Here is a 128,639-nt window from a genome sequence, read left to right as displayed (position 1 = left end):
GTCTCTGGCATAATCGGCATTCAATGGTGGAACAAAGAACGAGTTTTCGTGCAAACTGGAGCTGCTAGCGGCGCTGGTGGTGGTCACCAACGGCGTTGGTTCTTCGGAATCAACTTCCGATTCAACGATTTCTTCCATTCCTTCTTCGTTTAGCTCTTGTGTGCATCCGGTTTCCTCTTCATCTTCTATCGCACCAGTTGGAACGGACTCTTGGATTTCTTGCGCTTTCTCTTCACTTGTCTGATCTTCTTGAATCGGGCTCTCAACTTGTGAACTACCTTCCAAGATAGAGAAAGCTTTTCTTGGTGAGTACTCGAAAAAGTAATGACCGCAAGCGTTATCCAAGTTCTTCCGAGTGTCGTGATCCAAACCATCATAAAACCACAGAATGTATTCATATATTTGAGGTTTGTCATGTTGATAGTCTTAAACCAGCTGCTTAATTCTTATCGAAGCTTCTTCCCAAGATATCCATTCGTACTGCTTCAACTGACTCATATCACAGTACATAACATTAGAGTAGACACGCATTGAGGTTCCCATAGGTAGTACCTAGCCTGTAAAACAAACACTAGCTACACCCGTGAAAAGCAAATATTTATTGATAAAAACAAAAACACGAAAAATAAAAGACAAAAATTAAATCTAATCTAAGCAAATAAAAGAAGAATACTTTTGGATTTTCAAAACTTTTCAATTTTTTTGGGTTTTAATATTAATGAAAACAAAGTTTAAACTATCCGCTAACAAATCCGTATTACCTACTCAAATCCCTTAACCGATTAGATACAAGTGTGAGTACCACCCTATCCACCTATAGTTGCCTAACCAATTAGTTTGTTTAACTATTTTAATAACAATCTTGTCTACCGAATTACCAATCCGTTAACACACTTTATCCTATTACTATTGAATTATTCTTTACCAGTCCATGACATAAAGCCAACTATCTAAACCTTAGACAATCAAGATCATGTAGACATACAGATAATACCATTACAAGCATGCTTACACAACCAATAATTCAACAATAAATAAAAAGGATTAAATACATTAAGATCACGACAAAACGTTAAGTGTACCTAGTATGCAACCATCACATAAACATGTCACGTCATCTTAGTAGATGATTAAATATCTAGCTACTCATGGCAAAACAATTACTACCAACAATCATTAAATAAAGAGAATCCATAATAACAACTGTCAAGTAAAATAGTCTTGTAGTACAGTAACCCTAATAACAATAATAAAAGAAAAAGGAAAGATCAAACTAAAAGGTATGTGGCTGGCTGATGTTGATGTTGACTTCGAAGATCCAAAGTTACGGTTGTTGCCTCCTTTGTTTGTCTCGGCCGAACCTCTCGAGCAAAACCCACGCCTTCTTGATTGATGATTATGATGATGATGTTGTTTGGGATTGATGTTTGATTATCGGATGATATGAGGGTGTTAGGAGGGTTTAGATCTGGTGAAAATACCCTAGAAACAGCCCCAAAGTCGTCTGGAATAAGTATGGTTCGGGCTTAGGGTTTTAGAGGGGTATTTATAGGTTTTCGCGAAGTTTCAGATCTGATGGACTTTGGGAGCGGCACTGGCATAAGTCCCAGTGTTGATGGCTAGGTTCCAGAGGCGCTCATGCACTCCCAACGGCGCTGGTAAGGTCCCAGCGGCGTTGACTTATCCGAACCGAACGATAGTGGCTTAAAGCTAAGAGCAGCGTCGTTGCTTGCAAAAAATCCAAGAATTTCTGGGGACACTAGCACAAGCAAAAATGGTGGAAAAGTCTACTGTTTGAAAGAGAGTAAAACAACCCAAAATCCCAAGAGCTAATCCAAAATCACCTACTCGATTGACAAGCACTCGCAGGGTACCAATTTCCTCCTGCTTCGTGCGTCGGGCCGGGCCTGTACATCCCAGATTGTCTACTCCTCTTTTCCAGATTTCCCATACTATTCTATTAGCCGGCCTGTAAGATAAAGGCAGCTAATTCACCCGCATTTGTTGGAGGAAGGAATAGACAGATAAATAGATACTTTTTCTCCTTTCTCCCATAAAGCTTCCGGATTTCCCTACCAGGATGAAATGACGGGACAAAGAAGGATTATTCACTGATTATTCACCGAAAAAAGGAGAGATTAGCTTCATGCCTATTCCCAAGAAGGCCATCAATGAAACTCTTCTTTCATAGCTTGGCGAATTGCTTTCCTTTCCATGCTACTTCTTTCTTTTCCACTTCATGACTAGGAATTATAGGTCGGCATTTCTTTCATTCCATCAAGAAGCTCTTTTATTTTCCACACCAATCCTTATTTACTACTACATCTTTTTTGGGGTGTATAGCCCACGGCACGGGATAACACAATAGCCAAACGAATGAACGAAAGACTACATAGAATGAAAGATAGCTTGAATGCAAGCAAGGGAGAACAATCCAACTATGATATTGAACTAAAGGGTCACTTCCAACTGCGCTAGAGGGAAATAAGCGGCGCTAGAGGCTTCAGGTACAACATGAAAGTTGTAGATCTTTCTCTCTCCTTTCTGTGGATAGCATATTCGTCAGAAATGGAGTCCGTATGAAGAAGTTATGCCTAAAATACTAACATGTGGTCATAGGCTTCATGTCAACACAAGTTTCTTCATCGTAAGTCTTAAATCTCGAACTGAATCTTCATCTAACCATCCTTTATCTTCCTTTAAGTCCTTTATCACCATTTCTTGATGTCTTCCTTCATGCCATGAGCAATTGTAGATGCAGATTTGTGTGACAGTAGCAACATAAATTTGGTTATCGTTTATGTTTTAGGAACTATGATTGTACTCGTTTAAATAATAAGTCGTTTGGACTTACGTTTGTTTTAAATATTACGTTTGAACTTCAATATATTATCTATTTAGGTTTTGTACTGTGTTTGTGTGTTATATATTGTTTTGTAGGTACAAGAACGTAGAGCCAAGGTTTATAAGTGTCATAGAATACTTAAACGGTGGTTGAACGTTATGTAATATGCGAAATAAAGGTCCAAGAGAATGCACCTCATGCTGACGTCAGCAGCACGTTGAGTGGTCCTCGTGCTGACGTCAGCACGACCACAAGGTCGTTTTGGTGGATCGAGCTCGATTCACTTCGTGTAAAGCCCAAGCCTACACGAACTATAAGCCTACTAGTATAAATACAAGACTAATTTACGAAAATTAGTAATCAATTATTAACGAATTCACGAATTAAGCAAAATCGTAGCTCGTGTGATCTCCTACACGAATTACTAGCTGGTGCACATCCTTAGGTTGATTAATCACTCATCAATTGACAAAAGGCAATAGCAATCTAGTTATCTCAAGAGGATTCCGCACTCTTGACATAAGGAATCACATCTTATTACGATCCATACAACCATAGGACCTTACAGCAATGAACCTGAAATCACATATTCATGTCATTAAGTATCATACATTCAATCAAATGACTATAAAATGGCCAAAACAAGTGCGGTAAAAGTCTATATAGTTATCGCTCATCAATAAAATTTTAAGAACACCCATATAATTTTTATAATTTATCGATGTACGGTTTTTGAGATAGAAGATTTTGAATGAATTAGAAGGATAAAATGATTTATGGATGAGTTAGGAAAAAAATGATTGGTTGAGATTTGAGGAGAGAGAAAGAATATTATAGTTATTTTAGGTAAATGTAAAATAGATTGGAGAGACATTTTGGGGAATTACTTAAAATCAATATTGAAAATTTAAGTTCAATGTTGAAAATCTAAAAAAAATCTGCTTTATAATATTTTATAGATAATTTAATACCGACATACTAAGGCTAAAAGAAGTAGTATTGTTGGGGATTCGGCTACTTTGACCACGTCGCACCATATGATATCCTGTGTTGCTGGGGGTTGCCTGGTAAAAATAGGGGGATTGGAGTTGCCTGGAAGGTGAGGTAGGGTAATAATTGATTTGTTTTTTATTTATTTTCTTATGTTTGACTTTATTTTAGATAAAAGACACTTTTATATATCATAAATATAAAATAACAATACATTACATAAAAAAAAGATTTAAATTACATAAAAAAAACATTAAGTTTACATTAAAAAAAATTAAAACTACAAAAAAAACATTAAAAATTAAAAAAAAATTTTTATAAAAGTGTGAGTTAAGTTATGTCATTTTTAATCATGTACTCTCATTTTCTTAGACTAATGTATTGTGTTTTTATTGATAAAAGTGTGAGTTTTAAATACGAACTATTATTAAAACACTTTAATACAAAATACAACACGACATAACTATTATTAAAACACTTGAATACGAAATACAACATACATAGCTATTATTCAAACTTTTGGCATGTCCTTAGCAACTCCCATGCCTCCATGTGATTAAATGCTCCTCTTTGTGTTGCTCTATACTCGGCCAACGCAGTTTCGATTCTTGTTTCGTTAGGGATATTGTGCAAACTTATAAAAATTATGTTGAACGAGTGAATCCAGTTGCGCATACGGCACCATCTAGCGATAATGGCATCATCGATACGATAACCGATCTGTTGATTTTCCATATTTAAAAACAAATTAACAACTCTTGTCCAATGTGTTCTCGACCTTTGGTAATTATGTACAAACAATAAAAGAAAAAAAAAGTGAGATAATGATAATAAAACATTAGTTACAATAATCTAAAGGAATAAAACATTAACAAAGTATACCACAATTTGGATCTTCCGCTACCTCGATCCAAGCTCTACATAAGCTAATATCTTCCTCCAGTATCCACTTGTGAGTCCCTACAACAAGATGTAAGTCAAATATAGCAAGTATATCAGGTAAACCCGACTGACAAGTAATTATGATCTAGAGAAGTGACTAGTTCAGAATACGATCCAGGTAATGTATATGAACAAATAACTTAAATTAATTACAAGAAACTAAGTGCTGAAACTATATAAATAATACATATATAATCAAGTATGTGACATTGAGACACGAAGTACTTTTCAATGTATTTGATTTATTGATATAAACAAATACAAAAGTTGTTGCGGAACAAAGATAATCACAAGTGTGAAAATATCTAAACAACCTTGAAATACAAGTGATCTAACAACTTGAATATACTCGTAAAAATTACTTAGAGTATATCTCACAAGTTGCAATGTCAAAAGTTCCAACTTCTTGCAATTTGTGAGAAGCTATGTATTTATAGACAAAGTCCAAGCTGATGTAGACATGTCCATACAATACGTGGCTGGGATACATTTTAAGGAATTTAAATTGATTCCTTAAAAGTGTATTTTAAGGTTAAGTGTGAAAGTCATTGATGTGACATTTCACACTTTATTCCCAACATTTTACTCAATCTATCACTTTTCCAGGTGCTATGAAAATGACTGGATAAAGAGAGATAAAGTAAAAAGGCTTCCTCATAATCAGTGTAAAGTGTTGTAAGTACTTTACACTGAGATGCTTCAGTCTTCGATCAGGTAGAATCTTATCTGAGCTCTGCTTTTGAGATCATTCTCTTTCTTTAGTCTTCAGTCTTCGACTTCAAAGTGAATGCTTTCAGATTTGGTTGATCTTGAACTGAAGTTAAGCTTCAGTGAACTTATTCTGAATAGTTTCAGAATTCTGCAAAAGTATCTTCACTGAACTTCAGCTATTTTTGAACAAATTATACTTGGTCGATTTATGACCTAACACCACTGCATATCTGATTCGTAATGAGTTTTAATAAATATTGAAAATGGTAGAGAAATATGTATATAATGTAGTATTGTGAAATAGAAATGGAGTTGTATATGTGTATATATATATATGGGAAAATAATAAAAATAAGAAAGTTATTTTTTTTTATTTGGTCAAAGCCCCGCTCCTCTCCAACGGCACAAAATCCTCGATTCCTCCGCCAAGTAGTACCCTTTCCTTGCAACTCATGGGGATCGCTTGATGTGTAGATCGTCGGCCCGGGGTGGTGTGCCCGGCGACTCGGCGACGGAAGCGGGTGGATCGCCTGCTCTTTTTGCTCCACTTCGTTCAGCCTAAAATTACCCCTCAATAATTATCTATCCCTAAAACACAATTCCCTTTCAAACAAAAAAAATCCTATCACACTTGTATATTACCACCACCGTATGCGCCACAACAACCAACTCTCGTCGCCACCAGCATCATTCCACCATTTACAGTGCCACGACCACCACTCCCCAAAGTCAATGTCAAAAGTTTATTTTAAATAACTTAAACGTTAAAGTATATATATATATATATATATATAGGTTTTAGGTAAAATAAAACAAGTATTAAAGTAAAACAAATAAAACAGTAGGTTTTTGTTCACTAAAAATTACCATGCATCATGAAAATCATCGTGCATCAATTGCTTCGTGATTCTCCGTGCATCAAGTTTATCATGATCTAAAGGTCAAGATCTTATCTTATTTGTTTTACTTTAATACTTGTATTACAATACCCAACTCCTATATATATAATGAACGGTAACCTATTATACTCTTATCCCTAAACTACCCGAATATCTAAGATGGAACCAAGGGATTCTAAAAATACCTCAAATACCCCCATCAAACCCCAAGGTACAAAGACCTTACCAATAGACTATCTACCTAATTCGCATTAATCTATATACTTATCTTAAACGTTTGATCAAAAATTTTTCATTTGTATATTTATCTCAATTAATTACCAACTTAATTTGATCTAACTTAAGTCTTTTATAACTTAATTATGAAAACATTAAAATATGGTCTATAAAAATAAATATAATTTTCATAATTGAAAATACACAATAAAATAGTATGAGTTATATATAATTTACGTTTCCTTGAAAATTTAACTCATCAATATTATTTACTTATTCATTGAAATATATAATTTAACTTTAAAGTTATTTTTTCAACTATTAAACCACATTCAACAATCACCGTCATAAATTGTTAGGACACTGCAAACAAAAAAATTTTACCGACTCCCGTTACATCGCACGAGTACTATATATGATACCATTTTTAATATGTTAGTACTGACATGTTGCATTTGAATTAAAATCAAGGATTTGGAGAAGATTATTTCAAAATCAGCATCCCTTTATATGAAGCATCTATTAAGGGTGATTGGAAATCTGCTAAAGCCATTTTTGATAAGAAACCAGAGCTGGTAAAGTATAGTTTAACTGAAAATGGTGAAACAGCACTCCACGTTGCGGTATCCGCGAAAAGGACCAAACAAGCGGAAGAGTTTGTCAAAAATCTGGTGGATTTCATGAATAAGGAAGACATGACACTTCAAAATAAAGATTACAACACTGCTCTCTATTTAGCATGTGCAGCCGATAACATTAAAGCTGTTGAAATCATGGTGAAAAAGAACAGGGCATTGTTGACGATCTCTGGTGGTGCTGGACAAATAATGCCATTATGTGCAGCTGTCTTGTTTGGAAGTTATGATATGGTCAAGTATCTTTACGAAAATTCCAATAAGTTACAAGATGATGGTTGGACACAAATGAATCGCGATTTGCTTCTTGAAAAATGTGTCGAGCTTGATTTCTTCGGTAAGCATGTTACCAGTGTTATATTTGGAAACAAAAATTTTTATTTTATTTTTGTATTTAGTCGTGATTTTATTATGCTAACACCCAACCTAGACTAAGATAAAATAGTTTTTTATAAGTAACTAGATTTAAAGTAGGGTTTAGAATAAAATAAAAATCACTAATGAATAAGATTTAGTGTCTGTTTGGCAAGGGGTTTTTAAAGGCTTTTAAGAGCTTAAAAGCCCCGAGCTTTTAAATATAAGTTCATTAGCCCTGTTTGGAAATGCATTCGAATTTAAAAGCTTCAGCCCCAAAAAGCTCCTAAAAGTCCCGAAAGGTCTTTAAAATAAAAGCTCGTAGGAAGAGAGTTGAAAAAAAAGCCCCAGCCCCTAGCCCCAACCTCAAACTCCAGCCCCAAGCCCTTAACTACAGCCTCAGCTCCAAGCTTTTGTGCCAAACATACCCTTAATAAAGTAAGTTGACAACTTGACATTACACATGGTACATAATACAAAAGATTATAGGGAAAAATCCATAAAAATGTAATCTTTTTAATCAAAATTGATAATAAAGAGAACTTATTTAGTTTTCGTTTATTAAAAAGATTTCATTTCTAAAAATATCTCAATAAAGGTAATATCGTTAATTTTTAACGTGAGACTTCCGTTAAATGTCAAGTCAACTTGACATGTCATAAAAAAAAACGGACGTGGCGATACAACTGGCAGTGCTTAACTGCTTATATCTTAATTTTAATATGAACCACGAGTAAAAGAGAGTTAAACTAATAACTTATTAATAAATCATATCGTTCGATTTCATCATATTGACTCTTGATGATATCATCAATTAGATATTTACATAATTTTATTTAATTAATAAAAAACATATAACTAATATAATGATTTTTACGATGTTATTAAAATTGGTTTCTATCTATAAAGCCCGGTTTTTACACACGAACAATTGTACATTGCAATATCTCGAGTTATGTCGACAAAAGGCTTTAAGGTATTAATAAGTGACAAAGATGAGAAGACAAAAACACTACAACAAATTTCGTCTATAAAGAAGTCTTTCAAATGATGAATGAGAGTATATGCTTCAAATGTTCTTTTATTACATTAGTTTTATTTCTATTAACTTAACATTCTTGGCGTTTGAATTGAACACTTACTATCTACTTATATCTTCAACTTTGAACTTATAAGCTTTTATGAGTTACATTACTAATAATGTCGTAAGTCTCGTATCCAGTGTTGGATATAAAATTAATTACTAAAAAATAAATAAAATTTAATATAAATATATTAAGATTTTAAAAGTAATTGTACCATTATTCTTTTTTTGAAATTTTTTTAGTAATTGTCATGACAGATAAACGAAAAATAAAGCATGTAAAAATGTAATATTTATAGGAAACAAATATAAAATTGTCATATTTCAAGTGAAATATTTAGAATATGTTTTATCTAAAAATAAGATATAATTTTTAAAAGTGTAAAATAAGAATGTAATATCACCTTGTGTAAAAATAAATTAAATAAAATGATAGTGACCTATTATTATGTTTTAATATTCAAATATCGCTAAGTATGTCACAATCTACAACTTTGATAGACATATTATGATTTTGTAATATTCAAATATCGTTATGTATGTCACCGTAAACAACTTCGATGAATATATTTTATAAATATTTCACTATAAAATTCAAAGTTTTATAATATAGATTAATTTTTTTTTTACTAAAAATTGTAAACTAAGTTTTAAATCATAATAAACTAATATCTAATATTAATAAAATTATAAACCCGTGTATTTATTACATCAATCTCAAAATTAATCTAACTATGATCATATAATTAATATTATAAACAACTCATGTGTCAACACGGGTTCTAAATCTAGTATTTTTACTATTCATTAATTTGTAATTTGAAAAAATAACTTTCAATACATTTTTCTAATTGGCATAAGGTTTTCTTTTTTTCCAAACTTTTTGCGATTTTAGCAGTTTTTAGTTTCGAGTAAATTCTAGATTGTGTAAATATTTGTATATCCAGAATTATGTAATTTGTGACCTCTAGCTTCTTGATAGTTGGTTTTTTTTATTAATAAGGAGCTAATATTTGTATCACTTCTTTTTAAACTTTTACCACAATGTACAGGTAACATAACATACTGGTATAAGCATTTAATGCAACATTATGGTAAATTAATAAAAGAGTTAATTAGACAAATCATCCCCGTGATTTACACACTTTCGTGGTTCTCCTCTCTCCAAGTTGTTTTTACTGGATTTCATTCAAAATCCAAACTTTTTTAGTATCTAACATCTTTTTGAGAGATGCAAGTTGCTAAAAAAGTTTGTACACTTTAATGATTTTCATCCCTCAAAAGGATGTAAAGTGCTAAAAGAGTTTGAATTTTGAATGAAGACTATTAAAAAAATTTGGATGAATGAAAACTACGAGAATGTATAAATCACAGGGATTTATGCAATTAATTACTTTATTAATATAATGTTTATGTTTATGCCGTTAAAAAAATAAAAATACATTTAAATATAGCTCATAAATCTTCACCTCTCCCTGGCTTCACATAAAATCCTCGTTTATGTTTTCTCGTTGATTTTTGTTGGTTTTGTCATCAAAAAATTTAGATGTCGCAATACGGATTGTGAAAGACCGCCCGGAACTTGCTTGTAATGGGAACGTACTTGGAATTTTGGCTGGAAAGAGAGATGCATTTTGGGAACCAGAACCAGATTTTGTGGACGGACACATGGGAGACTTGCGTAGGGAATTAAAATTGGAAGCATTTGACGATCCACAATTCAATTCTTATTGTACGTAACCATCTTCTGTATTATTTATTTATTATTTCTTTACTTCTGAATTAGTATTAATTAGTTTTAATTATCGATGATGTAATCATTGGTCCGTATTCGTATTCCTTTCTTTAGTGGTAAACTTTAGGACAAAACGTAAAGCATTGCAATTACTGGAAATCATCTGGGAGAATATCGCAAAAAAGACCAAGTATGAAATTGATGAAATACTCAAAGGGCCGAAAGTCGCAAATAAGCCATATTCTGGAACGGTAGATCAATCTCTAGAACTAATAGAGCAAGATTCCAAGCTAGGTTTTGTTAAGAAGGACGAAGCTCAAAAGCTAGAGAAAGTTATTTCTCAAAGTATCGCCAAAAACCAAGTAGTTAAAACCCCTGCCGCAAAGGAAACACACTCATCATCACAAGTACTTTTTATTGCTGCAGAAAGGGGGAATACTAGATTTGTCATTGAGATCCTACGCCGATATCCTGATTTGATATGGAGCGTAAATGATAACAACCAAAGCATATTTCACATTGCTGTCAAACATCGTCACACAGATATCTACAACCTATTGCACGAGATAGGCGCCATGAAGGATATGATAACTAGTCTCATAGATGATCGTGGGAACAATATGTTGCATTTAGCGGCCAAGAGCGTGAATCAAACGCGGCTTAGGGATGTGCCGGTAGGTGCTGTTAGGTTGCAACGAGACTTATTGTGGTTCAAGGTACATATATATATTCCTCTAATTTTTCTAATTTCTTTCATTAAAAATATAACCATACTGATCAGTAATTGAAGCCTTGAAGGTATCTTATCTTTTTTTGTGTGTTGTAGGAAATAGAGGGTATCATCCATCCTTCTTATAGAGAACAGAAGAACGAAGATGATTTAACACCGGTTCAGTTATTTTTAAAGGAGCACAAAGATCTCGCCACCGAAGGTGAAAGATGGACGAGAGACTTGGGTGGCCAATGTATGGTGGTCGCAGCACTTATTGCCACCATGGTCTTTACGGCAGCTTATACAGTTCCGGGTGGATATGACCAAGCCACTGGTATCCCTATCTTCCATTGGAAATATACTTTTCAAACTTTTGTCGTGGCAGATGCCATTTCTCTATTCTCCTCCACAGCTTCAATCCTTTTCATGTTCTTCTTTGTCTTCCTCGAGTCTCATCGCACCATATTCGATCTCGTCCGATTATTTGAACTTTTGACAATAGGTCTAGGACTTCTTTTCCTATCATTAACATCCATGATCATCGCATTTTGTGTAAGCCTTTTCTTACTTTACCACAAGGGTATATTATGGATTCCGGTTCTTTTTACCATCTTAGCTATCATTCCATTCGTCCTATATTATGAGAAATTTTTTTATTTCTTTGTCTTCTTCTCAGATACTCGTCGTAATCTCTTTAAGCGTAAGAAACAATATTTTCTGTATTATCAAAACCATGGGCGGTTCTTCTTCCCCCCTGTCCCTCCGTTTTTTCGCCCCTTTGTGTTATTTTATTCGTATTTCGTTCGAAAAATTACTTTTTTTAGTATTATTTCTAGATCTTATGACTTTCAGCCCCCTGTGTGACTTTCGGCCCCCTCTATAACTTTGCTCAAAGATCCGCCACTGATCGAAACCCTCTGGCCTAATTTAATAAGCATTGTAATCTATATATATATATATATTCCTTACACCATCATGTAGGTAACTCTCTATATAATTACTTTTAAAAAATAAAAATAATATCACCTAAATTTAATTTACTTCCATACTCCACTAATTTTCCATATAATCTGCTACAATTTAAAGAAAAGATATATCTGAATTAATAACAAATAATCATCATCTTATTTCACCTCTAATTAACCGCCAAATAGAGTAAAAAGTGTGTTTCAAATATTTTTTTCTTTTTCCGCCAAACATGTCCCACCAAAATGACTTGGTTAACAAATCTAATAGTGAAACGAAGATATGGTTTTCTTATGTTTGTAATTCACATTCACCTTTTGACCATCTAATAAAAATTTCAAAACTATGGCTAATTCAACTATTGGAGAGGAAATACCAGCAAGTTACGTGAATCTTTTAATGGATGATTCAATAAACGAAGATAGATATACATCAGGTTTGACTAGGTTTGACTACTTTTTCTTTGGTAGATAACTTATTTTGATAAAACTTTGGTATTTTTTTATTATTTATTTTTGGTTGTTGTTTACTTTTTGATGTCTCTGATTAAATGTGTCAATGATGAATATGAACATACGTAATTGTCTAATTGATGTTTCATTATGTCTAGTATCATTTTTTTGTTGTTGTTTTTTGGATGTCTCCAATCAGATGAGCCCAATGATAAATATGAACATACCTTAGTTGATGATATAGATAGCAACGGTTTCTGGCAATGCATAATAGGGAGAACATTTAGTACGCCTGATGATGCATACAATTTTTATAATGAATATGGTTTAGTTAAAGGTTTTGGTATTCGGAAGTTTTAAGCTTATAAGCGTAGCGGCACAAATCAAGTTTACAAGAGGTCGTTTGTGTGTAACAAAGAAGGTTTTAAGAATATGAAGATAATCAGAAGATGTGCAACGTCGTAGTATTACACGAACCGGTTGCAAGGCAATGATACAAGTTACATTATCAAAACAAGGAGAATGGGTAGTCGACAAATTTAGTAATGAACATTATCATTCTCTCGATCCCCCATCACAAGTACTAAAGCAACGATCTCACAATACATTTCTTCGTTCTAATGAGTGTAAAGATGTTGTAAGTTTATTGTCGAAAACAGGTTTGAAACCATATGAGATCACTAAAGTAGTTAATGCTATTAGAGAAAATGAAGATAACAATAGAGTTCAATGTTCTAACATTGTCGGAAGTGAAAGAAAAAAGAATATAGGCAGAGAATGTCGTGGAATTATCATGCATTTTCAAGAAAAGGTTGAACTAGAAGAGGATTTTTACTTTGCGATTAACTTGGGCGCAGATGGAACACTCGCAAACGTATTTTGGGCGGACGGGAGATCAAGATCATCGTATTGTCAATTTGGGGATGTTGTAGTATTTGATGCGACTTACAAGACGAACAGATATAGTTTGCCCATTGCTCCATTTGTTGGAGTGAATCATCATGGCCAATCTATCTTATTTGGAGGTGCATTGGTGGAAGATGAAACCGAGTCAACATTTACATGGTTATTTGAGCAATTTCTGAAATGTATGCATGATTTACCACCCATTTCTATCATTACTGATCAAGATTTGGCTATTGGTAAAGCGATTGCTAAGGTTTTTCCGAATACGAGACATCGATTTTGTGCTTGGCATATCAAAAAGCATGTGTTGGAGCATCTTCAACCATTGCGATCAAGATTTCATGATTTTGAAGATACATATACTCAATGGGTAAAAAGCGAGACAGTCGAAGAATTTGAAAAAAAATGGGAAGAAATAAAAGAGACGTATAACATAGAAGACGGTAGTTGGTTGGGCAAAATGTATGCATTACGTAATTATTGGATTAAAGCATATCTAAAAGATATATTTTTTGCTGGAATGACGACAAGTGGTAGAAGTGAAAGCATATATTCATTTTTTGATGGTTATGTGAACTCTAAAAGTATGCTAAATGAATTTGTGATACAATATGATAAAGCAGTTCGTTCACGAAGAGGTGCTGAAGAAGACGAAGATCACCGAACATCAAATTCAAAGCCAACTCTTCATAGTGATCATCCTATTCAAGCGCATGCAGCTGAGTGCTACACCCGAAATATGTATGAAGTATTCAAGAAATAATGGAAAGCTAGTTTTAATTGTGGTCATGAGACTTTGAGCAAGGATTTTGCTGTAGTTAAATATAGAGTTGGCTTTCTAAAGGGTAATAAAGAAGCATGGAAAATTGTTGAACTTAAAGTATGCTCGGTAGACTTTTTTGCTAAGTGTTCATGTGGGAAGTTTGAGACATATGGAATGTTGTGCAAACACATACTGTACATCATGAAGAAGAAATCAATAACAGTCATTCCTGGCCATTATATACTACCAAGGTGGACGATGAAAGCAAAAAACAAGATTAACGGTATTGGAAACAGATTAGGAGGTACCATCGGTGACGCTACTTCTGAAGTTAATTTGTTCACTTTATGGTCTGTTCGAACAAAGTTTAACAAGGTACTTACGAATGGACGATATTGTATTGTTGAAATTCAGAAACTTGATACTTTTCTAGATGGTGTTTTGGAATCCCAAAATAAAAGGAAAAAACCTAGAGTTGAGATGACTTCTGACAATAGTTCTACTATACAAATTACGACACAAGGGAACATATCACAAAAATTTACGCTTTTAGATTCGAAAGCTCCTGTCAAAACTAAAGGTCGTCCAAAGGTTGCTACGAGAATAAAGTCACCCATGGAAATCAACATGGAACCGAAGAAAAGAACTTGTGGTTATTGCGGAGGAAGAGGACACTATATTACTGGATGTCAACGGAAAAAGGTATGCTCATATCTTAATCTTCAGTTCATTCTGAAATCTTTATATGTCTCATTTACATTTGTTTTGGTTTTCTTAGATGGATGAGGCGTAAAAAATATGACATCGTTCAAGTGACATGGGACTTGGCAAATGCATAAATGCACCATTTTTCTTCTTGATGATAATAATTCTGTTTTTAGAACTTATCATACTCTTGATGTTTTATTTTTTCATTTAGCTTAGTAAAATAAGTATATATGTGACACATCTTTTATATTTGAATTTGTGGAGTATTATTGATGCAATGTTGCAATGCAAAGAGGTGGTGTTTTTGTGCCGTTGGTTATGAAATCTGGCTCAGAGTTGAAATTGCAGGTACTGGCCAAATTTGGATGTCAATTTCATGTGTAGTTTCTTTTCTTTTAGTTAGTGGTATAACCACTATGATTCCTATGTAATTGCAAAACTTAACTCCTAATATTTAAATAAATTGATTCATAATAATAATAAGGAAAATGATAATGATAGCCCTAAGAGCTGTCACTAACAACATATTACATGCTTAAAAACTTATACATTATATATTAAAAACCGCTCCCTGATTTTTCTAACAGCAAGGTACAAATTTTAATGCACCCAGTTAGTTTTTACTGATAACCCTAAGGGCTGTCACTAACAAAACCCTAATAATAATAATAATAAAGTCAAACACATGTTTAAGGGAGTATCTTTTCTTTAATTTGTAGCAAATTATGCGGAAAATTAGTGGAGTATGGAAGTAAATTAATTTAAAGTGATATTATTTTTATATTTTAAAAGGAATTATATAGAGAGTTACCTACATGATGGTGTAGGGAATATATCCTCTATATATATATATATATATATGTTAGTTTAAGACCAATTATGACCACATCATCACCGACCACCACCACCACCACCACCATGATCATCTATGACTACCACCATGGTCCTCCGACGACGGCGGTGGTGGTCTTCGTCGCCAGAAAATAACGTTTTAAGTTAACTTACACATGTGTAAGTACTTACATGTGTAAGTACTTACACATGTGTAAGTTAACTTAAAACATGATTTTTCCGGTGGTCGCCGTCGCCGGAAAATCATGATGGTAGTCGGAGATGATGATGATGTGTAAGTTACAATTTACACATTTTCTAATTGGTCATAATATAAGGAGTGGTCCTAAAATAACTTGCATATATAGCACGATGTGCGGCTAATTAAAATATCGTAAAACCGGTTAATAAAAACATTAAACAACATGCATTGAATCTGGACTCGACCACACACGTTATAAAGAATGATTATACTGTAATATATTTTCAATAAAATACATAGCAACAATGAAACTCAAAAAATATCTTATTATGTCTTATTGTATGTATGTCAAAATGGTAATCGATTTTTATAAATGATTATAAATCAACAAAAAAGACAACCAAATTAAATACATAAAAATCTAAAAACAACCCAATACTTATTTTAATAAAATAAAAGGTTAGATAAATAAAATTTCTAATTCTAATATACACTGTATTATACGTAGGTCCATGTTTCAATAATCAAAGTAGCTATCGATGATTCATTTAATTACACGTGATCTTTAATTTTGGTTAGAAAAAAGAACCAAATTTTTAGCTAACTAAATAGATTTTAATACCTATATAGCATTAGAAATTAGGTAAATCATTACTTTTTAATATTTAAAATAAATTTCTTTTAAGAATAGAAAAATATTATTAAAAAATATGTGGAGATGCCACATAAGATTTATCCTATGTGGCAATTTTATTAGATAACTTTTAGTTGAGTATGTCTTAGAATCGTTCGGATTCCTACTGTTATATATATATATATATATATATGGGAAAAGGGAATATAAGGTTGTCCGGCACCTAAGCTTAGATGTGGAACCCCTCACATACTAATATTTTATTATTTCTTGTTTAATGAATAAATGCATGGGCCCCCATGATTTTTATGGATTGAAAAAAACAATATGTGAGTTTTCCACGCCTAAGCTTAGATATCCGACAGCCTTATATTCCCATCCCCCTATATATATATATATATATATATATATATATATATATATATATATATATAAGAGCCTTGTAAATCCTCTTAAAGACATAAGAATCTTTAGATGAGTTTCAACTTTGATTTTGAGTCATTATATGATATTAATGATTTCACCTTTGACTTCTCAATTGGTCAATGACAATATTAATATTCACACTTTATATGATTTGTCAAAAATTATCCTTCTTAATTATTATATTATTATATATATATATATATATATATGTATATTGAAAAGTTATTTTGAGAACCCTTTTTTGCGAGAACCTTTGAGAACTTTTCAAATCAAGCCCAACCGATGATTATTCTTTACATGAAAGTTGTTTTTTTATTGTTTTCTGAATAACTTATGTATAATTTTGAAGTTTATAATTGTGTAGTGGCATGGATTATCATCCGTTATACAATTATGTGGAAATTTGGATTCTTGATCAAATGTGCACGAATATTGCTATGATTACATGTGATCATAGCAATATTCGTGCACATGTGATCAAGAATCCAAATCTCAACATAATTGTATAACGGATGATAATCCATGCATCCACACAATTATAAACTTCAAAATTACACATAAGTTATTTAGAAAACAGTTAAAAAAACAATTTTCATGTAAAGAACAATCATCGGTTGGGCTTGATTTGAAAAGTTCTCAAAGGTTTTCGCAAAAAAAGGATTCTCAAAATAACTTTATCCTACATATATATATATATTGAACGGCAAAAGCTATATATATTAATAAAAAAGAACCGACTAGCAGGATGCTAGTGGTCCACATATAATTACAACATTTAGAAAAACAACAAGACCACTCTATATAGACCATTACTTTCTGTGTCATTTAAGGATGTCGTCATTTATCTCTGTTATTGAATTGTTATGGGATCGAGATTACTTGAACATCACTACTTTTCTCTTGTTGTTGATGTGTTCTCATATCCTTAAAATTATGGTTTTATGAGTTGTACATATAGAAAATGGAAGATGATGGTGATGAAATGCGTATGGGTATGGATTCGAAAAAAAAAAAATGAAGACCGAATAATCACAACTAAACACCAATCTTTTCATTTATTTTCTTCTTTTACCCCTATCTAGATATTTTATTTGTTTGATCTTCTTTAATACTTTAGCACCATATGTCATCAAATATTTCCTGTATTTGATTTATAAATAAACTATTATTTACAACTTTTGTTTAATATATAATATTTGAAAGTAGAGATATAGGTAGATGACGATCGTCCAATTTCAGACTAATTTAATGGCTTTTTGTGATGATTGTAGGTAATCAGCTTTATTTACGATTCATTGTTATATTAGGGTAATAGTATTATTGTTATTATTATTTTTATTTATTCATATTAATGTATCTTGGTTATAATATTATTATCAAGGATTTTCAAATCAATGGGTTTAGAGATCAATACTATTATTATATTATGATTTTTTAATTATGATCTTAATATTTGTTATTAGAATTATTGCCAAGAATATTCATATCATTAGGTGTATAAACTTGAAATTTGTTGATTTAGTTTCACAAAAAATTTACCTGCTTGATCACTCATAGTTTGCACATATCACTATAAACTGTGATACTAGAAACATTGAAAATCTCCACTAGGTCTAGAAGTATTATCACTCACAATTATGTGTGTCTACTTATTTCTTTTATAATCTACTGAGACTGTGTTTTCAAGACAACAAGATGTGTTAGTAATTGTCAACGATTAAAAAGATAAATATGGAATCTGAAGGATTAGGAATGTGCTCAGTTTCTGTTTATATCGCATGCTGAAAGTCGAATAAAAAAGTAATGGATGAATTAATCCTTTAAACTTTATACCATGATTCTTGAAATCTTGTAAACTATTTGATGATTATTATTTGATGTCTGTTGAATACTGATAAACTATTGTACATATGAGAAGACCAATGAAAACGTTAGTCGTGTTGTCTCATTGCGTGATATTACACAATATTGGTTCACCTAATGATATCCATTAATGCAAAAATGAAAAACAAAACAATAAAGAAGTGTGATGAGAAACTATATTCATTTTACCAGTGTTCATAATACGTTTTTTTAAATATATATAAATAATTAGATTTTCAATTAATGAAATTATATTTTGGTAAGATTGTTTTTATTGTATTTCATTTACGATGAATTATAATAGAAAATAGAATAGCCCGGTACAACACACGAGTATCACCTAGTAACATAATATAATGTATATAAACATCTTATACTCATATAGAAAATACAAAAATAAATATTAATGATTAGGATAATAATTGATGATTAAGATTATATATGGTAACATAAATATAGCAAATTAAATGAAAAAAATGACAACTCATTAAAAATTTAATGTGACAAATAAATTAAAAATGTCACCTAGAAAAAAACATATCCTATTTTAGTTATATAAAGAATTAGAAAGATATTGATTAGCTAATAAATACGAGTACACATTAAGCCGTTAAAAAAAAGTGAAAAAATAGATTTACATAATATATAGTTTAATAGTAGATTGCAACCTACGTATTCGACTTGTTATGTTAGGATGTAATTTTCTTTTTACTTTTTTAACATTTTTATTATTTAATAATGATGATTAGGATAAAGAATAATTTTTTAAAAAATAAATAAAATCAGGAAATTAATGTAAGTGTTATTTGACATTTTCTCATAATTGTAATTAATAAAAAACTATCCTCTATTAGTAATCTTAAATTTTTTTTTTATAAGTGAATTTTACCTCAGACATGTATGATGTGTGCGAATCGCACAACGAAAGGGTCCCACACTAAGGGTTTGATTCTCATGCCCAGCAAGGCTGGAGGGCCTTTTCTACGTATGGTAGAACATGAAACCAGCCTCTCTATCTTTAGTAGGGGTAAGGCTGTCTACATCTCAACCTTCCCCATACACCGTCAAAGATGGTATTGAGACCCAAAACCCATGAAAAACGACATATTAAGAGTTACTTACTTATTTACCACCTCCTTAATTGAAAAATACCATCGAGGAGAACCTAATAAGGCTCAAACTCGAAACCTTGCCGCATAGCAGGTTTAGAGGTTTAACCAGTGGTTTATCTTAGTTACAGTAATATAGAGAAACCCACGCTAGTACCCTATTTCACCACCATTCGCTGTCTGCACCACACTGCCACCGACCCACCGTTATCATATCGTTACCACTCCGATATCACCGGGTTTTAAAACGTGTTTGCAGCGTGTACATAAACCCTAGCAAAACCCTTCTCTCAGATCTCACAGACACATAGACTACATCAAAAATGGGAAGAACGGTGAAAAGGGCTGTTGTAATCGGAAACGGATTAGCAGGTGCCGAGAATCAATGTTTTGGATTGATTCGAGCTTTGGGCCTTTCTCATTCTCCCACTCTCTATGTAAAATCCTATTTCTCATCATCATTCCATTTTCATTTTTTCTTTAATAATATATATTATTGTTTGATACAGCGTGTTCGTAGGCCGACAGATGGGATTCATAAATGGCTTAACTGGCTCCCTGTTTTTACAAACCAAAGACTATCAAGGCAACTCTTTGACCCACGGTCCACTGTTTACGGTATCCCGCTTTCTTCGATTTTATCTTATATTTTATATGTCTATAAATTAAATTATGTCTTATTCTGATGTTTATGGTGCTGCAGATAAATCAAATATCTTAGAAGCCGATGCCGAACTAATTGCAGCCAATGCTACTGAGACTTTTGACAAGTATGTTTTGCTTTCATTTCTTTAATTCCTGTATGAGGTTCTACGAGAATTTAGTATTAATTAGATTACATTGTTTTTTAAATGTTAACTGTCCGCCCCCACCATCCACCCAATCAGACAAAGTTGTCGGTTGTCTTAATTGGGTTGAGTAGGTGTCCAAGGGAAAACCCCACATGCCCTCCCTCGAAGGGGACAAGATGACATATGGAAAACTCACCTTTGTAGTTACATGTGGAACAAGTTGTTGATAAATGTTTGTTTGTTTTCCGTAGGGATGGTCCATTATTGGTTGTTGCATCTGGTCGGGATACTATATCTGTCACAAGTTCGATTAAACGGTTAGCTCCAGATCATGTTTTCACTGTACAGGTTTGAGTGAGGGCTTTTCTATTTTTATGTTTCTTTTGATCTTTCTTGTGGCGTATTTCATAAGATATATGTCTCTTGAAGGGGCTTATTTATGCAACTTCCTGTTTTCATATTTCATCAAGAGATGGTTGACGCTTTATATATATGATTACTACTGGTTGGTAATATGACATTCTTGAAATGTAGTTACTAACATTTGTTATTATTCTATTATGGATGTAGATACAACACCCGCGGTCTCATCTGGATAGGTTTGACTTGGTGATTACTCCACGTCATGATTATTATCCACTGACACCCGAAGGGAAGAAACGTATTCCTTGGTTTTTGCGTGGGTGGATTACTCCTCGTCAACCTCCAGGAAGAAATGTGGTGGGTAACCTTCGTGTTTTAGGTTTTAAGAATATTGCAGTATGCAAGTGCATACAAATTTAAGCCATATTTTAATTAAACTGGTTATATATATACTCGACCGTAGGTCTTAACATTGGGAGCCCTTCATCAAGTTGATTCAGCCGCACTACAACTTGCAACCTCAGCTTGGCATCATAAACTGGCATCATTGTGCAAACCCTTGCTTGTGGTCAACATTGGAGGACCTATCCGTAAGTGTATTTGCTAGAAATGGTAGGGGTTCAGGCTGTTCTATAATGGGTCGGAATTGAGGTGGTTTCCGTACGGGTCAAAATAAGGGTACTGTTTGGCACGGGTAGGAAGGGTCAGGTTGGGAACACTAGGAACGTGTCTTGTTTAATTTTATTTGATTTAGAAAATAGTTATTGTGTCAAATATAAATTACAAATAACATATTATTACAATATAAGTTAAATGGTTAACGAGATTTTATATATTAATTAATTACATTACATTTTTGAGTGAATTCCCATGTGTTTGATCCGTTAGATATAACATAGTTCGAGTCTTCACATTCATGAGTAAATGGGTTGAAAATTATTTATTTCCCTTACTTTGTATTTCTAAAGCAGGTTGCTCAAATCATTATTATCATATATTTGCGGTGAAAATATATCTTTAGTCTGCAGAACGATTTACTTTTCTATTTTAGCATTCTGCCCAGTGTTAAAAATTAACAAATGTAGCTTGGATATTGGCTTTTATCATAGGTCACTGCAGATATGGTGCGGACCTATCCAGCCAGTTAGCAGCATCATTGCTGGATGTGCTTCCAACTTGTGGAAGCGTCAGGATTTCATTTTCTAGACGAACCCCCAAACAGGTACAGATAATTTCTGTCATTACTTTAACCATGCTAAATGAAAACAAAAAATTTGAATTTTCAACCAACAGGTGTCCGAGGTATTGGTAAGGGAATTCCATAACCATCCTAAGGTTAATATATGGGATGGCAAAGGTATCACCCCTCCGTCTTAAATGATTTACCTTATGAGTTGGTCGATTTAGGTCATGTTCTATCTCAAACTAGTGAAATAACTTTCTTTAGATAAAGAAAGTATCCTCAAGTCTATTATTATTTTTATCAGTATTGACTACAACAACCTTAATCGTTTAAGTTGAACTAGATAATTATTGTAGTCATTGTTTTTTAATCATAATTAACACATTAACATTTATAAAGTTATTGAGAAAAATAATGTGTCAACCCAATCCGATTTCGTGAGACCCGGCCGTCTCATGTATTGGACTTCTAACCCACCCTATCCGAAATCCCGAATAAGTATTAGGTTAAACAGGTTGGCTTATGTGTCAATTATGGAGATTTTGGGTTAACTGAACAGTTTACCCTAAACCCTAAACTTGATTCTTGATTCAAATTGCTGGTTGAAACCTTAGAATCTTGAATTTTTGGAGTCTCTGTATAAACACAAATCCTTATTTTCTTTGTAAGCTCTTCTAGTCAATTACGAAACTCTTTTGCTTAATATGCAGTCACACCCTGACTTATAGGTTTATCATTAAAGATGATCTATTATACGTATGTCGGCTGATAATGTAACCTTAGAGGATACTTGGAGAAAAAAAAAGACAATTCCGCAAATACTAATTACAGTTAGAAGAAAACAAACATGAAATATCCTATTTAAATTTAGATAAAGCTAAATAATTAAGATAGGAATTGGGGACAGCCGGTCTGAGTTCCGGACAGCCTCGTGACCAGGAAGAAGAATAGAGAGCGGTCATGTGGAAGAGGAACCAGCGAACCATTGGGACAGCCTGTTTGATAACCACGTGATCAGTTTATTCTCTTAAATTTTATATATACATACAAGTTGAATGACTTGAATTCTAAAAAGATCTGTTACTCAGTTAACCGGGTTTGCCCTTTTTGATATCATACTTGCAAACCGAATCAAATTAGGCGGTTAGTTTCCCAAAACTGAATAATGGACCTGCGACCTGATTAAGCTAACACTTGTGGTCTGAATCTTCTGTGTCGGGCAGTTTTATTGGCTATGGGTAATGAAGACACCCCTGCTATATCTTGTGACTTATAATTTCCCTACTGTTCTCTGCAAACAGTAATAGAAGATATTGATATGGTGAATCATGATACCGTGTAGATCCAAATCCACACATGGGACATCTAGCTTGGGCTGATGCTTTTGTTATAACTGCTGATTCAGTGAGCATGCTAAGTGAGGCTTGCAGTACTGGGTACGCATCTCGTTAATCTTGGAAGCCAAATAAGGTTTACTACATATAACAGCAAGTCAGCGACCTACTTTAGGTCCATACCACTTAATTTAGGTTCATTTTAAGCAACATAACTTGATTTTATTTGGTATGGGAATGTTGCTGTTTTGCATTGCCAACATGCATTCCCTGAAATGGAAAAAGTTAAAGTTTGTTCTACTCTGACGAAAAAGGTCATGTTGTCTAAAATGGGATTCACTCCATGTAGGTGGATTTAATTCCTTTTGATTGCAACTTTTTTCTTCTTGATTTTATGGAATGGACTTGCTCATTTATGTTCCAGAAAGCCTGTTTATGTAATTGGAGCTGAGAGGTGTACATGGAAGTTTGCATACTTCCACAAATGTTTAATTGAAAGAGGGATGGTGCGACCCTTCACTGGTAAAGAAAATGTAAGTTGCTATTGATTCATTATAATGGTAGCCTGTGGTAGCAAATAACTATTTTTTACCTCATTTATTTATGGTATTATTGTGTAGATTACGGAAGCATGGACCTATCCTCCACTACAAGACACAATGGAGGCAGCTGAACATGTGATTCAAGCACTTACAGAATGTGGCTGGGAATTGCATCGATAATGACTCAATTGTTCAGCCCGTTTTAGATGAGAACTGATGTGGGTTTTATTTTTTCCTGCATCAAATTCAAGATTTTGTATCAATCGAGAACACTGTTAACAGCCTGTTGTATGGATCTCTCAACAATTGAAAAGGAAAAGATATATAAAATGAAAATCTTGATAATGGTAACTTTTGTGTTACTATCAATATGGAAGTGTTACATCTTATCCGGGATCAATCGATTATCGAAGTTTCTTAAACATCTCGGTAATACCCAAGTTGCCAGTATCATATTTGATAGGAATGGATTCTACTACTTCAGGATTCATGCGTGTCTCCATATTTCTTAATTTTCTTAGCTAGTCTAGTTTTTCTTGGTGTAGTCCGTATACCAAAACCAAATTACCAATTGGTTCATCTTGTCGATGCATTTGTTTTAGATACTCCCTTACTGCTTTTATGTATGTATATTAGGCATTCTTTAATTTATTAACGAAGAGGTTTCTTATTTATATACTGAGTAATTTACCTGTACTTTTTACCTGTACTTATTTAAATGTTGATACGCACGTTGATGAAAGTTTGTTCAAGGATTAGAGATTCTAGAGATGACAGCCGAATCTTGAGACCCGTTGGCCAATTGCGCCAAACACTGGTTCTGAAAATTTTTGGATCCTTTGAGCCTTTTGAACACTACGTCTGGATACAATATTGCCTAGTAAAGTATCATTCAATAAAGACTGGGTAAAGGCTACGATGTTGGTTATTTATTCATCCATTAAAAGGATAAAACTATGTCAAACCAACTCATGAGCATTAAAGATCGGTTTGGCATATATATGTATTGAACTGATCTACATCTTGCCGTGTTTGAACGTAAGCTTATTAAGATACATGCCTACATGGGCCGTAAAACTCACAAGAATTATGGAGGTCTTTGTACCATTTTATCTTTTATATCCATATGATATGTTCAAGTTGGTCAAGCCCAGTTTGAAGGAATCAAAGCGATTAATATTGATCTTGATTAATGTATTACTAATACTAGCCTAATACTGCTCAAAGGGGCGTTGATATTCCAGATCGAGCTTGAAAAAAAATGACACCAGTCATGCTCATGTACAGTCCTATAGCCAAGTAAACCTAGAACGTGGAAATGCGTTGAATGGACTGGCTTAATTACATCGTTGTATCATTATGAGCTTTCTAACATACCTATATCAATTTGTACTGTTATGATGTTGAATGCTTCATTAATTTTGATTACTCGTGTATGTGAGATGGCGTTATGTTTATCGATTCATATGTAACATCTAATGTCACATTGTTTTCTCAACTTTTTGCATTCTTTTTAACCACTCTGAAAGTTTGTTTCACGCAACATATGTTTTGGTCTTTTGGACATCAAATCTAGACCAGTGAACTCTAACTTAATTGGTAAGGTTAATGAATCCAATCTTATAGATACAGAAATCATAAAAGGATATAAATAGAAACAAAGATTATATCATGTAATTTGCAATAGTTGAATGGGATTTCCACATCGGTTGAGAAAACATAGTGGAAGGGAGGGGAAGGATTATAATTAGAAATTTAGGGAGATGGATTACATATATACCTGGATGCGGTCAATGGATGATCATAAAGGTCCATGGCCTAGGTCAGTGACTTCCATTGCACATTACGGATGGGTGCTCTCCTAAAGTCGGCCTAAGTGGTTGAGCAGCCCCTGCACAATCCTATAGTCTAAAGATTACCGAGGGAATGAAGTGTGACTTAAATTTGTTAAGACTCAGAAGCTATAGATTATATTGCATCTAGTGTGAAGTGTGATTTGTGATCAATATTTTTGGCCCGGAAAGAGATTCTATATCATAAAGTATCTTCACTGCATATACTATGCATTATTCTTTTTAACGTTTTCATTACACAAACAATTAAACAAATAAGATCACTAAATCATTTAGCTGATGTGTTTACCGTTTTTATTCTCAAAAATAGGATCCTTCAAAGAAGGGAAATGATTAATCCTTCTAACTAATCAACCTAAAAATCCCTCTAATTACAAGATCATAACATGTGGCATGATCAAGAGATGATATTAGGTAAGAATTAATGGAATATGTCAAGTTTTAGAGATTTGAGGAGGACTTTTAGAAGGATTAATCATTTTCCTTCAAGGAAACTTCGAAAGTTTAAAATACTTGGGACCGAGATGATGATATATATACGATTTTTATGAATATCTTCATAATTTAATGTTGAGTTTATTCATAACAATTTATGCATAATGGACTTAACCTCGATAAATTTACTGGTTGATATTTAAAATTATCTTCGAAATTCATTGTTGAGTTCATTTATAATGCATAATATTTTTTTTCCGGATCATTTAGTCTGGATACAACATCCGGGAAACCTCAATAACCTCAATAAGTACAGAGCTCTATAACATGTCAACTCAACAAAGGGATGAAATATAGAGAGACGCCTATCAAGTTTTTGATGACTGCAAGACCTCACGACGCTACAATCACACCAATCATGTCTTCGTCAACGACTCCACCATCTACAACAAGACCATCAGTGACTTCTTCACAGCAAGGAGTTCCTCAAACTAATAAGGATCGTGTTGCCAAGTTAGCTGTTGATCTTCGGCAGATGAGAGCACTAGTTGCAGACTTGTCTGACAAGCAAAAAAGAAAAGAAGAGTCACACCAAAGGGATGTTGGCCTCATAAAACAAAATCTCCTAGAGTTTGAAAATAGCCAGCTTGATCTACAAGAAACCCAAGAAGCATCAATTAATTCTATCAATGGAATTGTTGATTCTGTTGGGGTACACCATAAATTTCTCAAAGGTCAAGCTACTCATCTTAAGAAACTTGGGAAGAGGTCAACTGAGCTGCATAAAAAAATCAAAAATCTTGAATCTCAGGGGGAGAAGTCTGGATGCAAGGAGGATGAACTCAAACATCGTCGAAGAGATGATGAAGATGAAGATCCAAGCGGCTCCAGACAACAGGAGGAGATTAAGAGATTTATGGGCTTAAATGTCAATGCAGCTCAGGGGGAGCAAAGTCAACAGGGGCAATCAACTGTTGCTCATTCATTAAATCAACCAGCAGAAGAAGAAGTGTCTGGTTTCCAGAAACAACTGACTGGAGGAGTAGGAGTCGGTACTCAGATCAGACCAACTGCCGAGGAAGAAGTTAGGAGTGAACTACTGAATGACAATGCTGCATACTTCAACTTTGGTCAAACCAAAGTTGAAGTATGCACCAAAGTTGGTACTCAGGTCATACTTCAACTTTGATGAGTACGAGAACATGTTTTGAGTCTAACCCTGATTCAAGATCCGATAGACCCTTCAGCTAAAGGCAAGTGTGCTTATGTTAATGCATTACTTGACCTACTTGATCCAAAGGAGAAGGAATCAGACGAGCTGTCTCTACAAACAACCATTGCAAAAGGCAGGGTTGAGGTAGACAATCAATCAGGGGTAGACTCAAAACAAGAGTCTTGAACTTCTGATTTGATTGAAAGGATGAGCGGGAGTCCAGCTAGTGTAACACCTGAAGTTTCTGAAGGAGGTTTTTGGCCACACTTAGGATGACAAACGAAGTTTTGAAGGCCATATCTAGATGCTGATGTCATGGGGGAGACTGTTAGTGCATGATTCTCGGTGACATGAGCATTCTAGATATGTGTTGTATATTTGTGTATAATTTCAAGTCTTGTAATTATATTGTAATTACCGTTTGTCTTAATATTACCCTGGCATATTTTGTGTAAGCCAATTGGGATCCAACTTATGTCTTAACATCACATTGTTACGACGGTTCTCAGACTCATCAGGTGAGTCTGTGATAACCAGATTTCGCATTGTCTCCAATTTTGTCAATATTTCATTTACAAGATCCGGTCTATCCATGGGATTCTTTTCACATCTTAAACCCAGATAAGCCAATTCCTTTGCATGCTCGATTGGCCAATCCCCGCCTGATGAATCCAAATTTGTAACAAATTTCCTGTTTTCTAAAGCGCATTTTGTATCATTTATAATACTCAATGCTGGTCTTCCTGTCAATATTCTTAACACAACTCCAAACGAGTATATATCTTAGAAAGTAGAAAGCTTTACAGATTCAAAAAGTTCAGGATCCATATAAGCAGACACCTCGGGTTCAACGTTTTTATATGTGTTCTTTCATGCCGTTAAAAATACATATAATCTTTTTGTTACTATATTTAATTTAGACGAAGATGAAACAAATCAAACTAAAACTCCCCGAGGGTTCGAATGATACGCCTGGACCAGATGATATTTTTTCTAAAGTCATGGGTAAGGATCGCAATGGTGATGCAATCATGTATAGTTTGGGTGTTCGTGCTTCTGATGTACGGGGGGTAATACCAATTCGTTCAGCATGTCATAAAGAAAACATCAAATTGAAGAACTTACTAGTGAAGTGGACTGGTTAAAAGCCCAAGCAAAGATTAATGGGTCGATGGATGGTTCTAGTGATCCGCCTTTAACCTCGCATACCCCTGTTGTGACCAATGGACCTGCACCTTTACGGGTATGTTTCCGCATAAATCCTTACTGTTCCACCCTTTATATGACTTGATAAATTACAATACATACAATATCTATAAAGCCCTGCGTAACAGTAACAAACAGTGACACTCAATGAATGGACCGAGTTATTAAACCAAAATTGATCGGTTATTAGTCGATCCCTACCTTCAAATTGATTGAAATGTGTTTCTTGAATCTTGATAAGATTGTTTCATGATACTTTTTTGGATGGTTTTTAGATAGTAATTTTGATTTTGGATTGTTTTCATGATAGTTTTACGACTTTATAAATTTCCTAGTAATCACGTTATGGATTTTGCCATTTCGGTGTCCAAGAGTAAATAAAGTGTTTAGTTTAACTGCTTAAAACTGGTTAATTTGAACGCGTACAAGAGTAACTTTGATATTTGATTTTGTATCATAAAGTTATCAAATTTGTTGTACTCAATGGTTCTTAGTTAGAGTACTTGGCTTTCTTAAATTTCCATCATTTATGATTGTCACTTTTGGCAAAACAAGCTTTGATGCAGTTTCTTGTTTTTTAGATGAAAAGCTAAGGAAATAATACTATTGTTGCTTTGCAACATAGTGATAAGTTTCGTAGGTTGAATTTCTGAGATATATTGAACTTCACTGCGGCTGTTTTGTATAAAAATAGAAAATTGTAGTGGTTAATCTGGTCTACTTATTGTTTAATACTAGCTCTATACAAGCACAATGCAACAGTTGTAAGTTTATTTTTTTACAATATGTTTTGCAGTGTTGTATTGGTCTTGGTGGCCGATATATCGGTTCTTGGCAGTCTACCGAGTGATAAATCCACAAATCGGTAACTTTTATCAGATTGAGTGAAAGGCAGTCAAATTGGGTCTGGGTGTTCAATATCGGTCCATCGTATATAAATCAACACAACCACCATGTTTTGAAATAGCATAAGCTTGAAACTGGACAATTAACAACATACAGGGTGTTTAGTTTAACTTATTTGATAGCTCATTGGCTAGTTTGGTTTTGACTTATCTTCGATAAACCAAGTTTTTGGGGTTCATTCTTTTTTTGGTCATACGCTTATCTTTTCTTAGAGTTTCATAATAAGTTTTCAAGCTAAAAATGAGTTTATTAAAATAAGTCAAACTTAGACAAACTAATAGGTTTCCGAATAGCCCTATGGCATGTAGATGTGTTGGCTGAGAGTTCAACTCCAATACACAGCCACCTACCAAAATATAGATGTCTGGTGCTTTCTTGTGGTTGACATCCCAAAATGGCCTTACCACATATCATGAGCCCCCAACGCATTTATGATCTATTTAGCCGACCATGTTTCAGTTCATTTAACCTGCTATCCAAGAAGGAAAAAGAAAAAAGTTTGTAAGGTGTTTTGTTATGAATTCCCATTAAGCTTATTAGCTTTATAGTTTAGGAATCAAAGTCCCTAAAATTGACATCTTTTCAAATCGATACTTACAATGTCGCTACTTATTGTATGCTCATTAGAGATAAGTCATGCTCATTATCTTCCTTTTTTTTCCAGTAATGATCCAAATTTTATTCAGTCAATAGAAAGTCCTGTTTCTTTATCAGTATATATCTGTATTATATATCTGTATTTATATTTGTATCTGCCTCTATATCTATATATGTATATATTCTGTATCCATATGTTTATATGTTTGATAATCTTAAATTATGTTAAAAGAATTACCATACTGATTCTTTGGTGTTTTTTTATTGAATTCAAAACCCTAAAGATTTATAGTTAATTATGTTAAAGTTATTAAATTGAAGCGTCCAACGTGTAGCCCTGTTGTTTTGGGAGATAAAAATTTTGACCTATCTTATCGAACAGCTCAGTTAGCTTGACTTACCTTTCACATGATTGTCTGACTAGTATGGCATCAGCCTATTATTTTGGGAAGTATTAATATTACTTGTTTCCTGTAATTCTGTTGCTGTAATTCTGGTCTGAAATCTTGCTGCTGTAATTTTGTTCCTAAAATTCTGTTGCTGTAATTATGTTCCTAAAATTTTGTTTTTGTAAGTCTGTTTCTGTTCCTGAAATTCTCCTGCTCTAAGTCTGTTGCTCGCCCTAGCTTCTTTGCTTCTAGGTCGAACTCATTAGGTTGTTGATCAACATATAAGTTTATAGGTACTAGTTGCTCATGCACGGAATAATACATCTGTTTAAGCAAATACATGTTTTAATTTAATCAACTCACTGGTTTGTATACTTTGGCTACTTGTATTTTGCTCGGTCTTTTCAATTTGGTGCTTTAGGCCCGGTCCATTCATCTCAGTCTTTTGTTGCTCGGTTTCTTATACATAACATGATTAACATATCAGTTTCTATGTACTAGTTTGTGCACGGGATAGTACATTTATTTATAAAAATACATGTTTTGATTTCATCAGGTCACTAGTTTGTAGAGGTCACTAGTTTGTAGAGTCTGGTAACTTGAATTTTTGCTTAGTCCTTTCAGCTCGGTACTTTAGGCCTAGTCCATTCTTGTCGGATCTTTCTTGCTCGTTTCTGATACATAATTTGATTGCTGAAATCTAGGTTGGAAATGAGGTTTTCCTTAAAAGCATTCTAAATCCAACTGAGAATGTAGCAAAAGGATGGGTGAAGAGCTTGGACCCAAATGACATAGTTGGTGGTATAGAGATTGGACATGGATGGTGTGAGGTAAACGTTCAAGTTGCAATAAAAAAAAGATGAAATACTGGTCAGACCTTATGGATTATTCTCCACCATTCAAGATTCTCTTGGTGCAACTATCGCATGGCCTTGCCCGTTCATCTCGGTATGTATTTCTTAAACTTTTCCATTTCCTTGTCTTGGCTGTCTCTTTGGAAGAAAGGAAATGACTTCTTTCTCATATTCATTTTTCAGTTATTGGTGTTAGATACACAATAAAACAAAACAGTAAAAAGAAAAAAAGAAAAGAGAAAGTACTTTTAGTTACCTTATTGCCATAATGCTATACTTTTTTGAATGTGTCTTTTAACTGTAATGATAGGGGACAAGATCGTGTGAACTGTGAAGTAGTATTATTTACCAAAAACTTGCATAAAGTTTGATATGTGGGTTGCAGTGTTTAAGGCAGTTTATGTGGAAAACTTTATAGTTAGCTAATTTCTTTAGTTCAAGGCTTGATATTGTTAAAATAGGTGCCAAGGTTAGATTTTCTGGTTTGATCAGTTTGGATTTGGTTTTGTTGGGTGTGGCTTATGGTTTGTTATGGGTCAATGCTAATGGGGTTTGGTTGCAGGGTTTGTATTTAGTTGGAAGGAGTTAGGTTTGATGAATTGTGTAAATGGGGTATTGGTAGCTGTTCATTATGGTCAAGGTTATGGGGTTGGCTTAGTATATTTAAACACAATACCAAGAAAAGCAAATTATTGGTTTTCTGGAGGGAATTCTATATCATCTCTGTATGTAAAAATCATCTATGGGATAGGTATTGCTATTGATCCGTTTAATCTACAACATTTGGCTTTGTTAGTTCATGGTAGGTTGGCTTTGTAAGGTATTGCTATTGCTCCGTTTAATCTACAACGCTTAGCTCATACACATATCATATAGTAAACACTTAAACCAAATCACGAATTCTGAACTTTGGCTAAGACCTATTTGACAAAGTACGTCACTTGTTATCCAATCGTAAGTAACTGTCTCTTCGTAAGTAACTGTCTCTTCTGCATATTTGTGGTTGCTAAGACCTAGACTGTAGACACTTAGTGTAGCTTCTAACAGTATGGTACTTAATAACCAGCTGACATCTAAGTTTCTTTTGAATTAGGAAAATTCGCCTCGATTTTGGTTCTCAATTGTAGACGCTTTTTAGTTATCTGATTACCTGATTACTGCTCTGTCTAATTTTGGAGGATGGGAATATGGGCAGGTATGTTAATAAGTCATAGATTAGTTCAGGTCGTAGCAGGTAGTCTTTCCGTGTTGGTCAGACTGGGTTCAGTTGACCCAAACCAATATTTTTTCTTATATTTTTAGACTTCAGTACATATTAATTAATAAATTGTATAAATCATATCCATTTGACCCATTTTCTTATTAGTTAAGTTTGTTTTATTGGACATGTTGGAAATCTTATTGCACCTGTTAAAATTATAACATAACCTAAGTAGAGTTGTCAACAAACAAATTTGTTGAAATCGTCAACTCTAGGTAAGTTTACAGTTTAGTGTATCCATCTTGTGGTGACTCTTGGCATGTGAATTACAAGCACACATTGATCTAGTTTTTTTCTTCTCTAATTGAAAAATTGTTCTACGTGATCCTTTTTCTATATATTATCTCGTTAACCAAGGTCCATTTTATATTAGAGCAAATATTTTGGTCTGCGGAAAAGTAGCACCCTACGTCATGGCCGACTGTAGTTGTTTTTTATTTTTTTCTATAGAAATGGTCGACAAAGTCACATAGCAATGACTCACAATTTTTTTCTCCTAGCAGCATTAGTTGTCCCTCACAATTTTTTGGCTATTGACTCAAACCTTGTTATATAGATAAAAATGAGATAACAAAGGGGTTGTTCAGGCTATTCGGGCCCAAAGCTTTGGTGTATGTGGTCTAACTGTTATTTTCATGACCGTTTTGTAGACTCTTCGCTAGCCATTCCAAGTTGTTTTTTACCCAGGTTTGAAATCTATTAACCTGGTCTACTACCGAGACTTTTGTGATGGTATTTGACCCAAAGTGTTTGTCCCACATTGGTATGAGAAGAAAAATACCTTGGTGGGTTGCCTATATAAATAGGAATGTATGTATTATGTGTATCTTATATCTATATCTATATATTTCGTATGTGATTTATGTGTTCTGATGGGATGAAAAAATGATAGTACTTTATAGGTTTCTAGCATTGAACTTCTGTTTGCCGGAATTTAGTCACGTTATTGAACTTTCGTTTGCCGGAACTTTTGTTTTGCCGTAATATAGAACATTTTGTTTCCTGATTATCTCGTTATCTTTATTAGAACATTTTGTTTGTTCTGATCTTTCGCTTATTACTTAGAAGCTTGTCTTAAACTTGAATTATGGTTATCGTAATGTGGCTCGTGTATCTTGTTATCAGATATTTGCTAGTAAAAGTTTGTAATGAACTTATTTTTACTCGAAACTTAGTTTCGTTGTTGTGCCTAGTTTGATGTCTACAATAGAAGCTATGTTATTTTGGAAACCTGAGGCTATGTTAGTTTGATGCTATGCTTCATTGCTTGGACGGTTTGAAGCCTATGATCTGATATATTTAGTTGTTGCCAGTTAGCCGTGGGATAACTATCATATAGGTTTTTGTAGTTTAAAATAACACCATTCATATTTTTGCTTATTTGGAAACTATTTTTTGTCAGCTTGGATTACTAGATTTTGTTTGGATTACTAGATTTAGTTTTTGGGATGTATATACAATTGGACTTTTATGGATATAAGCTTGTTTTGCTAGTTATTATCTTTACCCAGATTGCCTCATCTTTATTGCCTCTTTTAACATTCTTAATGCTTACATATGGATGGTTTATTTGTAGGTAGTTCGTGAGGATTGAGGATGCACGATGACTTGCGGTTCTTGAGGATTGAGGAGGCATTATGGATGCTTGTTATTTTTTTCATTGCTTTTAGTTTCTTTTATTATGTTACAAGACTTTATGTTGGATAATGTTATAACTCAATGTTTAGTGTTTATGTTATGAACATGCACATTTATTTGAAATATAATAAAATTCTGTTTCTATCATTAGTTGAATTTTTATACACAATAACTATTATGGTTTACATTTTAAGGGTCTTATAAATTAACCTTTAAGGACACTATAATGGGGTACCAAAATAACAAAAGTAGGTAATCACATGTTACGACATTGCAAAAGTGTCATAGTATATATTTATTAGGACGCTATTTGAGTTTTTCATAGACATATTTTACGACCATAAAATTGGTTTCATAATCTTATTTGAGATGTTAGGACCTTTTTTTTGGTACTAAGTATTACATTATAAGGGTCCTATAAATTAACCTTTAAGGACGCTATTTCGGGGTACCAAGATAACAAAAGTAGGTAATCACATGTTACGACATTGCAAAAGTGTCCTAATATGTATTTATTAGGACGCTATTTGAGTTTTTCATAGACATATTTTACGACCATAAAATTGGTCTCATAATCTTATTTGAGATGTTAGGACCTTTTTTTTGCTACTAACGTAACAATGGTATTACATTATAAGGGTCCTATAAAGTAACATTTAAGGACGCAATAATGGGGTACCAAGATAACAAAAGTAGGTGATTACATGTTACGACATTATAAAAGTGTCCTAATATGTATCTATTAGGACGCTATTTGAGTTTTACATAGACATATTATGCAACCATAAAATTGGTTTCATAATCTTGTTTGAGATGTTAGGACCCCTTTTTTGGTACTAACGTAACAATGATATTACATTATAAGGGTCCTATAAACTAATCTTTAAGGACGTTATAATGGGTACTAAAATGACAAAAGTAAGTAATCACATGTTACGACATTGCAAAAGTGTCTTTATATGTATTTGGACTATTAGGACGCTTATGACTTATTACGACCGCCTTACATGAAACCCTTTTACAGTTGGTCCTATTAGACGAAAGGTCCTATAAAGTAGCATTATAGGACAGTTTTGGGCGTCCTAAAAGCCCCATTTTGTTGTAGTGTTCAGAATCTGGACAGATTCAGTTTATTAACTTTAAGAGGTCGCATCTTGGTCATGGGAGATGGTTAAGTCACGTTTTTGGTGTCTAAAATTAAGTTCAGGAAGTCTACTTTCTGGTGGAAGTGGTTTCGTGTCAAAATATGAGGTTTAAGGTTGTCAAACGAATTTTATAACAAAACTGCGCAAAGCTGAGTTTCCGAACAGATTTTGGTCGACTTCAAATAGTCATATCTTGGTCGATTTTATGAACTGGAAAATTATTTTTTTCCAGAAACATTTTTAAGATGTTAAGAGTGTACAGTAAAAATTTGGATTTTTTTTGAAGCTTTGAAGACCCTTAACTTTTATAAAACTTTTCTGCGCGCAAACAGTGAATTTTCTGACTAGTATGTGATTATGGAATTTTTAAAAATTTATAACGTACGAAATAAATTAAGTAAAAATTCATGTAAGTTTATAACACTATAAGGTTACAGAAGTTAAGATTTGAAAACTTGAATTGTTTGTCTCATCTTAATAAAAAAATAGATAAGGTTACCAAAAATTTCAACGAATAAGAGCTTGTAGAACTAAATCATAAATCATTAAAACAAATACTCTATATTAAGTTATGTGACTTGTAACTTAATAATAGATGACAAATCAGTTAGGAATATTTTGAAAGTAGCCATATATGTATATATCATCAAATACGGGTTACAATGGATGGTTTTTGACCATGTCCATAATTGTAACTTGTTCATATATATGTTGTGTAGATTATAGCGACCTTGTTGGACTTTGCATAACTACTTGCTTGTTGAGGTGAGTTTCGTGGCCCCTTTTTATATTATTTCTTTAGGGGAAAATGATGCTCAAAACACTTTTCATTTCTTTACTAGCTGTGCCAAAACTTGTTTGTTTTTCATGGACAAATACGTGTAATTATGAAATGTGTATGTTAGCTTGCTTGTATTGATTTCTTTGATGCAATAGATGTCTTTTGATATCTATTGAAGACTATTGGAAAACTATCGACCAACTTTATACTCCAGCTGGTAGTTGTTGGTATTTAAAGCATGATTGAGTTGTTGGCAGGAGTGACGGAGATTGTGTTGTTGGATAACTATGATGACATTGATCAGTATTTAGTATGCTACTACATGTTTATATTTACACTATTGTCCAAAACTTGATATATCATGCACAACAAACTCATTTGTATTCCTTTAAACCTACGAACTCACCAACGTTATGTTGACATTTTCGAGCATTCATTTTCAGGTAATAACAATGCTTAAGAAGATTGAGCTTATGGACTTTAGGAAGACCAATAAAGAGATCCTTCATGGACTCCTAGATTGCATGTGAAACATTGAACACTATTTGCAATTGTTACTTCTTTGCTATTTGAGGCGTGTTGCCTAGACTTTCCGTTTGTGAAAATTACATTTATTTGAATTTCATTTAGTATGACTCTATTATAAAGTCCATGTGCTATAACTATATCTTTTCGTCATATCCTACGATTCCGCCTATGGTGGGGTGTGACACATATGTCCAAACATTATTTTTTATTTACTCGTAAAAAAAAAGTTCTAACTTAACCTAGCTCCATGGAGCTATGTGGTAACCATATAGTATATAGATACGCCCTTGTTCCCAATTAGGGATGAGCAAAAAAACCATTGACCCGCGCCCGACTTTACCCGAACCAACCCGCCCGAAGCCCTAACGGGTCGGGTCACGGGTCACGCTTTTGTTGCATTCGCGGATCACGGGTTTTGCAGGTCGGGCCGGATCGGGTTAAAGCAAAAACCAAAAAAAAGTGAAGGAAACCCGTGACCCGCCCGCGACCATAACCAAACCGACCCGTACCTTCACGGGCCGGGTCACGGTTCCGATTTTCATGCATTCGCAGGTCGCGGGTCGGGCCAGGTCGGGCCATTTGCACATCCCTATTCCCCAATCCCTCTTTCTACCGCCTTCAAAATTTGTAGCTTTTGATTGGAAAATTCTTGTTCGCCAATCTTTATTTCGCCTAACAACAAACAATGATTGTGATCTACAGTGATGTTACATTTATCGGTGATAATATTTTTTTCTTGTCAGCAAACATTCATGGTTTCAACTCACCATTGATCCATGTTGGTACATCCCATGGTACGACTTGATGTGTATATATATATATATATGAGTATATGTATATAATATGATAGAATCATTGAATGTATATATATAATATGTATATAAAATATGGAATAGGAAATAAACCTGTTACTATCTGTGATAATTACCGGTTATAGGTTAACTGGTTATTAATCGGTTTTGGTTTTGAAAAGAGTAATCGGTTAGTTAGTAACCGGTTGTGAGGAATATGTTTTTTACTTAGCAATTATATTATACTAGCAAACTACCCACGCAATGAGGCTGCGGTGGCAGTTGGTGGCGGGCGGCGGCGACGACTGGTGGTGGTGACGGCGAGTAGTGTAGCCTATTGACGTAGTTGTAATTGATATAATGGTTAGTTTAGTTGTTTTAAGAGTTGAGAGACTAATGGTGTAATTTATTACATTAAGGGTATTATATATAACGTATATTATTGGAAACGAGTCAAAGTACCCGCGCGCTGCGACGTTGAGATGGTGGGGGTGATAGGTGACAGGAGGTGATAGGTCATAGAGTGTGATAGCCAAATGTCTTAGCCGTCCGAGTTTCGTCCTCAGATTTAAAAATTCGTCGAAAGTATATCGAATGACTATCTCTAATGAAAGATCATGACATTTTAAGAACACCCATGTAATTTTTATTATTTATCGATGTACGGTTTTTGAGATAAAGATTTTGAATGAATTAGAAGAATAAAATGATTTATGCAGGAGAGAAAAAAATAAGTGGTTGAGATTTGATGAGAAAGAAAAAAATGAGTGATAGAGGACGATTTCACTAAAGATATAAAAAAAAATATCCAAATCAGACGATTTCACTCTCTCCGAATGGCTGAATTACATCAGCAACAACAATTAACAGCGGTGGAGGACTCTCAAACCAAGGGCGGCGCCCGGCGGAGTAGCGTCGGCGACTATTCCAGGAGAACCCATTACCGGAACAACTAAACGTAAACAACAATCAAGTGTAAATAGGCGAAATTGGACAGCATCATAATAATTTTGAAACAAGAACAAAGTACAATTGTGTACAATAATGATTCATCAGAAAGGTTTGGTGGGGTCTTCATCATCAAAAAGAATCAAAACAAATTGGGAGGCTGCGTCAGAAGTGAATCAACTCGGGTTAGGGCGATATTATTCGATTTCGAAGTACATGAAGTAGACGATGAGGTTTTGCGGGTGTCAACATTAGAGGATTTGATATATATGGGGATAAACGACTTTTGGATTAACATATGACCTAAAGTTCTGATGGTTAAGAAAAAGATACGGACTTAAAATATAAAGAAATTCAAATATATGATATACAAACTTCATTAAAAATATGAGATTTTCTAGCTCTGTAAATCTGGATTTTATTGAGTTTTTTTTTATGATGAGAGGGAAGCAACTTTGGATATATGGGTATGAGATAACAACAGAACGAAGAACATTTGAAAATTTGATAAACTATGTACAAATAAAAAAAGTTTGATGATAATACATATCAATATTTCAATTTAATGAACAACCTTGTAAAAAAAAAAATACGTTAGTCATATAGTGATTAATCTCTTTCCTTTATGTATGTCTTTCAGTCAAATGTGGTCACGAGTTCAAAACTTTTTAAAGGTATTGGGAAGTCTTTGCCAATGAAGTGCAGCATCGGGTTTTCTCTAGCATTAGCTAGCTTTCTCCAGAACGGTAGTGGGACTTCCACCGCCAGTCATGCCCTCGGATTGACTGTGCTGGTGACGTGGTCGATCTCTACCGAACGATGAAGAGACATGCCGCTGAGTCCAATCACCACTGCTGTTAAAAGCAAAACTTGTAAGGGTTTTGTAACAGTTTTTTAAAATAATAAAACACTCTACTTTGTATTTGTGGGTATATTTTATATGATTTGTGGATATATTTTCTAAGGTATATGTTGTATTTAAAATAAGTTTATTTTTAAAAAATTGTTTTTACCGATGACTTGTCATTGCTTTATTTAATTAAAATAATTTATTTATTTATGAATCATTTGTTTTTTATTTTTAATATGGATGGATGTCGGCCCCAAACAGATGTCTTAACAAATAGTCTTCACAAAATATCTATTGCAAAATTATGATTTTTTTAGCGATTACAAGTCGTAGTCTCAAAATCATGATTTCTTTTTATTTTTATATTTATTTTTTATCTTTTTTAACAGTCAGTTGGTATTCGACATTAAGGGACACTTCACCGTATAATGACGAAGCTCTGCACATACTTTAGACTACGAGATGTAGATTATAAGCTGTTACAAGTAATTTAAAAAAAAATCTCCGAAACATGTCACTATAAAGAATTGAATCCATGACCTGAAATAAAAGCAGGGATAACTCCGATCCATTTAGTCTTCTTGTCGTGAAATTTAATTTGCTCTAAAGTGATGTATCCACTTGATAACTAAGTCTACGCAAGTCAAGTCTCCCATTTGTGGCGGGGAGACTGTTTTGTATCATTGCTTTATTTAATTAAAATAATTTATCTATTGAATTTAATACGTAATTAAAAGTATAAACCAAATTTAATTATTAATTAAAATAATTTATTTATTGTATGAATCATTTGTTTTTGATTTTGAATATGGATGTCGGCCCCAAACAGATGTCTTAGCAAATAGTCTTCACAAAATATCTATAGCAAAATTATGATTTTTTTAGCGATTACAAGTCGTAGTCTCAAAATCATGATTTCTTTTTTATTTTTATTTTTTTAAATCTTTTTTAACAGTATTCGACATTAAGGGACACTTCACCGTATAATGACGAAGCTCTGCACATACTTTATACTACGAGATGTAGATTATAAGCCGTTACAGGTAATTTAAAAAAAAATCTCCGAAACATGTCACTATAAAGAATCGAATCCATGAACTGAAATAAAACGAGGGATAACTCCGATCCATTTAGTCTTCTTGTCGTGAAATTTAATTTGCTTGAAAGTGATGTATCCACTTGATAACTAAGTCTACGCAAGTCAAGTCTCCCATTTGTGGCGAGACTAAACACTATATACATGTATATATTTTCTATTGTCCCAAATTGAAAAGAAACAAATGAAACACGTAGATTGGAAAGAAGATATATAACGATGACATGTTAAGTTATAGGTTGTTTTATACTTTCATTTTTGTTTATCCACCAAAGTCGTTTTAATATATAGTACATGTCTTTTTTTTCCCTTTATAAAAAAGAGTATAAAAAGCCAACAACTATCCTTGTAATATTAATTGTACCTCCAAAAATGAAATCAAGGCAACCAATTTGCTCATCAACTTCCTCTCATATTGTTTTCCTCTTTTCCAGTCTTGTTATATATCTTACTTCCACCACCATCAACTCGGCTTCCTATGGTGGAAATGAGAGCGATCATTTGGCATTGTTGTCGTTCAAGTCAATGATCACTGAAGATTCTCATGGACCTCTAATCTCATGGAACTCTTCTTCCGATTTCTGTGATTGGAGTGGTGTTTCATGTGGAAAGCGCCACAGAAGAGTGATTGCCATACGACTACAGTCACAAGGTCTACAAGGCTCATTGTCTCCTCACGTAGGAAACATGAGCTTCCTTCGTGTGTTATCACTCGGGAACAACAGCTTTCAAGGAACCATCCCTTGTGAGCTTGGTCGTCTATCAAGACTACGTATCCTCGCTCTCTCTTGGAACAAATTCAAAGGAGTCATTCCTACAAACTTGTCTGGTTGTTCTAACCTTAAAAAGCTTTGGCTAAATAAGAATAATCTAGTAGGAAGCATACCCATGGAGATAAGTTTTCTCTCTACACTTACTGAACTTGTATTTCATGAGAATCAGCTAACAGGTGGAATCCCACCTTTCTTGGCAAATTTATCATCAATTGAAATATTGTCTCTCACAAGAAATCCATTGGGTGGTAGCATTCCACACACCTTAGGACGTTGGAAAAGGATAAAAGAATTTTACCTTGGTGTTTGTAATTTAAATGGAACCATCCCTGCTTCCATCTATAACTTCTCGCTCCTAACTAAGTTTGGATTAGATTTTAATCAGCTTGTGGGTAGTCTTTCTCCAACATTTGGCTCAATGGTCCCAAATCTTATACAACTTCAAATGGGGACCAACCAACTTTCTGGTCTTCTCCCCTCATCAATATCTAACTGTTCCAAATTACACACCCTTTCAATGAGTGAAAACTATTTTAGTGGGAAGGTGACAATAGACTTTGCAAACCTAAAAGATATTGTTTATATAAATTTGTCTAAAAACAACTTTAGTGGACCCAGAAAATACAATGCCCTGGAGTTCATTGGTTCTTTAACAAACTGTAGTAGCTTAAAAACATTAAGTCTTTCCCAATGTAAGTTGCAAGGAGTGGTCCCAACATCAATTGGTAATCTTTCTCACCAACTTAGTTCTCTATTTTTAGCAGGAAATCAGTTATATGGAATCCTTCCTTCAAGTATAGGTAATCTAGGTAGTCTAACCTACTTAGCCTTAGGAGCAAACAGATTCACAAGTAAAATTCCTCCAACCATTGGTATGCTTAAAAAGCTACAATTTGCTAGTTTATATGGAAACCAATTTTCAGGGCAGATTCCAAATGCCATAGGGAACTTATCATTGTTGAACGTACTTTATTTAGATTCTAACAACTTGGGAGGATATATTCCATCAAGCTTAGGGAATTGTCGTAATCTTCTAGAGTTGTACCTTTCCGACAACAAACTTAGTGGAAACATACCTGAACAACTTCTTCAACTTTCCTCTCTATCAGTAAAGTTAGATCTTTCTCATAACAACCTATCCGGTTCACTTTCAGCTGAGGTTGGGAACCTCAAGACATTGTCTATCCTCGATTTATCTAATAATGATTTATCTGGTAACATTCCTAGTAGTCTTGGTGACTGTGATAGCCTTTTACAGTTGTCTCTTCGTAGTAACTTATTTCAAGGCATGATACCAGCATCATTAAGTTCTTTGAAAGGATTGGAGGAACTTGATGTTTCCAAAAATAACTTATCAGGACCGATTCCCCCATTCTTGGAGCGGTTGGCCTTACAACTATTAAACATATCCAATAACAATTTTGAGGGTAAAGTACCAGTGCAGGGAGTGTTCTCAAATGCAAGTGCATTCTCTATTTTGGGTAACAACAAGCTTTGTGGTGGCTTAGTTGAATTAGCGTTACCCAAATGCAAGGAGACACATAAACATAAGAAAAGGTTTTCGTTGTTTGTAGTTTTCATATTGATTATCTCGACACTACTTTTCGGATCATGTTTTGTATATGTTTGGTTCAAGAAGAAAAGCAAGGCCCAACAACACCAGTCATTAACGACCGAACAATTCTGCAGAGTTTCATACCATCAACTTTTCAAGGGAACTGATGGCTTTTCTGAAACAAATTTGATTGGCAAGGGTGAGTTCAGCTCTGTTTATAAAGGAACCCTTGATCAATATGACAATCTTGTTGCAATCAAAGTTCTGCATCTTCAAATTCGAGGAGCGCATAGAAGTTTTGTAGCGGAGTGTGAAGCATGGCGGAGTATTCGACACCGAAATCTATTGAAGATCCTAACTTCATGTTCAGGTATTGATATTCAAGGAAATGATTTCAAGGCTTTAGTGTATGAGTTCATGCCCAATGGGAGCTTACACGAGTGCTTGCATTCGAATGCAAATACATCTCGACTTGGCCTAATTCAAAGAATAAGTATTCTCATCGATGTTGCATCCGCACTTGATTATCTTCATAACCAGTGTTCAACAACCATTGTTCATGGAGACATAAAGCCTAGAAATATTCTACTGGACAATGATATGGTAGCTCATGTTGGGGACTTCGGCTTGGTTAAATTTCTTAAAGCAAGTTCAAACCAAAATAGCTCAACGGGGGTTAGAGGAACAATTGGGTATGCACCTCCAGGTAAATTTAATGTAGCCTCGTAAGCTCAATTCTACTACTTTGCATTATTACCTTTATATAATGTCATTGCTTATTATAAATTGCAGAGTACGGTTTAGGGAGTGAGATGACAAGTAGCGGGGATGTATACAGTTTTGGAATATTATTGTTGGAAGTTATGATCGGGAAAAAGCCAATAGATGACATCTTTAATGAAAGTCATAGCCTTCATAAATTTGCGCATGTGGCCTTACAAGGCCACATAAGCGATATTATTGATGATGATGCAATTGTTGTGCAAAGTACTCAAGCAAAGGCACAAAAGATTGAAGAATGTTTGGCTTCAATTGTTAAAGTCGGAGTAACATGCTCCATGGAGTCTCCATCACAACGGATGAATATCAACAGTGTTGTCCATGAATTGCTTCATATTCGGGATGTTCTTCAAAATATTTAAGTACCATGTTTTATCATTTTACTTATCATGTTAGAAAAGCAAGAGAACTATTGATAGTGTTTGATTTGTTCCATGTATAGAAAAGCAAGAGAACTATTGATAGTGTTTGATTTGTTCCATGTACATAATCTTTCAGATCAAACATCAACCCTCATTGGTGAAATTGGAAAAAGTTGCAAGGAGCAGCATATGGAATAGTTAAATAGTTGTTACTTTGTCAATCGAATTTATAAATGTGGTTGGATTAACTCGTGGCATAACAGCTTTAATAATTTAAGTAATCTTGTATCATTTGAAACATGGATAATACTCGTAGTATATTTGTTTCATGCTGTAACTACGTCGGTATAAATTTTGTGAGCATGATGTTAACTACAAGACATAGTAGCTGCCCGTAAAATCACCTTGATATAACATTTTGAGTTAATCGTAGGATTCGTCCCCTATGGTTTGGCTATATTTATGGTTTACATCTTTGTTCAAAAACTTTCGTAGAATAGGTCCAAACTACTCAAGTTATTACACATTTCATCCCTGTGGCTGAATCCGTCTATTTTACTCCGTTAAAACGCATCACGTGCTCCTCACATGAGGACATTTTAGTCTTTTAACCTCACTTGTATGTTCCAATTTTATATTAAAATATATATTTTATTTTATATTCTTTATACTTATCATCTAAGAGACCTTTCCTTTTGCAAGATAAAACCCATTTTTTTCGGCTTTCTTCTAACAATTCCCATTTCATTTACCAACATATTTTAAAAACTAAACTAACTTAAATCAAACTATTATAAAATCAAAACCTAAAAAATATCTACAAATGAAAATTGAAATAAAAATATTGTGTTGTTTGTCGATAAATAATTTCAAACTTTGTAACTCATCAATAAAAAAGAAAAAAAAAACTGAGATTTGTAATTAAGCAATCATCCAACAACAACAAACCTCATCTATACATAAGATTTGTAAATACAAGATTTGTAATCCATCTTCCATTGAAGAGCTACCCCATGGGAACCAACAACCACCGGAAACTTAATGTTCAAGAAAAAAAAACACCACCCTGAACTTACCATTACCACTACCACAAAGTAGGGATGAGCAAAAGACTCGAAAACCCGCGCTCGACCCGGAACCTACCCGCCTGGACCCTTGAGGGGTTAGGTCACAGGTCACGTTTTTAGTGCAATACCGGGTCACGGGTTGGACGGGTCAGGTCAGGTCAGGTCAGGTCAGGTCAGGCCAGGTGAAGCCAAAAAATGAAAAATTATGAAGGAAACTCGTGACCCGCCCAAACCCGACTCGAACCTTCATGGGTCGGGTCACGGTTCCGTTTTCATGCTCTCACGGGTCACAGGTCGGACCGGGTTTTGACCCGTGCACATCCTTACCACAAAGTCACAAACCACCAACCACATTGTTCAGTTACTTTGACCGAATCGTGGACTACCAATTCTGCACTGACCACCGCCTATTTTCCACCAACCACTGCCACCACTGATTGTTTCATCCACATTACCCGAACAGCTTCTTTGAAGGTTGGTTGCACATATATACACATATCTGAATGTACATATCTGTTTATATGGTGGTTTCCAGTGAGAACACCCTTAAAATAAGAACACTGTGACAACACTTAAAAACATCATTTTGATGCATTAAAAGTCGATAAAAGTGACATAACTTAAAACTAATTATCATTATTTAAGTGTTTAACAACACATTGATCCGTCAAAATCGATAAAATCACGCTTTTTGTTGGATGAATGGATGCACAAAAAAAGTATGATTTTCTCAATTTTGACGGATCAATGCGTTGTTAAACACTTAAATAATGATAATTAGTTATACACTATGTTAATTTTATGGAATTTTCATGCATCAAAATGATGTTTTTATGTGTTCTCATCGTGTTCTCATTTCAAGGTGTTCTTATTTGATTGGCCCCTCCGTTTATATATATATATATATAAACCTGACGAGCGTCCATTTAATGATTATTTTTAATATCATTAGGCCACATTTTAATGTCTAAATGAGTTTAGAAATGTGAACTTTTGGTACTTAAATGGATGACATGTTATGATAGGTTCGCAAGGCGTGCAAGTCAAGGCAAACGTTTCTGCTCAACTTAACACGGAGCCACAAGACTTTTGGACGAATACTAGCAAGTGTGACATGAAGAATTTAAGGCCAACATGAAGCAAATGACCATGTGTTAGCATTTTGGCCATAACTTCTTCATCCGAACTCCCGTTCTGACGTATAAGCTGTCCATGGAAAGGCGAGAGAAAGATCTACAACTTTCATGTTGAACTTGAAGACCAAATCCGCTGGGATAAGCCTCCAACGCCACTCCTTTGCATACCAGCGTCGCCGGAAGTAAGTCAGCCAGCTAGGGTTTTGTCTAAACCTATAAATGCCAACATAAACCCTCCAGAAAGTGTGTGAACGGCGGAGAACGAACAGAGGCACCTGTAGGTCGAATTTGGAGCATCTTTAGGGTATTTCAAACAGATCTAAAGGCTCGTAACATCAGCTAATCATCCGTGTGATCCTACATCATTCGGTTGATTCTTTCTTTATCTTTCTAGTTCTTTTACATACATTCAAACTTGAATATATTGTTCTTATTTCTTTTGTGTGGATTTAAACTACTCGATGAGTAGCTAAACACTTTTGCATCTATTTGGATTAATGGGATCATGTAGACTTTAATTATCTTGTTTAATTGTTAGATCTGTTGGACTGTGATTACAGTTTGTCGTAGATCCATGGTTAATGCGTTCTTCACATTATTATAGGTTCTATATCTGAATATATTAGTTTAATTTTGATGGTTGTCTATGATTATACACTACGACTAATATGTTAAGATGGAAAACACTAATCTATCTTTAATTATTTGTAAAAAGCGATTCAGTTCTAACGGATAGTCCAGAACCATAGTAATTAGAATAAGTTGAAAATCAACCTTAACAATGTCAGACGCGATCTAGTGACATGAAACGTGAACTATGCTAACCGAAGAAAACTATTACTTGGTCATGGCTTAAAAGCCGAGTATAGATAAAGATGAATCAGTAACACAAACTTAGATAATAATGCTTGAACATTGAATCTAACGAGAATTTGTTTAAAGGGTAGTGTGAGTCTAGGGACTACATTACTACATAGGCGAAGTGAATATAAGAAGAATCTGAATCGTGAATGAGTTTTCCAACAAACTAGCAATAAATAGGGTAGTAATTGTCGTATTACATGTGATCTGTTTCAAATAGATGCAATCTTTTAATTCTTATAGTTTTCGTTTTTAGGTTTATAAGTGCTTCCTTGCTAGACCAAGCGGTCGGACACCGGCTAGATTAATTATTAATTTGCTTTAAGTTTATTTTAAATTGTGACAAACCCCCAAAATCTTAAAATTACACCTAACTGCATTCTTAGACATATATAGTCCCTTTGAACAATCCTCGTCTTACCTATCTACTATACTATAAACGAACGGGTACGTCCACGTACTGCCTGTAAGTGAGTGTACTAGAGAAGTTAACCTTGTAATTATAAATTTAAAGCTTTTTTGAAAATTAAGTTAACTATCTCGCTCATCAATACCTAAACATATATATAAATTTATGGGATCGTGGCTTTATGTTTGTATAGATATGGATGTGTATCAATATATATATATATATATATACTTTGTTTTTTGTTCGAACCTTACCCGGATTCACAAGAATTCATTTGAAACTCAAATGGATGGAAAGAACCGAAGAAGATTGAATAAAATGAATTTATTGATTTGTGAGATATAGGTGAATGTTATAAGGAAAAGAAACTTAAACTGCATATGGGCGGGGGAGTGAAAACGTACATAATAAAGAGAAATAGAGTAGGTGGGGGACCGGGAAAAATGTACAAAAATGCTCACATGTGTAGCACGTGACCTCACTTAACGGAAAAAAGTTAATTACATCAACCATAGGTATGGAACGTGCAACAAATTCAAGTAGTTTGGACCTACTCCATGAAAATTGTTAAACAGGGATGTAAACTATAAAAATAGACAAACCATAGGGATGAAACGTGCAATTAACTCTATCATTTTAAAATAGACTTCCAACAACCCAAAAATAGGAAAAGTATATTGTTCGTATAATAGGGAAATCGAGAAAGACAATTGTGGCATCAATCAATATTTATACTCCCTATATAAACAAGCTACCCACCCCACAATTTAACACTCTACCTTTAAAATGTCTAATTTACCCTTTTAATTTACATTAACATCAAACATTTTATTCCTAAAATTCCAAAAATACCCATAAAAAACCTTGCGCGTGTATTCCCTCCCTTCCCCTGACTCACATAATAATATACCAACAAAAACACACACATATTTGGTTTCTCTAAGTCATACCTTCACAAATCGGCGCCCGATTCTTACATAGGCTATACAACCACCGTCGCCGGAATCGAATTCGGTGTCATACCCCCAAACACCGCCGCCCGATTGTCTCATAGCCACCAATCATCGTCGTCGAGATCGGAACCTGTGTCATATCCACCACCCACTACCACCGGAATTGGATCCGGTGTGATATCCACCACCCCATCTGCACCGTCATCAGCACCCCATATCTTCAACCGTCGCCACCACCTAATCTGATCGGGTTTGTTTGGATTATTTTCTTTATATCTTTAGTTGATTATTATTTATTAACTTAATACGGGGTAATATTTTAGAGAAATTCATAGTTAATTCAGTACTACTCAGATTAATAAATTCTTTATTTTAACTTAATATCACTATTATTAAGGCTGGCTGTGAAAATATTGTACATTTATGGAAGATTTTATGTTTTGCTTATTTTCATTATGCAGATAATCAAAGCTTATGAACTATCACATGTTTGGCGACTACTTTGTATTTTTTATTCATTTACTCAATTTGATTATAGCATTTTTTTTAATCCATTTCCTCAACTAAATTTATAGGTTTTTTGGATTCATGTTCTAATTTATATTGTCTTATTATGTGCAGTGGCGTAAGAAAAATTCATATAAAAGTAAGTAAGTAAGTAACTGCTCAGTGCCGCCTTTTGCGGGTTTTGAGCCCCAATACCTCGACGGTGTATGGGGGAGGTTAAGATGTAGTCAGACCTTACCTCTACTAAAGTAGAGAGGCTGCTTCTAGTTTCTACCTAAATGGTAGAAAAGGCTCTCCAACCTTTGCATGAGATGAGGATCGAACCCATGACCTCTGTCTCCAGAGGCAAAGGTGTTTACCACTGATCCAAGTGTGTTGTTTTACAATGAAAATCAGGTAAAGTTGGTTGATTGAACTTATTAATAATTTTACACTTAGGATGTATGTAATTTTTATTTAAAAAAAGACTTTACAATGAAGTCTTTGATGTTATATTAAAGAGTTTGAATGATGGTCTATTCTTTCTTTATTTAATGTTGCGGTGTATATGAGGTGGCTGACATCAAGGAGGGAATAGTCTAACGACGGATCAACATCTTGATCAAATTTTGAAGGTTTGTTTCCTTTAACTGCTTCTGCATCGTTTTTCCTTTAACCTTTTGGTTATGCTTACTGTATGTGTTGTATGTGGGAACTCATATTTGATAGGCCCATAATAGAAATGTGACGTGCTTATTGCCAAGATGGGGTGCTTGATACTAATTTTCCATTCTATCTATTTGGACATGGACTTTTACGCTAGATTCCTCTTCATCAAAGCCCTCAAAAGCGCCTGAACTGGTAGGTTTTTTCCATTCTATCTATTTGGACATAGACATATACTAATTGTGTTTTGACCATGTTTAAACAATTGAATGTCGTTTTTTATATTTTTCATACAGAAAAAAGATTACTATAAAACAACTTAATCCAGATCCATTTTTTGTTTTGACCATGTTTATGGCTATTAAATGTCGTTTTTTATATTTTTTATAACCCAATGTTTATCTTTTCATATCTATCTCCGGTATATTTTGTGATTGATTTGGAGGACATTTATCTTTGGTAACCTCCAAATTTACAGCCTTTTCAAATTTACATACTGAGTCTTTTTTTAACTTTGGTATATATTTTTTGATTTCTAATACTTTTGTTGAGGTAAATCTTCAATTTTTTTATGTTTCTATTTGTTTTTCCTATCTTTTTTATATTATATAAATTTTAGGGGTTTTCCACTTTGAATACAAGATTCCTTTAAAATTTTCTGGGTTTTTCGAACATATTTTATATATATTAATGTCGTCAGCAAGGAAATTGTTACCTTAATTATGTCAAAATGAATGTTAATAAAGTCGCTTCACATACCACTATCACGTATAAACAAAGCCATGTTATCGTTTATATGCCTATGATATGAGAGGCATGTATAGGTACTCTTCCTATGTACATAACTATAGTGAGAATATCTATTAGGTTCTGCTTTTTATTTCTGTCATATTTGATTGTGGATTGGTATAAATAATTGATTCTATTTTCAAGTTAAGTGCCTTTTATCTTTTTGTCTTAATAAATGCCTTCAAAGTTATTTTTTTAATATGCTTTAATGTTTGGTTTATTGGTTGTTACCTATTTGACCGTGATGAAGTAAACGACATGAACAACTTCAATGCTTAACGTTCCTTATAGTGGAGCAAAGGGTAGAATGAGGTGCACACCTATGGAATTGAGTTTGTGGGAGCAAGAACGTCTTACTCGGATCATAAAAAAGAAAGTAACAATTTCAATATGGAAAATTTAGAATAATACCGTTTGCATGATTCGACGACCGTTCTATAGGATTCATGTCATACATGATTACATGAATAACCAAGGTAGATATGCATCTTATTATAGAACAGAATTTATCCAACTTTCCAACTATAGGATTTTTTCAGATTATGCTTTTGGATTTTGGATGAGTGCTCAAAATTTCATGGTTACTCACCCGTTGTCACTTGAAAGCTAATGAGTATATTTCTAATATATGTAAAAAACATGAAATTACTTTTTATGAGATTGAGATAATTTATTCTTGTCTGGGGGATTGCTCGGAAAAAAAGCCTCATTATATTAAACAATGCAAAACGATTAACCCATATGAAGAATTTTTGCAACATCTCACTTTTTATCCTGTGAAACACTTACTTTTGTGATTATAACTGAATAAATACATTATCTACATTTGCTTTAGTAATATTTTTGTCGTCTTGCGTGTGTATTCTACTACGTAAAACCTATTAGTTTGTTCGTACATTAATGCATTAACACGGTATTGCAACACTTAACCACCAATATTTTAAGGGTCCGCTGCAATGTGCGGGTACCCTTCTAGTAGTGCTATAACATAATCTATAAAATTAGACGACATTCAAACTTAGCTTGTAATTGGATGATACTTGTCTGGGTAAAAAGAAACCATTCAAACTTAATAATATAACAAAATCTATAAATTTAGACGACAATATAATCACAAAGATACACTCCAATATTGACGACTCAACCATGTTCTCCCATTTCGGTTTTGGAGACTCGTGATCTTCAATATCTACACTATATTCCATCTAAAAAAAACTTTAGCAATTAAACTGATAGAGTTATGTATTTTTGTTGTGTGTCTTCAATATCTACACTAATTATATTACTGTATAAATAACATTTTTCGTCCCTAAAATTGGTAATTTTGTGGATATTATCCTAAAGTGAAAAAGTTACACGTTAAATGCCGTCAATTTGGACCGTTAAATAAAGGGTAAATTCGTCGTTTTATCTCTGAAACACCCACATCTCCTTCTTCCTCTTCTTTTTTCACCAGTTTATCTTGTGTTTTTTTTTTACCTTGAAATAAAATTCATGTTAAAATTCTTGAATTAATCATTAAGTCTAAATAAGATAAGGGGGTGTTTGGTCGGACGAAATCATAAAGAATTGAAATGTAATAGAGAATGGAAATAGCGAAAAAGAGAATGAGTATTTGGAAAGAGAATGGATTCCGTTGTTTGATACCCATAAAGAATGAATATATAAAAAAAATTAAAATTTTAAATAATAATACATTTATTACATATAACATCTTAAAAAATATATATATTTTTTCATTCTCGCCAATTCTCTACAATTTGTAGAGAATGGAGAAAATAAAATTGATTCCCCTTTCTCTTTTCTCATTCCATTTATTCGTTGCAAACAAACAAGAGAAGTCATTCGTATTCCTTTCATTCCATCATACCAAACACCCCTAGATGTATGCAATCTTACGCCTTCATGTCGTTGGTTGCTAGTGGAGTTCTTGGCAATTGTCTAGGTGTGTTTTATTGCTTTAGAAAACTCATCTACCAAAATTCATGTTCTTAATCTTTGCATCATTACTTTCTCTACAACTTGTGTCTAAGAACAAAAGAGGAATCATTTAGTTTCCTCAGTCTTCATATCATCATGAACCACTCTTATTGATTAATTAAGAAACAATTTTCTGATCTCATCTTAGCGGTTCAAGGTGAGGGTGTTTTTTACTCACTTTCTTGAGTTGTGGTTTCTATTTCCATGATTCCGATCGTATATGGTTCTTTATTTTGTTACCAAACACAAGTCTTGAATCTTGATCCTTCTATTATCGGGATGTCTAAAGTTATGGGTCAATTACTGGTGTTAGGTATCACTATCTTCTACAATCGCTACTTAAAAAAACTTTTTCCATGAGAAAACTGATTGGGATTGTTCAGATTCTATACGCATCTTCCCTGCTTCTTGATCTAGTTCTCATGAAACAAATAAATCTCAAATTGGGAATCCCAAACAACATCTTTGTTGTTTATACTTCGGGTATAGCATAATTGTAACATAAACTAGGCTAGGTTGGTTTCTTGAAAGAAATATATAGAGTTATGTTGATGAGGATGTTGGATTTATGTAACCCATTGTTATATGATTCAATTTGATTGGATTTTGGGTTGGAATTAGTTAGTGAGATCTGATTATGAATGTATATGTGAGAGTTTATACTAGATCTGAACAACAAATACAAGAAAAGGGTGATATAGAACAAGAACATGGTGAAATGACGAATTTGTTTTTCAACTACCGGTCCAAATAGACTTTGTTTGGTCGCGGAGTAAAAATTGAAAAAAACGACAATTTGAGGGATGATTCGTGTAACTTCTTCACTTGAGGATAATATACGCAAAATTGTCAATGTCAGAGACGAAAAATGTAATAAACACTATATTGCTACATCTTATATCTATATATCTAACTGACTCACTGGTAATATACATAGCAAGTAATACAACATTGATTAGTGAGTATCATCATTTTTGGAATATAACAATCAGTATAACAAAAGGCTAAGTGATTTTTCTACTACACCATTTACTTCTTTTACTGCAAAAGATTTGATATGTCAATATCGCCCCTAATAATGATTTGTAACCTACACATTTGATTTCTCACAGCTCTTTCATTCTACATTTTATCAATTTATCTTCGTTAAATCCTCCCGTCTTTATCGGCACAGAAAAACATATCAAAGAAAGATATCTTTGCATAATACAAGTTCATTATTTTATCTCTTACGAAAATCAAATTCTTAGTCGACATTCAAATTCTTAAAATAAATATTTTATTAATCATCTATTAGTGTAAACTAACAAACTGAGATCAAATTTGCTTAAATTAAGAGAAAAATACATAAAAATATAATCTTTTTATTCAAAATTTCTATTAAGGGAAACTTATTTAGGTTTCGTCTATTAAAAGGATTATATTTCAAAAACGTTTCTAATAAAGGTAATGTTGTTAGTTTTTATCGTTAGTCACCCGCTAAATGTCACGTCGTCATACCACATAATCAAAAAGTCCATATAGACACGATGATATTGATTATTTGTCATCACTATACTAAAATAAACGCGTCCCGTATCGCGACCAGGGTTTTTAGTAATTTGACCACCCACATATTGCAGCGAGGGTCGCTACAAAAACTCCAGCCACGTCAGCATTCCACTAACACCGCTTTAAATGGTTGATCGACTTTATGCCACTTATTGCAGCGAGGGTCGCTGCAATAAGTATACCCGGACCCAATTTCAAAATAAAACCGATCCACCCATCCATTCCATCATTTTCTTTCATCCACCCATCCATTCTATCGTTTTCTTGCACTTTTCATCCGATTTTCTTTCACAATTTCTACCAAATCCATCCACCAAAACACCTCCGGCTACTAACAATCCAATCCCCTTGGTATTTTAACAATCCAGTCCCCTTGGTATAACAATCCGGGTACCACGAAGTTTCGGGATCATCACCCCCGCCAGCCACCACCGGCCAGTACCGTCAGCCGCCACCGCCGTCCACCGCCACCCATCACCGTCTGTCTTATAGGGAAGTAGTATTAGCAGCGACATCTGGACTTTTAAGAGCCCGTTATTTCCCGTCCGCCATTTGAATATGCGGCTATCCTCCCCCAAATTCCGGCCGGTCGTCCTCCCCCAAATTTTCCGGCCATTTCAAATTCTGGTATGTATTTTATGCTTTTTGATTTTTATTATATGTGTTTTTGATAGTTAATTGGATATATTGGTATGTTAGTATAGTTTTTGTATACATATTAGTTTTGTTAATTTGTTAGTTTTGTTAGGATTATTAGTTGTTTATAGGATATTAATAGGTTTGTTAGTATAGTTAGTTTTGATTTGTTGATAATTTAGTGATTTGTTAGGAGCCACTAATTTGTTTTGTTAGTGATTTGTTAGAATATTTTAGTCATTAGTGTTAGGTGTTTTAGTGTTTGGTTAGAATATATTGTTAAATGCAAAATTACGTAGATTAAAATTTGTTAAAAAATTGATTAAAATAAATAGTCAAGATTATGATCAAAATATATGTATTGAACTAAATACCCAAGATTATGTAAAAAAATTGATTAAAAAAAACGACTTAAAACTTATAAAAAATTAGTTTAACAAAAATATAGATAAAACTATATATAAAAGTTAAGTTAAAAAGTATGACGTGTACAAAATTTAGTTAAAAACTTAAAAATATATTATAGAACTAAATTACCAAGATTATGTAAAAACTTTGATTAAATAAACTACTTAAGACGTATTAAAAATTAGTTCAACAAAAATATAGATAAAACTAATTATAAAAATTAAGTTAAAAAATATGACGTATAAAAAATTAAGTTAAAAAGTTAATATAAAGACATTGATTTGTTAGAATATTTTAGTCATTAGTGTTAGGTGTTTTAGTGTTTGGTTAGAATATATTGTTAGATGAAAAATGACGTAGATTAAAATTTGTTAAAAAATTGATTAAAATAAATAGCCAAGATTATGTTAAAAATATATGTATTGAACTAAATACCCAACATTATGTAAAAAAATTTATTAAAAAAAAGGACTTAAAACTTATAAAAAAATTAGTTTATTAAAAATATAGATAAAACTATATATAAAAAATAAGTTAAAAAGTATGACATGTACAAAATTTAGTTAAAAAGTTAAAAATATATTATAGAACTAAATTACCAAGATTATGTAAAAATTTTGATTTAATAAACTACTTAAGACGTATTAAAAATTATTATAAAGTTAAAATTAAAAGTATAAAAGTAAATATATATTGTATAAACGGAGTTCTAAAAATTATTATAAAGTTAAAAAGATATATATAAAAGTAATAAAATTTGTGATAATTTTGTTATATGATTTGTATTTTGCAAAAAATGTATAATATGATTTGTATTTTGTAGTATAGATGGCTACTTACCATGGCGGTGATGGTGGCAATGAAGACCCGCGTAGACCATGGTGGAAGATTACATGGGGCTGCAAAGGCAGCGGTGGTAAGAAAATTGGTTCTTTATAGTTCATATTTTAATTTAATATTTTTTTACTAATTTGTCTTTTTAATTTCTGGTAGCCCCACGAAAGGGAAAGGAGAGGGGGCCCTGTCAGAATTTAAATCTCGAGGTCGAGTTCGCCAAAAGAGGTCATCTGTCGATCGACTTTGACACCAGCAATTTAAAAACGTGGCAGGCGATCGGCCCAAACTACAGCATGTACAAGAGCTTCATTGGCACACTGGTCCGCCACATCCCTCAGACCTACGACTCTTGGGACCATGTGCCTGCTGAAAGAAAGGAGTTTATCATCCCGACTTTAAACGTAAAATATTATTAATTTTTAATTTCTTCTTTGATGTTTGTATAAATTTTTAATTTCGCTAACTATTACTTTTATAAATTGCAGACTCGGTTCAAATTGGACCACTTTATTCAGATTTCTAACCCCGAGGATCCTATCAGGCGGGGATTCAGGCTGTGTGTTGATAAGGACTGCTCAGATCAGTATCGGCTCCGAAAGAGCCAGTTCAAGAGAGCCCACTTTTCCAAAAAGGGGGGCCTGAAAGCAGTTCCCTAGTTGGAACAAGCTGTTCCCCCAAAGGATATGTCGCAGGAGGACTAGAGAGCTTTGTTGGGGTATTACCATAAGGAGGACCGGGTCAAGAAGTCGGAGACAAACAGCACGAACAGGGGCAAGCAAGTTCTTGCAGGGACCCATGATCGTAAGTCTTACTCTTAGTACGTCCACCAGGAGAAAGTTAGTTATGAAATATATATGTATTAAATATATATACTTGTGTTTAAAAGTATAAGTTAAAGAATGTACAAAAATAAAATTTGTTATAAGAGGCAGGCATTGATCTTAACATTATATAGAATGTAGGGAAGAATTACAATATGACACATAAGATTTTTTGTTTTAGAAACAACCTTCCTTTATTAATAGAGATTTGGAACAACTATATTACTGTACTAATAATTAGTTAGTTCATTAAAGGAATGGTTTAATTTAATAAATTAATTAACTATAAAGTTTATTAATGTAGTAAAAATCTAAAAAAGGAATATGAAGTCATCAAAGCAATCTAATGGTTATAATTTAGTCTTGTTTCTTATCTAATGGTTGTGGTTTTTTTAAAAAAAGAATTTAAAGGGCTTTTTTATAGTTATTGGAAAATTGTTAATCTTGATTACAACCAAAACATGATTTTCATTAAAAAATATCGTCAAATTATACAAATATTAGTCAATTAATAACCGTAATTCTAAAAAAAAATCTACAAATTAATGTGTCTAAACTATAATTATAAAAATTAAATTCTCACGTTATTTGATTCATAATTTTGTTTTACATTACCTATAATTGCCTATATTTCAAATAATTTTTTTTACATTTAATGATCTTAATTTTGTATTACCAAGTTAATTATAAACAATTTTATTAAACTTACCGCGTCTTCTGCGGGATAAAAAAGTAGTGGTAACAGAAAACACATGGATAATTTTGTAAATAAGATTAAAGATTTTGATAGTATAAATTGAATATTAGGGATTTTACAAAAACTAAATACTACAAGCCATAACTCATGAATTCGTAATTGAGATCATGATATGGAGGCTGAAGCTTCCTACAATGTTAGGTAAACTAAAATGCTTGACATATAGGGTTTGTTTTTTAGTCATCATTCATCAAGTAATGGGCTTAGTATTATTTGGCCCAATACGAATACGTAAGTAGATAGATTTATATATATTACAATTTACAACCCCACTCTATCATTTCAAATTCCAAACATCTGAAAATTTTAAAAAGTTTATCCGAATCTAAAAAACCAGATATCCGATTTTTCATTTAATTTTGTTTCAAACGACTCTACGAGTATCCACTTTTTACATTTTCGAGATTGGTATGTACGGGAATAATTCAGCAAAAATTGGGTATCCTGTACCAATACCAATTCATATAGGACTAGAATCATACTAGGAACAAGCGTTTTTAAAAATTTTAGGACCGCTATCGGTATGGACCAGGGGCTCCCATGCCTATTGAGGGCATTGATATGGATATATGCTATTTTTGGAGAACTTTTCAATAATTTGTATCGTATATACAACGTTACATTAGATTTTGTATTGTTTGATTGTTTCCATATGCCCGCCCGATCGTAACTTTATGTTTTCTTGAGTTATATTTTAAAAGAAAAGAATTGAAATGATGGATGAGATAAGATATATAATCCTTATAAATTATCAATATGGAAGGAAGATTTTTAAAACAAAAGTAACCAAAGAATCCTTTCAAACTATATTACCTAATTTTCTTTCCATCATTAAAAAAATTTAAGAACTCAACTTATACAAAATCATTTAGATTTTTTTATTTTCTTACCTAGAAAAAACCATCCGCATAGTTTCTATATATATAACTAAGAGAAGTCCTAATCACTAATAATTAGCAATAAGTAAATTTTAAATAATATAGTTGTCAGGACATATTTTGTTTCCTTGTCATTTTTTTAAAAATCTCTTTATGTATTTATATTGTTATTATTTATTATTTATATTATTATTATATTTTCTATTTTTATTTCAGTTATTACAGCAACAACAATCAATCCCAACATAAACCAGGGCATAGTGGGTAAACTCTTACGAGTCACGAGTTGACTTTTACGAGTCGAGTCAACTTACACTGAAAACGAGTCAATTGAGTCAACTCGTTAGGTGACTCGTTTTTGTCCAGACTCTTACGAGTCGCTATGTAAACTTGGACCGAGTCACGAGTCGCAAACTTATAATTATTTTAATTTGATACCATGGTTATATATTATATATTATACTTAATTTGCTACATTATTTTGGGTGTTATCTATGTTGTTTTGATCATTTTATTGCAAATTTGGAGATAAATTATAAGTTTATGCCTCAAAAACTATTGAATAAGTAATATTTTGATAAATTTATTAAGATAATGAACTTAATATACTTCTACAGACGTTACATATATATAATTATACTATATTATGTACTACTTAAAAATGCTCTGACTCTTACGAGTCGACTCACGTTCCGAGTCACGAGTCAAAAAATCATGTTTTCGAGTCGAGTCAAAAGTTATGAGTCGACAACTATGAACCAGGGTATGGATAGGTATTATGTAGATAGACCTTACCCCTATACAAAGGTAGATATACTGCTTACAGATCCACCAAAATGGAATGGATCTTCAATCTAAGAGTGAAAAGTAGGGTTAGATCTACCGAAGTGGAAGCCTTAAACGGATAAGGGTAATCTTGATCCTAGTCTAAGAAACACGAACTCAGATGCATCTAAAGTTTTATTATTATTATTATTATTATTATTATTATTATTATTATTATTATTATTATTATCATGTTAGGCAAATTATTATCATTATCATTACTCTTACATGTAAATCTATATCTATATTAAAAGAGTAGGAATCCTAGCCTTCTCAAGCCTTCTTCAAATCTAAAGTTATGCTAAAAAATTGCCACCTAGGATTTATCCTATGTGTCATCTCCAAACTTTTTTATATATATTTTTATTTAAATTTAGATAGATTTGAATTAATTAGGTAAACATTATATCAAATCAAACATTATAATTACAATTATTTATTTGAGATATTAATTCCATCTGTTTTTTTTTAAATTATATATTCAATATATTTTTTTTAACAAATCTAAATTTTGATAAGATATTCAAGCATATTTAACATTAATATTATGCTAACTAAACCAAATTTTAATTATCAATATCATATTAAAACCTTGATAATTTAATTAAATAATTGCACATCATGCGGTTAAAAAAAGCTAGTTTGATAATATATTGTTAAAAATAGGTGATTTACATAGGAGTAAATGGTTTAAACGCTCCGAAAAGTCCATATATGGAGAGGACTTTTTGTTTAAAAATTTAGTTTTTCTTGTTTATTTTTTAATTTTATTAATATTTTATTTAATCTAGTTCAAAGGAACAGAAGGATAAAAGTAGGACCAGAAATTACAAAAACCCTAGCAAAACCCTTCTCTCAGCCTTCACTCACAGAGTCACAGACGTCAAAAATTTAAAGAAGGGTGAAAAGGGCTGTCGTAATCGGAAACGGATTAGCAGGAGCCGAGAATCAATGTGTCGGATTGATTCGAGCTTTGGGCCTTTCTCATTCTTCCCTCCTCTATGTATATTCCATTTTTCACTTTCATTTCATTTTCATACATATATTCTTATATATTTATTTTTATTATTTCGGGTTATGAATTTCAATATCATCAGATATTATTGTCATTGTTGAATGAGATGTTTTGCACAGCGTGTTCATAGGCCAACAGATGGGATTTATAAATGGGTTAAAAGGCTCCCTGTTTCTGCACACAAAAGACTATCAAGGCATTTGGAAACTAATGTTAATGGTGCTGCAGATAAACCAGATGTCTTAGAAGCCGATGCCGAGCTAATTGCAGCCAATGCTACTGAGACGTTTGAGAAGTATGGTTTGACTTTCATCTCTTATACTAGAATTTAGTATTATTTAGGTTACATTATTTTTTAAATGCCAACTGTCGAGTAGAACACGCCCCCACCGTCCGCCCAGTGGTAGTCGGTTGGGTCCCGCTACATCCAAGCCTGAGTAGGCATCCAAGGAAAAACCCCGAATGCAACCCCTTGAATGGCACAAGTTGACATATGGAAAAACCTGCCCTTGTAGTTACATATGGAACAAGTTGTTGATATATGTTTGTTTGTTTTCCGTAGGGATGGTCCTATATTGGTGGTTGCATCTGGTCGGGATACTATATCTGTCACAAGTTCGATTAAACGGTTAGCTCCAGATCATGTTTTCACTGTACAGGTTTGAGTGGGGGCTTTTATGTTTTTATGTTTCTTTTGATCTTTCGTGTCGTGTATTTCATAAGGTATATGTCCGTAAAAGGGACTTGGTAATCTTTCATGAAGAGATGTTTGAACTTTATATATGATTACTAGTGGTTGGCCATACGACATTCATCAAAATCTAGTTACTAACGTCTGTTGTTATTCTATTATGGATGTAGATACAACACCCGCGGTCACATTTGAATAGGTTTGATTTGGTGATTACTCCTCGTCATGATTATTATCCACTGACACCCGAAGGGAAGAAACATATTCCTTGGTTTTTGCGTGGGTGGATTACTCCTCGTCAACCTCCAGGAAGAAATGTGGTGGGTAACATGTGTGTTAGGTTGTCATACTTAAAGAATATTGCAGCATGCAAGTGCAAACAAATTCAAACCACATTTTAATTGCAAATTTACTTATGAAACTGGTTATATGTATACACGATTGCAGGTCTTAACATTGGGAGCCCTTCATCAAGTTGATTCAGCTGCACTACAACTTGCAGCCTCAACTTGGCATCATGAACTGGCATCATTGTGCAAACCCTTGCTTGTGGTCAACATTGGAGGACCTATCCGTAAGTGTATCTGCTAGAAGTGGCAGGGGCGCAGGGTGTTCTATTATGGGTCGGAATTGGGGTGGTTTTGGTACGGGTCAAAACAGGGTATTGTTTGACATGGGTCGGAAAGTTCAGGTTGGGCTAACTAGTAACATGTCTTGTGTAATTTATTTAATTTGGAAAATAGTTATTGTGTCAAGTATGAATACCAATATTATATTATTACAATATAAGCTAATTCCTAAAGTTAAATGGTTAACGAGATTTTATATAGTAATTAACAAAATTCATTTTCAGTGAGTTGCAATGTGTTTGATTCGTTTGACATAACATAATCCAAGTCTACGCATTCATGAGTAAATGGGTTGAAAATTTATTTATTTCCCATACTTTATATTTATTGAAGCCGGTTGCTCAAATCATTATTTTCATATCTTTGCAGTTGAAATGTATGTTTAGACTGCAGAACAATTATTTTTCTATTTTAGCATTTTGCCCAGTGTTAAATTAACATTGCAGCTTGGATATTGGTTTGTATCACAGGTCACTGCAGATATGGTGCAGACCTTTCAAGGCAGTTAGTAGCATCATTGATGGATGTTCTTCCAACTTGTGGAAGTATCAGAATTTCATTTTCTAGACGAACCCCCAAGCAGGTACACATATTTTCTGTCATTACTATAACTATACTAAATGAAAATAAAAACATTAAATTTTCAACCAACAGGTGTCCGAGGTACTGGTAAGGGAATTTTGTAACCATCCTAAGGTTAATATATGGGATGGAAAAGGTACCCACCCCTCCGTCTTAATTGATTTACCTTAAAGAGTTGGTCAATTTAGGTCATGTTGTATCTCAAGCTAGTGAAATAACTTTCTTTAGGTAAAGAAAGTATCCTCAAGTCTATTATTATTATTATCAATATTGACTACAACGACCTTAATCGTTTAAGTTGAACTAGATAATTATTCTAGTCATTGTTTTTTAATCATAATGAACACATTCACATTTATAGTATGATTGAGAAAAATAATTTGTGTCAACCCAATCTGATTTCGTGAGACACGGCCGTCTCATCTATTGGACTTCTAACCCACCCTATCCGAAATCCCGAATAAGTATTAGGTTAAACAGGTTGGCTTATGTGTCAGTTATGGAGATTTTGGGTTAACTGAACAGTTACTTAATTCTTGATTCAAGTTGCTGGTTGAAACCCTAGGGTGCGTTTAGTTGGGGAAAACACCCCTTGTTTTCGATTTTTGTTTTCCAAAAAAACCTGGAAAACAGAAAACGCGTTCAAATCGTAGTTTTCCAAAAATGTTTTCCATGAAAACAGAAAACACTGTTTTCCACTTTTCTATGGAAAATTAGAAAACACTTTTTTATTGTTTTCCACTTTTCATTTTCCATTTTCTAAATTTTGAAAACCTCAAATTGTTTTTCATTTTGAATGCGTTTTCAAAATTGTATTTGTTTTCTAAAAATGAAAAACTCCTTTCATTTTCTAGAAAATTGGAAATGGAAAACTAGAAAACATTTTCCACAACTAAACACGCCCTTAGAATCTTGAATTTTTGGGGTCTCTGTATAAACTCAAATCCTTATTTTCTTCGTAAGCTCTTCTGAGTCAATCTCTTAGTCAACTAAGTGACTAACCACTCTCCTTCTTACCAAGTCACTATTCAAAATACGAAACTCTTTTGCTTAATCTGCAGTCAGACCCTGACTTATAGGTTTATCATTAGAGATGCTCTATAGTATGTATGTTGGCTGATAATGTAACCTTAGAGGATGCTTGGAGAAAAAAAGACAATTCCGCGAATACTAATTACAATTAGAAGATAATAAATATGAAATATCCTAATTAAAGTTAGATAAAGCTAAAATATTAAGATAGGAATTGGGGCCAGCCGGTCTGATTTCCGTACAGCCTCGTGACCAGGAAGAAGAATAGAGAGCGGTCATGTGGAAGTGGGAGCAGCGAACCATTGGGACAGCCTGTTTGATGACCACTTGACCAGTATATTTTTCTAAATTTTATAAGGTATAAGTATATACATACAAGTTGAATGACTGGAACTCTAAAAAGATCTGTTATTCGGTTAACCGGGTTTGCCATTGTTGATATCATACTTGCATACTGAATCAAGTTAGGCGTTTAGTTTCCCCAAAAACTGAAAAATGGACCTGCGACCTGATTAAGCTGATCCTTGTGGCCTGAATCTTTTTTGTGTCGGGCGGTTTTATTGGCTATGGGTAAAAATGACACCCCTGCTATATCTTGTGACTTATAGTTTCCCTACAGTCCTCTGCAAACAGTAATAGAAGATATTGATATGGTGAATAATGATACTGTGTAGATCCAAATCCACACATGGGACACCTAGCTTGGGCTGATGCTTTTGTTATAACTGCTGATTCAGTGAGCATGCTAAGTGAGGCTTGCAGTACTGGGTACGCATCTTGTTAATCTTTAAAGCCAAAATAAGGTTTACTACATATGACAGCGACCTACTTTAGGTCGATTCCACTTATTTAGGTTCATTTTAGGCAACATACCTTGAATTTATTTCATATCAAAATGTTGTTGTTTTGCATAACGGCCAACATGCATTCCCTGAAATGCACAAAGTTAAAGTAGGTTCTACTCTGTCAAAAAAGGTCATGTTGTCCAGAATGGGAATTGACTCCATGTAGGTGGATTCAATCCTCTTAATTGCATTTTTTTTCTTCTTGATTTTGTGGAATGGACTTGCTCATTTATGTTCTAGAAAGCCTGTTTATGTAATTGGAGCTGAGAGGTGTACATGGAAGTTTGCATACTTCAACAAGTGTTTACAAGAAAGAGGGATGGTGCGACCCTTCACTGGTAATGAAAATGTAAGTTGCTATCAATACATAATATTTGTAGCCTGTGGTAACAACTAACTATTTTTTACCGCATTTAGGCCATCTCCAATGGCTTAATGGTACCGGTGTGTTGGTCCCATAGCAAACTGAAGCCCGGTTTGTTAGCATTGGACATTCAATGTGCTTCACAATTTGTTTAGTCAGTTTGCATGTGGGCAAAGTGAGAACAAACAATGATGTTGGTCCTTTGTTTAAAACATAAAATTTTTGACCGTCCGCCATGCTCACATGTTACTTAGTTTTTTCATTTTTCTTTTATTATTTGAGATGAAAGAGTTTTTGTCTAAATTATTGAATGTCCTTTAAATTTTAAAAACTTGAATGCGAAATATGTGACCATCCATTTAAAGAACGAGACATGAACATCAGTCTTTTACTACTAATATAATACATCTGTTTCTTATTTCATTTCGGTTCAACCATAAACAACGAAACTTCATCAGTTTTTTACTACCATTTATACATCATCTATCTTTTAATGTATTGATAATTTCTATTTCATGTAATGGTATTTTTTTTACTATGTTAGTGTTATATTTTTTGAATTTAATATAATGGTTTTTAGTTAATGTAATGTGTTTTATAATTTAATATAAATGATGATGTGGCATGGACAAATTGAGTTTCAGTATGTTGGGTTAGAAGTAAAATGAGTTCAGTTTGTTGGTTCAGTGTGTTAGAATAGTTTGCTGATGTGTTGTTGAAGTGGCCGGTGTGCCTGGGTAAACCAAGTGTATCATTGGAGATGGCCTTATATGGTATTGTTGTGTAGATTACTGAAACATGGACCTATCCTCCTCTACAAGACACAATGGAGGCAGCTGAACATGTGATTCAAGCACTAACAGAGCATGGCTGGGAATTGCCTCAATAATGACTCAATTGTTTATTGGTCAGTCCGAATTAGATCAGAACTGATGTGTGGTTTTATTTTTTCCTGCATCAGAGTTCAAGATCTTGTATTAATTGAGAACACTGTTAACAGCCTGTTGTATGGATCTCTCCACAATTAAAAAGGAAAAGATATATAAAATGAAAATATTGATGATGGTAACTTTTGTGAATTATCACAATGAAAGCGACAAGAAGATCTTATCCGGGATCAACTGATTATCAAAGTTTCTTAAAGATCTCGGTAATGCCCAAGTTGCCATTATCATATTTGATAACAATAGATTCTACTACAAGATTTATGCGTGTTTCCTTATTTTTTAATTTTCTTAGCCAGTCTAGTTTTTTTTGTAGTCCGTATACCAATACCATTTGGTTCATCTTGATGCATTTGTTTTAGATACTCCCTTACAGCTTTTATGTATGTATCTTAGGCATTCTTTAATTTATTAACCAAGAGGTTTCTTATTTATTTACCTGTACTTTTTACCAACTAGTATTTACATGTTGATACACACATTGATGAAAGTTTGTTCAAGAATTAGAGATTCTAGAGATGACAGCCGAATCTCGAGATCTGTTGGCCAATTGCGCCTATTGGTTCCGAAAAACCTGTGTATCCTTTGAGCCTTTTGAACACTACGTCTGGATACAATATTGCCTGGTAAAGTATCATTCAATAAAGACTGGCTAAAGGCTACGATGTTGGTTATTTGTTTATCCATTAAATGGATAAAACTATGTCAAACCAACTCATGAGCATTAAAGATCGATTTGGCATATATTTGTAATCGAACTGATCTACACCATGCCGTGTTTGAACGTAAGCTTATTAAGATACATGGCCCGTAAAACTCACTGAGACTTATGGAGATCTTTGTATCATTTTATCTTTTATATCTATATGATATATTCAAGTTGGTCAAGCCCAGTTTGAAGGAATCAAAGAGATTAATATTGATCTTGGTTAACGTATTACTATTACTAGCCTAATACTGCTCAAAGGCGCGTTGATATTTCAGATCGAGCTTGAAAAAAGTGACCCATTCATGCTCATGTACAGCTCAATAGCCAAGTAAACCTAGAACGTGGAAATGCGTTGAATGGACTAGCTCAATTACATCGTTGTATCATTATGAACTTTCTAACATACCTATACCTATTTGGCTGTTACGATGTTGAATGCTTCATTAATTTTAATTACTCGTATATCTGAGATTGCATTATGTTTATCGATTCATATGTTTCTACAAATTAAAAGAAATCACTTAATTAAAGGAATGAACAAAAGTTATACGTAGCATCTAATTCACATTGTTTTCTCAATTTTTTTATGGAAGTTTGTTTCACACAACATATGTTTTGGACATCAAATCTAGACCAGTGAACTCAAACAGGGTAAGGTTAATGAATCCAATCTTATAGATACAAGGATCATAAAAGTTGGAAAAGATAGAAATAAAAGCAAAGATTATGTCATGTAATTTACAATAGTTGAATGAGATTCCCACATCGGTTGAGAAAACAAAGTGGAAGGGAGGGGAAGGATTATAATTTGAAAATTAGGGAATCGGTTTACATACTTACCTGGATGGGGTCTATGGATGATCATTAAGTTCCATGGTCTAGGTCAGTGACTTAAATTGGCTAGGCTAGAATTAAAAAAGGTCCACAAGAATGGTAATCTAATTATTTATAATATCTAATTATTTATAATATGATTTTACGTTTTAAATCTAATTATTTATAATATGATTTTACGTTTTAAATTGAATAGGTGGTTCACTACATATATGATTAATTTAATCTTTATGACTGTCAAATTTTATGGATAATCATAAAGATTGAATTAGTCATGTATGTGGTGAACCACATATTCAATTTCAATAAAGTCATATTATGAATAATTAGATTACTATTCTTGTGGTTAACCCTTTTTAATTCTTGGCCTGACCAATTTATATAATTCAATATGAACATGGTTGTTTGCATATAAATTTGATATATTTTGATTTTTATCAAGTTTTTAGTTTTAAGGAGAATAAGTAAATTACCATATAAAGTTGTTTTAACAGTTATGGGTTTTAGGTAAAATAAAACAATAGGTTTTTATTCAGTGATAATCACCGTGCATCATGAAAATCATTGTACATCAATTGGTTTGTGAATCTTCGTGCATCAATATAACCATGATCTAAGGATCAAGATCTTGTCTTATTTGTTTTACTTTAATACTTGTTTTACAATACCCAACCCCAACAGTTATGAGTAACGTACCTTTTTTTTATATCTTCTGAATTCTGCTTCTGCTAGTGACCAAACCCAACCAATATTTCCCTAATGGCCTCCTGCCTAAATGGTACTTTATCATGGCTTCAGGGTCTCCAGGTTTAACAATAACAATTATTTAGAGAAAAAGATGGTTTTATTTCATAACTGTCTCTTATCCGAAGATAAGAAACTTCTTGATAATTTACATTATTTCTCCTTAATGGAGAAACTATTCACTAACACTCATGATATTATACAATGAGAGAATTGTGTGATGGGTGGTATGCAGGATACTAGGTGCAAGATAAGATTACAACATAAGATACTAGAAAATAAGATATGACTATGGGATAAGATGTCCTAAACTAAATGATCCCTCTTCCTTATATAATGGAAGTGGTTTATTACAAGACAAATAAAAAGTCGTCATCCCTGACGTTTTTTGCTCGACAACCGCATGTGTTGAGTTTATCTTTCTTCTTTCGTCATCCATGACGCTTCTTGATCGACAACTACATGTGTTGGGTTTATCTTTCTTCGTCCGTATAGAAAGATTCTTTACTAGTGGAGGGACCACTTGAATTATCTTCTTCTGTTGAAGATTCTTTGCAATAATCGTAATATGACTTTTAGTCATAGCTATTAGCTTTTTACAAAGCTTTTTCTTTATTGATTGGACTTGCTCATCAATGGTTTAGTAAAAGGTTACCTTTAATGGTATTTCTTTCTTTCCAAATTGTGCAGAATAGCGAGTAGCTTCTTGTTGAGCTTGTAACAGCGTTTTATATTTTTTGTATGGAAATGGATTTCCAGTAACATATTTGGAGACAATTCCCCAGTCTTCATAAATTCCTCTGTATTCGCCTTCGAAAATGACATAATACTTGGAGTTTGTGTTTATGGGCTCTTGTAGAGCGTAACTTGGTCTGAGAGAGACCGTTTCAGTTTTTGGCAAACTGTCAAACATCAACGGATTTTTTATGTCTTTACCAGAGCCGTTTGCTGCTGGACTAGATGAAGATTGTAGTTCTTCATTAACTTTCTTTTTGCTTTTTTCCAAAGCAATAGGAGTCAACGGATTTAATTTTTCTTTACCCTTTACCGTTTGAGAGGGAATAGACTCAGATTTTATCCTTGCGGATTCCTGTTCTGAATTAACAGTTGTTAGACTTTCGTCATAAAGAGCTATTTTTTCTTGAATAGCTTTTAATTCAATTAAAAGAATTTTTTCTCTTAGGCGAAATGCCTTAAGTTCATCCATTATTCCCCCTTTCTTAAAATGGAAAATAGATGTCTTTTCTTTTTTCAATGATTTCTTTTAATGCTATTTATAGCAAAAATTTGACTGCATTATTGCTTACGTTTGAAAATCACGGGTTAAGCAATCAGCTAGTACATTTTTTGTCCTTTCAAGATGTTCAATCTCAAAAGAATATCTTGAAAACCACATCTGCCACCTGACAAAACGTCCTTGTTTATTATCTCCAGCAATTTTTGTTTTAAAGGAAATAAGTAAAATTTTTGTTATCTGTTCTTAGTAAAAATTTAACTAGAGTTAAATAAATAGAAAATTTTGAAATAGTGTTTTTTACCGCATGTAATTCTTTTTCATTACTGTGGTAATTTCTTTCGGCTTGTTTGAAGCTTCCAGAAGTATATTTGCATACTTCTTCTCTTTCTGCAGTTTTAGCTTTTAAAACTCCGCCCCAAAAATCATTAGAAGCGTCTGTTTCTAAAATAAGAAAATCTTCTTTTTGTAGGAGATAAAGTTTTAGAAAACTGGTTAAGTTTTTCTTTATCTTTTTAACGTAATCTGTATCAGATTGTTTCCATTCCCAAACATAATCTTTTTTCAATTTGTTTGTAATGGTTTTCTAAGCTCTGCTAGCTTAGGAATATATCCTTCAGCATATGTTAATACGCCTAAAAATCTTTGAAGATGTTTTTTATCTTCAATAGTATCCAAAAATTTATGTAAATTTTCTAGGATATGTTTTTGTGGACAATGGGTCCCTTGGTCAATTTCAAGACCTAAAAAGTTTATCTTTGTTTTAAAAAGATTTGCTTTCTTTTTTGAAAGAATGATTTCATATTTTTCAATTGTTTTTAAAACTGATAAAACATGAATATAATGTTTTTCTTCAGAATTCGAGAAAACTATAATATCGTCTACATAGACGGTGCAATAATTTTCTAATCCTCTTAAAGCATTTTGCATATGTCTTTGGAATATGCTAGGTGCTTGTTTTAATCCAAAAGGAACTACCTTCCATTGATAATGACCATCTGGACATGTGAATGCAGTCAATAACTAAGATTCTTCATCTAGCAGTACTTGCCAAAATCCACTTTTGCAATCGAAAGTAGAAAATATTGTTTTTCTTCTTAATAAAGTTAGTAATTCTTGCATGCAAGGAAGATTATGACTATCACCAATGGTGACGTTATTAACTGACTTATAGTTAACAACCATTCGTTTTTTACCTCTTCTCTTTTCTGCTTCATTTTCAACTAAAAATGCAGGAGACATATGAGGAGATTTACTTGGTTTGATTAGTTTTAAATCAAGAAGTTCTTTGATTTGTTTACTAAATTCTTCTCTGTCTTGAGGACTATATTTCATAGGTTTTACCCTAATGATAGTTTTTGGAGCTATTAATTTAATAGATGCTTTCATCCAATTTTTTGATTTTTCAGGATCTATTGGATTTTAGGAACATACTTTTTCAAGTAAATTTTCTATCATATGATATCTTTGTATGTAAAATAAGAAACATTTTTCTTCAGATTTTATAATTTCCTGAGCTATATTAGTTCCGGGAATTTGTTTGATTTTTGTATTCTTTTTCATGGATCCAAGAAAATCTGGTTTTCCAACTTGGAAGCCTTTGTTATCTTCTTTATTAAAATCATTTCTTGATTAAGATGAAAAGATATTCTATCAAGCCATTGGGTAAATGGACCATATAGTTGACAGAAATTGTTTCCTAAGAGTAAATCCATACCGGATTCCTGTTGATAAATTGTAGGGATAGGAAATGGTTCTCCAGATAAATAGACAACTAAATTTCTACAAACTTTGTCTATTTTAATGGATTCTTGGTTTGCAATTGTTACTTTAATCTCTTTAGGAGTATTTTTCCATAGACTTTCTGGAATAACATGTTTGCTTGCCAAACAGAGACTCGCTCCTGTATCTACATAACAATGTAATGTAATTGTTTTATAAACTTTTAAAAAGATTTTTCCTTTAACATAAATGGAATTTGGATTAGTTATATTTGAATAAACTAATTCTTTTTGAAGATTTCCATAAGAATGAATTTCTTTATCATCCCCCCATTTAAATGTAGTGTTCATTTAATAAGGATTTGTTCTAACTTTTCAGTAATAAAACTCATTATTGTTGGTTATCTTTTAATGATATCCTTACTTTTTAGAAGTTGACCCAAAAGGCCATGTTAATGCATTAGGATTCGTAGAGTCTCCTAATGAAGAATTTCCAACATTAAAGTTAGGAAATGTATATTTTTTACATCTTCTTTTAGAAAGACTATTTTGACTAGATTCTTCTACAATATCTAGTTTTTGTGTTTCTTCTAGTTTGTGAGTTTCAACTAGAATTTGTGTTTTTTTAACTTTATCAATTCTTTCTGAGACTGTTGTCTCTACATATCTTTTAACTAAGACCATTCCGCACTTCCAATGGTATGTTCACCACATACATGACTAATTCAATCTTTATGATTGTATACGTCAAATTAAAGAAAGGCATTATTGCCAATAAAAACTAGAGATTTGTAAGACTTTGATTTATTTATGGTCTTATACTCAAAATCCCTCAAAGAGGAAATACATCGGGTTAATCAAGAGATTATCTGTACAAAAAATATAATTAAAACAATACATGATTCTATTATAAGACATCCGATTAATAGGAGCAATGATATAGAACATCTATATAGAATTGAATTTCATTTATTTAGATTAAATGAAACAATGAAATGTTTGAATCGGCAGATATTTTAAATATGAGTCCATATCATAATTTCTTGAAACAAGAAATTAAAAGAATTAATCAAGAGATTATTCTTAATAAACAACTAATCCAGTTGTTATCAGATTCGGTTATCCGACATCCAGCCTACCGGCAAAGAGATATAGCTCAAATAATTTAGTCAAAACTCTATCTAGTTGAACTAGAACAAGAACTGAGACTGTTGTCTCTACATATCTTTTAATTGAGACCATTCCGCACTTCCAATGGTGGTCGAGCCTACATCATAATTTGTTGTTGGGGCTTGTGTTCGCGCAGTCCTGCACAATCCTATAGTTTAAAGTTTACGAGTGAATGAAGTGTGACTTAAATTTGTTAAGATTCGAAGCTAGATTATATTGCATCTAGTGTGATTTGTGATCAATATTTTTGATATATAGGCCTGGAAAGAAATTATATATCATAAAGTATCTTCATATACTATGATGGCGTTATTCTTTGTAACGTTTTTAACTTTTTATTACACAAACAAATAAGATCACTAAATCATTAAGCTGGGGAAATAATTAATCCTCTTAATTAATCATCTAAAAAATCTCCCTAATTACAAGATCATGACATGTGGCATGATCAAAAAATGAGATTAGGTAAGAGATTTAATGTAATCCACATGTCAAGTTTTGGAGGTTTCCGGAGTATTAATCATTTTCCTTCACGTGGTGAGCAAGGAAGGAATTCATGCGGACCCAAATGGAACGAAGTGGTGAAGATTAGAGATGACCCGAGACACCAACCGAGATTCACCAATCTCTTGGTTTGGCGGGTTATTATAGATGATTCACAGGGGGCTTTCCAAAGATCGCCCAACTCTTGATGTTGTGAACCTAACGAGAAAGACAATCTGATTGGAGTAAGAAATGAGAACAAGTCTTCCAATTGTTGATAGACAAGTTGCATGATTGCCTATGCATCTAGACAAATGAAGATGCACGAGAAGAATTTCCCGACTCGTGACTTGTTATTGAGAGCGGTCATGTTTATTTATATGGCGCCAAGAGTGTGATCTATACCGATCACGTAAGCCTTCTACACAGTTTGAGCCTAAGTGGATTGAACGTAATGCAACGGAGATGGCTTGATATTTTTAGTGATTATGATTGCGTTATCCGGCCCCACCCGGGTAAAGAAAACGTTGTAATCGATGCCTTGAGCCGAAAGGAACGTATAAAATCAAGACGATTTAGGACCGTGAGTCTTACGGTACAAGGGAATGTTCGCGACCTCATCAACGAGGTACTACACGACTTAGAAGAACGATTTGATAGAAGAGACGATGACAGATCATACTTTGTTGAATTATTGTGGGTTCCCGTTTTTGATGGGCTTTGGAATGAAATTGATAAATGAAGCTCCCAAGTCGGCCTACTCGGTTCACCCGGGGCCTGACAAGATGTATTTTTACCTGTGAGAGTAATGAAGAAAGACAAGCTACGTTAGTGAATGCATCACGTGTTACAAGTAAAAGCCGACCACGAGAAACCACCCAGTTTGATAGTTCAACCGGTAACGCCGCAGTGGAAGTGGGAACGAATTGATATGAACTTCATCATGAAGTTACCTAGATCGATTTGTGGTGGGGACACCTTTTAGGTGATAGTTAACCGGTTGACTAAGTCGGCTCACTTCTTAGCCATCCGGGAAGATGATAAATTTGACACCATGGCACGTTGTATCTCATAGATGTAGTATCTAAACTTAGAGTGCCAATTTCTGTCATAACCAATCGGAATACCCGATTTACTTCAGGGTTTTGGAAGGTGTTCCAAGAGCGATGGGTACTCAACTTGAGGTGAGTATGGCGTTCCATCCACAACCCAACGGTCAAAGAGAAAGAACGATTCAAACGCTTGATGATATGTTAGGAGTTTGTGCCATCAATATTGGTGGCATTTGGGACGTGCATTTACCGTTAGTCGAATTCCCTCATGATAGTAATGGCTACCACGCTAGTACCCATATGGCTCAATTTAAAACTTTGTATGGGAGAAAAGGTAGGCCCCCATTAACTTGGACGGAAGATGGTGAAAGCCAACTCATTGGTCCTAAAATTGTTATCTAAACGACAAAGGTGATCACACAAATCAAAGTTAAGTTGAGAGTAGCCTGGTAACGACAATTGAATTATGCTAACGTGAGACAAGGACCCCTCGAGTTCGAAGTGTGCGATTTTGTGATGTTGAAAGTGTCACCATGAAAAGGAGTGTTCGCTTTGTGAAACGTAATAAGATGGGTCCAAGGTATATTGGATCGTTCAACAAAACTTACGACGTTGGCCCGGTAGTGTATAATTTGGAGCCCCTCAATACTTGAGTGGAGTTCATAATGTTATTCATGTTTATAATCTTAGGAAGTGTTTGGCCGATCCAACACTTCACGTGCCTCTTGAAGAAATCCAGGTCTATAAAACTTTGAAATTAGTTGAGGAGCCGATAGAAATCTTAGACCGGGAAACTAGGAAATTTAAGAACACTCGATATACACTCGTTAAGTGAGATGGCGAGCTAGACGTGGACTCTAAATTTATTTGGGAACGTGAAGATTCAATGAAAGCCAAGTACCCCCATTTATTTGACGAGTCTAGTTAGATTTGAATTTCGGGACGAAATTCCTTTAACGGGGGAATGATGTAACATTCGTGACTTTTGACCTTAATTGACTTGTAATTAAACGTAATTAAGTGAGAAAGATTTTGTGAATGTATATGAATTATTGAACGTTTTGACATGTTTTAACATAACGTTGGGTTTAAATGTGTTTACGGGTTCGTTTTGGCGTTTAAATGATTAACGAATAGCTATTGGTCGAAATTAGCGGAGCGGAAGCCACTTTTGGACCTCTCTAGGCCGCCCCCCAACCCCCACCTCACACCCTCCACTCATTCATTTCTCCATATCTCCCTCTCACTTACTTCCTTTTCTTCTTCTGCATCTACCAAAAGAACCCCATCATAAATTCACAATAAATCCTTGCAAATCTTGTGTTGTTAGTGTTAAATTAACTAAACTTTTTAGCAATAATAATCTATATCATCAAAATTCCAAGGTTCTTCCAGGTTTCAAGTGTTCATCCAAGGTTTTAAAACCTTAGTTTCGGATTTAAGGTGCTAGACCGAATTGGTAAGTGATTCATAACTCAAAACGTTCCTTTTTGCATTGTAGGTTACTTCCTTATTGTCAATCTAAACGTTTGGTGGTCGATATTGGCGTAATTTATGTGTTTTAGCTTAAAAACGTGTTTTGAATCAAATCGTAAGAAATTGGAAGTGGGTTTGTTAATTGGTGTGTTTTTATGTCATGGTTATACTTGAATTTGGTTGTGTTAAAGTTTGGTAATCGGTTTTGGCTTCTAAGGTTGTAGATTTTTAGGTCAAAACCCGTTTTTCTTATTCATTGAAATCTGCGGACGCTCTTGATGAACCGACGGATGATCCGTGTTCATCACATTATCCAGCGGATCATCCGGCAGATCGTCCGCCAATCCTCTGTCCTCCCTTAGCGTTTTCGTTCGGTTATCGGTTTCAATGATCCAAAGCTTGTTTATTAGTCTTATATCATCATTTTAAGGTCAACAAAATTGTTACATTTCTAAACGCTTTGATTTTCAAGTCAAATTTTGGTGCTAAGTCATCGAACCGAATTTAACTAAAACCTTTCCCCTTGTCGCTTAAACGTTCTTGAATCATTTCTAAGTATCCTTGGGGGATTATGGCATAATTTAGCTAGTTAGACCTTATCGATTGAGGATACCTAGCGATGATAAATTGTTGATTAAATAGGTTGTGATCGTTGTGCTCCCCGCTCACCCGCTTAAGCTCATTCTAATGCCTTCTAGAGGCCAAGGTGAGTTTCGTAACCCCCTACTCAATTGAGATTCGGGCTGAAAAGTGTACAAACTTGTTTGATCGTTGACTAACTGATTGAGTGTTCTATGGACGCATTGACTTATCACTTGGTTGATTTTGCTTTCGTTATGAATACATGTTGTAGTCGTTAACTAGATACATTATGATATGATTCGAGATGTTATGTTGTAGTGCTTGTTAATGGACGTTATATGTGATGTAGGACGTTATGATGTGATACGTGTTAATGGACGTGTATATGTGATGAAAGTCGTTACTGTATACTATTGGATGTTATATTATATATATATATATGGACGTGGACGTGGACGGTGGATTGACGAATCCACACCCAGTATGATCATTGCCACATAATAACAATATTTTGTTTCAAAGTATATTTTTATATATTATTTAAGATGTGGACGATGGATTGACGAATCCACACCTGGCATGATCATAACCGTGGATTACAGGTTGTTTAACCCGCATATGGACGATTATTGGACGATATTATATATATGGACGATTATTGGACGATAATATATATGTATGGACGATTATGGAACGTTGACGTTGACTTGTATTGATTTGTGATAACGTGAAACCTTTTAGGGTTTCCTTGGACGTGATTAGGTATTCTAATCCTCGTACATCGTTAACGGTTGTTATCCCGACACTTGTTTCCTAGTACTTGCTCCTATGAACTCACCAACTTTATGTTGACGCGTGTTAGTACACTTTTCAGGTGAACAGGTTAGCTCATAGACGTGTTGGATGGTTGATTCCTTGATCATGCTAGACTCGGACTTGGACTTCTTGGATCCGTGATTCATTTCCTGATTTGGGGTTATGCTTATGTGTAATCCAAATACTTGCATTATTGAATGGCTCGAATGGATTACTTGATCCTTTTTATGCATTTAGATTTACTCTACATAATTTCCATGTCGTGTTGTGCTTAGTATGTAACCCTCATGATTCCACCTTGTTGGGGTGTTACAAAGGAAGGTATAACCCCACTATAAAGTACATCAGCAGATGTTACAATGAAAGAAAGATCCCTCTGACAATAGTCTAAGAAAAATTGAGTAGATTGAGAAAGAACTCTTACCTTTTTGGGTGCATTGTAACACATTTCGTGGCTGACATAAATTTATATCAAAATTCGTGGAATGGTAAAGATATACCTACTTTAAAAAACTTTAAATGTTAAAAGTTTATAATCAAAATGTATAATACCTTTATATCTGGGTTAGTTAAAGATCTCTTTTCATTTCTTTATGAAACGTGTTACTCAATTTAATTATAAATTATAAGTAACCAAGTTATCTTTCATAAAACAAAAAAAAACCCTTCATACCTTAGTTGACATTAGAATACGAGTAATACTATTTACATCTCATCTCTTACATATCTCATTATAGACGGAATTGAGTACGATTATTGCTATAATTTTATAAGAATATGACATTTTCGTTATTATAAGAAATTTTTGTAAGGTTTTAGTTGTATAGTGAAAATAACGAGGTGTTTAAAATTGTGTTTGTATAATAAATTATGCTTTTAAAAAATATTTATAAATATGTCCCAACCTATTTTTTCAAAGCTACATCTTATCTATGTGAATACACAAATAATTAATTATTTTACTAAACATTTTTTTTCCCCATTTTTTACATGGTTTTACTTCTAATTTAATGTCGAGCTTTCTGTAACGGTTAAATTGATGGGTTTTCACTCCCCTGTGATTTCGGACTTCATGGATCAGTCGTTAATGACTGACCGCCCGAGTAACACGGTTAAAAAAAAAAACAATAATCAAGATAAACACCTTGAAAATAGTTAACTTTTGAAATACGCATAAATCCATTATAAAATCCCAAACCCCAAATCCCAAATATGCAGAGTATTTAAGCGCGAACATCAACCGATTTTCTTAACAATCAATATCAATAAATAAATAAATTTAAAATAAAACTCTTTCTCCTTCACTGCCTTTCCTTTCTTTCTAGGGTTTTCAAAAATAAAAATAAAATAAAAGATTCTCTCAATTTCGATAATCATACTTAAAATTTTTTTTATAAAAATGACAAATAATAATAAAAATGGAGGAAAATTAATGCCGAATTTAGATCAAAACAGTACAAAGGCATTGAATCTAACAGTTCTTCAAAGAATGGATCCTTATATTGAAGAGATCTTGATCACCGCTGCTCACGTCACCTTGTATGATTTCAATGTTGACCTCAATCAATGGGTTAGTTAGTCACTTTTCCTTTTTTTTTATTTTCTATTTTTTGTAAATTTAGTTAATTACTGTATTTATTTTTATGCACTGCTATTTATATTTAGTCATTACTTACATTTTTGCTACCTGTTTATGTTTGTATATATCATTTTATTATATTTCTCCCTAAATTATTAATTAAATGTTAATGTCCGGATTTGTATCATTTTATTTGATTTTTATTTCTTATACATATATGATAGTGCTTATAACTTTATTCGGCCGGTGAAAGTCGTGTCGTTTTAAGCACGTATAATACTGGTTAAAATGGTTGAATAACGTTTTAATAACTGAAAACGGACGTAAAAGAAACTTATGATTACCAGAAAGAAGCGGTAACAGATGAATGGGTCGACTTGGCGGTGATAAAACAGAAAAATCTTACGGGCCTTTTCGATATTTTTACTTTATGACCCTATTCTAAGTCATGTAAATGTGTCCCTAGAAAGGCATTAGCTGTGTCAAGATCTCTATTAACGTTGATAGTGTTTATACGAAACATGTCTAATGTGTGTCATATGACAGACTTTGTGTCCTTTTGAAATCGTACTTGGTATTCACTATGGGACATGGGGTGCAGGCTTCTTTTATATGTAAGCAGCCGGTTTTTTATAGCTAAATTTTGTATCCTGGGAAGAACATGTGTTTGGGTGTGCCATATCGATATCTGTGGCAAGAAGTAGTTATCTGTTTCTAACGCTGATGTCAATTTTGAATAAGCTTCATACATTGTTCATTTTGCCCATTTTTGATTTATTATATTTGTTACACGAGGTTGCTTTGACCAAAAAGTATGGTTGCTTGTTAGAATCATACCTTATGAACCGTTCATAGTTTTAATAGTAATTTCATTTCCTCCTTTTATCAGAGTCGCAAGGATGTTGAAGGATCTCTTTTTGTTGTTAAGAGGTTGGTATTTGGTCCTGATATCTTATTCTTGTTAAATGCTATTCTATTTTCCTGCCGAAGAGCTATAATCTTAATCATTGTGGCCATTGATAAGAAATAAAAAGATGATATACTAGTGATTATGCTATGTATGAAATTGTGTCAATGGGTCATATATACTTTTTAAAAGAGAAACCATGTTGTAGATTCATTGATGATGTTAAGCTTGTATATCTAATTGCAGGAACACCCAGCCAAGGTTTCAATTTATAGTAATGAACCGGCGTAATACAGGCATACTTTCTTATTTGTAACCTTGTGGTTTTCTGTTTTATCAGATTCAGATGTGTAGTTCAATTTTGACATCTGATATGTATATTTTTTGTTAACAGAAAATCTTGTGGAGAATCTGTTGGGAGATTTTGAGTTTGAACTTCAAGTTCCATATTTGTTATACCGGAATCCTGTCCAAGAAGTCAATGGTATTTGGTTCTACAATGCTCGTGAGTGTGAGGATGTCGCCAATCTGTTTACTAGGTACTCTTATTATATTACTCCATAGTGTTTATTACCTGTCTTAACTACAAGAAAGTATGCAAACTTAAGCCAACAATCAGATGTATGAAGATGTAAAATATATGTTGTATGTACATCGATTTTTTACCAAGTTATATAGATGTTTTGCCTTGCTCTTTATTATTGAATTATCCATTGATGTTACGAACTGAAAAGTTATGTTTATGTGTTACAATTTAGCGGACATAATTATTCATTGTCAATTTTTTTTTTTATCCAGGATACTCAGTGCTTATTCAAAGGTTTCCCCCAAGTCAAAAGTGAACAAAAAGTACGTCATATCATATTCTGATATACATGCCTCTTTCTTAGCTTAAGTTCTGTTTATATTTTCTCGTTCTTTTATTTATTAGTAATCACAACGCTAGGAAGATTTTAATGTCAGGGAACTTTCTTTTTGAGCAATAAGTTACAGAACTGTTTCAATATACCTATGTCGTATACCTGATTCCATGCATCTTATCTTCCACTATATTTATTTATGCGCTGCTGTGTAGTGAGTATGAGGAACTCGAAGCTGTACCTACCCCTGCCGTAGCTGAAAGACCGTTGGAGTTGCCTTTTTCTACATCCAGTACTACTGATGTACAGGAGGACTCTCCATTTGTGAATTTCTTTAGTGTACGCATTTATTGATGTTAATCTTAATAATCTTGTACCAAACTCATACTAAATAAACCATGTTTAATTGTCATATGATTATAAGTTGTGATAATTAAGTTTTATGATTGCAGAATGCTTTGAATTTGGGACATAATTCTTCCAATTCGGCCAGCTCTGTACAAACATATAACAATTCGACAACCATCCCTGTATCTTCTCGTGCTTCACCTTCTCCGGTGCTTAATGGTCTGACGATGCAAATGAACTCATCTACCCCTACAATACCTCTATATGACAATCCTGACCCTGTGAATAGCAGCAATCATATCAACAATCTTATCAAACCAGTTCCGTTTTTTACACCCTCCTCATCCTCATCTCATGTAATCCAACAACCTACTTCATCTGTGCCAATTGCTCCCCTAAATGTACAACGCAGTCATGGTGTTCCCTTACTTCAACCATTCCCCCCACCAACACCACCGTCCTCTCTTACGCCGATTTCTATTTCCCCCGCAAGTTATGGAACGTTGACCAGAGAAAAAGTTCGTGATGCACTTCTGCTGCTTGCCCAGGTATTAACATTTTTTTTATAATTAAATTTAAGTATTTAACGACATACTTTACATATCATGCCTAATTATTTGTATGTAACTGCTGTGGAGCAATATGCTTGGCATCCCCATAGTGTTGGCAATCTTGGTCCATTTATCAGACCAAATTGGTCATACTGGTCGAAAGATGCCTAAAAAGTATATTCCATGGATACGCTATATTGCTTTCTTAAACAACTGCAAGAATTGTTGTAATACGATGGTTTTTGTAATTATATTTACCCTAATTACTATTAAAATCTAACCTTTTGAAGAGATCTTTCGGATCAACTCAATTCAACAAGTACCAGAAGAAGTCAAGCCTGTTGCCAATACACTCATTTTGCGATATCTTGCATAATGACTTCATATTTCCGTCTTTAAAAGTTGGCATAGTTAACATTTAGTTGGTATGATGTCGCACTTGATTGTTACTTTTCATGGACAAACAAATGGGGTCTATATATGCCTATATGGCTTTCTAGGAACATTTATCTATTGATCTTGTTAATTTTTGAGTTACTCGGGTTCTGTCAAATATGAAGTTAGTTCTGGATTCACGCTTCTGATACAGAATAGCTATCCTAGAGTTACTGATCTAGGATCTTTATGTTAATGATTTTGTGAATTCATTTGTCTGCTTAGAGGTGGTTCAGTTGAATGGTTAGATGTATACTGTTATGGTCATCTTTAGCTTATAGCAAAACCATCGTAGTTGCAGCTTCCTGAGAAACACTATACTTAGAAGGTAAACATTTATCATTATCCAAAAAGTATATATTTGATTATGAATGTATATAATGCTGATATGTATGTGCAAGGATATCAAAACTTGCTTGATTAGAAACGTTTAGCATAATTGAATTGGGAAAGCGTAGAGTTGAATCTTGAACAATGAACAAGTTTGGGTGTGTAAAGTCTTTATTAGTAGGAATTTTATATGTTCTACTTATAAATATATTTCTTTTCAATTGTTACTTTTCATGGGCAGGCAATTGGGGTCTGCATTCGGTTTTCTAGGAACCAATTTATTAGTGTTGTTTTTTCTTTGATTAACTCTAGTGCTGTCGAATATGAGTTTACCTCTGGATTCACGCCTCTGATGCGCAATAGCTATCCTGTAGTTACTTAACTATGATTTTTTATGCTATTGATTTGTGAGTTTATTTCTGTCTGCTGAGAGGTGGTTCAGTTGAATGCTCATATTTGTTGGGACTGTAATGCTCAGCTTTAGCTTTTAGCAAAATCATTTTAGTTGCTGCGTTCTGAGTAACGTTATGCGCAAAAGTTAAAGATATCCAAAAACTAAATTTGAATATACAAGTATTTATAATGCTGATATGTGCATGCAAGGAGATCAAAACATATCTGATTAAAAACGTTTTGCATAATTTGATTGGAAAAGAGTTAGAGTTGAATCTTGAACACCCCAAATGAACAACTTTGTGTGTGTTATAATGTTTATTAGTAGGATTTTTATTTGTTCTTACATTTGGTTTTGGTTTTGTAATGTCCAGGATAATCAGTTCATTGACATGTTTCACCAAGCTCTGCTGAAAGCACATCAATCATGACAAAGTTTGACGAACCTGTTGAAAAGTTCATATGTAGATCGAGTATGAAGTGATTGTAAGGTCACTTGGCATGTAGTCGTCTTCTTACCCAGTGATCATCAGAAGCTTTGTTGCCTGTAACCTTGATTGATGCTATATTTTTGAGGGAAATAGGAAACTGATCAGCTATAGGTCAAAACAAGCTTTTGCAGATCAATGGTGTAGGTGTTGTAATGAACTTGAATGTGGTCATGTTATGGAGTTATGTTAGTTTTGAAGGTTGTTCGCCAGGTGAACCTATTTCTGCATTCAGCAATTGTATTTTGTGTAGATTGCTAAATCCTAGTTTGGTCTTGTTAAACAGCCTTTGAGTTTTATACATACAATTATACACCATCATACATAAAAAGACCAAGGAGGGATACACGTACACTACAGTAACATACATTTAGTTTCCATATTAACAAAATTTAAATTTCGAAACACCATAAATCTTTATACATGGCATACATGTGTACATATCCAATCGATAATGTAGGCCGGCCTGTTGGTAGAACATAACGACGTATGATAAATTATGGGGAAAGAGTAGAACATGTAGCTTAGTTCAGTTCTTGGATGGTTTGATGTGGCTTTCCGTTTAAGCTTCAAAGCTGAGGTTATCTTGCTGTCTTCTACTATCGTATTGATTCAGGCAAGGTTAAAATAATTAATCTTATTTGCAAGACTTGAGCAGCTGATTGAAGAGTGTGCTGAACATTGCTGGTGATGATTGACAATCAATTATGTGTGATTTGTACCATTTGTTTGGCGAGTAAACAATGCATGTTATGCATATTCAATTTTATAACTACTAAAGATCCATTGAAAGGTTAAAAGGTAAGAATTTTGCTGCCTATTGAATGAAGTTGAAACTTTTCAAAAAAGAGAGTTATATTTGATATTGGTGAATTTTAAGCTACATAATATTTATATTTTTAGTATGAATACTATATGCATTTCTTTTTGAAAAATAGATAACTTTAGGGTAAAAAAAAAAAAAGAAAGGAAGAGAACTTTCCCTTTTATCCTTTTAACTCCTTTCATATTAATACTCAAAAAAATCTTAAAATGAATTTTATGATTTTCCTTTATTCTCTTCCTACTTTACACCCTTAATTAATGTTGCAACCAAAGGTTCGACCAAGCCAAGTAGCTCCGACCCAATTGTAACAGAATGGAATAAAGTTGTTCTGACCAGCGATCTTATATTTAAATCCAATCCAAGCCGAGTTATAATACAATGTGTCTTTGGCTGTTAAAATAAAATAAAATAAAATCTGGCTTCTTCTATTGAGTTGAGTACCTATATGGCTATATATATCTATATATATTAAAAACAAAGATACGAGAATGTGTGCAAAGAATAGTAACGGACCATTTTATTGCCCGTTTTCATTTTCTTAAAGGGTCAACTTCATTTTCTATTGGACCCATCTTATATTTTTAATTTTGTGCTTAGCAAATTATGTTTTGATCTTTTTAATTGATTCCAATTTGTTTACAAAGATCACTTATTTTAATTGCATATTATTATTTTTTAAGTTTGTAATATTTTTAAGATTATCTCATCTTATTACAAGTGAACTATTACATAGTATATACATACACATAACAGTATGGTGTATGTTTTGAATATATACACTTAACCATCTATGAAAAAATTTTAGCAATAGTTATTAGTTTCAATATTATTTCAGTTGATGTTTTATTATTATGGATTATTTTGTTTCACTTTCTATTTTCAATTATTTGAGAAATTAGCTTTAATTATGTTTGTATTTTTATTTTATATATTTTACTTTCATACTTATTATCTTTTAGAATTTATATAATATATTAACCTGTTATAAAATTATACTGTCAAATTTTTTTAATTTATAATTGCTTACTCATTAAAATATCAATATAAACTCAGGTTTTGAGTTATATAATGTTTCTAAACTAGGTGAAACCCGTGCGTTGCACCGGTCTATTTTATTTTCTACATAATTTATCGTAAATGACATGGAATAAAAATAATGTTATAACGAAAGTGAATATATAATTATATACTTAATATAACATATATGAATTGATTAAGTTTTTAAATGTACTTTTCATTGATATAACTTTCATCAATTAATATATAACACAAATAAAGATATTTACGGTCAAAGTGTACTTAAGCTTAAGTGTGGAACATAAGGCTCTTAGGTACCTAAGCTTAAGTGTGAAATACTCACGTATCATTTTTTTAATCCATAAAATTCATGGGGGCTCAAGCATTTATTCATTAATCAAGAAATATTAAATTATTTGTATGTGAGGGGTTCCACACCTAAGTTTAGGTACCGGACAACTTTATATTCACTTTTCCCCAAATAAATAGATTGTAATATCCACACTTGAAGTCATCAATAAGATTACACTTGATATTATTGTCTAAAGCCCCCAAATAGAGCATGGTTTTGAAACTCAATAAAACACTCTTAATCAATGCGATATCATTATGAAACAACCCCATTAAAAAAAGTATTTAAGAAAACATCCTCATATGTTTGATTTGAATGTAGTTAATGACTCATAAAATGTGTACTTACATTGGGAACTCAACTTAGTATCTAGTAGAAGTAAGTATTATATATGTTAAGGAGTGGTATTCGTCAAACCCATTGACCAAGTCGCCAGCCGGGCAATACCACCACCACCGGTGTTACGCCAAAGGAGAGAATGCGTAGATTTCAGCAAACTTCACCGAAGAGAGTGAGGATGAAATAGGAGTTGTGGGGGCCACTAATGACTAAAAGCATGGTTGTTCCTTTTTTTTTTTTTATATGTATATGTATGACAATGAATATTATATATATCAATTTATATTATAGCATTTCTTCTAATATTTTTAAGTAATCACAAAATGATTTTTTGTTTTATTACTATTTTTAATTTAATTTTATTTATTTGAAATACTTATAATATCTACTCGAAATACTTATAATACCTATAATGAAATTAATTATGTTTTCTTCTAATGTCATATATATATATATATATGGTCTTGTAAGAAAGTTGAAGAAGTAATCTCTACCTTTTTACTTTTTTTTAAAAAAAAAGTTTTTTATTGTTTATATTTTAGTCCCTAAAATTTGATACTATACAAAATTTAAAACTATATTTATATTTATATTAATTACATTTCATTCGCCCAGCATTTTAATTATTTTTTATTGTTGATTGTATTTATATCGACTTAAACGTTTTAATTTATATCGTTTTTTGATTTTATGTATTAAAAATAAATGGCATTAAAAATATGATGTGGAAATAGCATTTATAAGTTTGGTGAAAGTGATGTCAGTATTTTGGTGAAATTGGGTTAAGTTTGAAAAAAAATGGAGTAGAGGGTTTTTATTGCACAGTGATATGGAAAAATTGATAAAAGTTTGGTTATGGAATGACCACTCCTTCCCCCTTATAGATTTGATTTAATTAATCTAGCTAGATAAGATGTTTATTATAGGACTTGAAATTTTTTGAAGTATAACTCATGCATTCCATGGACTAATAAAATTTATAATTATTAACTAATTAATCATTAATAAATAAATAAAAAACGACACATATGCTACTGTGTATACTAAAAAATGTCATTAAATGAATCATAAAAATTATAAATTAAATAAAAATACATATAGTTATAAAAAAAAAGGAATTAATTTACCTGATACAATACAAACATTGCTGACAATAACTTAAAATCTTGAATTGTAAAACCTTACGTACCAATATATACTTCAAAATACCGAAGAAACTTTAAAATTGCTTGCACGGTTGCTCAAATATAGCTTTAACAAAATGTATGAGAAAAAACAACTTTATATGTTAGTTAAAAATGATAAGTTAAAAATGATGATCAACTTTTACAAAAAAATAAAAAAATAAAAAAATATAGGAGTGCTAATCTACTATTTAAGATCCAACTGTTTAAAAGACTTATAATAATGTACGCCAATATAAGTTATACTATGTACACATATGTTTAGGTGATGAATTCTTATAAAATTTGTTAGTAACACAAAAGTTTCAGACTTAATTACACATTTTAATATCTTAATTTGGAGCCAAAAGATAAAGCATGAAAATATTATTAAAATGTAGACGAAAAATACTTATTAAAATGGAAAATTTATTAGTATAGATGCTAATGTGTGAATATTGATAATATAAAATCTATTGGTTTCAATGTGTGAAATTTATTACTAAAGATGCTAATATGTAAATAGTATTTCTATTGTGACTTTTCAAATAATAAACAAAATTCCTTGTGGTTCAACTGGCAAAGAAGCTCACATGGTAACCTGGAGGTCATAGGTTCTCTATCCATACCTCCAAAATTTTTATAAAAAGTTTAATATATATAGCATGATTGTAAATCTTGGTTGCGTGGAGGCCTACTAAGCAAAGTAGGTGTCAACATGGATGCTGACGTGTCACTTGGATCGCTGCCACATCAGAAAACGCTGACATGGCAGACTCAGAGAGTGCCACGTGAGCACTTCTATATATATAGAGAGAGAAGCATGTAATAATTTTTTAAATAATACGGAATACAATAAATATAATGTCTCCTAGGGCAACGCCCGAGTAACATATCTCGTTATACATAATAATAAATCTGGACGTACGGGAGTGCGTGCCATTTTTTATAAAAAATTATTTACCATTTTTGTTTTTCTATATATATCACATGTAGAGAGAAAATAAACAAAGATGTGCTTAGACTAATGGATAATGACACCGGAGTGTAATCAACGATGACAAAAGGTTATGTAATGTAACTAACTACTCGACTAGCTGTGTAGTGTAACCACCCTTGTTTTTTGAGTTATGTCATGTAAGTTACCGGCTACTTCAAGTTTCCATCCGGTTAAGCCAAAAATAAAGTTAGGGATAAAGACACCGGAGTGTAACCAACTATGAAAAAAAAGTTATGTACTGTAACTAACTATGACCAAAAGATTATGTAATGTAACTAACTATTCTACGTTACATAACATTTTGGTCATAGTTGATTACATTTTTATGCCATTATACTTTAACTAATTGGTTCAAAAACATTTCTACAACACCGACGTTGCGAGTTAGAATCTTGCGGTGGTTTTGTTTTTTCTTCAATAACTTATTTTTCCTAAGGCTTTTTATTTATTATATAACTGTTTAGTATTTTTTTTTCCAGAGGCTTTTTTTTTCATCATTATATAACTCTTTATTAGTATTATTTTTTTTTCACTCAATTCTTTTCACTTTTTCTTTTTACACTTTTTGCTTAAATAATACATTTAGGTATCTGGTTTCAAATGCTTGACGTTTAATATTTTTCATATTTTCTTTTTACACTTTTTACACTTTTCTTCAATAATACATTTAGGTATTTTCTTTTTACACCTTTTCTTTTTACACTCTTTATTGTTATACATATTTTGCCAACTTAAAACAAAATTACATATTTCTCTGTTGTGTCATTTAATATTTTACAATTTATATTTATTTCTTTCAATATACTATGGATTTTTTTTTCTTTCAAACAATAGTTAGCATAATATCTATATCACACATTATAGTTATACTGACAAAACTAGTTAAAGAATAAAATAAAAGGTTGTGAGGTAAAATACAAACTTGGGAAACTTTGAGGGACTTGACATGTAGATATCCAATTTGTAAGTGAAATGTCTGTCTCATGCTTCTCCTTGTTCCCCTGTTTTGTATGTTTCAAACCCTAAACAAAAAGTTCACACAAAAACATATACATACAGAAGAGATAGATAGATAGATAGTCATGGCGGCATATAGAATGATACATAAATCTATATTTACCAATTTATTATCATCAAAATCATTTCCATCGTCATCATCTTCTTTCATTTCACGCAGAGGCATTGCTTCCAAGATTTATGTTGCAGGTTTATTTTCTCTCTTTTCTGCTAATACTCATTTCATTATTTATCATTTTATGGTTTAATATTATTCTATTTTGTTGTCTTAAGATAAATTCTTTGTTATTAGTCATTTTTATTTAGTGTAAATTAGATATTAGAAAATTAGAACTTGTATACGGACCGGAAATAACGTAGCTTTAGGGACAGCGCAGCGCGTATTCACTGTGTGTGTGTGTTAATGACCTCTCATGTTAATCAGTGAGTCAACAATAGGGACTTATGTCGAGTATCGTACATGATCATCAATGAATCTTGTTTGAACTGAAACATCCAAATGTATAATGTCCGTTAGCGCTTGTAATCGTGCTGGAATCATTTTTGAACACTTGCAACTATTGATAAGTTTTAGATATTTAGAATTTAGAAACAGCTAGTCATGAGTTAAGATCGATTTCATGTTTTTGGAAAGTGATCCTACATGATTCAAAGAGATATCTTGACATTGAAGCGGATAAATTTCTTCCAAAATCTGTATACAATGACAATGTGTACTTAGGCGTGGGTTTAAAACTTCCCGATGATATTTCCATAAATAAGTGTTGAGATTCATATTGATCATACCTGAATGATGAATAATCTCATGCTCCTGGTAATCATATCATCGAAGGGTGTCCATATTGAAAATAGTCCACTTTTGCCCGGTGCATTATATTTCATTGTTTCTGTTTTTGCACACGAATGATAAATATGTGCAGCTAAACACAAAACGTGGTTTGAAAATAGTAATAACTATCTCCGTTTATAAAGTTGAAGATTTCAAATCTTCAAATTTATCTCTTAAAACAACTTTTCTGTAACTGGGTTGAATTATTGTTTCTGTGTCGTGATCCTACATAATTCAAAGAAACATTCAGACATTAAGTTACCATGTTCATTCAAACTGATAACTTTCTTTTTGGTTAAACGGTTAAACCACTAGACCGTGGTATCGACTCCACATTTGGTGGGTCACTAATCCATGATTTTATGCAAAGTGCCCCCCTATAAGTTAACCATGTAAATCGCATTCTATGCAGGCGGGCACACATTTAGAGATTGTATATACACGGCGTTGGTTAAAAATTTCCTCAATATTTTTTTCCGTGGATAAGTGTCTAGATACTCTATTGATGTATCTTCTTTTTGAAGAATCTCATTTTCTGTGTTTTGAGTAATTGGCAAACTAATCTATCCTATTTGACACATTTTACCCAAAGCAGTCCATTTTAACCAATTGTAATTCTTTTTTCGAGTGGATGTATGTTTATACTATGGCACTATAATAGATATTTGCAACTAAAATTTAGATACTGTTTCAAAAGACTAATGACTATATGTCCTTAAACATAAAGTTTCGAATCGTGAATTACAAATACTATACTATATTTGTGGTTCCTTACTCTTTTGAAGTATCGTACTCTTTCGAATTAGTATATTTCTCATCTTGTGGTTACTTGCAGGACTATCATTCTATACCACAGAAAAAGCATTACTGGACGCGTTTTCTCAATACGGCCAAGTTGTTGAAGGTGTCGTAAAGACAGTTCATCCGTTTACCTTGTTACTTAAAATTCACTATTAGCTAACATTATTTTTGTTTGCAGCCAATATTATGATGGATAAAGTTTCAAGCAGATCGAAAGGCTTTGGATTCGTCACCTATGCATCTGCAGATGAAGCTGAGAAAGCCATTAATGAAATGGATGGGCAGGTTGATCCTAAGTTCATCTTTAATTCAGAACTTAATAAACGTGTCTTATAATATTTTAGCCCGCACTAAAGTGACTCCAAACATTGTATTTATAAATATTTTCGATAGGCTTGAGCAATATCAAACTCAATAAATCTTTTGGACCACATCAATTTTATTAGATTTAAATTTGATTTCAGTAATGTATGCATATTGTATGAACTAATATATGGTTTTTTGCAGACACTGCATGGACGAGTAATTTGCGTTGAACTGGCAAAACCACAATCACGTCGCAGTGGTGGTGTGCCAATAGCCAGAGGTCCTCCCGAACCAGCTACAGAGCAGCAATAAAGCACTTGTGCATTGGATTTGAATGTCCAACTTATCACGCAATTGATTTGCAGTATGCTCAAGATTACTGTTCTACCCTTAGTGTCGAGGTAATCTGGCCCGTTGAGTGTTTTCATGCTCGTTGCGACACAAGGGTCGGCATTAATAGTTGTAGAAGTGGCATATTATTAGAGAAATGTGTTACTTTCATCTTTTCTATAATTGTTCTCTACCGGACAAGTTTGCTGTATAAATAGGCTATACATGTGGTGTTATGTTTGATTTGCAATTCGGTGGCAATATGTCCCCTTCGATACACAATTAACTATGCATATATAATTTGTTATTTGTGAGTCTCAAACCTGTATCACCGATTTAAGAATTTAATTGGGTGGAGTGGCAGTTGTGAGTTGTGATTTAAGAATTTAATTGGGTGGAGTGGCAGTTGTGAGTTGTGACTAGTTATGTTTGTTTATAAACCCAAAATAACATCCACTTGCAAATTGTAAAGCGAATCAAATATTTTCACCAGTTCAGTTTTTCAGAAGGCAAGAAGAAAAGCACATTGAACGGGTCTGGGCGTGTTTGGTTTACATAATATTTTTGGAAAAAATATAATTTGACGGAATGTTTTTGATTTTTTGAAAATTCAAGTGACGGAATGAATGCAATTTCTTCCCCCATCCCCAAGGAATGGAGTTTCATCAAATGATGGAATGTTTACATTCTTACGGAATGAGATTCCCTCCTATTTGAACAACCAAATGCACTAAGGAATGAAATTCAATTCTAATTCCATTAAATTTCGTAAACCAAACACGACCTTCGCATCTCCTATATTTGGGAGAGTTGATAGGTATGCTGGATAAAGGTAGGGCGTCAACATAAAGAAGTATTTTTGCATAGTGTGTAATCAAATTCCCGAATTGTTTTTTACTATCACAAACTTGAGGAGGCTTTAAAAATCATAATCTCATTCATCAATATATGTGATGGTTATTTATCATTATTATTTTTGAACGTTCAAATCTTTATTGATAAAAACTAGTGAGTGGCTAGAAAGAGATATAATACAAGGTAACAAAGGGAAAAGAGACAAGAATATTTATACATGTACTACATTATACTAGAAACGAAAGTAAAACTACACCATTCTTGCCAAGGAATGTTTCTTTTGGGGGAACGATTTGCAATCGAATAGAAACTGGTGGATTTGAGTTCTTTACAAATCTTAAAGACGATGTCTTGCTGGAGAAAATGCAGTCATTTCTAATTTTCTATATAACCCAACAGAAAGCAAGGATAATCAGGTTCATTATTTGACGTTTGTTGGGCTGATGCAGGGATCACGATGTACCATGAGGAGCTCTCGAATGTTGAGTGGTTTAGCAAGTGGCAATTACACCAGGAGATAAAATATGACCACAAAGAATCAGCAAAAGGGCAGTGCAAGAAAAGATGGTTTGTGGATTCATCTTGACAGTTACACATGATGTAAGTTTTTGAGCCCACCGTGATTTTCCGCTGTGTAAGCTGATCCATAGTGGGAAGTCGGTTTAACTCAAGACGCCATCCAAAAATGTTTATCTTTGGTGGTGCAAGTCGGTTCCAAGGGAAAAGCCAGTGGGCAGGTCCGTAATGAGTTGATTGGAGGCAACTTTTGAGTCACTTTACTGTAAACAAACCGGAGGAATCATGTTTCCAAAGCCGATAATCCTATTAGTTAGATAGGGTAATATGAGAGAGTTTCTATAACATGTGTTGAAATTGGATTAGTTCATTAATTGGGCAAATTATTACGTTCGACAATATATATTGAGTTAACTTATAAGATAATGTAGTTTGGGTTTACAGCTTTAAATTCTGTTTTAATTTAGTTGACGCATTGACTTGCCTACCTATGAACTTGTCAATGATACAAGATCTTAGATGATCGACGTCTCATCTCACTCATACCTCAAACATCATTGTGCCGAGATAACCTGATTTTGCTTATAACATTAGTGCACTTTGCTTTTAATTCATATAATAGTATATCTGTGTCTTATAACTTTGTTACATGATAATATGTTGTGAATCGAATATTGTAAGGGACGACTATTATAAAAATAAAAGAGATCAAAAAAGAAGTACTAAATGTGATAGTAAAGTTAAATAAGAAGTTTGTTGAGCATCCCACATCGGTTGAAAAAGCAAAGTGCAAGGAAGGGGAAGCAGTATAAAAGAAAAAAGAGGGAGATGGATTACATACTTACCTGGATGGGGTCGATGGATGATCATAAAGGTCCATGGCCTAGGTCAGTGACTTCCATTGCACTTTAGGATGGGTGCTGCCCTAAGGTCGGTCCAAGTGGCCGAGCCTACATCATAATTTGTGGCAGCGGGGGCTTGCGTTCGCGCAGCCCCTGCACAATTACAAAGTCCAATTTTTATAATACTTATTAGAGGCATGTAAAGTGGAGCCTTGTAAAGTGGTCGAGCCTAAATCATGGTTTGTGAAAGTGGGGGCTTGCGTTTGTGTAGCCCCGCTTGTTAGAGGCTTGTATAGTGGTGAGTCTACCTCATGATTTACGCTCGCGCAGCCCCTGCACAATTACACAATTAGTCGGTCTAAATCTTTAGATTACTCATTAGAGACTTGTATGTTTTCTGCTGACCTTTGTATATTATCTTCGTTTTTGTGTAAACTGGGTAAAGTATTTGTGTAACTTTTCATGAATACACATTATTGGAATTGGGAAAGACAATGAAAGTTTTGATTAAAGTATGAAACCTACTTTTGCAAGTCGTTTTGTTGTCAAATTCGAAACTTGAATCTTTCAGATGATCACAAGCAATAAATTTAAAAGAATCTAGTTTTATGTCTTTGTGTCTTTGATTGAATGTAACGAGGATGCCATCTAACATGAGTGTGTTTTATGTTTCCTAAATATCGTATAAGTCAATATTGCCCAAAACATGTATCATTGAGAGAGACTTTTCTGATAGATGGAAACGAGCTTAAAAATAATACCACACGGTTGCCTTTACAAAACAGTTGAAGGCAAGCTACAATGTGGGTGCAAGTTTCTTCAATCAAATATTGAAAGAAAAGCAGCAGCCCCATCCGTTTGAGCCGCAGAACTTAAAAAAAATAACAGCGGTTTCAGAACACCATCCAAGCCAACGCCAAAAGCTGATTGAGAACACTAGAAACGCTTCTAGACAACGTCAATACATGTTTTATACGTGATGATGAAGTTGCAACTCATATGGTGGAAGCAGAACCACAAGAACTATGCTCAAAAAACCATTTTATACTTACATATAGTATTATACTCGTAGTAGGTTAATTAAATAAATTTAAGTTCGTTAGTTGTAATGATATATATACAAAATCATGATGTATTTTATTTGTTAATTAATGAAAATGGAAAATTTCTCGAACTCTCTCTAGTTTGTTAAATGGATCACCCATATCGCAAGATCAAAGTTGAATAGTTGAACTAGATATATAGGAGGTATGCTACAAAGATAAAAACCAATTGAGTTACAAAACATTGAACTCAATGAGAAACAAAGTGGAGAGTGAGCATTATTGAACAAAATTGGAAACGAACAAAATTTTTTCAAGGCAGGGCTTCAATCCGTATCTAGCCAACTCATCGAACTGTTGGGTACGACAACACGGTTGCCCATGTTCTAGGTCACTGACTTCCCTCGCACGGAGGACTAGTCGGGGTGATTATCTAAGGTTACCCAGTAGTTGAGAGCCTACATCATAATTACCCAGTAGTTGAGATCGTGGTCGAGAAAAATGTTACGACTTAGTGATTTTCGAAAATTATGATTATTTAAGAAATCAATGTCTGTTCATGTCACTTAGGAGATTTGTAAATATGTTATCAATTATTAGGTAAACAGTTCGGAGGTAATGGATTTGATATTTTTTGACCCATTCCCTTCTTTCTAATACAGAAAAAGTATCAAACCATCTTCTTGTATGTTCAAGCGATAAGGTAAACCACACGTTCCTCATGTTCCATGATCAGTAGCCCATACACAAAGCATCATAGAAAAAACTTCTAGCCACACGGTACACTTTCCCTCTTGATCACCTGGTTTTGAATCCACCAGACAAAAGTTGAGCATATAAAAGGTCATTCCATGTATCAGGGATACCGGGTAGACACTAGACACAAATGGCTACAATCTTGTGGAGCCGATTGAGGTTTATCTGGCTCACGGTATTGTGAAGGATGACCATCATTCCTTATAGCTGTTAGATAAGTAATGTTCAAGAATTGGACATTTTGTTTTCAAATTTCCTTCTCTTTGACCAAATTCATAATTATCTGATTGTTTAAAGGTTCACTCTCTGGCTTTTCGTAGTCTAGTTCTGGTGCCTTACTATGATCACAATGGCCACCAGTGTTCCATTCTCCATCCCTGCACATAACATGTTTCTTCTTAGTGCATATCAAACACTTTAGTCTGATTGTTTTTGAACGCTAGAAGTGGAAAAATGTGAGGGTTGATACTAGTTCGTGACCAAATAGGTCATAAGGGGCCGGATTGGGTTTGATCGGCGGATTTCTTGTTCTTTTCCACCAGTTTTATGAAAAATAATAAATTAAAACATGTTTACGAAAATATGCTATATTGGTACTACATTACTAATCTAAAGCATCTAAATACATTACTGTACTATAATTTTTGAATGTTACTTCCATCTTTCCTATGATTGTTTTTCTGTCAGATAAATTTGCTCTATGAATACGCCCAGTTTTATGTTTGATTTGCAATTCGGTGGCAATATATATGCCGCATACGCTACATGATTAACTATGCATATATATCCGCTTTTCAACTGTCTGAAATATAAGTATCATATTACCGATGAGTCTCAAACATACGACCAACATTTTAAGAAATCAATCGGGTGGAGTAGTAAAATCCCAAAATAACATTAACCAATTCATTGGTACATGTTCATTATGTAAATGCAACTCTTGTTAATTTGTAAAGTGAATCAAAGATTTCTTCTTGTTAAGTTTTGCATCTCTGGGAGAGTAAAGAGTTGATAGGTATATATACAGAAAGTGTAATCAAAGTCCTGAACTATGCTTTACAATGACAAACCCGAAAAGGCTTTAAGATTCAAAATCTCGTACATCAATATATGAGATGGTTATTAATTGGATAATTTCAACAATATATATTGAGTTAACTTAGTTCACTTCGCTTTTTTTTTGTGTGTGGATCATTTGCTCGCAACAGGGATCTAGTTCACTTTGCTTTTAATCTACAATATATATATAACATTATATCTTTGTATATAAGTTTGTTTCGTGATCATGATATGTTGTGAATTGAATAAAAATATTTTAGAATACGATGTTAAAAAAAAAGGAAACAGATTTAAAAAAGAAGTATATGTAATAAGAGGTTTGTTGAGCATCCCACATCGGTTGAGAAAACCAAGTGCAGGGGAGGGGAAGCAGTATAAAAGAAAAAAGAGGGGGATGGATTACATACTTACCTGGATGGGGTCGATGGACGATCAAGAAGGTCCATGGCCTAGGTCAGTGACTTCCATTGCACTTTAGGACGGGTGCTGCCCTAAGGTCGGCCCAAGTGGTCGAGCCTACATCAATATTTGTGGCAGTGGGGGCTTGCGTTCGCGCAGCCCCTGCACAATTCTATAGTTCAATAGTTTTTGACGGCTTAGATCTGTAAAATATAGTGTTTTTGGAGTCAAACTCGAAGCTTCGAATCATTTAGAATCTTGTTTTACCTACATCTTTGTTGTCTTTGATTGAATGTAATGAGGATGTCAGTTTCTTTTTAAAAGGTCAAAATCACTAATGCCTAAGACCTTTTTAAAGATGCTTTTCTACAGAAATGGAAACGAGCTCACTTTTCCGAGGCAGGGCTTCGATCCATATCTGGCCAACTCCTCGACCTGTTGGGTACAACCACACAGTTGGCTTTAACAAACGAGTTGGAGGGATGAAAGTCAAAAGCTGATTGACAACACCAGAAATGCTTCTGGTCAACGTCATTATAATACATGTTTTATACGTAGACGATGAAGTTGTAACTCATATGGTGGAAGCAGAACCTCATGAACTATGCCCAAAAAACCATTTTTACTTGCATATTGTATCATAGGTTTAGTTAAGTAAATTGTAGTTCATTAGTTTTAATAAGGTATATATAAACCCATGATGTAGTTTCATTTGTCAATTAATGAAAATGGAAAAAATTTCAGGACAGAGAGGATGTAAATCACCTAACACTATGGTTAATAAACCAAGGTCTCTGCGTGTTGGGCCTAATACGCTGAAATATGATTAGATACTTACATGGTTCAGTGAGTGATTAATAAGGCCCATGTTCTAGGTCACAGACCTCCATTGCACGACCGACCGGTCAGGGTGATGTTCTACGGTCAACCCAAGTTGTCAAGCCTACATCATAATTACTTATTAACTTTATGCACCATGAGCCTCAACTGAAGATAGTAATGTATAATTATAGTTGATAAAGAATAGGCGAACAGCCATGAATCGTGTAGCTTGAAGTTTTCATGTGATTCTTATCTACAGAAATTTTTGCGTCTTATTCGTCTACTAATCATCAATGACCTTCTGTTTCCTGACAACACGCATACAAAGAGACTCGCCAACACACATAGTCCTCTTTCAGGATCACACGTACAAAGAAATCCACCAACAGTCAAATATTATCTCAAAGTCGATTCAGGGACCCAATTATGCGCTGCAGTATATATCTATATATAATTATTAAACGATGTTAGTTCTTATTAATTAGAAGACATCTACAAATTACAATCATGTCACCAATTGGTTTCACAGTATACCATGTTATCCATTATAAGGTAAACAGTTTGGAGGAAATGGATTTGAGTTTTTTTTAACCCATTCCCTTCTTTCATATACAGAAAGAATATCGAACCATCTCCTTGTAGGCTCAAGCGATAAGGTAAACCACACGTTCCCCATGCTCCATGATTAGTAGCCCAAATACGATGCATCATAGAAAAAACTTCTAGCCAACTGGCACACTTTTCTTCTTGATCACCTTGTTTTAAATCCACTAGACAAAAGTTGAGCATATAAAAGTTCATTCCATGTGTCAGGGATACCGGGTAGACACCAGTGGCTGCAATCTTGTGGAGCCGATTGAGGTGTACCTGGCTCACGGTATCGTGAAGGATGACCATCATTCCTCATAGCTGTTAGATAAGTAATGTTCAAGAATTGGACTTTTTGTTTTCCAATTTCCATCTGTTTAACCACATTCATAATTATCTGATTGTTTAAAGGTTCAGTTTCCGGATTTTTGTAGTCTAGTTCTGGTGCCATGCTACGATCACAATGTCCACCGGTGTTCCATTCTCCATCCCTGCACATAACATGTTTCTTCTTAGTTCACATAACCAGTATCACACTACCACTCTAAATTTCGAATGAAATGATTTTTGTAAGCATCTAAATACACTTTGGAACATTTTCGACCCGTTTAATCCATGGGGCATGTTCCATTGTTCAAGGAATTATATTTTTTGGAAGTGATTTCTATGTATATAGATTAAAGTTATCACCTTGTAACATCTAACAAAAAATAAGATCATATCATGTTAGTTACTCACCTATAATGTACAGGAGAATAGCTTCTAAAGAAAATGTGGCTGGTTTCGGGATCCAAATTCTTGAAGGCCCATAACTTCAATGTTTGCAGAGACTTCCCAAATGCCTCCATGACATCCATTGTCATGTTCAATTTCCCTTTTTCCTGGAAATACCACCCCCTACAGAACATAAAAAAAAACATGATCAGTACAAAAAGCAATTTCCATCTATTCACATGAAATAAGGTCAATTTAAAGTTACACATATCATGTTGATAATAGTTGTAACACTTACATTTTGTGTGTTTTGTCTTGGTTCCACCAGTGACCCGCGCTGAAGACAAGAATGTTTGCTCCGGCCCATTTTGAAGAGAACCGGTGTAGTTTATCAACCCTAATGGCCCGTTGGACTTTTTGAGACGCAGTTTCAGGTGGATCGTCAATGACAACAAGAAAAGGGACACGGTAGTATTGGATGGTTAAATTATACTCTTGAAACCGGATGGAAAGGAAACCTTTGTGTTTGGTTATGGGGTTTCCGCGCTCTTCATATATTGTGGATGAAGGATTTGAGACTCCTTGTGAAAGCATACATAGTAGAGACTCCCATTGATTTCTTCCAATGGAGTCTCCAGCGAAAACTATTCTTCCGTTTCTGCTTCGTTCGAGAAAATCTTGTGCATCAAATCTGTTCCCATGGGTGGTTAGAAACATATTTCAGTTCTGTTTATATATGGGATATATAGTTATTACACTTAGGTAGACATTTTTTGTAATGTGTACTCGTATTAATCATAATCAGTTTTTAAATTAACAAACCTGATGTGTAAGTGCACATAAACTTACAATTAACCAGCTAATTTATAAGGTAAGAAATCTATTATCAATTTCATGAAATGATAATAAATAAAGTATCAAAATGCTAGGAGTTACAAGACCTTAATTTGACAACGTTTCTGTTAGAAGGAACCTAAGACAACACCAGAACAAAGGCAAATGGGTCTCTTGATGTAACAAGGCCATTTTTTTCAAAGAAACTTTTTTGACATTCTCATGATATAATTTTCAATATATTTTTCTTCTTAACATAAAAAGCTAAGAAGTCCATATATTAAAGGATTTTAGATAATTGAAACCAGGCATAAATTTTCAAAACATAATTTAATTACTATGTGACTAATCTAAAGTGAGCTTGACTTTTCATTCATTTTGTGAGGGTAAACTTCATTCACAACTAATTTGGTTTGAAAACGTTCATCTTAAGTAAGAGACATTATTAATGATATATGTCTATTTATATAAAAATATCACATGGATCCAAGAATAAGAAAACAATATATTAAGAATATACACATGCACACCAATTTAATCACTAGGACAGACTCAACAAGTCATAGTTTCAATTCATAAAAACTTATAACTCGAGATTCACAAAGCTAGAAAGGTGCTAGTATAATTATAAATAGAGTATTATATAGGCAGAAATATACAAATTAATTATAGAACTATGCTTACAATAGGCTATGTATACAATAGGTTATGAGCATTAATATTCTTTCAACCATAGAATATATCAATAGCTACCTCGAAATACATATTCTATACAAAATAAAATTCCAAACCAATAAAAAAAGCCATGCATGCAAGTTTAATATTGCAAAAACAATTAATTAGCCACCAATAGAAAACTAACTAATATTCATACCCCATACCTTGGTAGATCACATCCATGAGGTTGCCATCTCCATTTAACATACTCAACATCTTTCCGGCCATTACGGTGGCATCGAAAACCCGGGTCAAGAAATGGGCAATCCTCATCGTACTTTTGGGCCGGGTAAGTTTCGTCCCAAACCCATTGGCCATATGAATAATCACATGATGTGTTTTGGATTTGGGTATCTTGTAGGGTTTTGGAGAAGTTAAAAGGAAGGAGAAAATGAGGGTAAAAAGGGTTAAGGAAGTTGGAAAAAACAATAGAGGTAATTAGAAGAAAAATGAAGAAGATGAAAGCATAGGCGAATTCTTTTTTATTAGGAAATGGTAGGATGAAAAAATGGAGATGTTTTTGGGGTTGTGTGTCTTGATGAAGATCCATTAGAAGAGGAGGATTTGGTTGAATGAGGATAATTTTAGCCTTTTAGGGCTTTGTTTTTGTTTTTGGTAACTTTTGAATGCCTATATATATATATATTAAGCTAAAGATATTTAGTGGGGGAAATTAAGATTTGAGATTTTGATTCTCGTGTTTTTAGAGCATATATTAAGGTATTTTACATATTGCCCCCTACTCATTTCTTATGTATAAATTAATGTTTAAACTTGTATCTGTATGATTTTTTTTGAACAGTCAGTCGGTATTCGACATCAGGGGAGACCTCACCGTATAATGATAAAGCGCTATACGTACTCTAGACTACGAGATGTAGACCATAAGCCGTTACAGGTGATTCAAAGGAAAAACCCCCAGGACATGTCATTCTAGAGAGTCGAACCCATAACTTGGGGTAAAACCAGGGATGACTCCAGCCAGTTGATCTAGCCTTCATTGTCGTATTTGTATGATAGTAGTGTAAAATTTGTGGAAGCATTAAATGGAGGGATAAGTGTTTTTGGAACATATATTTTGGTCGGTCATTAGCACTAACAACGTCGCTGACTGCTGAGCACCTCTCGCCGTTGCTGGAAACTTCAGTCAACAACCAATAATATAGAGGTGACTGGTTTGGACTCGTAATCCTAAGGCGATTGCCAATTTATAATCATACCATCAACAAATATGTTCACTAGCAATATAATCTTTTAGTTGTGTCGGCGTGCTTCTTGCAAGGCAGAGACAACCAAAACAGACATTGTGCTTAGAACCATATAAAAGAGCATGATTTCAAATATTTGGGTCAAGATGTACATCGACTTCTATGTATGTACGCTCTACACCTCATACATTGTATCAAGTACAAGTTAGCTGTAAACGCTCTAGAATAACTAAAGTTCTATGAGCTTTGAATAAATCATCATCTTGTCATTTCAAAAGATTAATGAAGTTGTTTACATCATAACGTATGTTTGGGCTTTGTCCCAAACAAAAGTTATATCTAAAGTTATAAACTTATAATAGCTCAAAGAATGAAAGTTCCTGATTAAGAACTAAAGGGATCAATTACGGTATTGGTAAAAAGCACCAGGGCTCGGATGATAGTTTTGGGCTTCGTCTTTCATACAGAATTTTTGAAGATGATAAAAGATTTTGGAGTATTGTTTGTCAATTTTCCTCACTCCCCATCGTGCGTTTGACCTTTTGATTATGCTCTCAACGTGCTACTGATGTAATTCGTTTATGTTTTCAAAGTCGAAATTCTCTCCTTTGTTTTCACTTATTATTTATTTATTTTCTATCTATATTTCTATGGATTATTATATTATAAAAAGAATAACATTTTATTTTAAAAATATTGAAAAATATATAATTCTAATTTACTACTCTTTAAAATATTTTTACCTACACTACGCCCCTAACATTAATGATTAAATTACATTATCAATCTTTTATCTTTTAAAATATCTCCATTAACCATTTACATCAATTATTTACATCACTCGACGTGTCATCTATCACCAACAGTCGTCCCCACCATAGTTGTCGACTCGTAACTTTTGAATCGACTCGAAAACATGATTTTTGACTCGTCACTCGAAACGTGACTCGACTCGTAAGAGTCTGAACATTTTTCTATACTACTTAATATTGTATAATTATATATATTTGACATATTCATAAACAAAATACCAGTATAAGCTAATTATCTTAATACTTTATCAAAATATTACATATTCAATATTTTTGAGTCATAAACTTAAAGTTTATCACCAAATTCGTACTAAAAATATCAAAAATATATATATAACATACAAAATAATGTAACCATAAATATGATATATAAGTATATAACCATATTATCAAACTACAACAATCATAAATCACGACTCGTATTGACTCGTTCCAAATTCACACCGCGACTCGTAAGAGTCAGGAGAAAAAAGAGTCACCCTACGAGTCGCCTTGTTTTTGCTTTAAATCAACTCGACTCGTAAGAGTCTAACAACTATGGTCCCCAACACCACATCATCGTCGCCACGACCACCGCCGCATTGTGCGGATAATATGATAGTAACATTTATGTATTTTAAGACTTTTAAAACCCAAGATTCCAACCCACATGGATTCTTTCAAAATCAAGGATTTTATCATTAGAGAATCAACAATTGAATTGTCAATATATGTATTCCATATATGTATAAATTTATATTTATGTGATCTTTTAACTTGAAAAACAGTTGATCCCAATATAATGCTTATAATAATGCCACTGACAACATTTTGCTATCAATAATATAAACTTAGATTATAAAGCGCGTAAAACGCAGAAAAAATTTATAAAAGAAAATTAAATTTATACCTATAAAAAGTTAGCACAGCGGTATAATAAATACTTAAAAACTATTGAAAATGACATAATATTAGAATAATGATGTAAACCGGTTGTTTTTTTTCTTTCCATAAATCAACCATAGTATAAATATAATTTCAAATACTAAGGTTTGATAGTGTTTTCTCATCCACATGACAAGTGCTTTTTAGTTTTATGTAGTATCACAAATGATTATATGTATAAAGATTACAACATACGTTTTTTCCAGTGAATTGAAAGCTAAAATGGTTGGTCCAATGCATGGAGGTAGTTAACTACATATAGTATAAAACGTTATAAGGATTCATGGTATCTACAATATAATTGGATACAAAAATAGTTGTGGTTTTGTAGAAGCTGATTTTATGCCTATGATCCACAAGCATGTTAACTCCTTCATTGAAGCCATAGTGGAGTTATTGATTTTCCTAACGCCTCCTTCATTAAAGTGGAACTCAAATGAGACAATTTTTGAGTTGTACTTATATGTCTGCTTCCAAAATAAGACAATTTTAAACTAGATGTTTCAAGATTCATTGAATACATCGATCTTAGTCATCCTATCGAACACAATTTGATCTGCCATAATATTGTATATAGTGATATGGAAGCAAATATGTAATCTTTATTATGCTAATGTGTAGTTGATGTATAATATTTATACATTTTTCATATAACGATAATGACTATTTGTTACAATATCTCCTATGAGCTCATTCAAATGTTTCACTATAAACAATAACAACCCTATTTTTCAACCTTAATGTAAGATGGATCATAATATTACTTGACATAAATTAAGCAATTGCAAATACAAATGCTAATACTTATTAGAAAATTAAATATTGAAAAAAGTTAATACGATGTATCGCCATAGTTTTTTGAAACAGTCATTATTTGTTAACAAATCGATCAAGAAAGCGTATTTTTTAATAATACTAATCTATAAGAACATTTATAAGAAAATCAAATATGAAATCAAAATAAAACTAAAAGAAAAATAGATGATGATGTGAATCAAAAGGGTATCCAAAAAGTTAGATGTATTAAAAGGTATCTAAAAAGTTGGACATAATTAGTTTTTATATGATTAGTAGAATGTTAATTAATAATATGTATTGTTGGAACAATTTATCCATATTTGAAGGACTAAAAGAGTATTTAATTAAAAGTTGAGTAAATGATGATGTCATCATCTTGATTACTTAAGAGTGGAGAAATAAAAAAAATAAATTAATAAAGGATCCATATTACTTTATTTTTAAATTAAAGGTTTTGTTTTTAGTATTTATTAAAGATTAATTTATTAACCTAAAAAATAATAATAACTTTATTAATGTAAATAACAACACTTCAATAATAATACTCCCCCGTCCCATTTTAGTTGTCATGTTGACTAACTTTGGCCTTAAATAATTTTGTTTGTACTATATAGTAGTTGATGAAACTTATATGAATGAAAAGTACATTAAAAACCCAATCCATTCATATATTTTATATCAAATGTTACATGACACAAACAAAGTTATTTAGGGTCTAAATTAGTCAACATGACAACTAAAATGAGAGGAAGAGAGAAATAATATAATGCCTTTCTCAATAGTTATATTAAAAAAAAAAAAAAACTTATATGGTCTATTGATAACAACATAAAATATAGTAATTGGCAAAACCGAAATTTACGGAAGAAAACCCATACAGAGAAGCTAAAACCAAAACTTGCATATAAATATATAATTAACTGTACAAACCAAATGGCAAATAAATTGTAGTTATAATGATGAGTTGACGTAGTGGTTTGGAGTTACCTTGGTGACCTATAGGTCTCAGGTTCGAATCTCTATTTCACCAACTTTGAGATATAAGTAGTCGTTCTATGAGGATTTGACTTGGTTATACTCAGGTTCAAGTCTGAGAGGGCAGAGTTTACCTTTATTAATTGTCGTGTCTTTTGGCGGATTAGTAGGGTTTTTTTTCCCCATTGGGTATTTGAAATAGACATTAAGACAACGTATGTTAGACCTCTCGCTGTTGAATCACGACATGAAATTTCAAACAAAATTCACCTTTCAAAAAAATAAAAATTACTCCTAAAAACTAGAAATACCCGACTTATACCACATCACCATTAATGATTAGCTATACTTCTTTTAAATGTTTAGTTAAATTTTATTGCCATTGGAATGATACTTCAATAGTTAACGAATTTTCCATTTTGATTTCTTTGTTGAGGGTGGAGGGTTTAAATGTTGCTACATGTAAATATGATGAGGGGACCTTACCAACACTATATACAGGTACATGGGAAAGCAAATTTGTTAGGCGTTGTCGAGATTTGATTTCGGCGTGCGCGCATCAAAGTTGAGGTTAGCCGCTTTGATTTTTTTAAAAAAAGAGTTAAGTTCTATTATTTAATTAATTATTAATTTAAGGGGTTAGCATATCTGCTACAGATAATCTCGGTTGCTCCATATGAAATTCAAGGAGGAGGTATTTAATTTAGCATATATCTAATTGAAGAAGAAGAAGCGTGAGGGTGTTAACGGTTAGCATATCTGATTTTCCTTTAATTTAATTAATACTATATGTCTATAACCTTAATGGTAAAGATATTAATTTTGAAATCACCTATAAAATTATGTTAATTCATTTTTCGATGTAACGCACAATTATTAACACCTCTAACAAAAAAAGACTTAATCCTATCATTTTACACGGGTATTGATATCTCTCTATATATCTCTATATATAATAAAACAAGATTGTTTTTTATAAGTAGTTTTAGAAAGTTTTTGATGTGGCAAATCCATAGTTCACCTTAAAAATTTTTTATTTAATTATGATGTCATATTTATAAAATAGAAAAAGCCTTTTACATAAAGAAAATTTTTTTATCTCTTAGATAATATTAGTCTTTTTTTATTTACTTAATGCAGTAGTCATCTTTATTTTAAAATTTATTATTGTGTTAGTGATTTATTAACTATATAGTTATTGTGTTAGTTAAATTATTAGATTTATATCAAATCAATCATTTATATAAAGAAAAAAAAATCTCTCTTGGATAATATTTGTCTTTTTTTAATTTACTTAATGCAGTAGTCATTTTTATTTTAAAAATTATTATTGTGTTAATGATTTATTAATTATATAGTTATTGTGTTAGTTGAATTATTAGATTTATATCAAGTCATAATGCTTTAGTATAAATATCATATATATATATATATATTAATATATTTTATAATTTTAAAATTTTAATTAACATGCCCGGGTTGATTAACTAGTAATGATATTAGGTCAAAGATAAAGAAACAAAGAAGCACGAAATTTTTTTTGGGTATAATCTATGTCGAAGATTCAAAATCATTTTTTTTCATTGATTATGTTGAGTGACAGCCCATTTGAGCCCAATAGAGAAAGCCTTATATAGCATCATAGGAACTAGGAAGCCCACTTAAAAAATAAAGGGTAAACCCATTATCAGTTTATCACCCATTCTATAAAAGAAAAGATTTACAAACCATAGAGGCCTAAAATAAGACGATCAAAAATATTTATTTATTTATTTTTATTTTTTATGGTAAAACAGGTAAAATCAGGGTTTGTCGCACTTTCTAGCACAACTTAGTTAACGAGAAAACAAGTGTAACTTAAATATAATTTATTCGAGTTGAAGTTCACTTAAGACCATCCATAAGGTACAACCTAATGGCCTAATCCTACTTAGCCCTCAGAGGTTTGTCTTCATTTATCAAAAGTCTTTCGGAAACAATCTCTCTATATATTCCCGTGTAAATGTAAGACTATTTACATTTCATCTTTTTCATATTGTACCCTTTAGCCCGTAAGGTATGATCTTTGTCGTTGCTATGGTTTGTTTTCTATTATTTTCATTGAATTATGTAGTGATATTTTGTGCATATATAGTAACATATAGAGTATTGACTTAAAGTACGACTACTGTCTATATAAATATAACATGTGGTTTATAACAAATGCACGAGTCCATGAATATGAAAACTGAATTATGAATGAGTTGGAAATAAATTGACTAGTGAAGGAAAAGGGGGGGTTGCATTAGAGATATTTGATCATGGCACCTTTTAATATATTTCGTACCGACCAATTTGGATGTTTATGTGGCCCAACTTATCCCTACCACCATAATATGCCGTCCGTATACTAACAAAATAAACACAATTTTTCCTAATGGACTCTTAAACTTATCTTGTACATTTGCTTCTTTTCTTTTTTCTTCAAGTAATATAAAATTCTTCAATGAAAGTTACAAACTTGGACACCTACGTCAACAATTAAAGAGTGATCCAAACATGAATAAATGCGAAGTACTTTGGAGTTTGGACAGCTTAACATATTACATATCCCTTCTTAAAGTTTAAATTGGAGTATGGTTATTCAAGATATCAAGGATTATGCAGTGGCGGAGCTACATGGAGTCGAAGGCATGCCATGACTCTGTCCAACCAACAAAACATATATTCCAGCTCACTTAAACGTAAATTTCTAGTTACACCATTAACTGATGATGATGTTGATTATCTTTTTGTAAAATGATTGAAGATTTTTCTTTCAATTTCTAGAGAAAAAAACTTATGTAGCCAAAAATGAAACATGATATCACATCTTTTTTAACAACGAGCTAGTACTTAGTGTTCGATACACCACAATGACATCTAATTGGACAGTATGCGAAGCTCGAACTACGTATGCCTAAGATTAAACACAAGGTTCTCGAAACTCCCCCCGACAATAATATATTATTACAAATATAGAAAACGAGATTTTAACCTTAGTAGATTTTACCAAAGTCTAAAACTTAACCAACGGGCTACCAACCCATTTGCACATTATACCACATTTTAACTGAAGCTTTTTTAGATTTTTATAAACTAGCTAACTAAGTGGCATGATTGACCATGAGATTTGGTCAAATCCTGCTGTTTCTACTTTCTACCAATTTACATGGTTAATTATGCAATTTGCCAAAATCACTATGCAGTTTGGCATTTTAAACAAATTGGATCGCAGAGTTCTAGATATATGAAAAAACCACTCCAATAGAGGAGTGGTTAATTAAGATATCAGCCTCCAACCACAGCCTCCTAAAAGCAGCATGGTTGGATCAGTGGTAAATACCCTTGCCTCCTCTGGAGACAGAGATCATGGGTTCGATTCTCATCCCATGCAAAGGTTGGAGAGCCTTTTCTACCATTTAGGTAGAAACTGGAAGCAGCCTCTCTACTTAGGTAGAGGTAAGGTCTGCCTACATCTTAACCTCCCCCATACACCGTCGAGGTATTGGGGCTCAAAACCCGCAGAAGGCGGCACTGAGCAGTTACTTACTTACTTACTAATCTGATTTTATTGATTTATAATTGCAATTAATTTAAAGATAGATCCAAAACCGTAGTTAATACGAGAATCGAACCTTGAAGAAAGTGTTAATCTCCTAGAGGCAGAGCCTAGACTCAAGACCTTATGTTATTTTCAAAAGTCCCTTCAGTTAGTCAATGTATTTTGCGGTTGCGGGTTAGTATCACTTGAGGTATTGAGCTACTCAATTGGTAATATATTAGTTAAAATGTGATATCAATTGTATTGTTTTTAGGTAAGTTTTTTTGGTTTGAAACTCTAATATTGCAAAATTCAGTTTGGTACCGACCATAAGTAAATTGACTATTCACAAGAGGTACAACGTGAGGCAAAGCCCCATGCCCCCATCCTTTTCCCCTTTTCAAAGTGATTTCGTAAAGGAAGAAAGGTCTAAGGGAAATAATGGTTGGTGCATGATAGTGTTTGACATGTGATATCTGATTCCTTATTCGTCTTATACATGTCATTATAACTGATGTACACATCAGGCTTGATGATTGCTTAGGAGTCAACTCAACCTCCAAAATCTAACTATGAAAGTACACTAAAATACATTTGAAAACCATACTTGATAAATAATCAAAATATGGCCGGTTACAAGTAACAACAGTGTCCAATGCTGTTTTCCATAATATATCAGAAGGTAAAATATAGACAATTTTATTTTCTCAGAAAGAAAAGAGACTATTTTCAAAAAAACATCCAACTTGACTAGATTACACTAGATGTAATCAGATCGAATTTTAAGCTCTGTTTCTAAAATTGATTATTTAGCTGATTCAACCCATCTTATTAGTTTGTAGTTAAAAAGATAGTCAAAATATATATAAATATGGGAAATACTCTCTTCTAAAAGAAATAAGGGGAACAAAACATGACTTGAAATAAAATTGAAAAACGAAAAAATAAGATAATAAAACTTGAATTAAGTACATATATAAAAATGTAGAGAAATTAAAGGAAATGTAGTGAGTAGTTGCTAGCTAGCATTGGTTTCATCCACACTGGCAACAGCAGAATAAGGCAGAATGGTACTATCATCCCACCATCATATAGTACCACTAATACTAAACCTCAAAAATCTATCATACAGAATCACAACAGTTGCCCAAATACCTAAAATGGGTCCCTTCTTTTTCTATTTCTACCCCAAATCATTTTCCTTTGTTTTTTCCATTTTTCCAATTACTTTACTAACGAAAAACATTCAATTCAGAAATGATGTGGGCTTCAGGGCTTGTGACATTTGATCATATCCAACATTTGAGCCTCTTTTTTTTTTTTCCTCATGGCTTTATGTACTATTTTTTGTTTTTTTTTTTTTTTGAAGAGGGGGTTAATTGTTATTCTTCCAAATTGTTGGGCAGCCAAAATGCATCCAATGGTGTATTTTGTTGACAAAATTGAGAAATCCAACACATGTCACATTCCTCAGATCTTATCCTTGATGTTGGTGGTACCTCATCTGGCTGAAATTGATGTCCTGTTACAAACATACAGTACAACCCACAAATTATTTTTTATTATTTTCCAAATGATTTCATTCAAGAGAAAGAGTTGTAGTAATCATTTTCTCCTAACATTACTATTGTACTATATATATTTAAATAATATTGTTTTAAAGTTGAAGATTATATGAAAGTTGTAACATTTACATATAGTTATTATTAAAATAAAAAAAATTTTCTGAACAACTTATTAATAAACCGAATAACACAATTTCATCAAATTAGAGTTTGCTTAATCAAATCTAACTAAACTAGAAATCAGAATAATCATAATGGACAGAGTGATCACATATAAGGATATCCAATAAGTATATAACTTTGTTGAGTATAAGTTTAATTATCACTAAAGATTATTAAAAAAAAAAAAGAAACAAGAACAAGTAATTAGAATTTCGGGCATAAATCTAGCTAAATTTAATTGTTTTAACAATATATAGTAAAACATTACACTTTTAATGAAAACTAACCAAATATAACCATATAATCATTATACATATATATATATGTGTATCGTGTATATATATGTATGTTGTTGAACAACTTAAAAATTACTATTTACAGCTGGAAATACTTCTTTAGTTATTTCATAAAAGTAAACGTGTATCATGTTTTAGACATTGCATAGAAAAGAATCTAAACAACAGATTGAAAGCTAGTTACGAATTAGGAATTGAAGTAACTATAAAGATCAAGTTTGGTTTGGTCACCATTTGATAGAATAGATGATAGATGTAAATTAAAGTCAATATATTGGACCACACGACGTACGTACCCTGAAATTTCTTTATTTCCCTTCACACCATCCTCTCTTTTTTTCAAGAACTTGACACGTGAGTTTTGAATTAATCGATATCAACTAGTTTCAATTATTATTTTCTTGATTAATCTCTAAATATTTAAGTCTTTTAGTAAAGTATGATATTAATTAGTATACATGTATCAATATGATAATAGCTCATTTAGTAACAAACTGTCACAAGTTATTTTTAGCTAGGGAAAAAAGTTATTTTGATACAAGTCTACACGCATAAAGTTACCATATTAGTGATTAGTGTGTTATATAAAATTGGAGAAACACAACTTTTATTATGCATATGTAAGAACATTTATTTACTGCTTCTTACATCTGAAGGACCATTTAAGGTGCATTTATTGGAACATAACTTTAATAAGTAAAAAAAACCTGATTTTGATCTCAAACAGCTGCAAAGTTACATTCACTAAAAGTTTCTTCCAATATGTTGGTCCTTTTATATCTTCATCACCATACAGATTTTTTCCTTTAAATACCCTTCATCTATGTTAGTTGCTTTTGTAAAGTTAATTAACACATAAAATCGTGAATTAACTTCAAAATTGTTACCTACTTACCTTAGTTATTTTATTTTTTACAGCAGATAAAATTATGTATAAAAAGGAGAACCAAGCTCAAGGCGAGTCAGCCTAAAAAAAAGTTACATTACAAGTAGAGTAAATATTTAAAATTACTTTTCGCATCTTCTTGGTTAACGTGTTAAGAAAATCTTGCTAAAATAATATTGGTCATATGCAGAATAGCAAAATTAATTAAACTTAAACTAGTAATCAACTACAAAATTTAACTTGGCAAAACAAAAAATATTTATTTTAATAACCGTGTGCTCTAGTTGCCTATATTATATTAATTAAGTTGTTAACTTTTGGCAACGTTCAATTGTGCATGAACTTAGCTTTTCATACATCCGATTAGTTAGTTAATATAAGGGATTTGACCAGTCTACGTAAGATTAATTAAATAGGTAAAAATATATGCTTCATTTGAGGAGGCAGCAAAATCATCACTGACGACTCTCACTGTCTCATATTATCTTTTATCTTATATATTAACCACAAAGTGACAAAACATCCAATGAGTGTTAATTTTTTAAAAAATTATTACCTTCAAGATCAAGTTTTAATTTTATTGACCGGGCATACTATTTACAATCGTTTACATACCTTAAAGGATAATTTGCTATGTATTAAGAGGTCTTTAATAAGGAAAATAATTAATCAATCTAAGTCATATGCCTAAAAATCAACCTAAAACTTTAAGAATTTGATATATGGATTCCATTAATTCTCTTTCTTAATCTTTTCTCCTAAAAGATAAGTTTGGTCTTAAAGACAGCTAGTATACTAGTTGTATTATCTTCAAATTTTATTCTTTTTCTTTTGGGGAATAACAACTTTGGTATAGTACAAAATTCTAATATATATATATTCATTGTTCGATTGTACAAAAACACATTAATTATTTAGGTGTTCTATTATTATATTCTTAATTAATTAACATGATTTTGTGTTATAAAAAAAAGAAGAAGATAAAAAATGACTCTTAATTATGTATATATTTTGCATGATTTTCATTATGGATCAAAATCATAATGGGATAATAACATTAAAGAGTTGACTCTTTGTACGAAAGTGGAAGGACATAGTTCTTACACTATTAATCTACTTAAGTAAGTGTAACATGACTGTTTCTCAACTGGCTTAGGTTAAATCATCAAATAAATTTCAGTGTCTTATATTTTTGAGAGTCACACATAAATTTCAAATCTTAACTTTCATTAGCTTAGGAAAAGTATATATATATATATATATCACTTTCTTAAAGGTTTGGATAAATTATCTGGGCTCCAAAATATATCTATTACGACTAATTATCATAATATTAAGCAATTTATCGCCTTCATATTGATTATGGATCCTGTCACTCGTACGTTTATATAACAATTAATTTATTTAAAGGTTTAAAAAATATTCAACTTATAGATAATTTATTATATGGAAAACGATAATGACAGTATAAAGGTCGTCATTAATTTTTTTTCTTTTTTAAAGGCAGGTTGTCATTGTTAAGTTATCGCACGTATAAAAACTAGTATAATTTTTAATGCACCCAATTAATTAATAGTAACAGCTGTAAAGGTTATCATTAAAAAACCCCTTAATATATATGGATACAACTCGCAAAAATTAAACTCAATGTGATGTTAAATAAAATGTGGAAAAGTAATTACGTACGTACCATGTTGTTGGAATTAGAGAAATATTGGTAGTGGGGTAGACCAAGACCACTTCCCTGGCTCGAACCATCTGGGGTGGATGGCTCAGAATCATCTGGGCATTCAAGGTTCACACCAAACAGTCTCACCCTCCTTGGGTTCCCACTTGTAGCCACCATATCTCCTCTTTGGTTATCATTTATTCCTCCTGCATTCCACATTATTATTTATTATTAATATATCTCCAAACTAAATATTTTAACTATTGGGCAAATAACATTTTCTAATTAACTAACTTTCATTATACCAAAATTCAATAATTGTAGATCACATCAAAACAAAATTATCTCTTTTGTATGGTTTTCTGTGTTTTTAAAATTAAAACTTAAAAATAAAAATACATACAATTCCCCAAACTAATAGAGCTTCATAATACCCATAACTTATACTTATCCACTTAACTTTATCTATATTAAAACTTAGTAAAAACATATATAGTAACATTTTGCTATATTTTTTCAAGATATAAAAATGAATTTAGGAAAAAAGTGGATCCAAGATGTAAAATAAATGTAATGGTGATATACTACTTTTATATCAATATTTTTTTATCATCATTCTACTAAAGAAAGGGTAAAATAAAATTATTCAGACATTATGTAATTAAATGCAATTTCTTAGGAAAAAAAAAGTAGTATGTAATACAACAATAATAATACTCAATTTTGTAAAAACTATAATACAATAAGATTTAAAATATTGTAGACTTTCATATTTTTAAATCATTCTAGATAGTCATATGTATTTTACTCGATTGTTGAGAAAATGCTAGTAATTATGTGATGAACTCCAAAAATCTTGGTGGGGAAGTGTGACGATTTCATATTTAATGTGAAAATGCACACGTATACTTATAACATATATAATTTTTTGAAAAATAACTAATGATCGAGCATTTTGTGTATATATAAATAAATATAAATATAAATTTATGTATATAATTACCTGCATGAAGACAGTCAGGTTGATATGGATGATGATGATGATGATGAAGAGATGGAGGTAGGTGGTGTGAAGGATAACTATTAACATGCGCATCATAAAATCCTCTAGTAGTGGTCCACCCATTACTAACCTGCGCACCACCGACACCTACCGGCGGAGCCATCGCCGCTAGACTATCTTGCACCACTTGCCTACGTCTCCAACCAATAAAAAATCTGTCACCATCAAACCTATGTTTCTCAAACAAAACGACGTCGCCCGCATCTAAACGTTTTTCCTTAACATACCGACTCCATCCTTTAGTCAACACATAGCTTTGACTACTATTCCAGTACGAGTAGCGGAAACGCCACGGCTTTCCGCTCTCGTCTTCAAAACACAACAACAGGCCTTTCTGTTGTTGTTCAGCGGGTGTCAGAGAGGGGTCTGTAGACGAACAGACCCCTCTGTCAGAACACCCGCCCAGCGGAAAGTACTTTTCCGCGTGTTGTTTGGGAATGACTAGGCGGTTTAGTTTCCCAACATCACTTGGAGTTAATGGTTTTTCAAACATTGGTTCTTTAGACATGTGGTCGGTGGTGGTAGTGGTGGAATCTTGGTCGGATTCCTGTTTGGTGAAATTATAGGTGGAAGATGGTGGTTGATTATGGTGGTAATGAGAATCCATAATAGGATATGGATTGTGATGGTTTTGTGTTTGTGTCCACCAGAGAGTTTCTGGTAGGTTAGAAGAGAAATGAGTTAAGGACATGTGTGTGTGTGTGTGTTTATGAACGTGTGAAAACTGTGTGTGTGGGGGCAGTGAGAATGAATGTATAAAAAGAGAAAGTGAGATGAATAGAGAGAGAGGCGTGAGGAATATGGATTTTGATGTGGGAACTATTTGAGATATATATGTAGTATAGAGTAGCCGAGACTTGGGATGGGGTGGTGTCTTTTTGTTTACTTTGTTTTTATGTTTATCAATTCAATATATATATATGTATTTAAGATAGAGATGGAGATATTACTTCTATTGTTTCATTTGTTTTGTTAGAGTCTTGTTTAGATGTTCACGGGATAGATTTGAGCATGTGGATGGTGATAAATGCACAAAGCCCACAATCGTATGGGGGCCCAAACATAAATCCAACTTATATATTATTTACCAAGGTTGTATCATGCAACTATGCAAGAGATGATTTGTTTGTCTCGGGTATGTCAAGTACGGAGTATTAATTAACAAAATAGATTACCGTCATCATATTGTCATAACTCGTAAGATGAAATTTACAAGGATACAAATTTAAACCTTACAAAAGCAAGTAGAATAATATATTTTGTGTTTTAAATGTGAGGATGGTGAGCATGAGTTATATGAGTTATATTTTGGACACATGGGTCATCTTTGGTGATTTTGGGGGGAGAGCATGTTAGCTTGGAGCTCAGTGATCGAATGTTAATTTTTCATGATTTCGAGCATTTACTTCTTTAGATGTGTGCGGGCCATGTTATCGCATCCTTAGTTTCCAGGGGTGTCTTCAAGTTCCAACCTCTATCATACTGTCTGCTTGGATGTCATTACTAGGGTTCGAACCACTAACCAACTAACACGTCATTCTAAAAAAAATGAAACAAGAAAAATGAATTCATATAAATTTATTAAAAATTCAAACAATTGGGGACTCCTTTGATATCGGTTTCATGAATTCATATAAAGTTATTTAAAATTCAAACAATTAGTACAATGAAACAAGAAAAATGAATATCATCATTTTCTTTACTAATAATCACCACTTGAGAATGTTAATTGTTGATGATGGGTTATTCGTAGATGGGGCCGGGTCAAGTTTGCACACCACGTACAGTGACCATCCCGCCCCTGTAAAATGGGGATTGGTTAATTTTGGTCCTAGACTATAGGATTTTCCTTGAATTCCAGTGATTGGCCACTTTTTATAACATCATTGTTTGTTTGACTTAATATTTCTCTACTAGTCGTACACTATGTATGTATGGCAACATACATGCCTTTCTGAACCACAGTGGTCATATCCTTCAAGAGAGGTCACTTGTCTTTTCTCCTCCATTTCTCTCCTAAACTAACTTTACAAATAATTACACATGTCACAGTACTTGTTTCTTCTATTTTACTTCATCAAATCAAATGGTTAAAATCTAAAAGATGTTTAAACTTTGTTTTAATTCTACGTTAGCTTTGCTCTTACAAGCATAATATCATTTTTAAAACAAGTCTTTAATTAGCCGATGTAGATACACGGGTACGTAGTATCAAGTAACGATGGATAAATGTTAAATAACTAGCAATAAGTATTCTTGGAGGAGGGGTGAGTTATTTATAATACAAGCAATCCAAAAGGTACAAAAGTACAAGGTTCTTTCTCCATCTTCCTTCTTCTCCGGCGAGACTGCCGCCGCCAACCACCACCTTCTTTTCCGGCGACCACCCAGGCCCGTCCCATGATTATTAAGTACCCTACTCGACAATATAAATGAGGCCCTCTTTGCACCAAAAATTTTATTTTGTAATAAAAAAGTAGAAAGTGTTTATAAAAGTAAAACAACTATAACAAATATTGTGGTAAAAAATAATCTATAGCAAAAATTTTAAATTATTAGTTAATTAACTAAGCCTTATTTATTAACTAATTAACATAAAAAAATAAACCATTAAAAAAAATAAACAACAAACTTAATTAAAACCCACAAATAAAAATAATGAAAAGAAGTTATGTACTTGAAATTGAAACTAATTACATAAATGGATAATATAATCGTGTTAGCTATTACTTTTATTAAATATAAATGGGATAACTTTTTTAGAATGCAAATGTTAAATTATTACTAAATTACACATTGAAGTAGATATCAATATATAATATAGTCGTATGAAGTATGATTTTGGTGCCCATTGAAAATTTGGTGCCCTGCTCAAATGTGCTACCTGCACTTGGGCTTCACCGGTCCTGCGACCGCCACACCTCCTCATTCTTCCTTCTTCTCCGGTGAGACAACCACCGCCACCACCTCCGGTGACATCTCCGACGACTTTTCTGGCGAGAATCAGGTTCGTTTTCAGGTGGATACTGTACGGGTGTTGCCATCATCCGTTCTAAACTGGTTTAAAGGGACGCATACGGGAATAGTATGAGTTTGATGGGCGGCGATCCAAGATATTGGTACGGTTTGATACGGTACGGGCTAAGCCCTTGCTGCCGCCGTCGGCGCCGTGGTTAGGGTGGTCGGAGATGATGGTGGTGGTTGTCTCGCCGGAGAAGAAGGAGGTGGTGGTTGGCGACAGTTTCAACGGACAAGAAAGAAGAAGGAAAAAGAACCTTATACTTTTTGTATTGCATGTACTATCTTTCTCCTTCTCGAAGATATTGTTTGTGTATAAATTTCTATAATAAGTATGAATATTTGATTTTGTGATACATTATATTTTATGATTTTATTTGCTACTTTTATTAGGGCCACCAAACATACAACATGCAGTACGTATGATGGATACAACCACATAAAAAATTAAGGAGATTTTTGATACATATATAATATATAAATTTAAAGGTCAAAATGTAAAATCATGGGACATTTTTGTGTGTGTAGTACATAAGCTTTGGTGTACGGTGTACCCATCATTTTTCCCTTTTATTAATGTTATTTCTATTGTTTTTGTTTTGTTTATTTTATTACGTGTATATTAATGTCAAGCATGCTATATTTTATTTTAATTTTTTGCAAATGTGAATTTTCTTGAAACTTCGTGTCGTGATTTGATAGCGGGAGGTCTAGCATACGTTGTTTAACTGGAACCGCACCCGTTAGAGAGCTTCCTCAAAATAAAAATATGTTATTTCAAATACTTGATGGAAGAAAACCCTTACTTATCCGCCCTAGCTGAGTTTTCTTTTGATATAACCACTAATATCATATTTAATCATGGTGTGTTAGATATAAATTATTGAAATCATTTGTATTAGCTTAGACCAATCTACCTAGAGACTACATACCAATCAGTCATGTATTTATTATAAAATGTGGTTTCAGCACACTGAGCGACTCATGTTTTTTGAGCTATTCATGTTTTTCGAGTGCTCTCGTCGCTTCGTGTCCAGAGGTAGCGTCTTGTCAGTTGGTGAAATCGGTTGCTTTCGTCAAACCAATCCAAGACGCTAGTTTATTTATTGAATTTTTATTTTGATTGTAAAAATTGTTGGATAGTGAGAAAAGTATTGCCTGGAAGGCCGGAAGAAGTATTATTTGTGTCATGTTGAAATCGATCAGTTTCAAAAAATTAGATAGAAATTTATATATACTACTATATAAAGCAAACTGCTCTTCCCCTTTAAGTACTTAAGAACCTGAAATGACCATATTATCCTTCTTATTTATTCACTAATTTAAACATCTTTACCTATATACCTATAATACCCTTAATAAAATAAACTATAACATAGATTCTCCAATCCTTAAATAACCATATTAACTCTTACCGCCGCACATCATCCCCACAATTGCCGCAACCACACCTTTGTCGTTACCACCATCACCGCTGCATCGCGCGGACACCCCGTCTCGTAAAACAAAAATATTGATGAAATAAATTTCAACCAACCTCGCTCCCCCACGAACTTTTAGTAAATTGTTTTATGTTTTGATTTAAATTTAAATTAATAAATGAAAATATCTCTCGACGGGGCTAATTATATATGTCACGTGGAATCGTGCATGACAACCAAGCTGAGTATTTGCATTTGACCATTTTTGGCCTTTTAAGTTATTTTGTAATGGAGAAAATAAGTTATTTAATTATTATATAGTAAAAATAAATATAAATTAAATACGAAGATCGTTTTCATTTCCCATAACTAAGCAGAGTGATTGGATAATATATATTGAATGTTGGATTTTTTGCTTTCGTGTTTCAATCCTCTCCTCATACTCCATTGGACCCCCACCTCATCCCCCTGCTGTCTCTCTCCCAGCATAAATGGTTTAGCAATCAAATTTTCATTTCACAGAATTAACCAGAAAAACATGTATCAATAAACTTTTGGTCAGTATCAACCTAAAAGAATTGTATGAGATTTTGTTTCTCTGAGAATCCAGTTCAAATCTAAACACTGACGTTTAATTACCAATGTCGAAAAATTAATTACTAACAATTAATTGATGATCTTAAAGAAATTGTTAATGTATCATGTTTCAAACTAAATATGTACGTTTGTGCTCCTTTCGTCTTAAAGTAATTGTTCATTAAACATAAAAGCACATAATTAACTAAATAATGATGTTTTCCATGACAATATTGTTCTTCTTTTTGTGTTTGAAGACCTTGAACATCTTAAACAGTTATAAACATAATAGAAATAATACTAAAAATTGCCAAGACTCTAAAAACAAACACTTTAATTACAATGTCCTTTATCTTCGTTTAATTTCCATCAAGATAATACTTGCAGATAATAATTATGCTTGTGTTTTTTGAGTGCAAACCCAATTCCACATTGACAAATGTAAGAAATCGTAATATATAAATCAATCCTAATTTGTTTAGAGTAGAACCACATTGGCCTAATTTATTTGGATATAATTCATATAATGTCCTATCTAGTAGGGACTAGCTATCAGTCATAACTATGTATAATTATTGTAGATGATTAATAATTGTTCGTAATTTTAATAGTAACCACCTCATATCTTATAACTAATTAGGACTAGTAACATGAGCAATTACAAGCTAGGAAATTAAAGTGAATAAGTAGAACAAATAAACTTAATATTAAACAAATGTATAGCTGAACATGTAATTGAGATAGTGAACTAACTTCAAGTAAGTACACATACATGAATGCACGTTATAAATTAGATTTTTTGTGTATTATGTAATGACTTAGAGACAAAAATCACTATCAACTCCAGGTAGATTCAGGCACCCTTTTCTCATCGCCCTATACAACTGTTGGGTCTATATTTATGAAGCTTGTTGGGAATCATAGATATATAGAGGTTGTTGGTTTCTGTCGAATAAACTAAATTAATTGGTCATGTCTCCTATGTTATACTCATATGTACATCGAGCATCTATACATGTCCCCTAACATGCATGTTCATTCGTACAGTATACGTATCTGTTAATCCATATATAATAGGGAGTGATATTCGTATCACAAATTTTGATTAATCTACCACATGTGTGCTTTATTAACTTGTACAGTGTTTTCAAAAAGTTGTATTATGTGATAAATTTATCAAATATCGTGGTACGAATATTTAGGGATGCCACAATGAGAAAAGGAAAAAAAAAGACCTAGGCCTCCTAGTCCTACCTTATGAGTTTCTAGATCCGCCACACCGCTTGATCTCTAGGTTTGGGATCTATATATTTCAGCACCATTCTTCCCTTGAGCAGTCGATGATTCACTTATATCCAAGATTTCAACCCCCTCCCCTTTGCGGCATTTCTTCTCATCCTTTTTTGGAAAGAGGATAATGGTGTGAAAGTCAGTTACATCTGGAGAAGGTTTTGGTACCCAAGAGAATTTTACCAAAAATTGAAGAGGATTTTTCATCATAATCGCAAGTCCATCAAAATTTCCTTAGAAAATGGGTATAGATATCTTTCGTTGATGGAAGAAGCATATGGATAAAATTCAACATGTTGTAGCCTTGAGCAGTTTTGGGTAGATAATGTATATAATATAACATATGTATAAATTTTGATTACATATATATATATAATTATATGATTATTTAACATAGGTATATTATACGTAAGAGTATCTTGTTGACATTGAAATTGAAATATATAAAATCTTAAAGTGTGTTATATTGATAGCTCGTTTTTTTTTTAAAATTTATTACCTACGTTGAAACAAAACTTGAATACGCATCACTACAATGATATCTTCGGAGTTCATTACCTAGCTATATCAAGACAAAATAGATAGCATATAACCAATATGTAACTTAAAAAGGGAAAAATTCATAAAAAGGTAACCTATTTACATGAATTTTTTATTAAAGGTAACCTATTTTGTTTTCGTCTAGCTAGGATCATATTTTCAAAAAATTCCTAATAAAGAGTATCTCGTTAGTTTTTGACAGACATAGCTCGTTAAGCGCCACGTCATCAGTTTTGTTGACGTGACACTTGACTTTGACGTAGCACTTGACTTGACTTTGACCGGTCAAAGTCAAGTGTCACGTTAGCAAAACTGATGACGTGACATCAATGATGTGGTACTTCACGAGTTTCGTCTGTCAAAAACTAACGAGATACCCTTTATTAGGAATTTTTTGAAAATAGGATTCTTTAATTAGACGAAAACAAAATAGGTTACCTTTAATAGGAAATTCGTGTAAATATGTTACCTTTTTATGGATTTAACCCTATAAATAAATAACACATGATTGGAACTTCTTGTCGTTTGATTGTCTAATTACATTAACATGATGCATGCATTTGAACGTAACCAAGAACTTAACTAATTAAGAATCTTGTTTGGAATTTTAAAAAGATAATCCAAAATCATAACTATCATGTTACTTATTTGATTCTAATCCGTATATAAATAACCGTACTTGCACATTAATTCAACTAATACCGTTGATCAGTTTGAGCTAAATAGGTAGCTAGTCTTGTTGTCAATCCAATAATTTAAGCATCTTCTAACTCAAATCGGGAAATGGATGACTTACACTAGTTTGACATATAATACAAAACAATATTGAAAAGGAATATATCCCTATACTTGATAAAATATGTTTAGTACTAGATATATTATTTATATACATTTATTTTTTGCATTATTAGTCCTTGAATCACTTCAACAGTACGATGCAGAGATGCGTATCTACATTTGGATTGTGATGCAATGTTTGTAGTCAAAGGAATTGTTGATTAACAACCAAATAATTACTGCACTTATATTTCTTTAAGCCAATTAGGTTGACATATATTAACTAATTATATATTTACATTATTGCTTTGTGTTCGATGTCATGTGCCGTTAGCATAAAGTGTATTGACCCGCAATTATGTGAATTGAATTGGTGACATAACATTTTCTCTTTAGCATTTTATGAGAGTTATGATATGATACCCACAATCTGTTTATAACATACATGAGTTAGATTCTAACTATTTTGTCACATATAATTTGCGATTCAAAAACAAAAAACTTATATTTGTTCAATGCTATGAAATTTCTAATAACATAAATATATTCGCGTGATTAGTGAAACTGATTACTACAAATCATATTGCATTTGTTCACACTTTTAGGTGAGTGTGAACAAATTAAAAATTTTGTCACGTTTTTTAGTGTGTAGAAATATATTGAATTAAAAGTGTGTGGAAATTTCTTCACACTAAAAAGTGGGTAGAAATAAAAGTTCACACTTTTTAGTGTGGACTTTAATAATTATTTTGTCACACCCCATTTGTCTACGGTAACTAAAAAGATTACCGTGAACAAATGAGAGGCGACAAAATAATTATGAAAGTTCATAATAAAAAGTGTGAACTTTTATTTTTACACACTTTTTAGTGTGTAAAAATTTCCATCACTTTTAATTTAATATATTTCTACACACTAAAAAGCGTGACAAAATTTTTAATTTGTTCACACTCACCTAAAAGTGTGAACAAATACAATATGATTTGTAGTAATCAGCTTCACTAATCACGCGAATATATTTATGATTTGTAGCAATATGCTTATTTCTAATAATCTATTCTCTTTTAACATTTTGCTTCAAGCTATAACTATGACATTTGTTATCCCCGTACTTCATTATCAATTTATCATTGCAGTGGACATTAGAAATGATAACTTTAGGAGTTAGGAAGTTTATGACATTGTGATTTTCCATTAGTTTAGTAAACAAACACTCCGTTTATGCGCGCACATTTAGTTTATTCAAATGAATTACACCTGATTCATTACTAATACTAATACTCGTGCATAATGCACAAATTGACAAATTGATAGTCTATGATTTGCTTAACTTATGTTAATTATCTAGACAAGAATGTAAATTGCAATACATAAAGAACAAGAACAAGAGTATAATTCAAATACAAGAATTTATAGTTTAATCATATGTATCATTCATTAAACAGTGAATGCATGGTCGATATTATAACTTGGCTTATAAGAAAGTAAATGAACATACAATTGTTTTGTTTAGACTAACTAGAAACTAAAACATTTTACAAAAAAGAAAATAAGTGACACACACTTGTGGTGACAAATACAAAGTGTTTGGTGTGGTTGTGTTGCCTTATATAGGGGAGGAATTAGGGCAACACAACCTTGCTTTGATAGTAATAGGATGGTGGTTGTCGAGATATTGTTGGCTTGAAGTACTTGCATTAGAAGCCTTTGTCTTTTTTATCAAATCGGGTATGAGAGAGAAACCCTTCTCTTTTGGATCTAACTGCAACTTTTCCATACAAGGTATAATACAGTTGGAACAACCACCATATGAATCTTGTCTTCTTCTTGTTCAAATTCTTCAAGCCTTGACTTATAATTTGAATAAGAATGCATTGTTGGCAAAGAGTCACTGGATCCGCTGATATCTCGGCGATGACTTCTCATCAGCGATCAAACGTGGTCAGCGAATCCTTGACTCAACACAATATGTATCATATAATCGAACTTTCGTATAAAATTCATAAAATTTGAATACGCTTTACCAGATTAGGTTTATAAAGGGGGATGATGGGTGTTTTTGGTTGTTTTTTGGCGATTCCCCAAAGGTAGAGTGAATCTATTTCCGCCAATCAATTATGATTTTGATTGTTAGTCAATTGAGATCGTGCTATTATGTTTTAGATCTGATTGATCGAATTGAGTATATTATGAATAATAATGCCTCCGGAAGGTCTTATGAATCTCCTTTTATAGGGAGAATTTATCTTGAAGGAAAAGTTAAGCCTCTTTAGGGTTTCCCTAAGTCTTAGGCCATGAATATTATTTCCTTAATTATTGGCTGCAAGTGATAAGATCAAATCCCGGCTTATAAGCAAACGATTCTTATCTTTTTTACCTTACTACGGAAGCCTTTGTTATGGACAGCCTTCGTGTCGTAACGTGTTACTGTTCCTTCGTGTGGCAGGACCTGCGTACCGCTGAGAAGGTACATCATCAAGCCCCCAGTCCAAGGTGATGATTTTTTCTGAATAAGCATTGCGTTGGACTATTCTTGGTCACTTCGTCTTTTCCAGGGGTGTGTTTCTGATGTGACTAATTTATACCCATTACCCACATCGTCAATGGCCACTTTACTATATGCTTTAAGTCGTTTTAGTATGCATTTGGCGCGTTTATGGTGTTTGTTAGTGTTTACAGGCTCTAAACAGGATACACGTTCATTTGGTACATTTTCGGATGATTATTGGCCCGGAAGTGCGTTATGATGATAAGAGTTGATTTGAGTGGAAGAGACGGTAGAGTTTGGCAAGTAATCGAGATCGAAAGAAGTTGGTTCTGTACAAGCATTGACTGCACTGCAATGGGGTTGCATTAGCCCACTGCGCTGCAGTCCTGATCCACGGAAAAATATGGAAAACACCCTACTGCGCCGCAGTGGGGGTTGCACTAGGATGACTGCGCCGCAATCAGGGAAGGAAGAAAGGAGGCTGCGGATTCATACTGCGCTGCAGTGGTGGTTGCACAAGCCACTGTGCCGCAGTCCCCCTGAAGTCAAAGTCAACAACACCTCACCGCGCCGCAGTGAGGAAGGCTCAACCCTACTGCGCCGCAGTGGGTGCACGGGAGAACCAGACTTGCCTTGTTTTTGCATCAGATTTTGGAGTAGTATATATAACAAACCCTAGGTCAAAAATCATCTATCAAAAATCTTTCTAGGAGCTGTTCTACAAAGGTTCTTCTTCCTCCAATCAAGATTATTTCTTAGGCGGATTTGTTGAAGATTCACGGGCACCCATCTAGATCGTATCTACTTATTGTCTTGCAATTTACTTTTCATCAAAGGATTGGTACATCATGTTTCTCTTCTATTTTATTTATTATTGTGGATTGATCATGAGTGGCTAAACATTTAATCATCCACCTTGATGAAACTAGACGGATAATGTGATTGCAATATTTTTAATTCAAAAGGGTTTATTCAATTATCGTTGTTCTGTGATTTTGATGATGTTAATTCTTTTCATTAATTAATTTTGATATTGGTTGCATATGATTCTTCGTTGGTGGTACCAGTTGAATGTGTATGTGATTTTAAAATGGTTACTTGTCTATAAGTAAATATCACTAGTTCATGGTATGATAGTGAATATCATTTTAAGAAAAGATTAATTTTGTCAACGTGATTGATATCGGTTGGTGGTACCACGCTATTGTCACATAGGTTCAATTGATAATTTGATAGTCAATAAAACTGATTGTTAGAAGAATTGTCTTAGTTTTGGTGGTACCGGTTTGGGTAATTTAACTGGCAGTTAGGTGATTTGATATTTTGTTCACAGTTGGTGGTACCACGTGAGTATCTTAATCTTGTGACGATTATCTTTAAACTCTAGAGAATTTGTTCTTCAATAAATGCAATCACATTTGAAGTTGAGGGAAGTCAAGGTGGATGACTTTTAATTATATCGTCTGAAGTCTTTTTCAGTTTATGCAGTTATTTTGCAAACCAATTTACTTTATTTGTCAAGAGGATTTTCTAAGCAACACCCGTTTTCCAAACCATTTCATAAGCAACTAATCATTTCCAATCCCTGAGAACTAACTCAGACTTTTCTCTTAACTATATTACAAACGATCGGGTCCACTGCTCGTGAGTGCGTAGTAGTGAGTTTTTGGGTAGTTTTAGTTTTATAAATTTAAAGCTTGATTTTGCACATCAAGTTTTTGGCGCCGGTGCCGGGGATTGTGTGCCGATTTAGTTGTGAATTTAGTGGTTTGATCCTTCCTCACGCGTGAGGGAGTTATTTGCTTTATTAGTTTAGATTTGTTTACTTGAATTATCACAGGTGCATTTGACGTGTGGTGTTGTGTTTTGCAGGATTCTTTAATAGTTGATGATTTTGCGTTCTTCGGGGCGACCTTTTTTTAGTCCATTGAAAACTCCACCTAGACGCAGGATCAACTTCACAGCACCACCAGATTCGGACGAAGAAGGCTTCTATTTAGAGGAATTCTTTGAGCTTGCACTTGTGAAAGAAGAAATGGGTGACAATCCACCAAGAGACCCAAACGACATCCGGTATGGTGACCGAACCCGAACTATTCCTACGGCTCGTGGTTCCGCCATTAGACCACCGGGTGTTGATCAAAATTTCAACTTGAAGCCCAACCATCTCAAGAGTATTGAAGAGCAAAAATTTGATGGTAAGAAGAAATGGGATCCCTATAAGCATTTGGAGAGGTTTGAGAAGTTAGCTAGACTTTATCAATATGGCCAAAACCAAATGAGTGCCGTTAAACTTGAAACCTTTCCTATCACTCCCACTGGAGATGCCGAAGATTGGTTCAATGATCTTCCCGAGAATTCAATCACTACTTGGGATCAACTCAAAGAAGCTTTTATTGGAGAGTTTTATTTGGTTAGAACTCAAAGGCAATTGGAGAACTTGATAAGGTCCTTTGTGCAAGAAGACGGGGAAGATGTTGTTGATGCTTGGATCCGATTCAAGGAAATGTTGAGAAATTGTCCGGTACATGAGTTGACTAAGGAGAAGTATGTTGAGCTATTCTTCGATGGATTGAATAAGGGTTCTAAAAGAGAGATGGGGTATGCTTTCGGTGGAAGTTTTAGCAAGATCACTCCAAATGAAGGTTATGACATTTTGGAGCGTATGGTGAAGGATAATGCGGCCATGGATGACCAAAGATTTTTGAAGAATGAGAGCCGATTTAAGCAAAGTAAGGTTGCAAGAGCAGATGGAAGCAACAGTTCTAGTGTCATTGATGAGATACAAGCTTTGTCGGCAAGAATGGATAAAGGTTTTGCTAATCAAGAATCACGGTTTGGATATCTTGAACGAGATGTGAAGGTGCTTGCTGATGGGTGTGATCATTGTGGAGAGACACACTATTCTGAAGAGTGTCCCAACCGGGGACCTGAAGATGTTAGTTTTGTGCAGAATCAGCAAGGAGGTTTTCAGAGAAACACCGGTTTTCAGAACCGGTCATCAGGTAACAATTCTTATAACTCTTCTTTTCCTGCTAATACTTCTCGTTTTTCTGGTAACATGTGGCAAAGGAACAATTATTAAAGCCAACCACAGCAGCAGGAGACTCAACAAAGCCAAGGATCGGGTTCTTCCTCTTCTTCTACCGATCCTATTGCCGAGTTGAAGGAAATGATGAAGCAGATGATGAGCAATCAGATGGAGATAAACACAAGTATCCAGAATATAAGGGAGGATACTAGGCAGTTGAGTGAGAGGCTAGATAGGACTAATGGTAAGGTGGAGATGAATGCCAAAAATCAGGATATTAATTTTAAGGATCTTGAAAGTAGGATGGCTGCTATCACTAGGCCAAGGGTGCTTTGCCTAGTAACACTCAGCAGAATCCGAAGCAGAATCAAGGGTCTAACAATGGTCAAAAGTACACTCCACCGCCTGTTTGTCAGAAGCAAGCGAAGGCCATTACTACTCGTACAGGTAGATCCTATGCCCCTCCTCCTAATCCTAATGATATTGTTTCAGATGTGCAGGATACATGAAATGAAGAAGCTGAAGATGTTGATGAGGAGATTGTGATGGAAGATCAACCAACTGTGAGACTCCGGTTACTCCACCGAAACCGGCCGTGACACCCGAGGCTAAGCCATATAAGCCTAAGGTTCCATTTCCACAGCGGTTCAGGAAAGCTAAGCTGAAGGAACAGTATGATAAGTTTGTCAATATGATTAAAAATGTTCACATTAATGTTCCTTTAGTTGATTTGATCCGGGGAATGCCAAACTATGCCAAGTTTACTAAGGAACTTGTGACGGATAAAGCAAGGATGGATGAGGTGAATGCAGCTTATTTAAATGCCGAGTGTTCTGCTATCTTGCAAAACCAACAGATTCCACCTAAGCTTGAGGATCCAGGGAGTTTCCTTATAACTTGTTCTATTCGTTCTTTGACTTGTAAGGCACTTGCCGATTTAGGTGCTAGTTTAAACTTGATGCCTTACTCGGTATGGAGTAAGTTGGCTTCCGGAATTTTGAGACCTACTCGCATGAGTATTCGTTTAGCTGACCATTCTTTTCAGTATCCCATTGGGATTGCTGAAAACATGACTCTCCAAGTAGGTCATATTGTTTTTCTTGTTGATTTTGTGATCCTCGAAATGGAGGAAGATACTAAGGTACCCTTGATTTTAGGTAGACCATTCCTTAACACCGCGGATGCTATCATCCGGGGAAAGATAAAGAGATCTCTTTGGTTGTGGGTACGGATAGAATTGTGTTTAATGTTGAAAGGTCTATTAAGCATTCTTACTCTAATGATGAGTCTTGTTTCAGGATTGACGTCATTGATGATGCTTTGGATCAAGAATTTGAAGAGATGATGGAGACCGAGGTTGATGAAGAGCTCACTTGTTTAGGAGCTAGTGATATTGATGATGATGAGTTGTTTGCAGAGGTTATGGCATTGAGTTTGGATGAGACACCTCCAGAGGATGAGAGCTTTGAAAAAGTAGTTGCTGATGGAAGCTCAAGGGTACGAAATTCTGTTGATGTACCCCTACTGACCCGGAGCTTAAGCCATTGCCTGCCCACTTGGAGTATGCTTACTTGGCAGGTAAATCCTCTCTGCCAGTTGTTATCTCGTCTTCACTCTCGAGTGACGAGAAAAATCTTCTTTTGGCTGTGCTCAAAGCTCATAAGCGGGCTTTTGCTTGGAAGACTACCGACATTCCAGGTATTAGTCCTGATTTTTGCATGCATAAGATAGATTTTGTTGATGATGTTAAGCCTGTTGTCCAGCGACAAAGAAGGCTTAATCCCAATATGAAGGAGGTAGTTAAAAAAGAAGTAATTAAACTATTAGATGTAGGGATCATTTTCCCGATTGCAGATAGTTCATGGGTAAGTCCCGTCCACTGTGTTCCCAAGAAGGGGGGCATGACGGTAATTGAAAATGAAAACAATGAACTTTTGGCTACTAGAACGATTACGGGTTGGCAGGTTTGTATTGATTACCGTAAACTTAATGATGCCACCCGTAAGGATCATTTTCCCCTCCCATTCATTGATCAAATGTTGGAAAGATTAGCAGGCAATGAGTATTTTTGTTTCTTAGATGGATTTTCAGGGTACTTTCAAATACCCATTGATCCAAAAGACCAGGAAAAGACTACTTTCACATGCCCCTTTGGTACTTTCGCCTACCGGCGAATGCCTTTTGGCTTGTGTAATGCCCCGGGCACCTTCCAAAGGTGCATGATAGCTATTTTCCAAGACATGCTTGAAACCTCAATGGAGGTTTTCATGGATGATTTCTCGGTATTTGGGGATTCTTTTAGGTCTTGCTTGCATAATTTAGATAAGATGTTGACTAGGTGTGAAAGGGCTCGTCTTGTTTCGAATTGGGAGAAATGTCACTTCATGGTGACCGAGGGGATTGTTCTAGGTCATAAAGTTTC

At 33.3% G+C, this 128,639-nt stretch overlaps 7 protein-coding genes, 2 non-coding genes and 1 pseudogene across 10 annotated transcripts; 8 read left to right on the top strand and 2 right to left on the bottom strand.

Moving 5' to 3' along the window:
- The first annotated feature begins 20,204 nt into the window (after positions 1-20,204).
- Positions 20,205-24,870, top strand: LOC122603157 (mitochondrial fission protein ELM1-like). Of its 2 annotated transcripts, XM_043775785.1 has the most exons (11): positions 20,292-20,420; positions 20,493-20,601; positions 20,687-20,753; positions 21,026-21,122; positions 21,345-21,494; positions 21,601-21,727; positions 22,247-22,359; positions 22,431-22,494; positions 23,663-23,756; positions 24,079-24,187; positions 24,275-24,870. In XM_043775785.1, the coding sequence occupies exons 1-11, from the start codon at positions 20,307-20,309 to the stop codon at positions 24,374-24,376; spliced, it is 1,146 nt and encodes a 381-aa protein (XP_043631720.1). In that variant the 5' UTR covers positions 20,292-20,306; the 3' UTR covers positions 24,377-24,870. The 2 variants fall into 2 exon arrangements, with proteins under 2 accessions (XP_043631721.1, XP_043631720.1); XM_043775786.1 differs by lacking the exon at positions 24,275-24,870 and having other exon boundaries at positions 20,205-20,420; positions 24,004-24,167.
- Positions 24,871-25,968: 1,098 nt separating this feature from the next.
- Positions 25,969-26,098, top strand: LOC122606344 (annotated as a pseudogene).
- A 14,962-nt stretch (positions 26,099-41,060) lies between these two features.
- Positions 41,061-44,225, top strand: LOC122605657 (putative receptor-like protein kinase At3g47110). The gene is made up of 2 exons (XM_043778612.1): positions 41,061-43,721; positions 43,808-44,225. The coding sequence occupies exons 1-2, from the start codon at positions 41,213-41,215 to the stop codon at positions 44,155-44,157; spliced, it is 2,859 nt and encodes a 952-aa protein (XP_043634547.1). The 5' UTR covers positions 41,061-41,212; the 3' UTR covers positions 44,158-44,225.
- A 15,887-nt stretch (positions 44,226-60,112) lies between these two features.
- Positions 60,113-65,757, top strand: LOC122602563 (mitochondrial fission protein ELM1-like; the record flags this gene model as incomplete). Its single annotated transcript, XM_043775165.1, has 10 exons — positions 60,113-60,220; positions 60,352-60,527; positions 60,795-60,891; positions 61,094-61,243; positions 61,371-61,497; positions 62,023-62,135; positions 62,207-62,270; positions 63,841-63,934; positions 64,252-64,360; positions 65,163-65,757. Coding segments are annotated over 10 exons (1,140 nt in total), but the record flags the coding sequence as incomplete, so codon positions are not given.
- An 11,664-nt stretch (positions 65,758-77,421) lies between these two features.
- LOC122603606 (mRNA-decapping enzyme-like protein) lies at positions 77,422-82,316 on the top strand. Its single transcript, XM_043776357.1, has 8 exons — positions 77,422-77,710; positions 78,609-78,649; positions 78,873-78,922; positions 79,021-79,165; positions 79,425-79,475; positions 79,702-79,825; positions 79,939-80,382; positions 81,918-82,316. The coding sequence occupies exons 1-8, from the start codon at positions 77,540-77,542 to the stop codon at positions 81,972-81,974; spliced, it is 1,083 nt and encodes a 360-aa protein (XP_043632292.1). The 5' UTR covers positions 77,422-77,539; the 3' UTR covers positions 81,975-82,316.
- A 5,416-nt stretch (positions 82,317-87,732) lies between these two features.
- Positions 87,733-90,261, top strand: LOC122605564 (small RNA-binding protein 11, chloroplastic-like). Its single transcript, XM_043778523.1, has 4 exons — positions 87,733-87,934; positions 89,410-89,478; positions 89,554-89,660; positions 89,883-90,261. Exons 1-4 carry the CDS (start codon positions 87,811-87,813, stop codon positions 89,991-89,993), a joined length of 411 nt encoding a protein of 136 aa, XP_043634458.1. The 5' UTR covers positions 87,733-87,810; the 3' UTR covers positions 89,994-90,261.
- Positions 90,262-92,219: 1,958 nt separating this feature from the next.
- LOC122606364 lies at positions 92,220-92,381 on the top strand. Its single transcript, XR_006324877.1, has one exon. It is a non-coding gene; the product is annotated as a U1 spliceosomal RNA (small nuclear RNA).
- A 3,104-nt stretch (positions 92,382-95,485) lies between these two features.
- LOC122606375 lies at positions 95,486-95,647 on the top strand. Its single transcript, XR_006324887.1, has one exon. It is a non-coding gene; the product is annotated as a U1 spliceosomal RNA (small nuclear RNA).
- Positions 95,648-96,958: 1,311 nt separating this feature from the next.
- Positions 96,959-99,733, bottom strand: LOC122606153 (protein trichome birefringence-like 8). Its single transcript, XM_043779115.1, has 4 exons — positions 99,321-99,733; positions 97,904-98,296; positions 97,630-97,788; positions 96,959-97,382 (listed from the first exon to the last, which is right to left on the bottom strand). Exons 1-4 carry the CDS (start codon positions 99,704-99,706, stop codon positions 97,055-97,057), a joined length of 1,266 nt encoding a protein of 421 aa, XP_043635050.1. The 5' UTR covers positions 99,707-99,733; the 3' UTR covers positions 96,959-97,054.
- An 8,647-nt stretch (positions 99,734-108,380) lies between these two features.
- LOC122603687 (B3 domain-containing protein At2g36080-like) lies at positions 108,381-113,952 on the bottom strand. Its single transcript, XM_043776460.1, has 3 exons — positions 113,017-113,952; positions 112,035-112,219; positions 108,381-108,957 (listed from the first exon to the last, which is right to left on the bottom strand). Exons 1-3 carry the CDS (start codon positions 113,765-113,767, stop codon positions 108,913-108,915), a joined length of 981 nt encoding a protein of 326 aa, XP_043632395.1. The 5' UTR covers positions 113,768-113,952; the 3' UTR covers positions 108,381-108,912.
- Positions 113,953-128,639: the final 14,687 nt, after the last annotated feature.

Source organism: Erigeron canadensis, chromosome 6, assembly GCF_010389155.1.
Source record: "Erigeron canadensis isolate Cc75 chromosome 6, C_canadensis_v1, whole genome shotgun sequence".
NCBI classification, from domain to species: Eukaryota; Viridiplantae; Streptophyta; class Magnoliopsida; order Asterales; family Asteraceae; genus Erigeron; species Erigeron canadensis.
This window is presented reverse-complemented; position numbering and strand designations above follow the sequence as displayed.

Bases quoted from the DNA above. Each gene is read 5' to 3' on its own strand.
- LOC122603157 (XM_043775785.1), top strand. From the start codon at position 20,307: ATGGGAAGAACGGTGAAAAGGGCTGTTGTAATCGGAAACGGATTAGCA. The intron at 20,421-20,492 runs GTAAAATCCTAT...TGTTTGATACAG, and splicing joins CTCATTCTCCCACTCTCTAT to CGTGTTCGTAGGCCGACAGA. The intron at 21,728-22,246 runs GTAAGTGTATTT...CTTTTATCATAG, and splicing joins CAACATTGGAGGACCTATCC to GTCACTGCAGATATGGTGCG.
- LOC122605657 (XM_043778612.1), top strand. From the start codon at position 41,213: ATGATCACTGAAGATTCTCATGGACCTCTAATCTCATGGAACTCTTCT. The intron at 43,722-43,807 runs GTAAATTTAATG...TATAAATTGCAG, and splicing joins AATTGGGTATGCACCTCCAG to AGTACGGTTTAGGGAGTGAG.
- LOC122603606 (XM_043776357.1), top strand. From the start codon at position 77,540: ATGACAAATAATAATAAAAATGGAGGAAAATTAATGCCGAATTTAGAT. The intron at 79,826-79,938 runs GTACGCATTTAT...TTATGATTGCAG, and splicing joins CATTTGTGAATTTCTTTAGT to AATGCTTTGAATTTGGGACA. The intron at 80,383-81,917 runs GTATTAACATTT...TGTAATGTCCAG, and splicing joins CACTTCTGCTGCTTGCCCAG to GATAATCAGTTCATTGACAT.
- LOC122605564 (XM_043778523.1), top strand. From the start codon at position 87,811: ATGGCGGCATATAGAATGATACATAAATCTATATTTACCAATTTATTA. The intron at 87,935-89,409 runs GTTTATTTTCTC...GGTTACTTGCAG, and splicing joins TTCCAAGATTTATGTTGCAG to GACTATCATTCTATACCACA. The intron at 89,661-89,882 runs GTTGATCCTAAG...GGTTTTTTGCAG, and splicing joins TTAATGAAATGGATGGGCAG to ACACTGCATGGACGAGTAAT.
- LOC122606153 (XM_043779115.1), bottom strand. From the start codon at position 99,706: ATGGATCTTCATCAAGACACACAACCCCAAAAACATCTCCATTTTTTC. The intron at 97,789-97,903 runs GTAAGTGTTACA...TATGTTCTGTAG, and splicing joins CAAGACAAAACACACAAAAT to GGGGTGGTATTTCCAGGAAA. The intron at 97,383-97,629 runs GTGAGTAACTAA...TGTTATGTGCAG, and splicing joins TATTCTCCTGTACATTATAG to GGATGGAGAATGGAACACCG.
- LOC122603687 (XM_043776460.1), bottom strand. From the start codon at position 113,767: ATGTCCTTAACTCATTTCTCTTCTAACCTACCAGAAACTCTCTGGTGG. The intron at 112,220-113,016 runs GTAATTATATAC...TGTGGAATGCAG, and splicing joins ACCTGACTGTCTTCATGCAG to GAGGAATAAATGATAACCAA. The intron at 108,958-112,034 runs GTACGTACGTAA...TGTTTGTAACAG, and splicing joins TCTCTAATTCCAACAACATG to GACATCAATTTCAGCCAGAT.